Consider the following 144,179-nt stretch of genomic DNA (forward strand, 5'->3'; position numbering starts at 1 on the left):
TTCCATTCCCGTTTCTTTTCCATTCCCGTTCCATTTCCATTCCAGTTCCATTACCATTCCCGTTCCATTTCCATTCCCGATCCATTTCCATTCCCGTTCCTTTTCCATTCCCGTTCCATTTCCATTCCCGTTCCGTTACCATTCCCGTTCCATTTCCGTTCCCGTTCCGTTTCCGTTCCCGTTCCATTTCCGTTCTCGTTCCATTCCATTCGATTCCATTCAATTCCATTCGATTCCATTCCATTCCACTCCATTCCATTCCATTGAATTCCATTCCATTCCATTCCATTCCATTCCATGGAATTCCATTCCATTCCATTCCATTCCATTCCATAGAATTCCATTCCATTCCATTCCATTCCACTGAATTCCGTTCCATTCCATTCCATTCCGTTCCGTTCCGTTCCGTTCCGTTCCGTTGCGCTCCGTTCCGTTCCGTTGTGTTCCGTTCCGTTCTACTCGGGTTGATTCCATTCTATTCCATTCCATTCCAATCCATTCCGTTCCATTCCATAGAATTCCATTCCATTCCATTCCATTCCATTCCATTCCATTCCATTGAATTCCATTCCATTCCATTCCATTCCATTCCATTCCATTCCATTCCATTCCATTCCATTCCATGGAATTCCGTTCCATTCCATTCCATTCCGTTCCTTTCCGTCCCGTTCCGTTCCGTTCCGTTCCGTTGCGTTCCGTTCCGTTCTACTCGGGTTGATTCCATTCTATTCCATTCCATTCCATTCGATTCCATTCGATTCCATTCGATTCCACTCCATTCCATTCCATAGAATTCCATTCCATTCCATTCCATTCCATTGAATTCCATTCCATTCCATTCCATTCCATTGAATTCCATTCCATTCCATTCCATTCCATTGAATTCCATTCCATTCCATTCCATTCCATTCCATTCCATTCCATTCCATTCCATTCCATTCTACTGGTGTCCATTCCATTCCATTCCATTCCATTCCATTCCATTCCATTCCATTCCATTGAATTCCATTCCATTGAATTCCATTCCATTCCATTCCATTCCATTGAATTCCATTCCATTCCATTCCATTCCATTCCATTCCATTCCATTCCATTCCATTCCATTCCATTCTACTGGTGTCCATTCCATTCCATTCTATTCCATTCCATTCCATTCCATTCCATTCCATTCCTTTCCATTCCATTGCATTCCATTGCATTCCATTCCATTCCATTCCATTCCATTCCATTCCATTCCCCTCCACTCCACTCCACTCCACTCCATTGCACTCCACTCCACTCCGGTACATTCCGTTCCGTTCCATTCCATTCCATTCCATTCCATTCCGTTCCAGTGCACTCTACTCCACTCCACTCCACTCCACTCCACTCCGGTACATTCCATTCCATTCCATTCCATTCCATTCCATTCCATTTCCATTCCCATTCCATTTCCATTCCCGTTCCATTTCCATTCCCGTTTCTTTTCCATTCCCGTTCCATTTCCATTCCAGTTCCATTACCATTCCCGTTCCATTTCCATTCCCGATCCATTTCCATTCCCGTTCCTTTTCCATTCCCGTTCCATTTCCATTCCCGTTCCGTTACCATTCCCGTTCCATTTCCGTTCTCGTTCCGTTTCCGTTCCCGTTCCATTTCCCTTCCTGTTCCATTTCCGTTCCCGTTCCATTTCCATTCCTGTTCCATTTCCGTTCCCGTTCCATTTCCATTCCCGTTCTATTTCCATTCCCTTTCCATTTCCATTTCATTCCATTCCGTTCTGCTCGGGTACATTCCATTCCATTCCATTGCATTCCATTCCGTTCTGCTCCTGTCCATTCCATTCCATTCCATTCCGTTCCATTCCGTTCTACTAGGGTAGATTCCATTCCATTCCATTCCATTCCATTCCATTCCATTCCATTCCATTCCATTCCATTCCATTCCATTCCATTCTACTGGTGTCCATTCCATTCCATTCCATTCCATTCCATTCCATTCCATTCCATTGCATTCCATTCCATTGCATTCCATTCCATTCCGTTCCGTTCTACTCGGTTACATTCCATTCAATTCCATTCCATTCCGTTCTACTCGGGTAGATTCCATTCCATTCCATTCCATTCCATTCCTTTCCATTCCATTGCATTCCATTGCATTGCATTGCACTCAATTCCATTCCATTCCATTCCATTCCATTCCATTCCATTCCATTCCATTCCGTTCCGTTCAACTCGGTTACATTCCATTCAATTACATTCCATTCCGTTCTACTCGGTTACATTCCATTCCATTCCATTCCATTCCATTCCATTCCATTCCGTTCTACTCGGGTTGATTCCATTCTATTCCATTCCATTCCATTCCATTCCATTCCATTCCATTCCATTCCATTCCATTCCATTCCATTCGATTCCATTCCATTCCATTCCATTGAATTCCATTCCATTCCATTCCATTCCATGGAATTCCATTGAATTCCATTCCATTCCATTCCATTCCATTCCATTGAATTCCATTCCATTCCATTCCATTCCATTCCATTGAATTCCATTCCGTTCCATTCCATTCCATTGAATTCCATTCCATTCCATTCCATTCCATTCCATTCCATTCCATTCCATTCCATTCCATTGAATTCCATTCCATTCCATTCCATTCCATTCCATTCCATTCCATCCCATTCCATTCCATTCCATTCCATTCCGTTCTACTCGGGTTGATTCCATTCTATTCCATTCCATTCCATTCGATCCCATTTGATTCCATTCGATTCCATTCAATTCCATTCGATTCCATTCCATTCCACTCCATTCCATTCCATTGAATTCCATTCCATTCCATTCCATTCCATTCCATTCCATTCCATTCCATTCCATTCCATTCCATTGAATTCCATTCCATTCCATTCCATTCCATTCCATTGAATTCCATTCCATTCCATTGAATTCCATTCCATTCCATTCCATTCCATTCCATTCCATTCCATTCCATTCCATTCTACTGGTGTCCATTCCATTCCATTCCATTCCATTCCATTCCATTCCATTCCATTCCTTTCCATTCCATTGCATTCCATTGCATTCCATTCCATTCCATTCCATTCCATTCCATTCCATTCCACTCCACTCCACTCCACTCCACTCCATTCCATTCCACTCCACTCCGGTACATTCCATTCCATTCCATTCCATTCCATTCCATTCCATTTCCATTCCCATTCCATTTCCATTCCCGTTCCATTTCCATTCCCGTTTCTTTTCCATTCCCGTTCCATTTCCATTCCAGTTCCATTACCATTCCCGTTCCATTTCCATTCCCGATCCATTTCCATTCCCGTTCCATTTCCATTCCAGTTCCATTACCATTCCCGTTCCATTTCCATTCCCGATCCATTTCCATTCCCGTTCCATTTCCATTCCCGTTCCATTTCCATTCCCGTTCCATTACCATTCCCGTTCCATTTCCGTTCCCGTTCCGTTTCCGTTCCCGTTCCATTTCCGTTCTCGTTCCGTTTCCGTTCCCGTTCCATTTCCATTCCCGTTCCATTTCCTTTCCCGTTCCATTTCCATTCCCGTTCCATTTCCATTCCCTTTCCATTTCCATTTCATTCCATTCCGTTCTGCTCGGGTACATTCCATTCCATTCCATTGCATTCCATTCCGTTCTGCTCCTGTCCATTCCATTCCATTCCAATCCGTTCCATTCCGTTCTACTCGGGTAGATTCCATTCCATTCCATTCCATTCCATTCCATTCCATTCCATTCCATTCCATTCCATTCCATTCTACTGGTGTCCATTCCATTCCATTCCATTCCATTCCATTCCATTCCATTCCATTCCATTCCATTCCATTGCATTCCATTCCATTCCATTCCATTCCGTTCCGTTCTACTCGGTTACATTCCATTCAATTCCATTCCATTCCGTTCTACTCGGGTAGATTCCATTCCATTCCATTCCATTCCATTCCATTCCATTCCATTCTAGTGGTGTCCATTCCATTCCATTCCATTCCATTCCATTCCATTCCATTCCATTCCTTTCCATTCCATTGCATTCCATTGCATTCCATTCCATTCCATTCCATTCCATTCCATTCCATTCCATTCCATTCCACTCCACTCCACTCCACTCCACTCCATTCCACTCCACTCCACTCCGGTACATTCCATTCCATTCCATTCCATTCCATTCCATTCCATTCCATTCCATTCCGTTCCAGTGCTCTCTACTCCACTCCACTCCACTCCACTCCACTCCGGTACATTCCATTCCATTCCATTCCATTCCATTCCATTCCATTTCCATTCCCATTCCATTTCCATTCCCGTTCCATTTCCATTCCCGTTTCTTTTCCATTCCCGTTCCATTTCCATTCCAGTTCCATTACCATTCCCGTTCCATTTCCATTCCCGATCCATTTCCATTCCCGTTCCATTTCCATTCCCGTTCCATTTCCATTCCCGTTCCATTACCATTCCCGTTCCATTTCCGTTCCCGTTCCGTTTCCGTTCCCGTTCCATTTCCGTTCTCGTTCCGTTTCCGTTCCCGTTCCATTTCCATTCCCGTTCCATTTCCGTTCCCCTTCCATTTCCATTCCCGTTCCATTTCCATTCCCTTTCCATTTCCATTTCATTCCATTCCGTTCTGCTCGGGTACATTCCATTCCATTCCATTGCATTCCATTCCGTTCTGCTCCTGTCCATTCCATTCCATTCCAATCCGTTCCATTCCGTTCTACTCGGGTAGATTCCATTCCATTCCATTCCATTCCATTCCATTCCATTCCATTCCATTCCATTCCATTCCATTCCATTCCATTCCATTCCATTCTACTGGTGTCCATTCCATTCCATTCCATTCCATTCCATTCCATTGCATTCCATTCCATTCCGTTCCGTTCTACTCGGTTACATTCCATTCAATTCCATTCCATTCCGTTCTACTCGGGTAGATTCCATTCCATTCCATTCCATTCCTTTCCATTCCATTGCATTCCATTGCATTGCATTGCACTCAATTCCATTCCATTCCATTCCATTCCATTCCATTCCATTCCATTCCATTCCATTCCGTTCCGTTCAACTCGGTTACATTCCATTCAATTACATTCCATTCCGTTCTACTCGGTTACATTCCATTCCATTCCATTCCATTCCATTCCAATCCATTCCATTCCATTCCATTCCGTTCTACTCGGGTACATTCCGTTCCATTCCATTCCATTCCATTCCATTCCATTCCATTCCTTTCCGTTCTACTTTGGTACATTCCATTCCATTGCATTCCATTCCATTCCATTCCATTCCATTCCGTTCCGTTCTACTCGGTTACATTCCATTCAATTCCATTCCATTCCGTTCTACTCGGGTAGATTCCATTCGATTCCATTCCATTCCTTTCCATTCCATTGCATTCCATTGCATTGCATTGCACTCAATTCCATTCCATTCCATTCCATTCCATTCCATTGAATTCCATTCCATTCCATTGAATTCCATTCCATTCCATTCCATTCCATTCCATTCCATTCCATTCCATTCCATTCCATTCCATTGAATTCCTTTCCATTCCATTCCATTCCATGGAATTCCATTCCATTCCATTCCATTCAATTCCATTCCATTCCATTCCATTGAATTCCATTCCATTCCATTCCATTCCATTCCATTCCATCCCATTCCATTCCATTCCATTCCATTCCGTTCTACTCGGGTTGATTCCATTCTATTCCATTCCATTCCATTCCATTCCATTCCATTCCATTCCATTCCATTCCATTCGATTCCATTCCATTCCATTCCATTGAATTCCATTCCATTCCATTCCATTCCATGGAATTCCATTGAATTCCATTCCATTCCATTCCATTCCATTCCATTGAATTCCATTCCATTCCATTCCATTCCATTCCATTGAATTCCATTCCGTTCCATTCCATTCCATTGAATTCCATTCCATTCCATTCCATTCCATTCCATTCCATTCCATTCCATTCCATTCCATTCCATTCCATTGAATTCCATTCCATTCCATTCCATTCCATTCCATTCCATTCCATCCCATTCCATTCCATTCCATTCCATTCCGTTCTACTCGGGTTGATTCCATTCTATTCCATTCCATTCCATTCGATCCCATTTGATTCCATTCGATTCCATTCAATTCCATTCGATTCCATTCCATTCCACTCCATTCCATTCCATTGAATTCCATTCCATTCCATTCCATTCCATTCCATTCCATTCCATTCCATTCCATTCCATTCCATTGAATTCCATTCCATTGAATTCCATTCCATTCCATTGAATTCCATTCCATTCCATTGAATTCCATTCCATTCCATTCCATTCCATTCCATTCCATTCCATTCCATTCTACTGGTGTCCATTCCATTCCATTCCATTCCATTCCATTCCATTCCTTTCCATTCCATTGCATTCCATTGCATTCCATTCCATTCCATTCCATTCCATTCCATTCCATTCCATTCCACTCCACTCCACTCCACTCCACTCCATTCCACTCCACTCCACTCCGGTACATTCCATTCCATTCCATTCCATTCCATTCCATTCCATTTCCATTCCCATTCCATTTCCATTCCCGTTAAATTTCCATTCCCGTTTCTTTTCCATTCCCGTTCCATTTCCATTCCAGTTCCATTACCATTCCCGTTCCATTTCCATTCCCGATCCATTTCCATTCCCGTTCCATTTCCATTCCAGTTCCATTACCATTCCCGTTCCATTTCCATTCCCGATCCATTTCCATTCCCGTTCCATTTCCATTCCCGTTCCATTTCCATTCCCGTTCCATTACCATTCCCGTTCCATTTCCGTTCCCGTTCCGTTTCCGTTCCCGTTCCATTTCCGTTCTCGTTCCGTTTCCGTTCCCGTTCCATTTCCATTCCCGTTCCATTTCCGTTCCCGTTCCATTTCCATTCCCGTTCCATTTCCATTCCCTTTCCATTTCCATTTCATTCCATTCCGTTCTGCTCGGGTACATTCCATTCCATTCCATTGCATTCCATTCCGTTCTGCTCCTGTCCATTCCATTCCATTCCAATCCGTTCCATTCCGTTCTACTCGGGTAGATTCCATTCCATTCCATTCCATTCCATTCCATTCCATTCCATTCCATTCCATTCCATTCTACTGGTGTCCATTCCATTCCATTCCATTCCATTCCATTCCATTCCATTCCATTCCATTGCATTCCATTCCATTCCATTCCATTCCGTTCCGTTCTACTCGGTTACATTCCATTCAATTCCATTCCATTCCGTTCTACTCGGGTAGATTCCATTCCATTCCATTCCATTCCTTTCCATTCCATTGCATTCCATTGCATTGCATTGCACTCAATTCCATTCCATTCCATTCCATTCCATTCCATTCCATTCCATTCCATTCCATTCCGTTCCGTTCAACTCGGTTACATTCCATTCAATTACATTCCATTCCGTTCTACTCGGTTACATTCCATTCCATTCCATTCCATTCCATTCCATTCCAATCAATTCCATTCCATTCCATTCCGTTCTACTCGGGTACATTCCATTCCATTCCATTCCATTCCATTCCATTCCATTCCATTCCATTCCGTTCTACTTTGGTACATTCCATTCCATTCGATTCCATTCCATTCCATTCCATTACATTCCATTCCATTCCATTCCGTTCTATTCAGGTTGATTCCATTCTATTCCATTCCATTCCATTCCATTCCATTCCATTCCATTCCATTCCATTCGATTCCATTCCATTCCATTCCATTGAATTCCATTCCATTCCATTCCATTCCATGGAATTCCATTCCATTCCATTCCATTCCATTCCATTCCATTCCATTCCATTCCATTGAATTCCATTCCATTCCATTCCATTCCATTCCATTCCATTGAATTCCATTCCGTTCCATTCCATTCCATTGAATTCCATTCCATTCCATTCCATTCCATTGCATTCCATTCCATTGAATTCCATTCCATTCCATTCCATTCCATTCCATTCCATCCCATTCCATTCCATTCCATTCCATTCCGTTCTACTCGGGTTGATTCCATTCTATTCCATTCCATTCCATTCGATCCCATTTGATTCCATTCGATTCCATTCAATTCCATTCGATTCCATTCCATTCCACTCCATTCCATTCCATTGAATTCCATTCCATTCCATTCCATTCCATTCCATTCCATTCCATTCCATGGAATTACATTCCATTCCATTCCATTCCATTCCATAGAATTCCATTCCATTCCATTCCATTCCACTGAATTCCGTTCCATTCCATTCCATTCCGTTCCGTTCCGTTCCGTTCCGTTCCGTTGCGTTCCGTTCCATTCCGTTGTGTTCCGTTCCGTTCTACTCGGGTTGATTCCATTCTATTCCATTCCATTCCAATCCATTCCGTTCCATTCCATTGAATTCCATTCCATTCCATTCCATTCCATGGAATTCCATTGAATTCCACTGCATTCCATTCCATTCCATTCCATTCCATTCCATTGAATTCCATTCCATTCCATTCCATTCCATGGAATTCCGTTCCATTCCATTCCATTCCGTTCCTTTCCGTCCCGTTCCGTTCCGTTCCGTTCCGTTGCGTTCCGTTCCGTTCTACTCGGGTTGATTCCATTCTATTCCATTCCATTCCATTCGATTCCATTCGATTCCATTCGATTCCACTCCATTCCATTCCATAGAATTCCATTCCATTCCATTCCATTCCATTGAATTCCATTCCATTCCATTCCATTCCATAGAATTCCATTCCATTCCATTCCATTCCATTGAATTCCATTCCATTCCATTCCATTCCATTCCATTCCATTCCATTCCATTCCATTCTATTCCATTCTACTGGTGTCCATTCCATTCCATTCCATTCCATTCCATTCCATTCCATTCCATTCCATTCCTTTCCATTCCATTGCATTCCATTGCATTCCATTCCATTCCATTCCATTCCATTCCATTCCATTCCACTCCACTCCACTCCACTCCACTCCACTCCATTCCACTCCACTCCACTCCGGTACATTCCATTCCATTCCATTCCATTCCATTCCATTCCATTCCGTGCTTCTCGGGTACATTCCGTTCCGTTCCATTCCATTCCATTCCATTCCATTCCGTTCCAGTGCACTCTGCTCCACTCCACTCCACTCCACTCCACTCCGGTACATTCCATTCCATTCCATTCCATTCCATTCCATTCCATTCCATTTCCATTCCCATTCCATTTCCATTCCCGTTCCATTTCCATTCCCGTTTCTTTTCCATTCCCGATCCATTTCCATTCCAGTTCCATTACCATTCCCGTTCCATTTCCATTCCCGATCCATTTCCATTCCCGTTCCTTTTCCATTCCCGTTCCATTTCCATTCCCGTTCCGTTACCATTCCCGTTCCATTTCCGTTCCCGTTCCGTTTCCGTTCCCGTTCCATTTCCGTTCTCGTTCCGTTTCCGTTCCCGTTCCATTTCCATTCCCGTTCCATTTCCGTTCCCGTTCCATTTCCATTCCCGTTCCATTTCCGTTCCCGTTCCATTTCCATTCCCGTTCTATTTCCATTCCCTTTCCATTTCCTTTTCATTCCATTCCGTTCTGCTCGGGTACATTCCATTCCATTCCATTGCATTCCATTCCGTTCTGCTCCTGTCCATTCCATTCCATTCCATTCCGTTCCATTCCGTTCTACTCGGGTAGATTCCATTCCATTCCATTCCATTCCATTCCATTCCATTCCATTCCATTCCATTCCATTCTACTGGTGTCCATTCCATTCCATTCCATTCCATTCCATTCCATTCCATTCCATTGCATTCCATTCCATTCCATTCCATTCCATTCCGTTCCGTTCTACTCGGTTACATTCCATTCAATTCCATTCCATTCCGTTCTACTCGGGTAGATTCCATTCCATTCCATTCCATTCCATTCCTTTCCATTCCATTGCATTCCATTGCATTGCATTGCACTCAATTCCATTCCATTCCATTCCATTCCATTCCATTCCATTCCATTCCATTCCATTCCATTCCATTCCATTCCGTTCCGTTCAACTCGGTTACATTCCATTCAATTACATTCCATTCCGTTCTACTCGGTTACATTCCATTCCATTCCATTCCATTCCATTCCAATCCATTCCATTCCATTCCATTCCGTTCTACTCGGGTACATTCCATTCCATTCCATTCCATTCCATTCCATTCCATTCCATTCCATTCCATTCCGTTCTACTCGGGTTGATTCCATTCTATTCCATTCCATTCCATTCCATTCCATTCCATTCCATTCCATTCCATTCCATTCGATTCCATTCCATTCCATTCCATTGAATTCCATTCCATTCCATTCCATTCCATGGAATTCCATTCCATTCCATTCCATTCCATTCCATTCCATTCCATGGAATTCCATTCCATTCCATTCCATTCCATTCCATTCCATTCCATGGAATTCCATTCCATTCCATTCCATTCCATTCCATTCCATTCCATTCCTTTCCATTCCATTGCATTCCATTGCATTCCATTCCATTCCATTCCAGTCCATTCCATTCCATTCCACTCCACTCCACTCCACTCCACTCCATTCCACTCCACTCCACTCCGGTACATTCCATTCCATTCCATTCCATTCCATTCCATTCCATTTCCATTCCCATTCCATTTCCATTCCCGTTCCATTTCCATTCCCGTTTCTTTTCCATTCCCGTTCCATTTCCATTCCAGTTCCATTACCATTCCCGTTCCATTTCCATTCCCGATCCATTTCCATTCCCGTTCCATTTCCATTCCAGTTCCATTACCATTCCCGTTCCATTTCCATTCCCGATCCATTTCCATTCCCGTTCCATTTCCATTCCCGTTCCATTTCCTTTCCCGTTCCATTACCATTCCCGTTCCATTTCCGTTCCCGTTCCGTTTCCGTTCCCGTTCCATTTCCGTTCTCGTTCCGTTTCCGTTCCCGTTCCATTTCCATTCCCGTTCCATTTCCGTTCCCGTTCCATTTCCATTCCCGTTCCATTTCCATTCCCTTTCCATTTCCATTTCATTCCATTCCGTTCTGCTCGGGTACATTCCTTTCCATTCCATTGCATTCCATTCCGTTCTGCTCCTGTCCATTCCATTCCATTCCAATCCGTTCCATTCCGTTCTACTCGGGTAGATTCCATTCCATTCCATTCCATTCCATTCCATTCCATTCCATTCCATTCCATTCCATTCTACTGGTGTCCATTCCATTCCATTCCATTCCATTCCATTCCATTCCATTCCATTCCATTCCATTCCATTGCATTCCATTCCATTCCATTCCATTCCGTTCCGTTCTACTCGGTTACATTCCATTCAATTCCATTCCATTCCGTTCTACTCGGGTAGATTTCATTCCATTCCATTCCATTCCTTTCCATTCCATTGCATTCCATTGCATTGCATTGCACTCAATTCCATTCCATTCCATTCCATTCCATTCCATTCCATTCCATTCCATTCCATTCCATTCCGTTCCGTTCAACTCGGTTACATTCCATTCAATTACATTCCATTCCATTCCATTCCATTCCGTTCCGTTCAACTCGGTTACATTCCATTCAATTACATTCCATTCCGTTCTACTCGGTTACATTCCATTCCATTCCATTCCATTCCATTCCAATCTATTCCATTCCATTGAATTCCATTCCATTCCATTCCATTCCATTCCATTCCATTCCATTCCATTCCATTCTACTGGTGTCCATTCCATTCCATTCCATTCCATTCCATTCCATTCCATTCCTTTCCATTCCATTGCATTCCATTGCATTCCATTCCATTCCATTCCATTCCATTCCATTCCATTCCACTCCACTCCACTCCACTCCACTCCATTCCACTCCACTCCACTCCGGTACATTCCATTCCATTCCATTCCATTCCATTCCATTCCATTCCATTCCATTCCATTCCATTCCGTGCTTCTCGGGTACATTCCGTTCCGTTCCATTCCATTCCATTCCATTCCATTCCGTTCCAGTGCACTCTACTCCACTCCACTCCACTCCACTCCACTCCGGTACATTCCATTCCATTCCATTCCATTCCATTCCATTCCATTCCATTTCCATTCCCATTCCATTTCCATTCCCGTTCCATTTCCATTCCCGTTTCTTTTCCATTCCCGTTCCATTTCCATTCCAGTTCCATTACCATTCCCGTTCCATTTCCATTCCCGATCCATTTCCATTCCCGTTCCATTTCCATTCCCGTTCCATTTCCATTCCCGTTCCATTACCATTCCCGTTCCATTTCCGTTCCCGTTCCGTTTCCGTTCCCGTTCCATTTCCGTTCTCGTTCCGTTTCCGTTCCCGTTCCATTTCCATTCCCGTTCCATTTCCGTTCCCGTTCCATTTCCATTCCCGTTCCATTTCCATTCCCTTTCCATTTCCATTTCATTCCATTCCGTTCTGCTCGGTTACATTCCATTCCATTCCATTGCATTCCATTCCGTTCTGCTCCTGTCCATTCCATTCCATTCCAATCCGTTCCATTCCGTTCTACTCGGGTAGATTCCATTCCATTCCATTCCATTCCATTCCATTCCATTCCATTCCATTCCATTCTACTGGTGTCCATTCCATTCCATTCCATTCCATTCCATTCCATTCCATTCCATTCCATTGCATTCCATTCCATTCCATTCCATTCCGTTCCGTTCTACTCGGTTACATTCCATTCAATTCCATTCCATTCCGTTCTACTCGGGTAGATTCCATTCCATTCCATTCCATTCCTTTCCATTCCATTGCATTCCATTGCATTGCATTGCACTCAATTCCATTCCATTCCATTCCATTCCATTCCATTCCATTCCATTCCATTCCGTTCCGTTCAACTCAGTTACATTCCATTCAATTACATTCCATTCCGTTCTACTCGGTTACATTCCATTCCATTCCATTCCATTCCATTCCAATCCATTCCATTCCATTCCATTCCGTTCTACTCGGGTACATTCCGTTCCATTCCATTCCATTCCATTCCATTCCATTCCATTCCTTTCCGTTCTACTTTGGTACATTCCATTCCATTCCATTCCATTCCATTCCATTCCATTACATTACATTCCATTCCATTCCATTCCGTTCTACTCAGGTTGATTCCATTCTATTCCATTCCATTCCATTCCATTCCATTCCATTCCATTCCATTCGATTCCATTCCTTTCCATTCCATTGAATTCCATTCCATTCCATTCCATTCCATGGAATTCCATTCCATTCCATTCCATTCCATTCCATTCCATTCCATTCCATTCCATTGAATTCCATTCCATTCCATTCCATTCCATTCCATTCCATTCCATCCCATTCCATTCCATTCCATTCCATTCCATTCTACTCGGGTTGATTGCATTCTATTCCATTCCATTCCATTCGATCCCATTTGATTCCATTCGATTCCATTCAATTCTATTCGATTCCATTCCATTCCACTCCATTCCATTCCATTGAATTCCATTCCATTCCATTCCATTCCATTCCATTCCATTCCATTCCATGGAATTCCATTCCATTCCATTCCATTCCATTCCATAGAATTCCATTCCATTCCATTCCATTCCACTGAGTTCCGTTCCATTCCATTCCATTCCGTTCCGTTCCGTTCCGTTCCGTTCCGTTGCGTTCCGTTCCGTTCCGTTGTGTTCCGTTCCGTTCTACTCGGGTTGATTCCATTCTATTCCATTCCATTCCAATCCATTCCGTTCCATTCCATTGAATTCCATTCCATTCCATTCCATTCCATTCTACTGGTGTCCATTCCATTCCATTCCATTCCATTCCATTCCATTCCATTCCATTCCTTTCCATTCCATTGCATTCCATTGCATTCCATTCCATTCCATTCCATTCCATTCCATTCCATTCCACTCCACTCCACTCCACTCCACTCCATTCCACTCCACTCCACTCCGGTACATTCCATTCCATTCCATTCCATTCCATTCCATTCCATTCCATTCCATTCCATTCCGTGCTTCTCGGGTACATTCCGTTCCGTTCCATTCCATTCCATTCCATTCCATTCCGTTCCAGTGCTCTCTACTCCACTCCACTCCACTCCACTCCACTCCGGTACATTCCATTCCATTCCATTCCATTCCATTCCATTCCATTTCCATTCCCATTCCATTTCCATTCCCGTTCCATTTCCATTCCCGTTTCTTTTCCATTCCCGTTCCATTTCCATTCCCGTTCCATTACCATTCCCTTTCCATTTCCATTCCCGATCCATTTCCATTCCCGTTCCATTTCCATTCCCGTTCCATTTCCATTCCCGTTCCATTACCATTCCCGTTCCATTTCCGTTCCCGTTCCGTTTCCGTTCCCGTTCCATTTGCGTTCTCGTTCCGTTTCCGTTCCCGTTCCATTTCCATTCCCGTTCCATTTCCGTTCCCGTTCCATTTCCATTCCCGTTCCATTTCCATTCCCTTTCCATTTCCATTTCATTCCATTCCGTTCTGCTCGGTTACATTCCATTCCATTCCATTGCATTCCATTCCGTTCTGCTCCTGTCCATTCCATTCCATTCCAATCCGTTCCATTCCGTTCTACTCGGGTAGATTCCATTCCATTCCATTCCATTCCATTCCTTTCCATTCCATTCCATTCCATTCTACTGGTGTCCATTCCATTCCATTCCATTCCATTCCATTCCATTCCATTCCATTCCATTCCATTGCATTCCATTCCATTCCATTCCATTCCGTTCCGTTCTACTCGGTTAAATTCCATTCAATTCCATTCCATTCCGTTCTACTCGGGTAGATTCCATTCCATTCCATTCCATTCCTTTCCATTCCATTGCATTCCATTGCATTGCATTGCACTCAATTCCATTCCATTCCATTCCATTCCATTCCATTCCATTCCATTCCGTTCCGTTCAACTCAGTTACATTCCATTCAATTACATTCCATTCCGTTCTACTCGGTTACATTCCATTCCATTCCATTCCATTCCATTCCATTCCAATCCATTCCATTCCATTCCATTCCGTTCTACTCGGGTACATTCCGTTCCATTCCATTCCATTCCATTCCATTCCATTCCATTCCTTTCCGTTCTACTTTGGTACATTCCATTCCATTCCATTCCATTCCATTCCATTCCATTCCATTCCATTACATTCCATTCCATTCCATTCCGTTCTACTCAGGTTGATTCCATTCTATTCCATTCCATTCCATTCCATTCCATTCCATTCCATTCCATTCCATTCCATTCCATTCCTTTCCATTCCATTGAATTCCATTCCATTCCATTCCATTCCATGGAATTCCATTCCATTCCATTCCATTCCATTCCATTCCATTCCATTCCATTCCATTCCATTCCATTGAATTCCATTCCATTCCATTCCATTCCATTCCATTCCATTCCATCCCATTCCATTCCATTCCATTCCATTCCATTCTACTCGGGTTGATTCCATTCTATTCCATTCCATTCCATTCGATCCCATTTGATTCCATTCGATTCCATTCAATTCCATTCGATTCCATTCCATTCCACTCCATTCCATTCCATTGAATTCCATTCCATTCCATTCCATTCCATTCCATTCCATTCCATGGAATTCCATTCCATTCCATTCCATAGAATTCCATTCCATTCCATTCCATTCCACTGAGTTCCGTTCCATTCCATTCCATTCCGTTCCGTTCCGTTCCGTTCCGTTCCGTTGCGTTCCGTTCCGTTCCGTTGTGTTCCGTTCCGTTCTACTCGGGTTGATTCCATTCTATTCCATTCCATTCCAATCCATTCCGTTCCATTCCATTGAATTCCATTCCATTCCATTCCATTCCATTGAATTCCATTCCATTCCATTCCATTCCATTGAATTCCATTCCATTCCATTCCATTCCATTGAATTCCATTCCATTCCATTCCATTCCATTCCATTCCATTCCATTCCATTCCATTCCATTCTACTGGTGTCCATTCCATTCCATTCTATTCCATTCCATTCCATTCCATTCCATTCCATTCCATTCCATTCCATTCCATTCCATTGAATTCCATTCCATTCCATTCCATTCCATGGAATTCCATTCCATTCCATTCCATTCCATTCCATTCCATTCCATTCCATTCTACTGGTGTCCATTCCATTCCATTCTATTCCATTCCATTCCATTCCATTCCATTCCATTCCATTCCATTCCATTCCATTCCATTCCATTCCTCTCCACTCCACTCCACTCCACTCCATTCCACTCCACTCCACTCCGGTACATTCCATTCCATTCCATTCCATTCCATTCCATTCCATTCCGTGCTTCTCGGGTACATTCCGTTCCGTTCCATTCCATTCCATTCCATTCCATTCCGTTCCAGTGCACTCTACTCCACTCCACTCCACTCCACTCCACTCCGGTACATTCCATTCCATTCCATTCCATTCCATTTCCATTCCCATTCCATTTCCATTCCCGTTCCATTTCCATTCCCGTTTCTTTTCCATTCCCGTTCCATTTCCATTCCAGTTCCATTACCATTCCCGTTCCATTTCCATTCCCGATCCATTTCCATTCCCGTTCCTTTTCCATTCCCGTTCCATTTCCATTCCCGTTCCGTTACCATTCCCGTTCCATTTCCGTTCCCGTTCCGTTTCCGTTCCCGTTCCATTTCCGTTCTCGTTCCGTTTCCGTTCCCGTTCCATTTCCCTTCCCGTTCCATTTCCCTTCCCGTTCCATTTCCGTTCCCGTTCCGTTTCCATTCCCGTTCCATTTCCATTACCTTTCCATTTCCATTTCATTCCATTCCGTTCTGCTCGGGTACATTCCACTCCATTCCATTGCATTCCATTCCGTTCTGCTCCTGTCCATTCCATTCCATTCCAATCCGTTCCATTCCGTTCTACTCGGGTAGATTCCATTCCATTCCATTCCATTCCATTCCATTCCATTCCATTCCATTCCATTCCATTCTACTGGTGTCCATTCCATTCCATTCCATTCCATTCCATTCCATTCCATTCCATTGCATTCCATTCCATTCCATTCCATTCCGTTCCGTTCTACTCGGTTACATTCCATTCAATTCCATTCCATTCCGTTCTACTCGGGTAGATTCCATTCCATTCCATTCCATTCCTTTCCATTCCATTGCATTCCATTGCATTGCATTGCACTCAATTCCATTCCATTCCATTCCATTCCATTCCATTCCATTCCATTCCATTCCGTTCCGTTCAACTCAGTTACATTCCATTCAATTACATTCCATTCCGTTCTACTCGGTTACATTCCATTCCATTCCATTCCATTCCATTCCAATCCATTCCATTCCATTCCATTCCGTTCTACTCGGGTACATTCCGTTCCATTCCATTCCATTCCATTCCATTCCATTCCATTCCATTCCTTTCCGTTCTACTTTGGTACATTCCATTCCATTCCATTCCATTCCATTCCATTCCATTCCATTACATTCCATTCCATTCCATTCCGTTCTACTCAGGTTGATTCCATTCTATTCCATTCCATTCCATTCCATTCCATTCCATTCCATTCCATTCGATTCCATTCCATTCCATTCCATTGAATTCCATTCCATTCCATTCCATTCCATGGAATTCCATTCCATTCCATTCCATTCCATTCCATTCCATTCCATTCCATTGAATTCCATTCCATTCCATTCCATTCCATTCCATTCCATTCCATTCCGTTCCATTCCATTCCATTGAATTCCATTCCATTCCATTCCATTCCATTCCATTCCATCCCATTGAATTCCATTCCATTCCATTCCATTCCATTCCATTCCATCCCATTCCATTCCATTCCATTCCATTCCGTTCTACTCGGGTTGATTCCATTCTATTCCATTCCATTCCATTCGATCCCATTTGATTCCATTCGATTCCATTCAATTCCATTCGATTCCATTCCATTCCACTCCATTCCATTCCATTGAATTCCATTCCATTCCATTCCATTCCATTCCATTCCATTCCATTCCATTCCATTCCATGGAATTCCATTCCATTCCATTCCAATCCATTCCATTCCATTCCATTCCGTTCTACTCGGGTACATTCCGTTCCATTCCATTCCATTCCATTCCATTCCATTCCATTCCTTTCCGTTCTACTTTGGTACATTCCATTCCATTCCATTCCATTCCATTCCATTACATTCCATTACATTCCATTCCATTCCATTCCGTTCTACTCAGGTTGATTCCATTCTATTCCATTCCATTCCATTCCATTCCATTCCATTCCATTCCATTCCATTCGATTCCATTCCTTTCCATTCCATTGAATTCCATTCCATTCCATTCCATTCCATTCCATTCCATTCCATTCCAATTCCATTCCATTCCATTCCATTCCATTCCATTCCATTCCATTCCATTGAATTCCATTCCATTCCATTCCATTCCATTCCATTCCATTCCGTTCCATTCCATTCCATTGAATTCCATTCCATTCCATTCCATTCCATTCCATTCCATTCCATTGAATTCCATTCCATTCCATTCCATTCCATTCCATTCCATCCCATTCCATTCCATTCCATTCCATTCCATTCTACTCGGGTTGATTCCATTCTACTCCATTCCATTCCATTCGATCCCATTTGATTCCATTCGATTCCATTCAATTCCATTCGATTCCATTCCATTCCACTCCATCCCATTCCATTGAATTCCATTCCATTCCATTCCATTCCATTCCATTCCATTCCATTCCATTCCATTCCATTCCATAGAATTCCATTCCATTCCATTCCATTCCACTGAGTTCCGTTCCATTCCATTCCATTCCGTTCCGTTCCGTTCCGTTCCGTTCCGTTGCGTTCCGTTCCGTTCCGTTGTGTTCCGTTCCGTTCTACTCGGGTTGATTCCATTCTATTCCATTCCATTCCAATCCATTCCGTTCCATTCCATTGAATTCCATTCCATTCCATTCCATTCCATTGAATTCCATTCCATTCCATTCCATTCCATTGAATTCCATTCCATTCCATTCCGTTCTACTCAGGTTGATTCCATTCTATTCCATTCCATTCCATTCCATTCCATTCCATTCCATTCCATTCCATTCCATTCCATTCCATTCGATTCCATTCCTTTCCATTCCATTGAATTCCATTCCATTCCATTCCATTCCATGGAATTCCATTCCATTCCAATTCCATTCCATTCCATTCCATTCCATTCCATTCCATTCCATTCCATTCCATTGAATTCCATTCCATTCCATTCCATTCCATTCCATTCCATTCCGTTCCATTCCATTCCATTGAATTCCATTCCATTCCATTCCATTCCATTCCATTCCATTCCATTGAATTCCATTCCATTCCATTCCATTCCATTCCATTCCATCCCATTCCATTCCATTCCATTCCATTCCATTCCATTCTACTCGGGTTGATTCCATTCTACTCCATTCCATTCCATTCGATCCCATTTGATTCCATTCGATTCCATTCAATTCCATTCGATTCCATTCCATTCCACTCCATCCCATTCCATTGAATTCCATTCCATTCCATTCCATTCCATTCCATTCCATTCCATTCCATTCCATTCCATAGAATTCCATTCCATTCCATTCCATTCCACTGAGTTCCGTTCCATTCCATTCCATTCCGTTCCGTTCCGTTCCGTTCCGTTCCGTTGCGTTCCGTTCCGTTCCGTTGTGTTCCGTTCCGTTCTACTCGGGTTGATTCCATTCTATTCCATTCCATTCCAATCCATTCCGTTCCATTCCATTGAATTCCATTCCATTCCATTCCATTCCATTGAATTCCATTCCATTCCATTCCATTCCATTGAATTCCATTCCATTCCATTCCATTCCATTGAATTCCATTCCATTCCATTCCATTCCATTCCATTCCATTCCATTCCATTCCATTCCATTCTACTGGTGTCCATTCCATTCCATTCTATTCCATTCCATTCCATTCCATTCCATTCCATTCCATTCCATTCCATTCCATTCCATTCCATTGAATTCCATTCCATTCCATTCCATTCCATTGAATTCCATTCCATTCCATTCCATTCCATTTCATTCCATTCCATTCCATTCTACTGGTGTCCATTCCATTCCATTCTATTCCATTCCATTCCATTCCATTCCATTCCATTCCTTTCCATTCCATTGCATTCCATTGCATTCCATTCCATTCCATTCCATTCCATTCCGTTCCATTCCATTCCATTCCACTCCACTCCACTCCACTCCACTCCATTCCACTCCACTCCACTCCGGTACATTCCATTCCATTCCATTCCATTCCATTCCATTCCATTCCGTGCTTCTCGGGTACATTCCGTTCCGTTCCATTCCATTCCATTCCATTCCATTCCGTTCCAGTGCACTCTACTCCACTCCACTCCACTCCACTCCACTCCGGTACATTCCATTCCATTCCATTCCATTCCATTTCCATTCCCATTCCATTTCCATTCCCGTTCCATTTCCATTCCCGTTTCTTTTCCATTCCCGTTCCATTTCCATTCCAGTTCCATTACCATTCCCGTTCCATTTCCATTCCCGATCCATTTCCATTCCCGTTCCTTTTCCATTCCCGTTCCATTTCCATTCCCGTTCCGTTACCATTCCCGTTCCATTTCCGTTCCCGTTCCGTTTCCGTTCCCGTTCCATTTCCGTTCTCGTTCCGTTTCCGTTCCCGTTCCATTTCCCTTCCCGTTCCATTTCCCTTCCCGTTCCATTTCCGTTCCCGTTCCGTTTCCGTTCCCGTTCCATTTCCGTTCTCGTTCCGTTTCCGTTCCCGTTCCATTTCCATTCCCGTTCCATTTCCGTTCCCGTTCCATTTCCATTCCCGTTCCATTTCCATTCCCTTACCATTTCCATTTCATTCCATTCCGTTCTGCTCGGGTACATTCCATTCCATTCCATTGCATTCCATTCCGTTCTGCTCCTGTCCATTCCATTCCATTCCAATCCGTTCCATTCCGTTCTACTCGGGTAGATTCCATTCCATTCCATTCCATTCCATTCCATTCCATTCCATTCCATTCCATTCCATTCCATTCCATTCCATTCTACTGGTGTCCATTCCATTCCATTCCATTCCATTCCATTCCATTCCATTCCATTCCATTGCATTCCATTCCATTCCATTCCATTCCGTTCCGTTCTACTCGGTTACATTCCATTCAATTCCATTCCATTCCGTTCTACTCGGGTAGATTCCATTCCATTCCATTCCATTCCTTTCCATTCCATTGCATTCCATTGCATTGCATTGCACTCAATTCCATTCCATTCCATTCCATTCCATTCCATTCCATTCCGTTCCGTTCAACTCAGTTACATTCCATTCAATTACATTCCATTCCGTTCTACTCGGTTACATTCCATTCCATTCCATTCCATTCCATTCCAATCCATTCCATTCCATTCCATTCCGTTCTACTCGGGTACATTCCGTTCCATTCCATTCCATTCAATTCCATTCCATTCCATTCCTTTCCGTTCTACTTTGGTACATTCCATTCCATTCCATTCCATTCCATTCCATTCCATTCCATTACATTCCATTCCATTCCATTCCGTTCTACTCAGGTTGATTCCATTCTATTCCATTCCATTCCATTCCATTCCATTCCATTCCATTCCATTCGATTCCATTCCATTCCATTCCATTGAATTCCATTCCATTCCATTCCATTCCATTCCATTCCATTCCATGGAATTCCATTCCATTCCATTCCATTCCATTCCATTCCATTGAATTCCATTCCATTCCATTCCATTCCATTCCATTGAATTCCATTCCATTCCATTCCATTCCATTGAATTCCATTCCATTCCATTCCATTCCATTCCATTCCATTCCATTCCATTCCATTCCATTCCATTCTACTGGTGTCCATTCCATTCCATTCTATTCCATTCCATTCCATTCCATTCCATTCCATTCCTTTCCATTCCATTGCATTCCATTGCATTCCATTCCATTCCATTCCATTCCATTCCATTCCATTCCATTCCATTCCACTCCACTCCACTCCACTCCACTCCACTCCATTCCACTCCACTCCACTCCGGTACATTCCATTCCATTCCTTTCCAATCCATTCCATTCCATTCCGTGCTTCTCGGGTACATTCCGTTCCGTTCCATTCCATTCCATTCCATTCCATTCCGTTCCAGTGCACTCTACTCCACTCCACTCCACTCCACTCCACTCCGGTACATTCCATTCCATTCCATTCCATTCCATTTCCATTCCCATTCCATTTCCATTCCCGTTCCATTTCCATTCCCGTTTCTTTTCCATTCCCGTTCCATTTCCATTCCAGTTCCATTAGCATTCCCGTTCCATTTCCATTCCCGATCCATTTCCATTCCCGTTCCTTTTCCATTCCCGTTCCATTTCCATTCCCGTTCCGTTACCATTCCCGTTCCATTTCCGTTCCCGTTCCGTTTCCGTTCCCGTTCCATTTCCGTTCTCGTTCCGTTTCCGTTCCCGTTCCATTTCCCTTCCCGTTCCATTTCCCTTCCCGTTCCATTTCCGTTCCCGTTCCGTTTCCGTTCCCGTTCCATTTCCGTTCTCGTTCCGTTTCCGTTCCCGTTCCATTTCCATTCCCGTTCCATTTCCGTTCCCGTTCCATTTCCATTCCCGTTCCATTTCCATTCCCTTTCCATTTCCATTTCATTCCATTCCGTTCTGCTCGGGTACATTCCATTCCATTCCATTGCATTCCATTCCGTTCTGCTCCTGTCCATTCCATTCCATTCCAATCCGTTCCATTCCGTTCTACTCGGGTAGATTCCATTCCATTCCATTCCATTCCATTCCATTCCATTCCATTCCATTCCATTCCATTCCATTCCATTCCATTCTACTGGTGTCCATTCCATTCCATTCCATTCCATTCCATTCCATTCCATTCCATTCCATTGCATTCCATTCCATTCCATTCCATTCCGTTCCGTTCTACTCGGTTACATTCCATTCAATTCCATTCCATTCCGTTCTACTCGGGTAGATTCCATTCCATTCCATTCCATTCCTTTCCATTCCATTGCATTCCATTGCATTGCATTGCACTCAATTCCATTCCATTCCATTCCATTCCATTCCATTCCATTCCATTCCATTCCATTCCATTCCGTTCCGTTCAACTCGGTTACATTCCATTCAATTACATTCCATTCCGTTCTACTCGGTTACATTCCATTCCATTCCATTCCATTCCATTCCAATCCATTCCATTCCATTCCATTCCGTTCTACTCGGGTACATTCCATTCCATTCCATTCCATTCCATTCCATTCCATTCCATTCCATTCCATTCTACTGGTGTCCATTCCATTCCATTCCATTCCATTCCATTCCATTCCATTCCATTCCATTGCATTCCATTCCATTCCATTCCATTCCGTTCCGTTCTACTCGGTTACATTCCATTCAATTCCATTCCATTCCGTTCTACTCGGGTAGATTCCATTCCATTCCATTCCATTCCTTTCCATTCCATTGCATTCCATTGCATTGCATTGCACTCAATTCCATTCCATTCCATTCCATTCCATTCCATTCCATTCCATTCCGTTCCGTTCAACTCAGTTACATTCCATTCAATTACATTCCATTCCGTTCTACTCGGTTACATTCCATTCCATTCCATTCCATTCCATTCCATTCCAATCCATTCCATTCCATTCCATTCCGTTCTACTCGGGTACATTCCGTTCCATTCCATTCCATTCCATTCCATTCCATTCCATTCCTTTCCGTTCTACTTTGGTACATTCCATTCCATTCCATTCCATTCCATTCCATTCCATTCCATTCCATTCCATTCCATTCCATTCCATTCCGTTCTACTCAGGTTGATTCCATTCTATTCCATTCCATTCCATTCCATTCCATTCCATTCCATTCCATTCCATTCCATTCCTTTCCATTCCATTGAATTCCATTCCATTCCATTCCATTCCATGGAATTCCATTCCATTCCATTCCATTCCATTCCATTCCATTCCATTCCATTCCATTCCATTGAATTCCATTCCATTCCATTCCATTGAATTCCATTCCATTCCATTCCATTCCATTCCATTCCATTCCATCCCATTCCATTCCATTCCATTCCATTCCATTCTACTCGGGTTGATTCCATTCTATTCCATTCCATTCCATTCGATCCCATTTGATTCCATTCGATTCCATTCAATTCCATTCGATTCCATTCCATTCCACTCCATTCCATTCCATTGAATTCCATTCCATTCCATTCCATTCCATTCCATTCCATTCCATTCCATTCCATAGAATTCCATTCCATTCCATTCCATTCCACTGAGTTCCGTTCCATTCCATTCCATTCCGTTCCGTTCCGTTCCGTTCCGTTCCGTTGCGTTCCGTTCCGTTCCGTTGTGTTCCGTTCCGTTCTACTCGGGTTGATTCCATTCTATTCCATTCCATTCCAATCCATTCCGTTCCATTCCATTGAATTCCATTCCATTCCATTCCATTCCATTGAATTCCATTCCATTCCATTCCATTCCATTGAATTCCATTCCATTCCATTCCATTCCATTGAATTCCATTCCATTCCATTCCATTCCATTCCATTCCATTCCATTCCATTCCATTCCATTCTACTGGTGTCCATTCCATTCCATTCTATTCCATTCCATTCCATTCCATTCCATTCCATTCCATTCCATTCCATTCCATTCCATTGAATTCCATTCCATTCCATTCCATTCCATGGAATTCCATTCCATTCCATTCCATTCCATTCCATTCAATTCCATTCTACTGGTGTCCATTCCATTCCATTCTATTCCATTCCATTCCATTCCATTCCATTCCATTCCATTCCATTCCATTCCATTCCATTCCATTCCTCTCCACTCCACTCCACTCCACTCCATTCCACTCCACTCCACTCCGGTACATTCCATTCCATTCCATTCCATTCCATTCCATTCCATTCCGTGCTTCTCGGGTACATTCCGTTCCGTTCCATTCCATTCCATTCCATTCCATTCCGTTCCAGTGCACTCTACTCCACTCCACTCCACTCCACTCCACTCCGGTACATTCCATTCCATTCCATTCCATTCCATTTCCATTCCCATTCCATTTCCATTCCCGTTCCATTTCCATTCCCGTTTCTTTTCCATTCCCGTTCCATTTCCATTCCAGTTCCATTACCATTCCCGTTCCATTTCCATTCCCGATCCATTTCCATTCCCGTTCCTTTTCCATTCCCGTTCCATTTCCATTCCCGTTCCGTTACCATTCCCGTTCCATTTCCGTTCCCGTTCCGTTTCCGTTCCCGTTCCATTTCCGTTCTCGTTCCGTTTCCGTTCCCGTTCCATTTCCCTTCCCGTTCCATTTCCCTTCCCGTTCCATTTCCGTTCCCGTTCCGTTTCCATTCCCGTTCCATTTCCATTACCTTTCCATTTCCATTTCATTCCATTCCGTTCTGCTCGGGTACATTCCATTCCATTCCATTGCATTCCATTCCGTTCTGCTCCTGTCCATTCCATTCCATTCCAATCCGTTCCATTCCGTTCTACTCGGGTAGATTCCATTCCATTCCATTCCATTCCATTCCATTCCATTCCATTCCATTCCATTCCATTCCATTCTACTGGTGTCCATTCCATTCCATTCCATTCCATTCCATTCCATTCCATTCCATTGCATTCCATTCCATTCCATTCCATTCCGTTCCGTTCTACTCGGTTACATTCCATTCAATTCCATTCCATTCCGTTCTACTCGGGTAGATTCCATTCCATTCCATTCCATTCCTTTCCATTCCATTGCATTCCATTGCATTGCATTGCACTCAATTCCATTCCATTCCATTCCATTCCATTCCATTCCATTCCATTCCATTCCGTTCCGTTCAACTCAGTTACATTCCATTCAATTACATTCCATTCCGTTCTACTCGGTTACATTCCATTCCATTCCATTCCATTCCATTCCAATCCATTCCATTCCATTCCATTCCGTTCTACTCGGGTACATTCCGTTCCATTCCATTCCATTCCATTCCATTCCATTCCATTCCATTCCTTTCCGTTCTACTTTGGTACATTCCATTCCATTCCATTCCATTCCATTCCATTCCATTCCATTACATTCCATTCCATTCCATTCCGTTCTACTCAGGTTGATTCCATTCTATTCCATTCCATTCCATTCCATTCCATTCCATTCCATTCCATTCGATTCCATTCCATTCCATTCCATTGAATTCCATTCCATTCCATTCCATTCCATGGAATTCCATTCCATTCCATTCCATTCCATTCCATTCCATTCCATTCCATTGAATTCCATTCCATTCCATTCCATTCCATTCCATTCCATTCCATTCCGTTCCATTCCATTCCATTGAATTCCATTCCATTCCATTCCATTCCATTCCATTCCATCCCATTGAATTCCATTCCATTCCATTCCATTCCATTCCATTCCATCCCATTCCATTCCATTCCATTCCATTCCGTTCTACTCGGGTTGATTCCATTCTATTCCATTCCATTCCATTCGATCCCATTTGATTCCATTCGATTCCATTCAATTCCATTCGATTCCATTCCATTCCACTCCATTCCATTCCATTGAATTCCATTCCATTCCATTCCATTCCATTCCATTCCATTCCATTCCATTCCATTCCATGGAATTCCATTCCATTCCATTCCAATCCATTCCATTCCATTCCATTCCGTTCTACTCGGGTACATTCCGTTCCATTCCATTCCATTCCATTCCATTCCATTCCATTCCTTTCCGTTCTACTTTGGTACATTCCATTCCATTCCATTCCATTCCATTCCATTACATTCCATTACATTCCATTCCATTCCATTCCGTTCTACTCAGGTTGATTCCATTCTATTCCATTCCATTCCATTCCATTCCATTCCATTCCTTTCCATTCCATTCGATTCCATTCCTTTCCATTCCATTGAATTCCATTCCATTCCATTCCATTCCATTCCATTCCATTCCATTCCAATTCCATTCCATTCCATTCCATTCCATTCCATTCCATTCCATTCCATTCCATTGAATTCCATTCCATTCCATTCCATTCCATTCCATTCCATTCCGTTCCATTCCATTCCATTGAATTCCATTCCATTCCATTCCATTCCATTCCATTCCATTCCATTGAATTCCATTCCATTCCATTCCATTCCATTCCATTCCATCCCATTCCATTCCATTCCATTCCATTCCATTCTACTCGGGTTGATTCCATTCTACTCCATTCCATTCCATTCGATCCCATTTGATTCCATTCGATTCCATTCAATTCCATTCGATTCCATTCCATTCCACTCCATCCCATTCCATTGAATTCCATTCCATTCCATTCCATTCCATTCCATTCCATTCCATTCCATTCCATTCCATAGAATTCCATTCCATTCCATTCCATTCCACTGAGTTCCGTTCCATTCCATTCCATTCCGTTCCGTTCCGTTCCGTTCCGTTCCGTTGCGTTCCGTTCCGTTCCGTTGTGTTCCGTTCCGTTCTACTCGGGTTGATTCCATTCTATTCCATTCCATTCCAATCCATTCCGTTCCATTCCATTGAATTCCATTCCATTCCATTCCATTGAATTCCATTCCATTCCATTCCATTCCATTGAATTCCATTCCATTCCATTCCGTTCTACTCAGGTTGATTCCATTCTATTCCATTCCATTCCATTCCATTCCATTCCATTCCATTCCATTCCATTCCATTCCATTCGATTCCATTCCTTTCCATTCCATTGAATTCCATTCCATTCCATTCCATTCCATGGAATTCCATTCCATTCCAATTCCATTCCATTCCATTCCATTCCATTCCATTCCATTCCATTCCATTCCATTGAATTCCATTCCATTCCATTCCATTCCATTCCATTCCATTCCGTTCCATTCCATTCCATTGAATTCCATTCCATTCCATTCCATTCCATTCCATTCCATTCCATTGAATTCCATTCCATTCCATTCCATTCCATTCCATTCCATCCCATTCCATTCCATTCCATTCCATTCCATTCCATTCTACTCGGGTTGATTCCATTCTACTCCATTCCATTCCATTCGATCCCATTTGATTCCATTCGATTCCATTCAATTCCATTCGATTCCATTCCATTCCACTCCATCCCATTCCATTGAATTCCATTCCATTCCATTCCATTCCATTCCATTCCATTCCATGGAATTCCATTCCATTCCATTCCATTCCATTCCATTCCATAGAATTCCATTCCATTCCATTCCATTCCACTGAGTTCCGTTCCATTCCATTCCATTCCGTTCCGTTCCGTTCCGTTCCGTTCCGTTGCGTTCCGTTCCGTTCCGTTGTGTTCCGTTCCGTTCTACTCGGGTTGATTCCATTCTATTCCATTCCATTCCAATCCATTCCGTTCCATTCCATTGAATTCCATTCCATTCCATTCCATTCCATTGAATTCCATTCCATTCCATTCCATTCCATTGAATTCCATTCCATTCCATTCCATTCCATTGAATTCCATTCCATTCCATTCCATTCCATTCCATTCCATTCCATTCCATTCCATTCCATTCCATTCTACTGGTGTCCATTCCATTCCATTCTATTCCATTCCATTCCATTCCATTCCATTCCATTCCATTCCATTCCATTCCATTCCATTGAATTCCATTCCATTCCATTCCATTCCATTGAATTCCATTCCATTCCATTCCATTCCATTTCATTCCATTCCATTCCATTCTACTGGTGTCCATTCCATTCCATTCTATTCCATTCCATTCCATTCCATTCCATTCCATTCCTTTCCATTCCATTGCATTCCATTGCATTCCATTCCATTCCATTCCATTCCATTCCGTTCCATTCCATTCCATTCCACTCCACTCCACTCCACTCCACTCCATTCCACTCCACTCCACTCCGGTACATTCCATTCCATTCCATTCCATTCCATTCCGTGCTTCTCGGGTACATTCCGTTCCGTTCCATTCCATTCCATTCCATTCCATTCCGTTCCAGTGCACTCTACTCCACTCCACTCCACTCCACTCCACTCCGGTACATTCCATTCCATTCCATTCCATTCCATTTCCATTCCCATTCCATTTCCATTCCCGTTCCATTTCCATTCCCGTTTCTTTTCCATTCCCGTTCCATTTCCATTCCAGTTCCATTACCATTCCCGTTCCATTTCCATTCCCGATCCATTTCCATTCCCGTTCCTTTTCCATTCCCGTTCCATTTCCATTCCCGTTCCGTTACCATTCCCGTTCCATTTCCGTTCCCGTTCCGTTTCCGTTCCCGTTCCATTTCCGTTCTCGTTCCGTTTCCGTTCCCGTTCCATTTCCCTTCCCGTTCCATTTCCCTTCCCGTTCCATTTCCGTTCCCGTTCCGTTTCCGTTCCCGTTCCATTTCCGTTCTCGTTCCGTTTCCGTTCCCGTTCCATTTCCATTCCCGTTCCATTTCCGTTCCCTTTCCATTTCCATTCCCGTTCCATTTCCATTCCCTTACCATTTCCATTTCATTCCATTCCGTTCTGCTCGGGTACATTCCATTCCATTCCATTGCATTCCATTCCGTTCTGCTCCTGTCCATTCCATTCCATTCCAATCCGTTCCATTCCGTTCTACTCGGGTAGATTCCATTCCATTCCATTCCATTCCATTCCATTCCATTCCATTCCATTCCATTCCATTCCATTCCATTCTACTGGTGTCCATTCCATTCCATTCCATTCCATTCCATTCCATTCCATTCCATTCCATTCCATTGCATTCCATTCCATTCCATTCCATTCCGTTCCGTTCTACTCGGTTACATTCCATTCAATTCCATTCCATTCCGTTCTACTCGGGTAGATTCCATTCCATTCCATTCCATTCCTTTCCATTCCATTGCATTCCATTGCATTGCATTGCACTCAATTCCATTCCATTCCATTCCATTCCATTCCATTCCATTCCGTTCCGTTCAACTCAGTTACATTCCATTCAATTACATTCCATTCCGTTCTACTCGGTTACATTCCATTCCATTCCATTCCATTCCATTCCAATCCATTCCATTCCATTCCATTCCGTTCTACTCGGGTACATTCCGTTCCATTCCATTCCATTCAATTCCATTCCATTCCATTCCTTTCCGTTCTACTTTGGTACATTCCATTCCATTCCATTCCATTCCATTCCATTCCATTCCATTACATTCCATTCCATTCCATTCCGTTCTACTCAGGTTGATTCCATTCTATTCCATTCCATTCCATTCCATTCCATTCCATTCCATTCCATTCGATTCCATTCCATTCCATTCCATTGAATTCCATTCCATTCCATTCCATTCCATTCCATTCCATTCCATGGAATTCCATTCCATTCCATTCCATTCCATTCCATTCCATTGAATTCCATTCCATTCCATTCCATTCCATTCCATTGAATTCCATTCCATTCCATTCCATTCCATTGAATTCCATTCCATTCCATTCCATTCCATTCCATTCCATTCCATTCCATTCCATTCCATTCCATTCTACTGGTGTCCATTCCATTCCATTCTATTCCATTCCATTCCATTCCATTCCATTCCATTCCTTTCCATTCCATTGCATTCCATTGCATTCCATTCCATTCCATTCCATTCCATTCCATTCCATTCCATTCCATTCCATTCCACTCCACTCCACTCCACTCCACTCCACTCCATTCCACTCCACTCCACTCCGGTACATTCCATTCCATTCCATTCCAATCCATTCCATTCCATTCCGTGCTTCTCGGGTACATTCCGTTCCGTTCCATTCCATTCCATTCCATTCCATTCCGTTCCAGTGCACTCTACTCCACTCCACTCCACTCCACTCCACTCCGGTACATTCCATTCCATTCCATTCCATTCCATTTCCATTCCCATTCCATTTCCATTCCCGTTCCATTTCCATTCCCGTTTCTTTTCCATTCCCGTTCCATTTCCATTCCAGTTCCATTACCATTCCCGTTCCATTTCCATTCCCGATCCATTTCCATTCCCGTCCCTTTTCCATTCCCGTTCCATTTCCATTCCCGTTCCGTTACCATTCCCGTTCCATTTCCGTTCCCGTTCCGTTTCCGTTCCCGTTCCATTTCCGTTCTCGTTCCGTTTCCGTTCCCGTTCCATTTCCCTTCCCGTTCCATTTCCCTTCCCGTTCCATTTCCGTTCCCGTTCCGTTTCCGTTCCCGTTCCATTTCCGTTCTCGTTCCGTTTCCGTTCCCGTTCCATTTCCATTCCCGTTCCATTTCCGTTCCCGTTCCATTTCCATTCCCGTTCCATTTCCATTCCCTTTCCATTTCCATTTCATTCCATTCCGTTCTGCTCGGGTACATTCCATTCCATTCCATTGCATTCCATTCCGTTCTGCTCCTGTCCATTCCATTCCATTCCAATCCGTTCCATTCCGTTCTACTCGGGTAGATTCCATTCCATTCCATTCCATTCCATTCCATTCCATTCCATTCCATTCCATTCCATTCCATTCCATTCCATTCCATTCTACTGGTGTCCATTCCATTCCATTCCATTCCATTCCATTCCATTCCATTCCATTGCATTCCATTCCATTCCATTCCATTCCGTTCCGTTCTACTCGGTTACATTCCATTCAATTCCATTCCATTCCGTTCTACTCGGGTAGATTCCATTCCATTCCATTCCATTCCTTTCCATTCCATTGCATTCCATTGCATTGCATTGCACTCAATTCCATTCCATTCCATTCCATTCCATTCCATTCCATTCCATTCCATTCCATTCCATTCCATTCCGTTCCGTTCAACTCGGTTACATTCCATTCAATTACATTCCATTCCGTTCTACTCGGTTACATTCCATTCCATTCCATTCCATTCCATTCCAATCCATTCCATTCCATTCCATTCCGTTCTACTCGGGTACATTCCATTCCATTCCATTCCATTCCATTCCATTCCATTCCATTCCATTCCGTTCTACTTTGGTACATTCCATTCCATTCCATTCCATTCCATTCCATTCCATTCCATTCCATTCCATTCCATTCCATTCCATTCCATTCCGTTCTACTCGGGTTGATTCCATTCTATTCCATTCCATTCCATTCCATTCCATTCCATTCCATTCCATTCCATTCCATTCGATTCCATTCCATTCCATTCCATGGAAATCCATTCCATTCCATTCCATTCCATGGAATTCCATTCCATTCCATTCCATTCCATTCCATTCCATTCCATTCCATTGAATTCCATTCCATTCCATTCCATTCCATTCCATTGAATTCCATTCCGTTCCATTCCATTCCATTGAATTCCATTCCATTCCATTCCATTCCATTCCATTCCATTCCATTCCATTCCATTCCATTCCATTGAATTCCATTCCATTCCATTCCATTCCATTCCATTCCATTCCATCCCATTCCATTCCATTCCATTCCATTCCGTTCCACTCGGGTTGATTCCATTCTATTCCATTCCATTCCATTCGATCCCATTTGATTCCATTCGATTCCATTCAATTCCATTCGATTCCATTCCATTCCACTCCATTCCATTCCATTGAATTCCATTCCATTCCATTCCATTCCATTCCATTCCATTCCATTCCATTCCATTCCATTCCATTCCATTCCATTGAATTCCATTCCATTCCATTCCATTCCATTCCATTGAATTCCATTCCATTCCATTCCATTCCATTGAATTCCATTCCATTCCATTCCATTCCATTCCATTCCATTCCATTCCATTCTACTGGTGTCCATTCCATTCCATTCCATTCCATTCCATTCCATTCCATTCCATTCCTTTCCATTCCATTGCATTCCATTGCATTCCATTCCATTCCATTCCATTCCATTCCATTCCATTCCACTCCACTCCACTCCACTCCATTCCACTCCACTCCACTCCGGTACATTCCATTCCATTCCATTCCATTCCATTCCATTCCATTTCCATTCCCATTCCATTTCCATTCCCGTTCCATTTCCATTCCCGTTTCTTTTCCATTCCCGTTCCATTTCCATTCCAGTTCCATTACCATTCCCGTTCCATTTCCATTCCCGATCCATTTCCATTCCCGTTCCTTTTCCATTCCCGTTCCATTTCCATTCCCGTTCCGTTACCATTCCCGTTCCATTTCCGTTCCCGTTCCGTTTCCGTTCCCGTTCCATTTCCGTTCTCTTTCCGTTTCCGTTCCCGTTCCATTTCCCTTCCCGTTCCATTTCCCTTCCCGTTCCATTTCCGTTCCCGTTCCGTTTCCGTTCCCGTTCCATTTCCGTTCTCGTTCCGTTTCCGTTCCCGTTCCATTTCCATTCCCGTTCCATTTCCGTTCCCGTTCCATTTCCATTCCCGTTCCATTTCCATTCCCTTACCATTTCCATTTCATTCCATTCCGTTCTGCTCGGGTACATTCCATTCCATTCCATTGCATTCCATTCCGTTCTGCTCCTGTCCATTCCATTCCATTCCAATCCGTTCCATTCCGTTCTACTCGGGTAGATTCCATTCCATTCCATTCCATTCCATTCCATTCCATTCCATTCCATTCCATTCCATTCCATTCCATTCTACTGGTGTCCATTCCATTCCATTCCATTCCATTCCATTCCATTCCATTGCATTCCATTCCATTCCATTCCATTCCGTTCCGTTCTACTCGGTTACATTCCATTCAATTCCATTCCATTCCGTTCTACTCGGGTAGATTCCATTCCATTCCATTCCATTCCTTTCCATTCCATTGCATTCCATTGCATTGCATTGCACTCAATTCCATTCCATTCCATTCCATTCCATTCCATTCCATTCCATTCCGTTCCGTTCAACTCAGTTACATTCCATTCAATTACATTCCATTCCGTTCTACTCGGTTACATTCCACTCCATTCCATTCCATTCCATTCCAATCCATTCCATTCCATTCCATTCCGTTCTACTCGGGTACATTCCGTTCCATTCCATTCCATTCCATTCCATTCCATTCCATTCCTTTCCGTTCTACTTTGGTACATTCCATTCCATTCCATTCCATTCAATTCCATTCCATTCCATTCCATTCCATTCCATTCCATTCCGTTCTACTCAGGTTGATTCCATTCTATTCCATTCCATTCCATTCCATTCCATTCCATTCCATTCCATTCGATTCCATTCCATTCCATTCCATTGAATTCCATTCCATTCCATTCCATTCCATGGAATTCCATTCCATTCCATTCCATTCCATTCCATTCCATTCCATTCCATTCCATTGAATTCCATTCCATTCCATTCCATTCCATTCCATTCCATTCCATTCCATTCCATTCCGTTCCATTCCATTCCTTTGAATTCCATTCCATTCCATTCCATTCCATTCCATTCCATTCCATTGAATTCCATTCCATTCCATTCCATTCCATTCCATTCCATCCCATTCCATTCCATTCCATTCCATTCCGTTCTACTCGGGTTGATTCCATTCTATTCCATTCCATTCCATTCGATCCCATTTGATTCCATTCGATTCCATTCAATTCCATTCGATTCCATTCCATTCCACTCCATTCCATTCCATTGTATTCCATTCCATTCCATTCCATTCCATTCCATTCCATTCCATTCCATTCCATTCCATTCCATGGAATTCCATTCCATTCCATTCCAATCCATTCCATTCCATTCCATTCCGTTCTACTCGGGTACATTCCGTTCCATTCCATTCCATTCCATTCCATTCCTTTCCGTTCTACTTTGGTACATTCCATTCCATTCCATTCCATTCCATTCCATTCCATTACATTCCATTCCATTCCATTCCGTTCTACTCAGGTTGATTCCATTCTATTCCATTCCATTCCATTCCATTCCATTCCATTCCATTCCGTTCCATTCCATTCCATTGAATTCCATTCCATTCCATTCCATTCCATTCCATTCCATTCCATTGAATTCCATTCCATTCCATTCCATTCCATTCCATTCCATCCCATTCCATTCCATTCCATTTCATTCCATTCTACTCGGGTTGATTCCATTCTATTCCATTCCATTCCATTCGATCCCATTTGATTCCATTCGATTCCATTCAATTCCATTCGATTCCATTCCATTCCACTCCATTCCATTCCATTGAATTCCATTCCATTCCATTCCATTCCATTCCATTCCATTCCATTCCATGGAATTCCATTCCATTCCATTCCATTCCATTCCATAGAATTCCATTCCATTCCATTCCATTCCACTGAGTTCCGTTCCATTCCATTCCATTCCGTTCCGTTCCGTTCCGTTCCGTTGCGTTCCGTTCCGTTCCGTTGTGTTCCGTTCCGTTCTACTCGGGTTGATTCCATTCTATTCCATTCCATTCCAATCCATTCCGTTCCATTCCATTGAATTCCATTCCATTCAATTCCATTCCATTGAATTCCATTCCATTCCATTCCATTCCATTGAATTCCATTCCATTCCATTCCATTCCATTCCATTCCATTCCATTCCATTCCATTCCATTCTACTGGTGTCCATTCCATTCCATTCTATTCCATTCCATTCCATTCCATTCCATTCCATTCCATTCCATTCCATTCCATTGAATTCCATTCCATTCCATTCCATTCCATTGAATTCCATTCCATTCCATTCCATTCCATTCCATTCCATTCCATTCCATTCCATTCCATTCCATTCTACTGGTGTCCATTCCATTCCATTCTATTCCATTCCATTCCATTCCATTCCATTCCATTCCTTTCCATTCCATTGCATTCCATTGCATTCCATTCCATTCCATTCCATTCCATTCCATTCCATTCCATTCCACTCCACTCCACTCCACTCCACTCCATTCCACTCCACTCCACTCCGGTACATTCCATTCCATTCCATTCCATTCCATTCCATTCCATTCCGTGCTTCTCGGGTACATTCCGTTCCGTTCCATTCCATTCCATTCCATTCCATTCCGTTCCAGTGCACTCTACTCCACTCCACTCCACTCCACTCCACTCCGGTACATTCCATTCCATTCCATTCCATTCCATTTCCATTCCCATTCCATTTCCATTCCCGTTCCATTTCCATTCCCGTTTCTTTTCCATTCCCGTTCCATTTCCATTCCAGTTCCATTACCATTCCCGTTCCATTTCCATTCCCGATCCATTTCCATTCCCGTTCCTTTTCCATTCCCGTTCCATTTCCATTCCCGTTCCGTTACCATTCCCGTTCCATTTCCGTTCCCGTTCCGTTTCCGTTCCCGTTCCATTTCCGTTCTCGTTCCGTTTCCGTTCCCGTTCCATTTCCCTTCCCGTTCCATTTCCCTTCCCGTTCCATTTCCGTTCCCGTTCCGTTTCCGTTCCCGTTCCATTTCCGTTCTCGTTCCGTTTCCGTTCCCGTTCCATTTCCATTCCCGTTCCATTTCCGTTCCCGTTCCATTTCCATTCCCGTTCCATTTCCATTCCCTTTCCATTTCCATTTCATTCCATTCCGTTCTGCTCGGGTACATTCCATTCCATTCCATTGCATTCCATTCCGTTCTGCTCCTGTCCATTCCATTCCATTCCAATCCGTTCCATTCCGTTCTACTCGGGTAGATTCCATTCCATTCCATTCCATTCCATTCCATTCCATTCCATTCCATTCCATTCCATTCCATTCTACTGGTGTCCATTCCATTCCATTCCATTCCATTCCATTCCATTGCATTCCATTCCATTCCATTCCATTCCGTTCCGTTCTACTCGGTTACATTCCATTCAATTCCATTCCATTCCGTTCTACTCGGGTAGATTCCATTCCATTCCATTCCATTCCTTTCCATTCCATTGCATTCCATTGCATTGCATTGCACTCAATTCCATTCCATTCCATTCCATTCCATTCCATTCCATTCCATTCCGTTCCGTTCAACTCAGTTACATTCCATTCAATTACATTCCATTCCGTTCTACTCGGTTACATTCCATTCCATTCCATTCCATTCCATTCCAATCCATTCCATTCCATTCCATTCCGTTCTACTCGGGTACATTCCGTTCCATTCCATTCCATTCAATTCCATTCCATTCCATTCCTTTCCGTTCTACTTTGGTACATTCCATTCCATTCCATTCCATTCCATTCCATTCCATTCCATTACATTCCATTCCATTCCATTCCGTTCTACTCAGGTTGATTCCATTCTATTCCATTCCATTCCATTCCATTCCATTCCATTCCATTCCATTCCATTCGATTCCATTCCATTCCATTCCATTCCATTGAATTCCATTCCATTCCATTCCATTCCATGGAATTCCATTCCATTCCATTCCATTCCATTCCATTCCATTCCATTCCATTCCATTGAATTCCATTCCATTCCATTCCATTCCATTCCATTGATTTCCATTCCATTCCATTCCATTCCATTGAATTCCATTCCATTCCATTCCATTCCATTCCATTCCATTCCATTCCATTCCATTCCATTCTACTGGTCTCCATTCCATTCCATTCTATTCCATTCCATTCCATTCCATTCCATTCCATTCCATTCTACTGGTCTCCATTCCATTCCATTCTATTCCATTCCATTCCATTCCATTCCATTCCATTCCTTTCCATTCCATTGCATTCCATTGCATTCCATTCCATTCCATTCCATTCCATTCCATTCCATTCCATTCCATTCCATTCCACTCCACTCCACTCCACTCCACTCCATTCCACTCCACTCCACTCCGGTACATTCCATTCCATTCCATTCCATTCCATTCCATTCCATTCCGTGCTTCTCGGGTACATTCCGTTCCGTTCCATTCCATTCCATTCCATTCCATTCCGTTCCAGTGCACTCTACTCCACTCCACTCCACTCCACTCCACGCCGGTACATTCCATTCCATTCCATTCCATTCCATTTCCATTCCCATTCCATTTCCATTCCCGTTCCATTTCCATTCCCGTTTCTTTTCCATTCCCGTTCCATTTCCATTCCAGTTCCATTACCATTCCCGTTCCATTTCCATTCCCGATCCATTTCCCTTCCCGTTCCTTCTCCATTCCCGTTCCATTTCCATTCCCGTTCCGTTACCATTCCCGTTCCATTTCCGTTCCCGTTCCGTTTCCGTTCCCGTTCCATTTCCGTTCTCGTTCCGTTTCCGTTCCCGTTCCATTTCCCTTCCCGTTCCATTTCCCTTCCCGTTCCATTTCCGTTCCCGTTCCGTTTCCGTTCCCGTTCCATTTCCGTTCTCGTTCCGTTTCCGTTCCCGTTCCATTTCCATTCCCGTTCCATTTCCGTTCCCGTTCCATTTCCATTCCCGTTCCATTTCCATTCCCTTTCCATTTCCATTTCATTCCATTCCGTTCTGCTCGGGTACATTCCATTCCATTCCATTGCATTCCATTCCGTTCTGCTCCTGTCCATTCCATTCCATTCCAATCCGTTCCATTCCGTTCTACTCGGGTAGATTCCATTCCATTCCATTCCATTCCATTCCATTCCATTCCATTCCATTCCATTCCATTCCATTCCATTCCATTCTACTGGTGTCCATTCCATTCCATTCCATTCCATTCCATTCCATTCCATTCCATTCCATTCCATTCCATTGCATTCCATTCCATTCCATTCCATTCCGTTCCGTTCTACTCGGTTACATTCCATTCAATTCCATTCCATTCCGTTCTACTCGGGTAGATTCCATTCCATTCCATTCCATTCCTTTCCATTCCATTGCATTCCATTGCATTGCATTGCACTCAATTCCATTCCATTTCATTCCATTCCATTCCATTCCATTCCATTCCATTCCATTCCGTTCCGTTCAACTCGGTTACATTCCATTCAATTACATTCCATTCCGTTCTACTCGGTTACATTCCATTCCATTCCATTCCATTCCATTCCAATCCATTCCATTCCATTCCATTCCGTTCTACTCGGGTACATTCCATTCCATTCCATTCCATTCCATTCCATTCCATTCCATTCCATTCCATTCCATTCCATTGAATTCCATTCCATTCCATTCCATTCCATTGAATTCCATTCCGTTCCATTCCATTCCATTGAATTCCATTCCATTCCATTCCATTCCATTGCATTCCATTCCATTGAATTCCATTCCATTCCATTCCATTCCATTCCATTCCATCCCATTCCATTCCATTCCATTCCATTCCGTTCTACTCGGGTTGATTCCATTCTATTCCATTCCATTCCATTCGATCCCATTTGATTCCATTCGATTCCATTCAATTCCATTCGATTCCATTCCATTCCACTCCATTCCATTCCATTGAATTCCATTCCATTCCATTCCATTCCATTCCATTCCATTCCATGGAATTCCATTCCATTCCATTCCATGGAATTCCATAGAATTCCATTCCATTCCATTCCATTCCACTGAATTCCGTTCCATTCCATTCCATTCCGTTCCGTTCCGTTCCGTTCCGTTCCGTTGCGTTCCGTTCCATTCCGTTGTGTTCCGTTCCGTTCTACTCGGGTTGATTCCATTCTATTCCATTCCATTCCAATCCATTCCGTTCCATTCCATTGAATTCCATTCCATTCCATTCCATTCCATTCCATTCCATTGAATTCCATTGCATTCCATTCCATTCCATTCCATTCCATTCCATTGAATTCCATTCCATTCCATTCCATTCCATGGAATTCCGTTCCATTCCATTCCATTCCGTTCCTTTCCGTCCCGTTCCGTTCCGTTCCGTTCCTTTGCGTTCCGTTCCGTTCTACTCGGGTTGATTCCATTCTATTCCATTCCATTCCATTCGATTCCATTCGATTCCATTCGATTCCACTCCATTCCATTCCATAGAATTCCATTCCATTCCATTCCATTCCATTGAATTCCATTCCATTCCATTCCATTCCATAGAATTCCATTCCATTCCATTCCATTCCATTGAATTCCATTCCATTCCATTCCATTCCATTCCATTCCATTCCATTCCATTCCATTCTATTCCATTCTACTGGTGTCCATTCCATTCCATTCCATTCCATTCCATTCCATTGCATTCCATTCCATTCCTTTCCATTCCATTGCATTCCATTGCATTCCATTCCATTCCATTCCATTCCATTCCATTCCATTCCATTCCACTCCACTCCACTCCACTCCACTCCATTCCACTCCACTCCACTCCGGTACATTCCATTCCATTCCATTCCATTCCATTCCATTCCATTCCGTGCTTCTCGGGTACATTCCGTTCCGTTCCATTCCATTCCATTCCATTCCATTCCGTTCCAGTGCACTCTACTCCACTCCACTCCACTCCACTCCACTCCGGTACATTCCATTCCATTCCATTCCATTCCATTCCATTCCATTCCATTTCCATTCCCATTCCATTTCCATTCCCGTTCCATTTCCATTCCCGTTTCTTTTCCATTCCCGATCCATTTCCATTCCAGTTCCATTACCATTCCCGTTCCATTTCCATTCCCGATCCATTTCCATTCCCGTTCCTTTTCCAATCCCGTTCCATTTCCATTCCCGTTCCGTTACCATTCCCGTTCCATTTCCGTTCCCGTTCCGTTTCCGTTCCCGTTCCATTTCCGTTCTCGTTCCGTTTCCGTTCCCGTTCCATTTCCATTCCCGTTCCATTTCCGTTCCCGTTCCATTTCCATTCCCGTTCCATTTCCGTTCCCGTTCCATTTCCATTCCCGTTCTATTTCCATTCCCTTTCCATTTCCTTTTCATTCCATTCCGTTCTGCTCGGGTACATTCCATTCCATTCCATTGCATTCCATTCCGTTCTGCTCCTGTCCATTCCATTCCATTCCATTCCGTTCCATTCCGTTCTACTCGGGTAGATTCCATTCCATTCCATTCCATTCCATTCCATTCCATTCCATTCCATTCCATTCTACTGGTGTCCATTCCATTCCATTCCATTCCATTCCATTCCATTCCATTCCATTCCATTCCATTCCATTGCATTCCATTCCATTCCATTCCATTCCATTCCGTTCCGTTCTACTCGGTTACATTCCATTCAATTCCATTCCATTCCGTTCTACTCGGGTAGATTCCATTCCATTCCATTCCTTTCCATTCCATTGCATTCCATTGCATTGCATTGCACTCAATTCCATTCCATTCCATTCCATTCCATTCCATTCCATTCCATTCCATTCCATTCCGTTCCGTTCAACTCGGTTACATTCCATTCAATTACATTCCATTCCGTTCTACTCGGTTACATTCCATTCCATTCCATTCCATTCCATTCCAATCCATTCCATTCCATTCCATTCCGTTCTACTCGGGTACATTCCATTCCATTCCATTCCATTCCATTCCATTCCATTCCATTCCATTCCATTCCGTTCTACTCGGGTTGATTCCATTCTATTCCATTCCATTCCATTCCATTCCATTCCATTCCATTCCATTCCATTCCATTCCATTCGATTCCATTCCATTCCATTCCATTGAATTCCATTCCATTCCATTCCATTCCATGGAATTCCATTGAATTCCATTCCATTCCATTCCATTCCATTCCATTGAATTCCATTCCATTCCATTCCATTCCATTCCATTGAATTCCATTCCGTTCCATTCCATTCCATTGAATTCCATTCCATTCCATTCCATTCCATTCCATTCCATTCCATTCCATTCCATTCCATTCCATTCCATTCCTTTCCATTGAATTCCATTCCATTCCATTCCATTCCATTGAATTCCATTCCATTCCATTCCATTCCATTCCATTCCATTCCATTCCATTCCATTCCATTCCATTCCATTCCATTCCATTCTACTGTTGTCCATTCCATTCCATTCCATTCCATTCCATTCCATTCCTTTCCATTCCATTGCATTCCATTGCATTCCATTCCATTCCATTCCATTCCATTCCATTCCATTCCACTCCACTCCACTCCACTCCACTCCATTCCACTCCACTCCACTCCGGTACATTCCATTCCATTCCATTCCATTCCATTCCATTCCATTCCGTGCTTCTCGGGTACATTCCGTTCCGTTCCATTCCATTCCATTCCATTCCATTCCGTTCCAGTGCACTCTACTCCACTCCACTCCACTCCACTCCACTCCGGTACATTCCATTCCATTCCATTCCATTTCATTCCATTCCATTTCCATTCCCATTCCATTTCCATTCCCGTTCCATTTCCATTCCCGTTTCTTTTCCATTCCCGTTCCATTTCCATTCCAGTTCCATTACCATTCCCGTTCCATTTCCATTCCCGATCCATTTCCATTCCCGTTCCTTTTCCATTCCCGTTCCATTTCCATTCCCGTTCCGTTACCATTCCCGTTCCATTTCCGGTCCCGTTCCGTTTCCGTTCCCGTTCCATTTCCGTTCTCGTTCCGTTTCCGTTCCCGTTCCATTTCCATTCCCGTTCCATTTCCGTTCCCGTTCCATTTCCATTCCCGTTCCATTTCCATTCCCTTTCCATTTCCATTTCATTCCATTCCGTTCTGCTCGGGTACATTCCATTCCATTCCATTGCATTCCATTCCGTTCTGCTCCTGTCCATTCCATTCCATTCCATTCCGTTCCATTCCGTTCTACTCGGGTAGATTCCATTCCATTCCATTCCATTCCATTCCATTCCATTCCATTCCATTCCATTCCATTCTACTGGTGTCCATTCCATTCCATTCCATTCCATTCCATTCCATTGCATTCCATTCCATTCCATTCCATTCCATTCCATTCCGTTCCGTTCTACTCGGTTACATTCCATTCAATTCCATTCCATTCCGTTCTACTCGGGTAGATTCCATTCCATTCCATTCCATTCCATTCCATTCCATTCTACTGGTGTCCATTCCATTCCATTCCATTCCATTCCATTCCATTCCATTCCTTTCCATTCCATTGCATTCCATTGCATTCCATTCCATTCCATTCCATTCCATTCCATTCCATTCCACTCCACTCCACTCCACTCCACTCCATTCCACTCCACTCCACTCCGGTACATTCCATTCCATTCCATTCCATTCCATTCCATTCCATTCCATTCCATTCCATTCCATTCCGTGCTTCTCGGGTACATTCCGTTCCGTTCCATTCCATTCCATTCCATTCCATTCCGTTCCAGTGCTCTCTACTCCACTCCACTCCACTCCACTCCACTCCGGTACATTCCATTCCATTCCATTCCATTCCATTCCATTCCATTTCCATTCCCATTCCATTTCCATTCCCGTTCCATTTCCATTCCCGTTTCTTTTCCATTCCCGTTCCATTTCCATTCCAGTTCCATTACCATTCCCGTTCCATTTCCATTCCCGATCCATTTCCATTCCCGTTCCATTTCCATTCCCGTTCCATTTCCATTCCCGTTCCATTACCATTCCCGTTCCATTTCCGTTCCCGTTCCGTTTCCGTTCCCGTTCCATTTCCGTTCTCGTTCCGTTTCCGTTCCCGTTCCATTTCCATTCCCGTTCCATTTCCGTTCCCGTTCCATTTCCATTCCCGTTCCATTTCCATTCCCTTTCCATTTCCATTTCATTCCATTCCGTTCTGCTCGGGTACATTCCATTCCATTCCATTGCATTCCATTCCGTTCTGCTCCTGTCCATTCCATTCCATTCCAATCCGTTCCATTCCGTTCTACTCGGGTAGATTCCATTCCATTCCATTCCATTCCATTCCATTCCATTCCATTCCATTCCATTCCATTCCATTCCATTCCATTCTACTGGTGTCCATTCCATTCCATTCCATTCCATTCCATTCCATTGCATTCCATTCCATTCCGTTCCGTTCTACTCGGTTACATTCCATTCAATTCCATTCCATTCCGTTCTACTCGGGTAGATTCCATTCCATTCCATTCCATTCCTTTCCATTCCATTGCATTCCATTGCATTGCATTGCACTCAATTCCATTCCATTCTATTCCATTCCATTCCATTCCATTCCATTCCATTCCATTCCGTTCCGTTCAACTCGGTTACATTCCATTCAATTACATTCCATTCCGTTCTACTCGGTTACATTCCATTCCATTCCATTCCATTCCATTCCAATCCATTCCATTCCATTCCATTCCGTTCTACTCGGGTACATTCCGTTCCATTCCATTCCATTCCATTCCATTCCATTCCTTTCCGTTCTACTTTGGTACATTCCATTCCATTGCATTCCATTCCATTCCATTCCATTCCATTCCGTTCCGTTCTACTCGGTTACATTCCATTCAATTCCATTCCATTCCGTTCTACTCGGGTAGATTCCATTCCATTCCATTCCATTCCTTTCCATTCCATTGCATTCCATTGCATTGCATTGCACTCAATTCCATTCCATTCCATTCCATTCCATTCCATTGAATTCCATTCCATTCCATTGAATTCCATTCCATTCCATTCCATTCCATTCCATTCCATTCCATTCCATTTCATTGAATTCCATTCCATTCCATTCCATTCCATGGAATTCCATTCCATTCCATTCCATTCCATTCCATTCCATTCCATTCCATTCCATTGAATTCCATTCCATTCCATTCCATTCCATTCCATTCCATTCCATTCCATTCCATTCCATTCCATTCCATTCCATTCTACTGGTGTCCATTCCATTCCATTCCATTCCATTCCATTCCATTCCATTCCATTCCATTCCATTCCATTGCATTCCATTCCATTCCATTCCATTCCGTTCCGTTCTACTCGGTTACATTCCATTCAATTCCATTCCATTCCGTTCTACTCGGGTAGATTCCATTCCATTCCATTCCATTCCTTTCCATTCCATTGCATTCCATTGCATTGCATTGCACTCAATTCCATTCCATTCCATTCCATTCCATTCCATTCCGTTCCGTTCAACTCAGTTACATTCCATTCAATTACATTCCATTCCGTTCTACTCGGTTACATTCCATTCCATTCCATTCCATTCCATTCCATTCCAATCCATTCCATTCCATTCCATTCCGTTCTACTCGGGTACATTCCGTTCCATTCCATTCCATTCCATTCCATTCCATTCCATTCCTTTCCGTTCTACTTTGGTACATTCCATTCCATTCCATTCCATTCCATTCCATTCCATTCCATTCCATTACATTCCATTCCATTCCATTCCGTTCTACTCAGGTTGATTCCATTCTATTCCATTCCATTCCATTCCATTCCATTCCATTCCATTCCATTCCATTCCATTCCTTTCCATTCCATTGAATTCCATTCCATTCCATTCCATTCCATGGAATTCCATTCCATTCCATTCCATTCCATGGAATTCCATTCCATTCCATTCCATTCCATTCCATTCCATTCCATTCCATTCCATTCCATTCCATTGAATTCCATTCCATTCCATTCCATTCCATTCCATTCCATTCCATCCCATTCCATTCCATTCCATTCCATTCCATTCTACTCGGGTTGATTCCATTCTATTCCATTCCATTCCATTCGATCCCATTTGATTCCATTCGATTCCATTCAATTCCATTCGATTCCATTCCATTCCACTCCATTCCATTCCATTGAATTCCATTCCATTCCATTCCATTCCATTCCATTCCATTCCATGGAATTCCATTCCATTCCATTCCATTCCATTCCATAGAATTCCATTCCATTCCATTCCATTCCACTGAGTTCCGTTCCATTCCATTCCATTCCGTTCCGTTCCGTTCCGTTCCGTTCCGTTGCGTTCCGTTCCGTTCCGTTGTGTTCCGTTCCGTTCTACTCGGGTTGATTCCATTCTATTCCATTCCATTCCAATCCATTCCGTTCCATTCCATTGAATTCCATTCCATTCCATTCCATTCCATTGAATTCCATTCCATTCCATTCCATTCCGTTGAATTCCATTCCATTCCATTCCATTCCATTGAATTCCATTCCATTCCATTCCATTCCATTCCATTCCATTCCATTCCATTCCATTCCATTCTACTGGTGTCCATTCCATTCCATTCTATTCCATTCCATTCCATTCCATTCCATTCCATTCCATTCCATTCCATTGAATTCCATTCCATTCCATTCCATTCCATGGAATTCCATTCCATTCCATTCCATTCCATTCCATTCCATTCCATTCCATTCTACTGGTGTCCATTCCATTCCATTCTATTCCATTCCATTCCATTCCATTCCATTCCATTCCATTCCATTCCATTCCATTCCATTCCATTCCACTCCACTCCACTCCACTCCACTCCATTCCACTCCACTCCACTCCGGTACATTCCATTCCATTCCATTCCATTCCATTCCATTCCATTCCGTGCTTCTCGGGTACATTCCGTTCCGTTCCATTCCATTCCATTCCATTCCATTCCGTTCCAGTGCACTCTACTCCACTCCACTCCACTCCACTCCACTCCGGTACATTCCATTCCATTCCATTCCATTCCATTTCCATTCCCATTCCATTTCCATTCCCGTTCCATTTCCATTCCCGTTTCTTTTCCATTCCCGTTCCATTTCCATTCCAGTTCCATTACCATTCCCGTTCCATTTCCATTCCCGATCCATTTCCATTCCCGTTCCTTTTCCATTCCCGTTCCATTTCCATTCCCGTTCCGTTACCATTCCCGTTCCATTTCCGTTCCCGTTCCGTTTCCGTTCCCGTTCCATTTCCGTTCTCGTTCCGTTTCCGTTCCCGTTCCATTTCCCTTCCCGTTCCATTTCCCTTCCCGTTCCATTTCCGTTCCCGTTCCGTTTCCGTTCCCGTTCCATTTCCGTTCTCGTTCCGTTTCCGTTCCCGTTCCATTTCCATTCCCGTTCCATTTCCGTTCCCGTTCCATTTGCATTCCCGTTCCATTTCCATTCCCTTTCCATTTCCATTTCATTCCATTCCGTTCTGCTCGGGTACATTCCATTCCATTCCATTGCATTCCATTCCGTTCTGCTCCTGTCCATTCCATTCCATTCCAATCCGTTCCATTCCGTTCTACTCGGGTAGATTCCATTCCATTCCATTCCATTCCATTCCATTCCATTCCATTCCATTCCATTCCATTCCATTCTACTGGTGTCCATTCCATTCCATTCCATTCCATTCCATTCCATTCCATTCCATTGCATTCCATTCCATTCCATTCCATTCCGTTCCGTTCTACTCGGTTACATTCCATTCAATTCCATTCCATTCCGTTCTACTCGGGTAGATTCCATTCCATTCCATTCCATTCCTTTCCATTCCATTGCATTCCATTGCATTGCATTGCACTCAATTCCATTCCATTCCATTCCATTCCATTCCATTCCATTCCATTCCATTCCGTTCCGTTCAACTCAGTTACATTCCATTCAATTACATTCCATTCCGTTCTACTCGGTTACATTCCATTCCATTCCATTCCATTCCATTCCAATCCATTCCATTCCATTCCATTCCGTTCTACTCGGGTACATTCCGTTCCATTCCATTCCATTCCATTCCATTCCATTCCATTCCTTTCCGTTCTACTTTGGTACATTCCATTCCATTCCATTCCATTCCATTCCATTCCATTCCATTACATTCCATTCCATTCCATTCCGTTCTACTCAGGTTGATTCCATTCTATTCCATTCCATTCCATTCCATTCCATTCCATTCCATTCCATTCGATTCCATTCCATTCCATTCCATTGAATTCCATTCCATTCCATTCCATTCCATGGAATTCCATTCCATTCCATTCCATTCCATTCCATTCCATTCCATTCCATTCCATTCCATTCCATTCCATTCCATTGAATTCCATTCCATTCCATTCCATTCCATTCCATTCCATTCCGTTCCATTCCATTCCATTGAATTCCATTCCATTCCATTCCATTCCATTCCATTCCATTCCATTCCATTCCATTGAATTCCATTCCATTCCATTCCATTCCATTCCATTCCATGGAATTCCATTCCATTCCATTCCAATCCATTCCATTCCATTCCATTCCGTTCTACTCGGGTACATTCCGTTCCATTCCATTCCATTCCATTCCATTCCATTCCATTCCTTTCCGTTCTACTTTGGTACATTCCATTCCATTCCATTCCATTCCATTCCATTCCATTCCATTACATTCCATTCCATTCCATTCCGTTCTACTCAGGTTGATTCCATTCTATTCCATTCCATTCCATTCCATTCCATTCCATTCCATTCCATTCCATTCGATTCCATTCCTTTCCATTCCATTGAATTCCATTCCATTCCATTCCATTCCATGGAATTCCATTCCATTCCAATTCCATTCTATTCCATTCCATTCCATTCCATTCCATTCCATTCCATTCCATTGAATTCCATTCCATTCCATTCCATTCCATTCCATTCCATTCCGTTCCATTCCATTCCATTGAATTCCATTCCATTCCATTCCATTCCATTCCATTCCATTCCATTGAATTCCATTCCATTCCATTCCATTCCATTCCATTCCATCCCATTCCATTCCATTCCATTCCATTCCATTCTACTCGGGTTGATTCCATTCTATTCCATTCCATTCCATTCGATCCCATTTGATTCCATTCGATTCCATTCAATTCCATTCGATTCCATTCCATTCCACTCCATTCCATTCCATTGAATTCCATTCCATTCCATTCCATTCCATTCCATTCCATTCCATTCCATGGAATTCCATTCCATTCCATTCCATTCCATTCCATAGAATTCCATTCCATTCCATTCCATTCCATTCCATTCCATTCCATTCCATAGAATTCCATTCCATTCCATTCCATTCCACTGAGTTCCGTTCCATTCCATTCCATTCCGTTCCGTTCCGTTCCGTTCCGTTCCGTTCCGTTGCGTTCCGTTCCGTTCCGTTGTGTTCCGTTCCGTTCTACTCGGGTTGATTCCATTCTATTCCATTCCATTCCAATCCATTCCGTTCCATTCCATTGAATTCCATTCCATTCCATTCCATTCCATTGAATTCCATTCCATTCCATTCCATTCCATTGAATTCCATTCCATTCCATTCCATTCCATTCCATTCCATTCCATTCCATTCCATTCTACTGGTGTCCATTCCATTCCATTCTATTCCATTCTATTCCATTCCATTCCATTCCATTCCATTCCATTCCATTCCATTCCATTGAATTCCATTCCATTCCATTCCATTCCATTGAATTCCATTCCATTCCATTCCATTCCATTTCATTCCATTCCATTCCATTCTACTGGTGTCCATTCCATTCCATTCTATTCCATTCCATTCCATTCCATTCCATTCCATTCCTTTCCATTCCATTGCATTCCATTGCATTCCATTCCATTCCATTCCATTCCATTCCGTTCCATTCCATTCCATTCCACTCCACTCCACTCCACTCCACTCCATTCCACTCCACTCCACTCCGGTACATTCCATTCCATTCCATTCCATTCCATTCCATTCCATTCCGTGCTTCTCGGGTACATTCCGTTCCGTTCCATTCCATTCCATTCCATTCCATTCCGTTCCAGTGCACTCTACTCCACTCCACTCCACTCCACTCCACTCCGGTACATTCCATTCCATTCCATTCCATTCCATTTCCATTCCCATTCCATTTCCATTCCCGTTCCATTTCCATTCCCGTTTCTTTTCCATTCCCGTTCCATTTCCATTCCAGTTCCATTACCATTCCCGTTCCATTTCCATTCCCGATCCATTTCCATTCCCGTTCCTTTTCCATTCCCGTTCCATTTCCATTCCCGTTCCGTTACCATTCCCGTTCCATTTCCGTTCCCGTTCCGTTTCCGTTCCCGTTCCATTTCCGTTCTCGTTCCGTTTCCGTTCCCGTTCCATTTCCCTTCCCGTTCCATTTCCCTTCCCGTTCCATTTCCGTTCCCGTTCCGTTTCCGTTCCCGTTCCATTTCCGTTCTCGTTCCGTTTCCGTTCCCGTTCCATTTCCATTCCCGTTCCATTTCCGTTCCCGTTCCATTTCCATTCCCGTTCCATTTCCATTCCCTTACCATTTCCATTTCATTCCATTCCGTTCTGCTCGGGTACATTCCATTCCATTCCATTGCATTCCATTCCGTTCTGCTCCTGTCCATTCCATTCCATTCCAATCCGTTCCATTCCGTTCTACTCGGGTAGATTCCATTCCATTCCATTCCATTCCATTCCATTCCATTCCATTCCATTCCATTCCATTCTACTGGTGTCCATTCCATTCCATTGCATTCCATTCCATTCCATTCCATTCCATTCCATTCCATTGCATTCCATTCCATTCCATTCCATTCCGTTCCGTTCTACTCGGTTACATTCCATTCAATTCCATTCCATTCCGTTCTACTCGGGTAGATTCCATTCCATTCCATTCCATTCCTTTCCATTCCATTGCATTCCATTGCATTGCATTGCACTCAATTCCATTCCATTCCATTCCATTCCATTCCATTCCATTCCGTTCCGTTCAACTCAGTTACATTCCATTCAATTACATTCCATTCCGTTCTACTCGGTTACATTCCATTCCATTCCATTCCATTCCATTCCAATCCATTCCATTCCATTACATTCCGTTCTACTCGGGTACATTCCGTTCCATTCCATTCCATTCCATTCCATTCCATTCCATTCCTTTCCGTTCTACTTTGGTACATTCCATTCCATTCCATTCCATTCCATTCCATTCCATTCCATTACATTCCATTCCATTCCATTCCGTTCTACTGAGGTTGATTCCATTCTATTCCATTCCATTCCATTCCATTCCATTCCATTCCATTCCATTCCATTCCATTGAATTCCATTCCATTCCATTCCATTCCATTCCATTCCATTCCATTGAATTCCATTCCATTCCATTCCATTCCATTCCATTCCATTGAATTCCATCCCATTCCATTCCATTCCATTCCATTGAATTCCATTCCATTCCATTCCATTCCATTGAATTCCATTCCATTCCATTCCATTCCATTCCATTCCATTCCATTCCATTCCATTCTACTGGTGTCCATTCCATTCCATTCTATTCCATTCCATTCCATTCCATTCCATTCCATTCCTTTCCATTCCATTGCATTCCATTGCATTCCATTCCATTCCATTCCATTCCATTCCATTCCATTCCATTCCATTCCATTCCATTCCACTCCACTCCACTCCACTCCACTCCACTCCATTCCACTCCACTCCACTCCGGTACATTCCATTCCATTCCATTCCAATCCATTCCATTCCATTCCGTGCTTCTCGGGTACATTCCGTTCCGTTCCATTCCATTCCATTCCATTCCATTCCTTTCCATTCCACTCCACTCCACTCCACTCCACTCCACTCCATTCCACTCCACTCCACTCTGGTACATTCCATTCCATTCCATTCCATTCCATTCCATTCCATTTCCATTCCATTCCATTCCATTCCATTCCATTCCATGGAATTCCATTCCATTCCATTCCAATCCATTCCATTCCATTCCATTCCGTTCTACTCGGGTACATTCCGTTCCATTCCATTCCATTCCATTCCATTCCATTCCATTCCTTTCCGTTCTACTTTGGTACATTCCATTCCATTCCATTCCATTCCATTCCATTCCATTACATTCCATTCCATTCCATTCCATTCCATTCCATTCCATTCCATTCCATTCCATTCCATTCCATTCCATTCCATTCTACTGGTGTCCATTCCATTCCATTCTATTCCATTCCATTCCATTCCATTCCATTCCATTCCATTCCTTTCCATTCCATTGCATTCCATTGCATTCCATTCCATTCCATTCCATTCCATTCCATTCCATTCCACTCCACTCCACTCCACTCCACTCCATTGCACTCCACTCCACTCCGGTACATTCCGTTCCGTTCCATTCCATTCCATTCCATTCCATTCCGTTCCAGTGCACTCTACTCCACTCCACTCCACTCCACTCCACTCCGGTACATTCCATTCCATTCCATTCCATTCCATTCCATTCCATTTCCATTCCCATTCCATTTCCATTCCCGTTCCATTTCCATTCCCGTTTCTTTTCCATTCCCGTTCCATTTCCATTCCAGTTCCATTACCATTCCCGTTCCATTTCCATTCCCGATCCATTTCCATTCCCGTTCCTTTTCCATTCCCGTTCCATTTCCATTCCCGTTCCGTTACCATTCCCGTTCCATTTCCGTTCTCGTTCCGTTTCCGTTCCCGTTCCATTTCCCTTCCCGTTCCATTTCCGTTCCCGTTCCATTTCCATTCCCGTTCCATTTCCGTTCCCGTTCCATTTCCATTCCCGTTCTATTTCCATTCCCTTTCCATTTCCATTTCATTCCATTCCGTTCTGCTCGGGTACATTCCATTCCATTCCATTGCATTCCATTCCGTTCTGCTCCTGTCCATTCCATTCCATTCCATTCCGTTCCATTCCGTTCTACTAGGGTAGATTCCATTCCATTCCATTCCATTCCATTCCATTCCATTCCATTCCATTCCATTCCATTCCATTCCATTCCATTCCATTCTACTGGTGTCCATTCCATTCCATTCCATTCCATTCCATTCCATTCCATTCCATTGCATTCCATTCCATTGCATTCCATTCCATTCCGTTCCGTTCTACTCGGTTACATTCCATTCAATTCCATTCCATTCCGTTCTACTCGGGTAGATTCCATTCCATTCCATTCCATTCCATTCCTTTCCATTCCATTGCATTCCATTGCATTGCATTGCACTCAATTCCATTCCATTCCATTCCATTCCATTCCATTCCATTCCTTTCCGTTCAACTCGGTTACATTCCATTCAATTACATTCCATTCCGTTCTACTCGGTTACATTCCATTCCATTCCATTCCATTCCATTCCATTCCATTCCATTCCATTCCATTGCATTCCATTCCATTCCATTCCATTCCATTCCGTTCCGTTCTACTCGGTTACATTCCATTCAATTCCATTCCATTCCGTTCTACTCGGGTAGATTCCATTCCATTCCATTCCATTCCTTTCCATTCCATTGCATTCCATTGCATTGCATTGCACTCAATTCCATTCCATTCCATTCCATTCCATTCCATTCCATTCCATTCCATTCCATTCCGTTCCGTTCAACTCGGTTACATTCCATTCAATTACATTCCATTCCGTTCTACTCGGTTACATTCCATTCCATTCCATTCCATTCCATTCCAATCCATTCCATTCCATTCCATTCCGTTCTACTCGGGTACATTCCATTCCATTCCATTCCATTCCATTCCATTCCATTCCATTCCATTCCATTCCGTTCTACTTTGGTACATTCCATTCCATTCCATTCCATTCCATTCCATTCCATTCCGTGCTTCTCGGGTACATTCCGTTCCGTTCCATTCCATTCCATTCCATTCCATTCCGTTCCAGTGCACTCTACTCCACTCCACTCCACTCCACTCCACTCCGGTACATTCCATTCCATTCCATTCCATTCCATTTCCATTCCCATTCCATTTCCATTCCCGTTCCATTTCCATTCCCGTTTCTTTTCCATTCCCGTTCCATTTCCATTCCAGTTCCATTACCATTCCCGTTCCATTTCCATTCCCGATCCATTTCCATTCCCGTTCCTTTTCCATTCCCGTTCCATTTCCATTCCCGTTCCGTTACCATTCCCGTTCCATTTCCGTTCCCGTTCCGTTTCCGTTCCCGTTCCATTTCCGTTCTCGTTCCGTTTCCGTTCCCGTTCCATTTCCCTTCCCGTTCCATTTCCCTTCCCGTTCCATTTCCGTTCCCGTTCCGTTTCCGTTCCCGTTCCATTTCCGTTCTCGTTCCGTTTCCGTTCCCGTTCCATTTCCATTCCCGTTCCATTTCCGTTCCCGTTCCATTTCCATTCCCGTTCCATTTCCATTCCCTTACCATTTCCATTTCATTCCATTCCGTTCTGCTCGGGTACATTCCATTCCATTCCATTGCATTCCATTCCGTTCTGCTCCTGTCCATTCCATTCCATTCCAATCCGTTCCATTCCGTTCTACTCGGGTAGATTCCATTCCATTCCATTCCATTCCATTCCATTCCATTCCATTCCATTCCATTCCATTCTACTGGTGTCCATTCCATTCCATTGCATTCCATTCCATTCCATTCCATTCCATTCCATTCCATTGCATTCCATTCCATTCCATTCCATTCCGTTCCGTTCTACTCGGTTACATTCCATTCAATTCCATTCCATTCCGTTCTACTCGGGTAGATTCCATTCCATTCCATTCCATTCCTTTCCATTCCATTGCATTCCATTGCATTGCATTGCACTCAATTCCATTCCATTCCATTCCATTCCATTCCATTCCATTCCGTTCCGTTCAACTCAGTTACATTCCATTCAATTACATTCCATTCCGTTCTACTCGGTTACATTCCATTCCATTCCATTCCATTCCATTCCAATCCATTCCATTCCATTACATTCCGTTCTACTCGGGTACATTCCGTTCCATTCCATTCCATTCCATTCCATTCCATTCCATTCCTTTCCGTTCTACTTTGGTACATTCCATTCCATTCCATTCCATTCCATTCCATTCCATTCCATTACATTCCATTCCATTCCATTCCGTTCTACTGAGGTTGATTCCATTCTATTCCATTCCATTCCATTCCATTCCATTCCATTCCATTCCATTCCATTCCATTGAATTCCATTCCATTCCATTCCATTCCATTCCATTCCATTCCATTGAATTCCATTCCATTCCATTCCATTCCATTCCATTCCATTGAATTCCATCCCATTCCATTCCATTCCATTCCATTGAATTCCATTCCATTCCATTCCATTCCATTGAATTCCATTCCATTCCATTCCATTCCATTCCATTCCATTCCATTCCATTCCATTCTACTGGTGTCCATTCCATTCCATTCTATTCCATTCCATTCCATTCCATTCCATTCCATTCCTTTCCATTCCATTGCATTCCATTGCATTCCATTCCATTCCATTCCATTCCATTCCATTCCATTCCATTCCATTCCATTCCATTCCACTCCACTCCACTCCACTCCACTCCACTCCATTCCACTCCACTCCACTCCGGTACATTCCATTCCATTCCATTCCAATCCATTCCATTCCATTCCGTGCTTCTCGGGTACATTCCGTTCCGTTCCATTCCATTCCATTCCATTCCATTCCATTCCATTCCACTCCACTCCACTCCACTCCACTCCACTCCATTCCACTCCACTCCACTCTGGTACATTCCATTCCATTCCATTCCATTCCATTCCATTCCATTTCCATTCCATTCCATTCCATTCCATTCCATTCCATGGAATTCCATTCCATTCCATTCCAATCCATTCCATTCCATTCCATTCCGTTCTACTCGGGTACATTCCGTTCCATTCCATTCCATTCCATTCCATTCCATTCCATTCCTTTCCGTTCTACTTTGGTACATTCCATTCCATTCCATTCCATTCCATTCCATTCCATTACATTCCATTCCATTCCATTCCATTCCATTCCATTCCATTCCATTCCATTCCATTCCATTCCATTCCATTCCATTCTACTGGTGTCCATTCCATTCCATTCTATTCCATTCCATTCCATTCCATTCCATTCCATTCCATTCCTTTCCATTCCATTGCATTCCATTGCATTCCATTCCATTCCATTCCATTCCATTCCATTCCATTCCACTCCACTCCACTCCACTCCACTCCATTGCACTCCACTCCACTCCGGTACATTCCGTTCCGTTCCATTCCATTCCATTCCATTCCATTCCGTTCCAGTGCACTCTACTCCACTCCACTCCACTCCACTCCACTCCGGTACATTCCATTCCATTCCATTCCATTCCATTCCATTCCATTTCCATTCCCATTCCATTTCCATTCCCGTTCCATTTCCATTCCCGTTTCTTTTCCATTCCCGTTCCATTTCCATTCCAGTTCCATTACCATTCCCGTTCCATTTCCATTCCCGATCCATTTCCATTCCCGTTCCTTTTCCATTCCCGTTCCATTTCCATTCCCGTTCCGTTACCATTCCCGTTCCATTTCCGTTCTCGTTCCGTTTCCGTTCCCGTTCCATTTCCCTTCCCGTTCCATTTCCGTTCCCGTTCCATTTCCATTCCCGTTCCATTTCCGTTCCCGTTCCATTTCCATTCCCGTTCTATTTCCATTCCCTTTCCATTTCCATTTCATTCCATTCCGTTCTGCTCGGGTACATTCCATTCCATTCCATTGCATTCCATTCCGTTCTGCTCCTGTCCATTCCATTCCATTCCATTCCGTTCCATTCCGTTCTACTAGGGTAGATTCCATTCCATTCCATTCCATTCCATTCCATTCCATTCCATTCCATTCCATTCCATTCCATTCCATTCCATTCCATTCTACTGGTGTCCATTCCATTCCATTCCATTCCATTCCATTCCATTCCATTCCATTGCATTCCATTCCATTGCATTCCATTCCATTCCGTTCCGTTCTACTCGGTTACATTCCATTCAATTCCATTCCATTCCGTTCTACTCGGGTAGATTCCATTCCATTCCATTCCATTCCATTCCTTTCCATTCCATTGCATTCCATTGCATTGCATTGCACTCAATTCCATTCCATTCCATTCCATTCCATTCCATTCCATTCCTTTCCGTTCAACTCGGTTACATTCCATTCAATTACATTCCATTCCGTTCTACTCGGTTACATTCCATTCCATTCCATTCCATTCCATTCCATTCCATTCCATTCCATTCCATTGCATTCCATTCCATTCCATTCCATTCCATTCCGTTCCGTTCTACTCGGTTACATTCCATTCAATTCCATTCCATTCCGTTCTACTCGGGTAGATTCCATTCCATTCCATTCCATTCCTTTCCATTCCATTGCATTCCATTGCATTGCATTGCACTCAATTCCATTCCATTCCATTCCATTCCATTCCATTCCATTCCATTCCATTCCATTCCGTTCCGTTCAACTCGGTTACATTCCATTCAATTACATTCCATTCCGTTCTACTCGGTTACATTCCATTCCATTCCATTCCATTCCATTCCAATCCATTCCATTCCATTCCATTCCGTTCTACTCGGGTACATTCCATTCCATTCCATTCCATTCCATTCCATTCCATTCCATTCCATTCCATTCCGTTCTACTTTGGTACATTCCATTCCATTCCATTCCATTCCATTCCATTCCATTCCATTCCATTCCGTTCTACTCGGGTTGATTCCATTCTATTCCATTCCATTCCATTCCATTCCATTCCATTCCATTCCATTCCATTCGATTCCATTCCATTCCATTCCATGGAAATCCATTCCATTCCATTCCATTCCATGGAATTCCATTCCATTCCATTCCATTCCATTCCATTCCATTCCATTCCATTGAATTCCATTCCATTCCATTCCATTCCATTCCATTGAATTCCATTCCGTTCCATTCCATTCCATTGAATTCCATTCCATTCCATTCCATTCCATTCCATTCCATTCCATTCCATTGAATTCCATTCCATTCCATTCCATTCCATTCCATTCCATTCCATTCCATCCCATTCCATTCCATTCCATTCCATTCCGTTCTACTCGGGTTGATTCCATTCTATTCCATTCCATTCCATTCGATCCCATTTGATTCCATTCGATTCCATTCAATTCCATTCGATTCCATTCCATTCCACTCCATTCCATTCCATTGAATTCCATTCCATTCCATTCCATTCCATTCCATTCCATTCCATTCCATTCCATTCCATTCCATTGAATTCCATTCCATTCCATTCCATTCCATTCCATTGAATTCCATTCCATTCCATTCCATTCCATTGAATTCCATTCCATTCCATTCCATTCCATTCCATTCCATTCCATTCCATTCCATTCTACTGGTGTCCATTCCATTCCATTCCATTCCATTCCATTCCATTCCATTCCATTCCATTCCTTTCCATTCCATTGCATTCCATTGCATTCCATTCCATTCCATTCCATTCCATTCCATTCCATTCCATTCCACTCCACTCCACTCCACTCCACTCCATTCCACTCCACTCCACTCCGGTACATTCCATTCCATTCCATTCCATTCCATTCCATTCCATTTCCATTCCCATTCCATTTCCATTCCCGTTCCATTTCCATTCCCGTTTCTTTTCCATTCCCGTTCCATTTCCATTCCAGTTCCATTACCATTCCCGTTCCATTTCCATTCCCGATCCATTTCCATTCCCGTTCCTTTTCCATTCCCGTTCCATTTCCATTCCCGTTCCGTTACCATTCCCGTTCCATTTCCGTTCCCGTTCCGTTTCCGTTCCCGTTCCATTTCCGTTCTCGTTCCGTTTCCGTTCCCGTTCCATTTCCCTTCCCGTTCCATTTCCCTTCCCGTTCCATTTCCGTTCCCGTTCCGTTTCCGTTCCCGTTCCATTTCCGTTCTCGTTCCGTTTCCGTTCCCGTTCCATTTCCATTCCCGTTCCATTTCCGTTCCCGTTCCATTTCCATTCCCGTTCCATTTCCATTCCCTTTCCATTTCCATTTCATTCCATTCCGTTCTGCTCGGGTACATTCCATTCCATTCCATTGCATTCCATTCCGTTCTGCTCCTGTCCATTCCATTCCATTCCAATCCGTTCCATTCCGTTCTACTCGGGTAGATTCCATTCCATTCCATTCCATTCCATTCCATTCCATTCCATTCCATTCCATTCCATTCCATTCCATTCCATTCCATGGAATTCCATTCCATTCCATTCCATTCCATTCCATTCCATTCCATCCCATTCCATTCCATTCCATTCCATTCCGTTCTACTCGGGTTGATTCCATTCTATTCCATTCCATTCCATTCGATCCCAATTGATTCCATTCGATTCCATTCAATTCCATTCGATTCCATTCCATTCCACTCCATTCCATTCCATTGAATTCCATTCCATTCCATTCCATTCCATTCCATTCCATTCCATGGAATTCCATTCCATTCCATTCCATTCCATTCCATAGAATTCCATTCCATTCCATTCCATTCCACTGAATTCGGTTCCATTCCATTCCATTCCGTTCCGTTCCGTTCCGTTCCGTTCCGTTGCGTTCCGTTCCGTTCCGTTGTGTTCCGTTCCGTTCTACTCGGGTTGATTCCATTCTATTCCATTCCATTCCAATCCATTCCGTTCCATTCCATTGAATTCCATTCCATTCCATTCCATTCCATTCCATTCCATTCCATTCCATGGAATTCCATTCCATTCCATTCCATTCCGTTCCGTTCCGTCCCGTTCCGTTCCGTTCCGTTCCGTTGCGTTCCGTTCCGTTCTACTCGGGTTGATTCCATTCTATTCCATTCCATTCCATTCGATTCCATTCGATTCCATTCGATTCCACTCCATTCCATTCCATAGAATTCCATTCCATTCCATTCCATTCCATTCCATTCCATTCCATTCCTTTCCATTGAATTCCATTCCATTCCATTCCATTCCATTGAATTCCATTCCATTCCATTCCATTCCATTCCATTCCATTCCATTCCATTCCATTCCATTCCATTCTACTGTTGTCCATTCCATTCCATTCCATTCCATTCCATTCCATTCCATTCCATTCCTTTCCATTCCATTGCATTCCATTGCATTCCATTCCATTCCATTCCATTCCATTCCATTCCACTCCACTCCACTCCACTCCACTCCATTCCACTCCACTCCACTCCGGTACATTCCATTCCATTCCATTCCATTCCATTCCATTCCATTCCATTCCGTGCTTCTCGGGTACATTCCGTTCCGTTCCATTCCATTCCATTCCATTCCATTCCATTCCGTTCCAGTGCACTCTACTCCACTCCACTCCACTCCACTCCACTCCGGTACATTCCATTCCATTCCATTCCATTCCATTCCATTCCATTTCCATTCCCATTCCATTTCCATTCCCGTTCCATTTCCATTCCCGTTTCTTTTCCATTCCCGTTCCATTTCCATTCCAGTTCCATTACCATTCCCGTTCCATTTCCATTCCCGATCCATTTCCATTCCCGTTCCTTTTCCATTCCCGTTCCATTTCCATTCCCGTTCCGTTACCATTCCCGTTCCATTTCCGTTCCCGTTCCGTTTCCGTTCCCGTTCCATTTCCGTTCTCGTTCCGTTTCCGTTCCCGTTCCATTTCCATTCCCGTTCCATTTCCGTTCCCGTTCCATTTCCATTCCCGTTCCATTTCCATTCCCTTTCCATTTCCATTTCATTCCATTCCGTTCTGCTCGGGTACATTCCATTCCATTCCATTGCATTCCATTCCGTTCTGCTCCTGTCCATTCCATTCCATTCCATTCCGTTCCATTCCGTTCTACTCGGGTAGATTCCATTCCATTCCATTCCATTCCATTCCATTCCATTCCATTCCATTCCATTCCATTCTACTGGTGTCCATTCCATTCCATTCCATTCCATTCCATTCCATTCCATTCCATTCCATTCCACTGCATTCCATTCCATTCCATTCCATTCCATTCCGTTCCGTTCTACTCGGTTACATTCCATTCAATTCCATTCCATTCCGTTCTACTCGGGTAGATTCCATTCCATTCCATTCCATTCCTTTCCATTCCATTGCATTCCATTGCATTGCATTGCACTCAATTCCATTCCATTCCATTCCATTCCATTCCATTCCATTCCATTCCATTCCATTCCATTCCATTCCGTTCCGTTCAACTCGGTTACATTCCATTCAATTACATTCCATTCCGTTCTACTCGGTTACATTCCATTCCATTCCATTCCATTCCATTCCAATCCATTCCATTCCATTCCATTCCGTTCTACTCGGGTACATTCCATTCCATTCCATTCCATTCCATTCCATTCCATTCCATTCCATTCCGTTCTACTTTGGGACATTCCATTCCATTCCATTCCATTCCATTCCATTCCATTCCATTCCATTCCATTCCGTTCTACTCGGATTGATTCCATTCTATTCCATTCCATTCTATTCCATTCCATTCCATTCCATTCCATTCCATTCCATTCCATTCGATTCCATTCCATTCCATTCCATTGAATTCCATTCCATTCCATTCCATTCCATGGAATTCCATTGAATTCCATTCCATTCCATTCCATTCCATTCCATGGAATTCCATTGAATTCCATTCCATTCCATTCCATTCCATTCCATTGAATTCCATTCCATTCCATTCCATTCCATTCCATTGAATTCCATTCCGTTCCATTCCATTCCATGGAATTCCATTCCATTCCATGGAATTCCATTCCATTCCATTCCATTCCATTCCATTCCATTCCATTCCATGGAATTCCATTCCATTCCATTCCATTCCATTCCATTCCATTCCATTCCATTCCATTGAATTCCATTCCATTCCATTCCATTCCATTCCATTCCATTCCATCCCATTCCATTCCATTCCATTCCATTCCGTTCTACTCGGGTTGATTCCATTCTATTCCATTCCATTCCATTCGATCCCATTTGATTCCATTCGATTCCATTCAATTCCATTCGATTCCATTCCATTCCACTCCATTCCATTCCATTGAATTCCATTCCATTCCATTCCATTCCATTCCATTCCATTCCATTCCATTCCATTCCATTGAATTCCATTCCATTCCATTCCATTCCATTCCATTGAATTCCATTCCATTCCATTGAATTCCATTCCATTCCATTCCATTCCATTCCATTCCATTCCATTCCATTCCATTCCATTCTACTGGTGTCCATTCCATTCCATTCCATTCCATTCCATTCCATTCCATTCATTTCCATTCCATTGCATTCCATTGCATTCCATTCCATTCCATTCCATTCCATTCCATTCCATTCCACTCCACTCCACTCCACTCCACTCCATTCCACTCCACTCCACTCCGGTACATTCCATTCCATTCCATTCCATTCCATTCCATTCCATTTCCATTCCCATTCCATTTCCATTCCCGTTCCATTTCCATTCCCGTTTCTTTTCCATTCCCGTTCCATTTCCATTCCAGTTCCATTACCATTCCCGTTCCTTTTCCATTCCCGATCCATTTCCATTCCCGTTCCATTTCCATTCCAGTTCCATTACCATTCCCGTTCCATTTCCATTCCCGATCCATTTCCATTCCCGTTCCATTTCCATTCCCGTTCCATTTCCATTCCCGTTCCATTACCATTCCCGTTCCATTTCCGTTCCCGTTCCGTTTCCGTTCCCGTTCCATTTCCGTTCTCGTTCCGTTTCCGTTCCCGTTCCATTTCCATTCCCGTTCCATTTCCGTTCCCGTTCCATTTCTATTCCCGTTTCATTTCCATTCCCTTTCCATTTCCATTTCATTCCATTCCGTTCTGCTCGGGTACATTCCATTCCATTCCATTGCATTCCATTCCGTTCTGCTCCTGTCCATTCCATTCCATTCCAATCCGTTCCATTCCGTTCTACTCGGGTAGATTCCATTCCATTCCATTCCATTCCATTCCATTCCATTCCATTCCATTCCATTCTACTGGTGTCCATTCCATTCCATTCCATTCCATTCCATTCCATTCCATTCCATTCCATTCCATTCCATTGCATTCCATTCCATTCCATTCCATTCCGTTCCGTTCTACTCGGTTACATTCCATTCAATTCCATTCCATTCCGTTCTACTCGGGTAGATTCCATTCCATTCCATTCCATTCCTTTCCATTCCATTGCATTCCATTGCATTGCATTGCACTCAATTCCATTCCATTCCATTCCATTCCATTCCATTCCATTCCATTCCATTCCGTTCCGTTCAACTCGGTTACATTCCATTCAATTACATTCCATTCCGTTCTACTCGGTTACATTCCATTCCATTCCATTCCATTCCATTCCATTCCAATCAATTCCATTCCATTCCATTCCGTTCTACTCGGGTACATTCCATTCCATTCCATTCCATTCCATTCCATTCCATTCCATTCCGTTCTACTTTGGTACATTCCATTCCATTCGATTCCATTCCATTCCATTCCATTCCATTCCATTCCATTCCATTCCGTTCTATTCAGGTTGATTCCATTCTATTCCATTCCATTCCATTCCATTCCATTCCATTCCATTCCATTCCATTCGATTCCATTCCATTCCATTCCATTGAATTCCATTCCATTCCATTCCATTCCATGGAATTCCATTCCATTCCATTCCATTCCATTCCATTCCATTCCATTCCATTCCATTCCATTGAATTCCATTCCATTCCATTCCATTCCATTCCATTGAATTCCATTCCGTTCCATTCCATTCCATTGAATTCCATTCCATTCCATTCCATTCCATTGCATTCCATTCCATTGAATTCCATTCCATTCCATTCCATTCCATTCCATTCCATCCCATTCCATTCCATTCCATTCCATTCCGTTCTACTCGGGTTGATTCCATTCTATTCCATTCCATTCCATTCGATCCCATTTGATTCCATTCGATTCCATTCAATTCCATTCGATTCCATTCCATTCCACTCCATTCCATTCCATTGAATTCCATTCCATTCCATTCCATTCCATTCAATTCCATTCCATGGAATTCCATTCCTTTCCATTCCATTCCATGGAATTCCATTCCATTCCATTCCATTCCATTCCATAGAATTCCATTCCATTCCATTCCATTCCACTGAATTCCGTTCCATTCCATTCCATTCCGTTCCGTTCCGTTCCGTTCCGTTGCGTTCCGTTCCGTTCCGTTGTGTTCCGTTCCGTTCTACTCGGGTTGATTCCATTCTATTCCATTCCATTCCAATCCATTCTGTTCCATTCCATTGAATTCCATTCCATTCCTTTCCATTCCATTCCATTCCATTCCATTCCATTCCATTCCATTCCATTGAATTCCATTCCATTCCATTCCATTCCATTCCATTCCATTCCATGGAATTCCATTCCATTCCATTCCATTCCATGGAATTCCGTTCCATTCCATTCCATTCCATGGAATTCCGTTCCATTCCATTCCATTCCGTTCCTTTCCGTCCCGTTCCGTTCCGTTCCGTTCCGTTGCGTTCCGTTCCGTTCTACTCGGGTTGATTCCATTCTATTCCATTCCATTCCATTCGAATCCATTCGATTCCATTCGATTCCACTCCATTCCATTCCATAGAATTCCATTCCATTCCATTCCATTCCATTGAATTCCATTCCATTCCATTCCATTCCATAGAATTCCATTCCATTCCATTCCATTCCATTGAATTCCATTCCATTCCATTCCATTCCATTCCATTCCATTCCATTCCATTCCATTCCATTCTACTGGTGTCCATTCCATTCCATTCCACTCCATTCCATTCCATTCCATTCCATTCCATTCCTTTCTATTCCATTGCATTCCATTGCATTCCATTCCATTCCATTCCATTCCATTCCATTCCATTCCACTCCACTCCACTCCACTCCACTCCATTCCACTCCACTCCACTCCGGTACATTCCATTCCATTCCATTCCATTCCATTCCATTCCATTCCGTGCTTCTCGGGTACATTCCGTTCCGTTCCATTCCATTCCATTCCATTCCATTCCGTTCCAGTGCACTCTACTCCACTCCACTCCACTCCACTCCACTCCGGTACATTCCATTCCATTCCATTCCATTCCATTCCATTCCATTCCATTTCCATTCCCATTCCATTTCCATTCCCGTTCCATTTCCATTCCCGTTTCTTTTCCATTCCCGTTCCATTTCCATTCCAGTTCCATTACCATTCCCGTTCCATTTCCATTCCCGATCCATTTCCATTCCCGTTCCTTTTCCATTCCCGTTCCATTTCCATTCCCGTTCCGTTACCATTCCCGTTCCATTTCCGTTCCCGTTCCGTTTCCGTTCCCGTTCCATTTCCGTTCTCGTTCCGTTTCCGTTCCCGTTCCATTTCCATTCCCGTTCCATTTCCGTTCCCGTTCCATTTCCATTCCCGTTCCATTTCCATTCCCTTTCCATTTCCATTTCATTCCATTCCGTTCTGCTCGGGTACATTCCATTCCATTCCATTGCATTCCATTCCGTTCTGCTCCTGTCCATTCCATTCCATTCCATTCCGTTCCATTCCGTTCTACTCGGGTAGATTCCATTCCATTCCATTCCATTCCATTCCATTCCATTCCATTCCATTCCATTCCATTCTACTGGTGTCCATTCCATTCCATTCCATTCCATTCCATTCCATTCCATTGCATTCCATTCCATTCCATTCCATTCCATTCCATTCCGTTCCGTTCTACTCGGTTACATTCCATTCAATTCCATTCCATTCCGTTCTACTCGGGTAGATTCCATTCCATTCCATTCCATTCCATTCCATTCCATTCTACTGGTGTCCATTCCATTCCATTCCATTCCATTCCATTCCATTCCATTCCTTTCCATTCCATTGCATTCCATTGCATTCCATTCCATTCCATTCCATTCCATTCCATTCCATTCCACTCCACTCCACTCCACTCCACTCCATTCCACTCCACTCCACTCCGGTACATTCCATTCCATTCCATTCCATTCCATTCCATTCCATTCCATTCCATTCCATTCCATTCCGTGCTTCTCGGGTACATTCCGTTCCGTTCCATTCCATTCCATTCCATTCCATTCCGTTCCAGTGCTCTCTACTCCACTCCACTCCACTCCACTCCACTCCGGTACATTCCATTCCATTCCATTCCATTCCATTCCATTCCATTTCCATTCCCATTCCATTTCCATTCCCGTTCCATTTCCATTCCCGTTTCTTTTCCATTCCCGTTCCATTTCCATTCCAGTTCCATTACCATTCCCGTTCCATTTCCATTCCCGATCCATTTCCATTCCCGTTCCATTTCCATTCCCGTTCCATTTCCATTCCCGTTCCATTACCATTCCCGTTCCATTTCCGTTCCCGTTCCGTTTCCGTTCCCGTTCCATTTCCGTTCTCGTTCCGTTTCCGTTCCCGTTCCATTTCCATTCCCGTTCCATTTCCGTTCCCGTTCCATTTCCATTCCCGTTCCATTTCCATTCCCTTTCCATTTCCATTTCATTCCATTCCGTTCTGCTCGGGTACATTCCATTCCATTCCATTGCATTCCATTCCGTTCTGCTCCTGTCCATTCCATTCCATTCCAATCCGTTCCATTCCGTTCTACTCGGGTAGATTCCATTCCATTCCATTCCATTCCATTCCATTCCATTCCATTCCATTCCATTCCATTCCATTCCATTCCATTCCATTCTACTGGTGTCCATTCCATTCCATTCCATTCCATTCCATTCCATTGCATTCCATTCCATTCCGTTCCGTTCTACTCGGTTACATTCCATTCAATTCCATTCCATTCCGTTCTACTCGGGTAGATTCCATTCCATTCCATTCCATTCCATTCCATTCCATTCCATTCCATTCCATTCCATTCCATTCCATTCCATTCCATTCCGTTCCGTTCAACTCGGTTACATTCCATTCAATTACATTCCATTCCGTTCTACTCGGTTACATTCCATTCCATTCCATTCCATTCCATTCCAATCCATTCCATTCCATTCCATTCCGTTCTACTCGGGTACATTCCGTTCCATTCCATTCCATTCCATTCCATTCCATTCCTTTCCGTTCTACTTTGGTACATTCCATTCCATTGCATTCCATTCCATTCCATTCCATTCCATTCCGTTCCGTTCTACTCGGTTACATTCCATTCAATTCCATTCCATTCCGTTCTACTCGGGTAGATTCCATTCCATTCCATTCCATTCCTTTCCATTCCATTGCATTCCATTGCATTGCATTGCACTCAATTCCATTCCATTCCATTCCATTCCATTCCATTGAATTCCATTCCATTCCATTGAATTCCATTCCATTCCATTCCATTCCATTCCATTCCATTCCATTCCATTCCATTGAATTCCATTCCTTTCCATTCCATTCCATGGAATTCCATTCCATTCCATTCCATTCCATTCCATTCCATTCCATTCCATTCCATTGAATTCCATTCCATTCCATTCCATTCCATTCCATTCCATTCCATTCCATCCCATTCCATTCCATTCCATTCCATTCCGTTCTACTCGGGTTGATTCCATTCTATTCCATTCCATTCCATTCCATTCCATTCCATTCCATTCCATTCCATTCCATTCCATTCCATTCGATTCCATTCCATTCCATTCCATTGAATTCCATTCCATTCCATTCCATTCCATGGAATTCCATTGAATTCCATTCCATTCCATTCCATTCCATTCCATTGAATTCCATTCCATTCCATTCCATTCCATTCCATTGAATTCCATTCCGTTCCATTCCATTCCATTGAATTCCATTCCATTCCATTCCATTCCATTCCATTCCATTCCATTCCATTCCATTCCATTCCATTCCATTCCATTCCTTTCCATTGAATTCCATTCCATTCCATTCCATTCCATTGAATTCCATTCCATTCCATTCCATTCCATTCCATTCCATTCCATTCCATTCCATTCCATTCCATTCCATTCTACTGTTGTCCATTCCATTCCATTCCATTCCATTCCATTCCATTCCTTTCCATTCCATTGCATTCCATTGCATTCCATTCCATTCCATTCCATTCCATTCCATTCCATTCCACTCCACTCCACTCCACTCCACTCCATTCCACTCCACTCCACTCCGGTACATTCCATTCCATTCCATTCCATTCCATTCCATTCCATTCCGTGCTTCTCGGGTACATTCCGTTCCGTTCCATTCCATTCCATTCCATTCCATTCCGTTCCAGTGCACTCTACTCCACTCCACTCCACTCCACTCCACTCCGGTACATTCCATTCCATTCCATTCCATTTCATTCCATTCCATTTCCATTCCCATTCCATTTCCATTCCCGTTCCATTTCCATTCCCGTTTCTTTTCCATTCCCGTTCCATTTCCATTCCAGTTCCATTACCATTCCCGTTCCATTTCCATTCCCGATCCATTTCCATTCCCGTTCCTTTTCCATTCCCGTTCCATTTCCATTCCCGTTCCGTTACCATTCCCGTTCCATTTCCGGTCCCGTTCCGTTTCCGTTCCCGTTCCATTTCCGTTCTCGTTCCGTTTCCGTTCCCGTTCCATTTCCATTCCCGTTCCATTTCCGTTCCCGTTCCATTTCCATTCCCGTTCCATTTCCATTCCCTTTCCATTTCCATTTCATTCCATTCCGTTCTGCTCGGGTACATTCCATTCCATTCCATTGCATTCCATTCCGTTCTGCTCCTGTCCATTCCATTCCATTCCATTCCGTTCCATTCCGTTCTACTCGGGTAGATTCCATTCCATTCCATTCCATTCCATTCCATTCCATTCCATTCCATTCCATTCCATTCCATTCTACTGGTGTCCATTCCATTCCATTCCATTCCGTTCCATTCCATTCCATTCCATTGCATTCCATTCCATTCCATTCCATTCCATTCCGTTCCGTTCTACTCGGTTACATTCCATTCAATTCCATTCCATTCCGTTCTACTCGGGTAGATTCCATTCCATTCCATTCCATTCCTTTCCATTCCATTGCATTCCATTGCATTGCATTGCACTCAATTCCATTCCATTCCATTCCATTCCATTCCATTCCATTCCATTCCATTCCGTTCCGTTCAACTCGGTTACATTCCATTCAATTACATTCCATTCCGTTCTACTCGGTTACATTCCATTCCATTCCATTCCATTCCATTCCAATCCATTCCATTCCATTCCATTCCGTTCTACTCGGGTACATTCCATTCCATTCCATTCCATTCCATTCCATTCCATTCCATTCCATTCCGTTCTACTTTGGGACATTCCATTCCATTCCATTCCATTCCATTCCATTCCATTCCATTCCATTCCGTTCTACTCGGATTGATTCCATTCTATTCCATTCCATTCCATTCCATTCCATTCCATTCCATTCCATTCCATTCCATTCCATGGAATTCCATTCCATTCCATTCCATTCCATGGAATTCCATTCCATTCCATTCCATTCCATTCCATTCCATTCCATTCCATTCCATTCCATTCCATTCCATTGAATTCCATTCCATTCCATTCCATTCCATTCCATTGAATTCCATTCCGTTCCATTCCATTCCATTGAATTCCATTCCATTCCATTCCATTCCATTCCATTCCATTCCATGGAATTCCATTCCATTCCATTCCATTCCATTCCATTCCATCCCATTCCATTCCATTCCATTCCATTCCGTTCTACTCGGGTTGATTCCATTCTATTCCATTCCATTCCATTCGATCCCAATTGATTCCTTTCGATTCCATTCAATTCCATTCGATTCCATTCCATTCCACTCCCTTCCATTCCATTGAATTCCATTCCATTCCATTCCATTCCATTCCATGGAATTCCATTCCATTCCATTCCATTCCATTCCATAGAATTCCATTCCATTCCACTGAATTCCGTTCCATTCCATTCCATTCCGTTCCGTTCCGTTCCGTTCCGTTCCGTTGCGTTCCGTTCCGTTCCGTTGTGTTCCGTTCCGTTCTACTCGGGTTGATTCCATTCTATTCCATTCCATTCCAATCCATTCCGTTCCATTCCATTGAATTCCATTCCATTCCATTCCATTCCATTCCATTCCATTCCATTCCATTCCATGGAATTCCGTTCCATTCCATTCCATTCCGTTCCGTTCCGTCCCGTTCCGTTCCGTTCCGTTCCGTTGCGTTCCGTTCCGTTCTACTCGGGTTGATTCCATTCTATTCCATTCCATTCCATTCGATTCCATTCGATTCCATTCGATTCCACTCAATTCCATTCCATAGAATTCCATTCCATTCCATTCCATTCCATTCCATTCCATTCCATTCCTTTCCATTGAATTCCATTCCATTCCATTCCATTCCATTGAATTCCATTCCATTCCATTCCATTCCATTCCATTCCATTCCATTCCATTCCATTCTACTGTTGTCCATTCCATTCCATTCCATTCCATTCCATTCCATTCCATTCCTTTCCATTCCATTGCATTCCATTGCATTCCATTCCATTCCATTCCATTCCATTCCATTCCATTCCACTCCACTCCACTCCACTCCACTCCATTCCACTCCACTCCACTCCGGTACATTCCATTCCATTCCAATCCATTCCATTCCATTCCATTCCGTTCTACTCGGGTACATTCCTTTCCATTCCATTCCATTCCATTCCATTCCATTCCATTCCATTCCGTTCTACTTTGGGACATTCCATTCCATTCCATTCCATTCCATTCCATTCCATTCCATTCCATTCCATTCCATTCCGTTCTACTCGGATTGATTCCATTCTATTCCATTCCATTCCATTCCATTCCATTCCATTCCATTCCATTCCATTCCATTCGATTCCATTCCATTCCATTCCATTGAATTCCATTCCATTCCATTCCATTCCATGGAATTCCATTCCATTCCATTCCATTCCATTCCATTCCATTGAATTCCATTCCATTCCATTCCATTCCATTCCATTGAATTCCATTCCGTTCCATTCCATTCCATGGAATTCCATTCCATTCCATTCCATTCCATTCCATTCCATTCCATTCCATTCCATTCCATTGAATTCCATTCCATTCCATTCCATTCCATTCCATCCCATTCCATTCCATTCCATTCCATTCCGTTCTACTCGGGTTGATTCCATTCTATTCCATTCCATTCCATTCGATCCCATTTGATTCCATTCGATTCCATTCAATTCCATTCGATTCCATTCAATTCCACTCCATTCCATTCCATTGAATTCCATTCCATTCCATTCCATTCCATTCCATTCCATTCCATTCCATTCCATTCCATTCCATTGAATTCCATTCCATTCCATTCCATTCCATTCCATTGAATTCCATTCCATTCCATTGAATTCCATTCCATTCCATTCCATTCCATTCCATTCCATTCCATTCCATTCCATTCCATTCCATTCCATTCCATTCCATTCTACTGGTGTCCATTCCATTCCATTCCATTCCATTCCATTCCATTCCATTCCATTCCTTTCCATTCCATTGCATTCCATTGCATTCCATTCCATTCCATTCCATTCCACTCCACTCCACTCCACTCCACTCCATTCCACTCCACTCCACTCCGGTACATTCCATTCCATTCCATTCCATTCCATTCCATTCCATTCCATTCCATTCCGTGCTTCTCGGGTACATTCCGTTCCGCTCCATTCCATTCCATTCCATTCCATTCCGTTCCAGTGCACTCTACTCCACTCCACTCCACTCCACTCCACTCCGGTACATTCCATTCCATTCCATTCCATTCCATTCCATTCCATTCCATTTCCATTCCCATTCCATTTCCATTCCCGTTCCATTTCCATTCCCGTTTCTTTTCCATTCCCGTTCCATTTCCATTCCAGTTCCATTACCATTCCCGTTCCATTTCCATTCCCGATCCATTTCCATTCCCGTTCCATTTCCATTCCCGTTCCATTTCCATTCCCGTTCCATTACCATTCCCGTTCCATTTCCGTTCCCGTTCCGTTTCCGTTCCCGTTCCATTTCCGTTCTCGTTCCGTTTCCGTTCCCGTTCCATTTCCATTCCCGTTCCATTTCCGTTCCCGTTCCATTTCCATTCCCGTTCCATTTCCATTCCCTTTCCATTTCCATTTCATTCCATTCCGTTCTGCTCGGGTACATTCCATTCCATTCCATTGCATTCCATTCCGTTCTGCTCCTGTCCATTCCATTCCATTCCAATCCGTTCCATTCCGTTCTACTCGGGTAGATTCCATTCCATTCCATTCCATTCCATTCCATTCCATTCCATTCCATTCCATTCTACTGGTGTCCATTCCATTCCATTCCATTCCATTCCATTCCATTGCATTCCATTCCATTCCGTTCCGTTCTACTCGGTTACATTCCATTCAATTCCATTCCATTCCGTTCTACTCGGGTAGATTCCATTCCATTCCATTCCATTCCTTTCCATTCCATTGCATTCCATTGCATTGCATTGCACTCAATTCCATTCCATTCCATTCCATTCCATTCCATTCCATTCCATTCCGTTCCGTTCAACTCGGTTACATTCCATTCAATTACATTCCATTCCGTTCCACTCGGTTACATTCCATTCCATTCCATTCCATTCCATTCCAATCCATTCCATTCCATTCCATTCCGTTCTAATCGGGTACATTCCGTTCCATTCCATTCCATTCCATTCCATTCCATTCCTTTCCGTTCTACTTTGGTACATTCCATTCCATTGCATTCCATTCCATTCCATTCCATTCCATTCCGTTCCGTTCTACTCGGTTACATTCCATTCAATTCCATTCCATTCCGTTCTACTCGGGTAGATTCCATTCCATTCCATTCCATTCCATTCCATTCCATTCCATTCCATTCCATTCTACTGTTGTCCATTCCATTCCATTCCATTCCATTCCATTCCATTCCATTCCATTCCTTTCCATTCCATTGCATTCCATTGCATTCCATTCCATTCCATTCCATTCCATTCCATTCCATTCCACTCCACTTCACTCCACTCCACTCCATTCCACTCCACTCCACTCCGGTACATTCCATTCCATTCCAATCCATTCCATTCCATTCCATTCCGTTCTACTCGGGTACATTCCTTTCCATTCCATTCCATTCCATTCCATTCCATTCCATTCCATTCCGTTCTACTTTGGGACATTCCATTCCATTCCATTCCATTCCATTCCATTCCATTCCATTCCATTCCATTCCGTTCTACTCGGATTGATTCCATTCTATTCCATTCCATTCCATTCCATTCCATTCCATTCCATTCCATTCCATTCCATTCGATTCCATTCCATTCCATTCCATTGAATTCCATTCCATTCCATTCCATTCCATGGAATTCCATTCCATTCCATTCCATTCCATTCCATTCCATTCCATGGAATTCCATTCCATTCCATTCCATTCCATTCCATTGAATTCCATTCCGTTCCATTCCATTCCATGGAATTCCATTCCATTCCATTCCATTCCATTCCATTCCATTCCATTCCATTCCATTCCATTGAATTCCATTCCATTCCATTCCATTCCATTCCATCCCATTCCATTCCATTCCATTCCATTCCGTTCTACTCGGGTTGATTCCATTCTATTCCATTCCATTCCATTCGATCCCATTTGATTCCATTCGATTCCATTCAATTCCATTCGATTCCATTCAATTCCACTCCATTCCATTCCATTGAATTCCATTCCATTCCATTCCATTCCATTCCATTCCATTCCATTCCATTCCATTCCATTCCATTCCATTGAATTCCATTCCATTCCATTCCATTCCATTCCATTGAATTCCATTCCATTCCATTGAATTCCATTCCATTCCATTCCATTCCATTCCATTCCATTCCATTCCATTCCATTCTACTGGTGTCCATTCCATTCCATTCCATTCCATTCCATTCCATTCCATTCCATTCCTTTCCATTCCATTGCATTCCATTGCATTCCATTCCATTCCATTCCATTCCACTCCACTCCACTCCACTCCACTCCATTCCACTCCACTCCACTCCGGTACATTCCATTCCATTCCATTCCATTCCATTCCATTCCATTCCATTCCATTCCATTCCGTGCTTCTCGGGTACATTCCGTTCCGCTCCATTCCATTCCATTCCATTCCATTCCGTTCCAGTGCACTCTACTCCACTCCACTCCACTCCACTCCACTCCGGTACATTCCATTCCATTCCATTCCATTCCATTCCATTCCATTTCCATTCCCATTCCATTTCCATTCCCGTTCCATTTCCATTCCCGTTTCTTTTCCATTCCCGTTCCATTTCCATTCCAGTTCCATTACCATTCCCGTTCCATTTCCATTCCCGATCCATTTCCATTCCCGTTCCATTTCCATTCCCGTTCCATTTCCATTCCCGTTCCATTACCATTCCCGTTCCATTTCCGTTCCCGTTCCGTTTCCGTTCCCGTTCCATTTCCGTTCTCGTTCCGTTTCCGTTCCCGTTCCATTTCCATTCCCGTTCCATTTCCGTTCCCGTTCCATTTCCATTCCCGTTCCATTTCCATTCCCTTTCCATTTCCATTTCATTCCATTCCGTTCTGCTCGGGTACATTCCATTCCATTCCATTGCATTCCATTCCGTTCTGCTCCTGTCCATTCCATTCCATTCCAATCCGTTCCATTCCGTTCTACTCGGGTAGATTCCATTCCATTCCATTCCATTCCATTCCATTCCATTCCATTCCATTCCATTCCATTCCATTCCATTCTACTGGTGTCCATTCCATTCCATTCCATTCCATTCCATTCCATTGCATTCCATTCCATTCCGTTCCGTTCTACTCGGTTACATTCCATTCAATTCCATTCCATTCCGTTCTACTCGGGTAGATTCCATTCCATTCCATTCCATTCCTTTCCATTCCATTGCATTCCATTGCATTGCATTGCACTCAATTCCATTCCATTCCATTCCATTCCATTCCATTCCATTCCATTCCGTTCCGTTCAACTCGGTTACATTCCATTCAATTACATTCCATTCCGTTCTACTCGGTTACATTCCATTCCATTCCATTCCATTCCATTCCAATCCATTCCATTCCATTCCATTCCGTTCTAATCGGGTACATTCCGTTCCATTCCATTCCATTCCATTCCATTCCATTCCTTTCCGTTCTACTTTGGTACATTCCATTCCATTGCATTCCATTCCATTCCATTCCATTCCATTCCGTTCCGTTCTACTCGGTTACATTCCATTCAATTCCATTCCATTCCGTTCTACTCGGGTAGATTCCATTCCATTCCATTCCATTCCTTTCCATTCCATTGCATTCCATTGCATTGCATTGCACTCAATTCCATTCCATTCCATTCCATTCCATTCCATTGAATTCCATTCCATTCCATTGAATTCCATTCCATTCCATTCCATTCCATTCCATTCCATTCCATTCCATTCCATTCCATGGAATTCCATTCCATTCCATTCCATTCCATGGAATTCCATTCCATTCCATTCCATTCCATTCCATTCCATTCCATTCCATTCCATGGAATTCCATTCCATTCCATTCCATTCCATTCCATTCCATCCCATTCCATTCCATTCCATTCCATTCCGTTCTACTCGGGTTGATTCCATTCTATTCCATTCCATTCCATTCGATCCCAATTGATTCCATTCGATTCCATTCAATTCCATTCGATTCCATTCCATTCCACTCCATTCCATTCCATTCCATTCCATTCCATAGAATTCCATTCCATTCCATTCCATTCCACTGAATTCCGTTCCATTCCATTCCATTCCGTTCCGTTCCGTTCCGTTCCGTTCCGTTGCGTTCCGTTCCGTTCCGTTGTGTTCCGTTCCGTTCTACTCGGGTTGATTCCATTCTATTCCATTCCATTCCAATCCATTCCGTTCCATTCCATTGAATTCCATTCCATTCCATTCCATTCCATTCCATTCCATTCCATTCCATGGAATTCCGTTCCTTTCCATTCCATTCCGTTCCGTTCCGTCCCGTTCCGTTCCGTTCCGTTCCGTTGCGTTCCGTTCCGTTCTACTCGGGTTGATTCCATTCTATTCCATTCCATTCCAGTCGATTCCATTCGATTCCATTCGATTCCACTCCATTCCATTCCATAGAATTCCATTCCATTCCATTCCATTCCATTCCATTCCATTCCATTCCTTTCCATTGAATTCCATTCCATTCCATTCCATTCCATTGAATTCCATTCCATTCCATTCCATTCCATTCCATTCCATTCCATTCCATTCCATTCCATTCTACTGGTGTCCATTCCATTCCATTCCATTCCATTCCATTCCATTCCATTCCATTCCATTCCTTTCCATTCCATTGCATTCCATTGCATTCCATTCCATTCCATTCCATTCCATTCCATTCCATTCCACTCCACTCCACTCCACTCCACTCCATTCCACTCCACTCCACTCCGGTACATTCCATTCCATTCCATTCCATTCCATTCCATTCCATTCCGTGCTTCTCGGGTACATTCCGTTCCGTTCCATTCCATTCCATTCCATTCCATTCCGTTCCAGTGCACTCTACTCCACTCCACTCCACTCCACTCCACTCCGGTACATTCCATTCCATTCCATTCCATTCCATTCCATTCCATTCCATTTCCATTCCCATTCCATTTCCATTCCCGTTCCATTTCCATTCCCGTTTCTTTTCCATTCCCGTTCCATTTCCATTCCAGTTCCATTACCATTCCCGTTCCATTTCCATTCCCGATCCATTTCCATTCCCGTTCCTTTTCCATTCCCGTTCCATTTCCATTCCCGTTCCGTTACCATTCCCGTTCCATTTCCGTTCCCGTTCCGTTTCCGTTCCCGTTCCATTTCCGTTCTCGTTCCGTTTCCGTTCCCGTTCCATTTCCATTCCCGTTCCATTTCCGTTCCCGTTCCATTTCCATTCCCGTTCCATTTCCATTCCCTTTCCATTTCCATTTCATTCCATTCCGTTCTGCTCGGGTACATTCCATTCCATTCCATTGCATTCCATTCCGTTCTGCTCCTGTCCATTCCATTCCATTCCATTCCGTTCCATTCCGTTCTACTCGGGTAGATTCCATTCCATTCCATTCCATTCCATTCCATTCCATTCCATTCCATTCCATTCTACTGGTGTCCATTCCATTCCATTCCATTCCATTCCATTCCATTCCATTCCATTCCATTGCATTCCATTCCATTCCATTCCATTCCATTCCGTTCCGTTCTACTCGGTTACATTCCATTCAATTCCATTCCATTCCGTTCTACTCGGGTAGATTCCATTCCATTCCATTCCATTCCTTTCCATTCCATTGCATTCCATTGCATTGCATTGCACTCAATTCCATTCCATTCCATTCCATTCCATTCCATTCCATTCCATTCCATTCCGTTCCGTTCAACTCGGTTACATTCCATTCAATTACATTCCATTCCGTTCTACTCGGTTACATTCCATTCCATTCCATTCCATTCCATTCCAATCCATTCCATTCCATTCCATTCCGTTCTACTCGGGTACATTCCATTCCATTCCATTCCATTCCATTCCATTCCATTCCATTCCATTCCGTTCTACTTTGGGACATTCCATTCCATTCCATTCCATTCCATTCCATTCCATTCCATTCCATTCCATTCCGTTCTACTCGGATTGATTCCATTCTATTCCATTCCATTCCATTCCATTCCATTCCATTGAATTCCATTCCATTCCATTCCATTCCATTGAATTCCATTCCATTCCATTCCATTCCATGGAATTCCATTCCATTCCATTCCATTCCATTCCATTCCATTCCATGGAATTCCATTCCATTCCATTCCATTCCATGGAATTCCATTCCATTCCATTCCATTCCATTCCATTCCATTCCATTCCATTCCATTCCATTGAATTCCATTCCATTCCATTCCATTCCATTCCATTGAATTCCATTCCGTTCCATTCCATTCCATTGAATTCCATTCCATTCCATTCCATTCCATTCCATTCCATTCCATTCCATGGAATTCCATTCCATTCCATTCCATTCCATTCCATTCCATTCCATCCCATTCCATTCCATTCCATTCCATTCCGTTCTACTCGGGTTGATTCCATTCTATTCCATTCCATTCCATTCGATCCCAATTGATTCCATTCGATTCCATTCAATTCCATTCGATTCCATTCCATTCCACTCCATTCCATTCCATTGAATTCCATTCCATTCCATTCCATTCCATTCCATTCCATTCCATGGAATTCCATTCCATTCCATTCCATTCCATTCCATAGAATTCCATTCCATTCCATTCCATTCCACTGAATTCCGTTCCATTCCATTCCATTCCGTTCCGTTCCGTTCCGTTCCGTTCCGTTGCGTTCCGTTCCGTTCCGTTGTGTTCCGTTCCGTTCTACTCGGGTTGATTCCATTCTATTCCATTCCATTCCAATCCATTCCGTTCCATTCCATTGAATTCCATTCCATTCCATTCCATTCCATTCCATTCCATTCCATTCCATTCCATGGAATTCCATTCCATTCCATTCCATTCCGTTCCGTTCCGTCCCGTTCCGTTCCGTTCCGTTCCGTTGCGTTCCGTTCCGTTCTACTCGGGTTGATTCCATTCTATTCCATTCCATTCCATTCGATTCCATTCGATTCCATTCGATTCCACTCCATTCCATTCCATAGAATTCCATTCCATTCCATTCCATTCCATTCCATTCCATTCCATTCCTTTCCATTGAATTCCATTCCATTCCATTCCATTCCATTGAATTCCATTCCATTCCATTCCATTCCATTCCATTCCATTCCATTCCATTCCATTCCATTCTACTGTTGTCCATTCCATTCCATTCCATTCCATTCCATTCCATTCCATTCCATTCCTTTCCATTCCATTGCATTCCATTGCATTCCATTCCATTCCATTCCATTCCATTCCATTCCATTCCACTCCACTCCACTCCACTCCACTCCATTCCACTCCACTCCACTCCGGTACATTCCATTCCATTCCATTCCATTCCATTCCATTCCATTCCGTGCTTCTCGGGTACATTCCGTTCCGTTCCATTCCATTCCATTCCATTCCATTCCATTCCGTTCCAGTGCACTCTACTCCACTCCACTCCACTCCACTCCACTCCGGTACATTCCATTCCATTCCATTCCATTCCATTCCATTCCATTTCCATTCCCATTCCATTTCCATTCCCGTTCCATTTCCATTCCCGTTTCTTTTCCATTTCCGTTCCATTTCCATTCCAGTTCCATTACCATTCCCGTTCCATTTCCATTCCCGATCCATTTCCATTCCCGTTCCTTTTCCATTCCCGTTCCATTTCCATTCCCGTTCCGTTACCATTCCCGTTCCATTTCCGTTCCCGTTCCGTTTCCGTTCCCGTTCCATTTCCGTTCTCGTTCCGTTTCCGTTCCCGTTCCATTTCCATTCCCGTTCCATTTCCGTTCCCGTTCCATTTCCATTCCCGTTCCATTTCCATTCCCTTTCCATTTCCATTTCATTCCATTCCGTTCTGCTCGGGTACATTCCATTCCATTCCATTGCATTCCATTCCGTTCTGCTCCTGTCCATTCCATTCCATTCCATTCCGTTCCATTCCGTTCTACTCGGGTAGATTCCATTCCATTCCATTCCATTCCATTCCATTCCATTCCATTCCATTCCATTCCATTCTACTGGTGTCCATTCCATTCCATTCCATTCCATTCCATTCCATTCCATTCCATTCCATTCCATTCCATTCCATTCCATTGCATTCCATTCCATTCCATTCCATTCCATTCCGTTCCGTTCTACTCGGTTACATTCCATTCAATTCCATTCCATTCCGTTCTACTCGGGTAGATTCCATTCCATTCCATTCCATTCCTTTCCATTCCATTGCATTCCATTGCATTGCATTGCACTCAATTCCATTCCATTCCATTCCATTCCATTCCATTCCATTCCATTCCATTCCATTCCATTCCATTCCATTCCATTCCGTTCCGTTCAACTCGGTTACATTCCATTCAATTACATTCCATTCCGTTCTACTCGGTTACATTCCATTCCATTCCATTCCATTCCATTCCAATCCATTCCATTCCATTCCATTCCGTTCTACTCGGGTACATTCCATTCCATTCCATTCCATTCCATTACATTCCATTCCATTACATTCCATTCCATTCCATTCCGTTCTACTCAGGTTGATTCCATTCTATTCCATTCCATTCCATTCCATTCCATTCCATTCCATTCCATTCCATTCCATTCCATGGAATTCCATTCCATTCCATTCCATTCCATTCCATTCCATAGAATTCCATTCCATTCCATTCCATTCCACTGAATTCCGTTCCATTCCATTCCATTCCGTTCCGTTCCGTTCCGTTCCGTTCCGTTGCGTTCCGTTCCGTTCCGTTGTGTTCCGTTCCGTTCTACTCGGGTTGATTCCATTCTATTCCATTCCATTCCAATCCATTCCGTTCCATTCCATTGAATTCCATTCCATTCCATTCCATTCCATTCCATTCCATTCCATTCCATTCCATGGAATTCCGTTCCTTTCCATTCCATTCCGTTCCGTTCCGTCCCGTTCCGTTCCGTTCCGTTCCGTTGCGTTCCGTTCCGTTCTACTCGGGTTGATTCCATTCTATTCCATTCCATTCCATTCGATTGCATTCGATTCCATTCGATTCCACTCCATTCCATTCCATAGAATTCCATTCCATTCCATTCCATTCCATTCCATTCCATTCCATTCCTTTCCATTGAATTCCATTCCATTCCATTCCATTCCATTGAATTCCATTCCATTCCATTCCATTCCATTCCATTCCATTCCATTCCATTCCATTCCATTCCATTCGATTCCATTCCATTCCATTCCATGGAAATCCATTCCATTCCATTCCATTCCATGGAATTCCATTCCATTCCATTCCATTCCATTCCATTCCATTCCATTCCATTCCATTCTACTGGTGTCCATTCCATTCCATTCCATTCCATTCCATTCCATTCCATTCCATTGCATTCCATTCCATTCCATTCCATTCCGTTCCGTTCTACTCGGTTACATTCCATTCAATTCCATTCCATTCCGTTCTACTCGGGTAGATTCCATTCCATTCCATTCCATTCCTTTCCATTCCATTGCATTCCATTGCATTGCATTGCACTCAATTCCATTCCATTCCATTCCATTCCATTCCATTCCATTCCATTCCGTTCCGTTCAACTCAGTAACATTCCATTCAATTACATTCCATTCCGTTCTACTCGGTTACATTCCATTCCATTCCATTCCATTCCAATCCATTCCATTCCATTCCATTCCGTTCTACTCGGGTACATTCCGTTCCATTCCATTCCATTCCATTCCATTCCATTCCATTCCATTCCTTTCCGTTCTACTTTGGTACATTCCATTCCATTCCATTCCATTACATTACATTCCATTCCATTACATTCCATTCCATTCCATTCCGTTCTACTCAGGTTGATTCCATTCTATTCCATTCCATTCCATTCCATTCCATTCCATTCCATTCCATTCCATTCCATTCCATGGAATTCCATTCCATTCCATTCCATTCCATTCCATAGAATTCCATTCCATTCCATTCCATTCCACTGAATTCCGTTCCATTCCATTCCATTCCGTTCCGTTCCGTTCCGTTCCGTTCCGTTGCGTTCCGTTCCGTTCCGTTGTGTTCCGTTCCGTTCTACTCGGGTTGATTCCATTCTATTCCATTCCATTCCAATCCATTCCGTTCCATTCCATTGAATTCCATTCCATTCCATTCCATTCCATTCCATTCCATTCCATTCCATTCCATTCCATGGAATTCCGTTCCTTTCCATTCCATTCCGTTCCGTTCCGTCCCGTTCCGTTCCGTTCCGTTCCGTTGCGTTCCGTTCCGTTCTACTCGGGTTGATTCCATTCTATTCCATTCCATTCCATTCGATTCCATTCGATTCCATTCGATTCCACTCCATTCCATTCCATAGAATTCCATTCCATTCCATTCCATTCCATTCCATTCCATTCCATTCCATTCCTTTCCATTGAATTCCATTCCATTCCATTCCATTCCATTGAATTCCATTCCATTCCATTCCATTCCATTCCATTCCATTCCATTCCATTCCATTCCATTCCATTCCATTCCATTCTACTGTTGTCCATTCCATTCCATTCCATTCCATTCCATTCCATTCCATTCCATTCCTTTCCATTGCATTGCATTCCATTGCATTCCATTCCATTCCATTCCATTCCATTCCATTCCATTCCACTCCACTCCACTCCACTCCACTCCATTCCACTCCACTCCACTCCGGTACATTCCATTCCATTCCATTCCATTCCGTGATTCTCGGGTACATTCCGTTCCGTTCCATTCCATTCCATTCCATTCCATTCCGTTCCAGTGCACTCTACTCCACTCCACTCCACTCCACTCCACTCCGGTACATTCCATTCCATTCCATTCCATTCCATTCCATTCCATTTCCATTCCCATTCCATTTCCATTCCCGTTCCATTTCCATTCCCGTTTCTTTTCCATTCCCGTTCCATTTCCATTCCAGTTCCATTACCATTCCCGTTCCATTTCCATTCCCGATCCATTTCCATTCCCGTTCCTTTTCCATTCCCGTTCCATTTCCATTCCCGTTCCGTTACCATTCCCGTTCCATTTCCGTTCCCGTTCCGTTTCCGTTCCCGTTCCATTTCCGTTCTCGTTCCGTTTCCGTTCCCGTTCCATTTCCATTCCCGTTCCATTTCCGTTCCCGTTCCATTTCCATTCCCGTTCCATTTCCATTCCCTTTCCATTTCCATTTCATTCCATTCCGTTCTGCTCGGGTACATTCCATTCCATTCCATTGCATTCCATTCCGTTCTGCTCCTGTCCATTCCATTCCATTCCATTCCGTTCCATTCCGTTCTACTCGGGTAGATTCCATTCCATTCCATTCCATTCCATTCCATTCCATTCCATTCCATTCCATTCTACTGGTGTCCATTCCATTCCATTCCATTCCATTCCATTCCATTCCATTCCATTCCATTCCATTGCATTCCATTCCATTCCATTCCATTCCATTCCGTTCCGTTCTACTCGGTTACATTCCATTCAATTCCATTCCATTCCGTTCTACTCGGGTAGATTCCATTCCATTCCATTCCATTCCTTTCCATTCCATTGCATTCCATTGCATTGCATTGCACTCAATTCCATTCCATTCCATTCCATTCCATTCCATTCCATTCCATTCCATTCCGTTCCGTTCAACTCGGTTACATTCCATTCAATTACATTCCATTCCGTTCTACTCGGTTACATTCCATTCCATTCCATTCCATTCCATTCCAATCCATTCCATTCCATTCCATTCCGTTCTACTCGGGTACATTCCATTCCATTCCATTCCATTGAATTCCATTCCATTCCATTCCATTCCATTCCATTCCATCCCATTCCATTCCATTCCATTCCATTCCGTTCTACTCGGGTTGATTCCATTCTATTCCATTCCATTCCATTCGATCCCATTTGATTCCATTCGATTCCATTCAATTCCATTCGATTCCATTCCATTCCACTCCATTCCATTCCATTGAATTCCATTCCATTCCATTCCATTCCATTCCATTCCATTCCATGGAATTCCATTCCTTTCCATTCCATTCCATGGAATTCCATTCCATTCCATTCCATTCCATTCCATAGAATTCCATTCCATTCCATTCCATTCCACTGAATTCCGTTCCATTCCATTCCATTCCGTTCCGTTCCGTTCCGTTCCGTTCCGTTGCGTTCCGTTCCGTTCCGTTGTGTTCCGTTCCGTTCTACTCGGGTTGATTCCATTCTATTCCATTCCATTCCAATCCATTCTGTTCCATTCCATTGAATTCCATTCCATTCCATTCCATTCCATTCCATTCCATTCCATTCCATTCCATTCCATTCCATTGAATTCCATTCCATTCCATTCCATTCCATTCCATTCCATTCCATGGAATTCCATTCCATTCCATTCCATTCCATGGAATTCCGTTCCATTCCATTCCATTCCATGGAATTCCGTTCCATTCCATTCCATTCCGTTCCTTTCCGTCCCGTTCCGTTCCGTTCCGTTCCGTTGCGTTCCGTTCCGTTCTACTCGGGTTGATTCCATTCTATTCCATTCCATTCCATTCGAATCCATTCGATTCCATTCGATTCCACTCCATTCCATTCCATAGAATTCCATTCCATTCCATTCCATTCCATTGAATTCCATTCCATTCCATTCCATTCCATAGAATTCCATTCCATTCCATTCCATTCCATTGAATTCCATTCCATTCCATTCCATTCCATTCCATTCCATTCCATTCCATTCCATTCCATTCTACTGGTGTCCATTCCATTCCATTCCACTCCATTCCATTCCATTCCATTCCATTCCATTCCTTTCTATTCCATTGCATTCCATTGCATTCCATTCCATTCCATTCCATTCCATTCCATTCCATTCCACTCCACTCCACTCCACTCCACTCCATTCCACTCCACTCCACTCCGGTACATTCCATTCCATTCCATTCCATTCCATTCCATTCCATTCCGTGCTTCTCGGGTACATTCCGTTCCGTTCCATTCCATTCCATTCCATTCCATTCCGTTCCAGTGCACTCTACTCCACTCCACTCCACTCCACTCCACTCCGGTACATTCCATTCCATTCCATTCCATTCCATTCCATTCCATTTCCATTCCCATTCCATTTCCATTCCCGTTCCATTTCCATTCCCGTTTCTTTTCCATTCCCGTTCCATTTCCATGCCAGTTCCATTACCATTCCCGTTCCATTTCCATTCCCGATCCATTTCCATTCCCGTTCCTTTTCCATTCCCGTTCCATTTCCATTCCCGTTCCGTTACCATTCCCGTTCCATTTCCGTTCCCGTTCCGTTTCCGTTCCCGTTCCATTTCCGTTCTCGTTCCGTTTCCGTTCCCGTTCCATTTCCATTCCCGTTCCATTTCCGTTCCCGTTCCATTTCCATTCCCGTTCCATTTCCATTCCCTTTCCATTTCCATTTCATTCCATTCCGTTCTGCTCGGGTACATTCCATTCCATTCCATTGCATTCCATTCCGTTCTGCTCCTGTCCATTCCATTCCATTCCATTCCGTTCCATTCCGTTCTACTCGGGTAGATTCCATTCCATTCCATTCCATTCCATTCCATTCCATTCCATTCCATTCCATTCCATTCTACTGGTGTCCATTCCATTCCATTCCATTCCATTCCATTCCATTGCATTCCATTCCATTCCATTCCATTCCATTCCATTCCGTTCCGTTCTACTCGGTTACATTCCATTCAATTCCATTCCATTCCGTTCTACTCGGGTAGATTCCATTCCATTCCATTCCATTCCATTCCATTCCATTCTACTGGTGTCCATTCCATTCCATTCCATTCCATTCCATTCCATTCCATTCCATTCCTTTCCATTCCATTGCATTCCATTGCATTCCATTCCATTCCATTCCATTCCATTCCATTCCATTCCACTCCACTCCACTCCACTCCACTCCATTCCACTCCACTCCACTCCGGTACATTCCATTCCATTCCATTCCATTCCATTCCATTCCATTCCATTCCATTCCATTCCATTCCGTGCTTCTCGGGTACATTCCGTTCCGTTCCATTCCATTCCATTCCATTCCATTCCGTTCCAGTGCTCTCTACTCCACTCCACTCCACTCCACTCCACTCCGGTACATTCCATTCCATTCCATTCCATTCCATTCCATTCCATTTCCATTCCCATTCCATTTCCATTCCCGTTCCATTTCCATTCCCGTTTCTTTTCCATTCCCGTTCCATTTCCATTCCAGTTCCATTACCATTCCCGTTCCATTTCCATTCCCGATCCATTTCCATTCCCGTTCCATTTCCATTCCCGTTCCATTTCCATTCCCGTTCCATTACCATTCCCGTTCCATTTCCGTTCCCGTTCCGTTTCCGTTCCCGTTCCATTTCCGTTCTCGTTCCGTTTCCGTTCCCGTTCCATTTCCATTCCCGTTCCATTTCCGTTCCCGTTCCATTTCCATTCCCGTTCCATTTCCATTCCCTTTCCATTTCCATTTCATTCCATTCCGTTCTGCTCCTGTCCATTCCATTCCATTCCAATCCGTTCCATTCCGTTCTACTCGGGTAGATTCCATTCCATTCCATTCCATTCCATTCCATTCCATTCCATTCCATTCCATTCCATTCCATTCCATTCCATTCCATTCTACTGGTGTCCATTCCATTCCATTCCATTCCATTCCATTCCATTGCATTCCATTCCATTCCGTTCCGTTCTACTCGGTTACATTCCATTCAATTCCATTCCATTCCGTTCTACTCGGGTAGATTCCATTCCATTCCATTCCATTCCTTTCCATTCCATTGCATTCCATTGCATTGCATTGCACTCAATTCCATTCCATTCCATTCCATTCCATTCCATTCCATTCCATTCCATTCCATTCCATTCCGTTCCGTTCAACTCGGTTACATTCCATTCAATTACATTCCATTCCGTTCTACTCGGTTACATTCCATTCCATTCCATTCCATTCCATTCCAATCCATTCCATTCCATTCCATTCCGTTCTACTCGGGTACATTCCGTTCCATTCCATTCCATTCCATTCCATTCCATTCCTTTCCGTTCTACTTTGGTACATTCCATTCCGTTGCATTCCATTCCATTCCATTCCATTCCATTCCGTTCCGTTCTACTCGGTTACATTCCATTCAATTCCATTCCATTCCGTTCTACTCGGGTAGATTCCATTCGATTCCATTCCATTCCTTTCCATTCCATTGCATTCCATTGCATTGCATTGCACTCAATTCCATTCCATTCCATTCCATTCCATTCCATTCCATTGAATTCCATTCCATTCCATTCCATTCCATCCCATTCCATTCCATTCCATTCCATTCCGTTCTACTCGGGTTGATTCCATTCTATTCCATTCCATTCCATTCCATTCCATTCCATTCCATTCCATTCCATTCCATTCCATTCCATTCGATTCCATTCCATTCCATTCCATTGAATTCCATTCCATTCCATTCCATTCCATTCCATTGAATTCCATTCCGTTCCATTCCATTCCATTGAATTCCATTCCATTCCATTCCATTCCATTCCATTCCATTCCATCCCATTCCATTCCATTCCATTCCATTCCGTTCTACTCGGGTTGATTCCATTCTATTCCATTCCATTCCATTCGATCCCATTTGATTCCATTCGATTCCATTCAATTCCATTCGATTCCATTCCATTCCACTCCATTCCATTCCATTGAATTCCATTCCATTCCATTCCATTCCATTCCATTCCATTCCATTCCATTGAATTCCATTCCATTCCATTCCATTCCATTCCATTGAATTCCATTCCATTCCATTGAATTCCATTCCATTCCATTCCATTCCATTCCATTCCATTCCATTCCATTCCATTCCATTCCATTCTACTGGTGTCCATTCCATTCCATTCCATTCCATTCCATTCCATTCCATTCCTTTCCATTCCATTGCATTCCATGGCATTCCATTCCATTCCATTCCATTCCATTCCATTCCATTCCACTCCACTCCACTCCACTCCACTCCATTCCATTCCACTCCACTCCGGTACATTCCATTCCATTCCATTCCATTCCATTCCATTCCATTCCATTTCCATTCCCATTCCATTTCCATTCCCGTTCCATTTCCATTCCCGTTTCTTTTCCATTCCCGTTCCATTTCCATTCCAGTTCCATTACCATTCCCGTTCCATTTCCATTCCCGATCCATTTCCATTCCCGTTCCATTTCCATTCCAGTTCCATTACCATTCCCGTTCCATTTCCATTCCCGATCCATTTCCATTCCCGTTCCATTTCCATTCCCGTTCCATTTCCATTCCCGTTCCATTACCATTCCCGTTCCATTTCCGTTCCCGTTCCGTTTCCGTTCCCGTTCCATTTCCGTTCTCGTTCCGTTTCCGTTCCCGTTCCATTTCCATTCCCGTTCCATTTCCTTTCCCGTTCCATTTCCATTCCCGTTCCATTTCCATTCCCTTTCCATTTCCATTTCATTCCATTCCGTTCTGCTCGGGTACATTCCATTCCATTCCATTGCATTCCATTCCGTTCTGCTCCTGTCCATTCCATTCCATTCCAATCCGTTCCATTCCGTTCTACTCGGGTAGATTCCATTCCATTCCATTCCATTCCATTCCATTCCATTCCATTCCATTCCATTCCATTCTACTGGTGTCCATTCCATTCCATTCCATTCCATTCCATTCCATTCCATTCCATTGCATTCCATTCCATTCCATTCCATTCCGTTCCGTTCTACTCGGTTACATTCCATTCAATTCCATTCCATTCCGTTCTACTCGGGTAGATTCCATTCCATTCCATTCCATTCCATTCCATTCCATTCTAGTGGTGTCCATTCCATTCCATTCCATTCCATTCCATTCCATTCCATTCCACTCCACTCCACTCCACTCCACTCCATTCCACTCCACTCCACTCCGGTACATTCCATTCCATTCCATTCCATTCCATTCCATTCCATTCCATTCCATTCCGTTCCAGTGCTCTCTACTCCACTCCACTCCACTCCACTCCACTCCGGTACATTCCATTCCATTCCATTCCATTCCATTCCATTCCATTTCCATTCCCATTCCATTTCCATTCCCGTTCCATTTCCATTCCCGTTTCTTTTCCATTCCCGTTCCATTTCCATTCCAGTTCCATTACCATTCCCGTTCCATTTCCATTCCCGATCCATTTCCATTCCCGTTCCATTTCCATTCCCGTTCCATTTCCATTCCCGTTCCATTACCATTCCCGTTCCATTTCCGTTCCCGTTCCGTTTCCGTTCCCGTTCCATTTCCGTTCTCGTTCCGTTTCCGTTCCCGTTCCATTTCCATTCCCGTTCCATTTCCGTTCCCCTTCCATTTCCATTCCCGTTCCATTTCCATTCCCTTTCCATTTCCATTTCATTCCATTCCGTTCTGCTCGGGTACATTCCATTCCATTCCATTGCATTCCATTCCGTTCTGCTCCTGTCCATTCCATTCCATTCCAATCCGTTCCATTCCGTTCTACTCGGGTAGATTCCATTCCATTCCATTCCATTCCATTCCATTCCATTCCATTCCATTCCATTCCATTCCATTCCATTCCATTCTACTGGTGTCCATTCCATTCCATTCCATTCCATTCCATTCCATTGCATTCCATTCCATTCCGTTCCGTTCTACTCGGTTACATTCCATTCAATTCCATTCCATTCCGTTCTACTCGGGTAGATTCCATTCCATTCCATTCCATTCCTTTCCATTCCATTGCATTCCATTGCATTGCATTGCACTCAATTCCATTCCATTCCATTCCATTCCATTCCACTCCATTCCATTCCATTCCATTCCGTTCCGTTCAACTCGGTTACATTCCATTCAATTACATTCCATTCCGTTCTACTCGGTTACATTCCATTCCATTCCATTCCATTCCATTCCAATCAATTCCATTCCATTCCATTCCGTTCTACTCGGGTACATTCCATTCCATTCCATTCCATTCCATTCCATTCCATTCCATTCCATTCCGTTCTACTTTGGTACATTCCATTCCATTCGATTCCATTCCATTCCATTCCATTACATTCCATTCCATTCCATTCCGTTCTATTCAGGTTGATTCCATTCTATTCCATTCCATTGAATTCCATTCCATTCCATTCCATTCCATTCCATTCCATTCGATTCCATTCCATTCCATTCCATTGAATTCCATTCCATTCCATTCCATTCCATGGAATTCCATTCCATTCCATTCCATTCCATTCCATTCCATTTCATTCCATTCCATTGAATTCCATTCCATTCCATTCCATTCCATTCCATTCCATTGAATTCCATTCCGTTCCATTCCATTCCATTGAATTCCATTCCATTCCATTCCATTCCATTGCATTCCATTCCATTGAATTCCATTCCATTCCATTCCATTCCATTCCATTCCATCCCATTCCATTCCATTCCATTCCATTCCGTTCTACTCGGGTTGATTCCATTCTATTCCATTCCATTCCATTCGATCCCATTTGATTCCATTCGATTCCATTCAATTCCATTCGATTCCATTCCATTCCACTCCATTCCATTCCATTGAATTCCATTCCATTCCATTCCATTCCATTCCATTCCATTCCATGGAATTCCATTCCATTCCATTCCATGGAATTCCATTCCATTCCATTCCATTCCATTCCATAGAATTCCATTCCATTCCATTCCATTCCACTGAATTCCGTTCCATTCCATTCCATTCCGTTCCGTTCCGTTCCGTTCCGTTCCGTTGCGTTCCGTTGCATTCCGTTGTGTTCCGTTCCGTTCTACTCGGGTTGATTCCATTCTATTCCATTCCATTCCAATCCATTCCGTTCCATTCCATTGAATTCCATTCCATTCCATTCCATTCCATGGAATTCCATTGAATTCCACTGCATTCCATTCCATTCCATTCCATTCCATTCCATTGAATTCCATTCCATTCCATTCCATTCCATTCCATGGAATTCCGTTCCATTCCATTCCATTCCGTTCCTTTCCGTCCCGTTCCGTTCCGTTCCGTTCCGTTGCGTTCCGTTCCGTTCTACTCGGGTTGATTCCATTCTATTCCATTCCATTCCATTCGATTCCATTCGATTCCATTCGATTCCACTCCATTCCATTCCATAGAATTCCATTCCATTCCATTCCATTCCATGGAATTCCATTCCATTCCATTCCATTCCATAGAATTCCATTCCATTCCATTCCATTCCATTGAATTCCATTCCATTCCATTCCATTCCATTCCATTCCATTCCATTCCATTCCATTCCATTCTATTCCATTCTACTGGTGTCCATTCCATTCCATTCCATTCCATTCCATTCCATTCCATTCCATTCCATTCCTTTCCATTCCATTGCATTCCATTGCATTCCATTCCATTCCATTCCATTCCATTCCATTCCACTCCACTCCACTCCACTCCACTCCATTCCACTCCACTCCACTCCGGTACATTCCATTCCATTCCATTCCATTCCATTCCATTCCATTCCGTGCTTCTCGGGTACATTCCGTTCCGTTCCATTCCATTCCATTCCATTCCATTCCGTTCCAGTGCACTCTACTCCACTCCACTCCACTCCACTCCACTCCGGTACATTCCATTCCATTCCATTCCATTCCATTCCATTCCATTCCATTTCCATTCCCATTCCATTTCCATTCCCGTTCCATTTCCATTCCCGTTTCTTTTCCATTCCCGATCCATTTCCATTCCAGTTCCATTACCATTCCCGTTCCATTTCCATTCCCGATCCATTTCCATTCCCGTTCCTTTTCCATTCCCGTTCCATTTCCATTCCCGTTCCGTTACCATTCCCGTTCCATTTCCGTTCCCGTTCCGTTTCCGTTCCCGTTCCATTTCCGTTCTCGTTCCGTTTCCGTTCCCGTTCCATTTCCATTCCCGTTCCATTTCCGTTCCCGTTCCATTTCCATTCCCGTTCCATTTCCGTTCCCGTTCCATTTCCATTCCCGTTCTATTTCCATTCCCTTTCCATTTCCTTTTCATTCCATTCCGTTCTGCTCGGGTACATTCCATTCCATTCCATTGCATTCCATTCCGTTCTGCTCCTGTCCATTCCATTCCATTCCATTCCGTTCCATTCCGTTCTACTCGGGTAGATTCCATTCCATTCCATTCCATTCCATTCCATTCCATTCCATTCCATTCCATTCCATTCTACTGGTGTCCATTCCATTCCATTCCATTCCATTCCATTCCATTCCATTCCATTCCATTCCATTGCATTCCATTCCATTCCATTCCATTCCATTCCGTTCCGTTCTACTCGGTTACATTCCATTCAATTCCATTCCATTCCGTTCTACTCGGGTAGATTCCATTCCATTCCATTCCATTCCATTCCTTTCCATTCCATTGCATTCCATTGCATTGCATTGCACTCAATTCCATTCCATTCCATTCCATTCCATTCCATTCCATTCCATTCCATTCCATTCCGTTCCGTTCAACTCGGTTACATTCCATTCAATTACATTCCATTCCGTTCTACTCGGTTACATTCCATTCCATTCCATTCCATTCCATTCCAATCCATTCCATTCCATTCCATTCCGTTTTACTCGGGTACATTCCATTCCATTCCATTCCATTCCATTCCATTCCATTCCATTCCATTCCATTCCATTCCATTCCATTCCATTCCGTTCTACTCGGGTTGATTCCATTCTATTCCATTCCATTCCATTCCATTCCATTCCATTCCATTCCATTCCATTCCATTCCATTCCATTCGATTCCATTCCATTCCATTCCATTGAATTCCATTCCATTCCATTCCATTCCATGGAATTCCATTCCATTCCATTCCATTCCATTCCATTCCATTCCATTCCATGGAATTCCATTCCATTCCATTCCATTCCATTCCATTCCATTCCATGGAATTCCATTCCATTCCATTCCATTCCATTCCATTCCATTCCATTCCATTCCTTTCCATTCCATTGCATTCCATTGCATTCCATTCCATTCCATTCCATTCCATTCCATTCCATTCCACTCCACTCCACTCCACTCCACTCCATTCCACTCCACTCCACTCCGGTACATTCCATTCCATTCCATTCCATTCCATTCCATTCCATTTCCATTCCCATTCCATTTCCATTCCCGTTCCATTTCCATTCCCGTTTCTTTTCCATTCCCGTTCCATTTCCATTCCAGTTCCATTACCATTCCCGTTCCATTTCCATTCCCGATCCATTTCCATTCCCGTTCCATTTCCATTCCAGTTCCATTACCATTCCCGTTCCATTTCCATTCCCGATCCATTTCCATTCCCGTTCCATTTCCATTCCCGTTCCATTTCCTTTCCCGTTCCATTACCATTCCCGTTCCATTTCCGTTCCCGTTCCGTTTCCGTTCCCGTTCCATTTCCGTTCTCGTTCCGTTTCCGTTCCCGTTCCATTTCCATTCCCGTTCCATTTCCGTTCCCGTTCCATTTCCATTCCCGTTCCATTTCCATTCCCTTTGCATTTCCATTTCATTCCATTCCGTTCTGCTCGGGTACATTCCTTTCCATTCCATTGCATTCCATTCCGTTCTGCTCCTGTCCTTTCCATTCCATTCCAATCCGTTCCATTCCGTTCTACTCGGGTAGATTCCATTCCATTCCATTCCATTCCATTCCATTCCATTCCATTCCATTCCATTCCATTCTACTGGTGTCCATTCCATTCCATGCCATTCCATTCCATTCCATTCCATTCCATTCCATTCCATTCCATTGCATTCCATTCCATTCCATTCCATTCCGTTCCGTTCTACTCGGTTACATTCCATTCAATTCCATTCCATTCCGTTCTACTCGGGTAGATTTCATTCCATTCCATTCCATTCCTTTCCATTCCATTGCATTCCATTGCATTGCATTGCACTCAATTCCATTCCATTCCATTCCATTCCATTCCATTCCATTCCATTCCATTCCGTTCCGTTCAACTCGGTTACATTCCATTCAATTACATTCCATTCCGTTCTACTCGGTTACATTCCATTCCATTCCATTCCATTCCATTCCAATCCATTCCATTCCATTGAATTCCATTCCATTCCATTCCATTCCATTCCATTCCATTCCATTCCATTCCATTCTACTGGTGTCCATTCCATTCCATTCCATTCCATTCCATTCCATTCCATTCCTTTCCATTCCATTGCATTCCATTGCATTCCATTCCATTCCATTCCATTCCATTCCATTCCATTCCACTCCACTCCACTCCACTCCACTCCATTCCACTCCACTCCACTCCGGTACATTCCATTCCATTCCATTCCATTCCATTCCATTCCATTCCATTCCATTCCATTCCGTGCTTCTCGGGTACATTCCGTTCCGTTCCATTCCATTCCGTTCCATTCCATTCCGTTCCAGTGCACTCTACTCCACTCCACTCAACTCCACTCCACTCCGGTACATTCCATTCCATTCCATTCCATTCCATTCCATTCCATTCCATTTCCATTCCCATTCCATTTCCATTCCCGTTCCATTTCCATTCCCGTTTCTTTTCCATTCCCGTTCCATTTCCATTCCAGTTCCATTACCATTCCCGTTCCATTTCCATTCCCGATCCATTTCCATTCCCGTTCCATTTCCATTCCCGTTCCATTTCCATTCCCGTTCCATTACCATTCCCGTTCCATTTCCGTTCCCGTTCCGTTTCCGTTCCCGTTCCATTTCCGTTCTCGTTCCGTTTCCGTTCCCGTTCCATTTCCATTCCCGTTCCATTTCCGTTCCCGTTCCATTTCCATTCCCGTTCCATTTCCATTCCCTTTCCATTTCCATTTCATTCCATTCCGTTCTGCTCGGTTACATTCCATTCCATTCCATTGCATTCCATTCCGTTCTGCTCCTGTCCATTCCATGCCATTCCAATCCGTTCCATTCCGTTCTACTCGGGTAGATTCCATTCCATTCCATTCCATTCCATTCCATTCCATTCCATTCCATTCCATTCTACTGGTGTCCATTCCATTCCACTCCATTCCATTCCATTCCATTCCATTCCATTCCATTGCATTCCATTCCATTCCATTCCATTCCGTTCCGTTCTACTCGGTTACATTCCATTCAATTCCATTCCATTCCGTTCTACTCGGGTAGATTCCATTCCATTCCATTCCATTCCTTTCCATTCCATTGCATTCCATTGCATTGCATTGCACTCAATTCCATTCCATTCCATTCCATTCCATTCCATTCCATTCCATTCCATTCCATTCCGTTCCGTTCAACTCAGTTACATTCCATTCAATTACATTCCATTCCGTTCTACTCGGTTACATTCCATTCCATTCCATTCCATTCCATTCCAATCCATTCCATTCCATTCCATTCCGTTCTACTCGGGTACATTCCGTTCCATTCCATTCCATTCCATTCCATTCCATTCCATTCCTTTCCGTTCTACTTTGGTACATTCCATTCCATTCCATTCCATTCCATTCCATTCCATTCCATTACATTCCATTCCATTCCATTCCGTTCTACTCAGGTTGATTCCATTCTATTCCATTCCATTCCATTCCATTCCATTCCATTCCATTCCATTCGATTCCATTCCTTTCCATTCCATTGAATTCCATTCCATTCCATTCCATTCCATGGAATTCCATTCCATTCCATTCCATTCGATTCCATTCCATTCCATTCCATTCCATTCCATTGAATTCCATTCCATTCCATTCCATTCCATTCCATTCCATTCCATCCCATTCCATTCCATTCCATTCCATTCCATTCTACTCGGGTTGATTCCATTCTATTCCATTCCATTCCATTCGATCCCATTTGATTCCATTCGATTCCATTCAATTCCATTCGATTCCATTCCATTCCACTCCATTCCATTCCATTGAATTCCATTCCATTCCATTCCATTCCATTCCATTCCATTCCATTCCATGGAATTCCATTCCATTCCATTCCATTCCATTCCATAGAATTCCATTCCATTCCATTCCATTCCACTGAGTTCCGTTCCATTCCATTCCATTCCGTTCCGTTCCGTTCCGTTCCGTTCCGTTGCGTTCCGTTCCGTTCCGTTGTGTTCCGTTCCGTTCTACTCGGGTTGATTCCATTCTATTCCATTCCATTCCAATCCATTCCGTTCCATTCCATTGAATTCCATTCCATTCCATTCCATTCCATTCTACTGGTGTCCATTCCATTCCATTCCATTCCATTCCATTCCATTCCATTCCTTTCCATTCCATTGCATTCCATTGCATTCCATTCCATTCCATTCCATTCCATTCCATTCCATTCCACTCCACTCCACTCCACTCCACTCCATTCCACTCCACTCCACTCCGGTACATTCCATTCCATTCCATTCCATTCCATTCCATTCCATTCCATTCCATTCCGTGCTTCTCGGGTACATTCCGTTCCGTTCCATTCCATTCCATTCCATTCCATTCCGTTCCAGTGCTCTCTACTCCACTCCACTCCACTCCACTCCACTCCGGTACATTCCATTCCATTCCATTCCATTCCATTCCATTCCATTTCCATTCCCATTCCATTTCCATTCCCGTTCCATTTCCATTCCCGTTTCTTTTCCATTCCCGTTCCATTTCCATTCCAGTTCCATTACCATTCCCGTTCCATTTCCATTCCCGATCCATTTCCATTCCCGTTCCATTTCCATTCCCGTTCCATTTCCATTCCCGTTCCATTACCATTCCCGTTCCATTTCCGTTCCCGTTCCGTTTCCGTTCCCGTTCCATTTGCGTTCTCGTTCCGTTTCCGTTCCCGTTCCATTTCCATTCCCGTTCCATTTCCGTTCCCGTTCCATTTCCATTCCCGTTCCATTTCCATTCCCTTTCCATTTCCATTTCATTCCATTCCGTTCTGCTCGGTTACATTCCATTCCATTCCATTGCATTCCATTCCGTTCTGCTCCTGTCCATTCCATTCCATTCCAATCCGTTCCATTCCGTTCTACTCGGGTAGATTCCATTCCATTCCATTCCATTCCATTCCTTTCCATTCCATTCCATTCCATTCTACTGGTGTCCATTCCATTCCATTCCATTCCATTCCATTCCATTCCATTCCATTCCATTCCATTCCATTGCATTCCATTCCATTCCATTCCATTCCGTTCCGTTCTACTCGGTTACATTCCATTCAATTCCATTCCATTCCGTTCTACTCGGGTAGATTCCATTCCATTCCATTCCATTCCTTTCCATTCCATTGCATTCCATTGCATTGCATTGCACTCAATTCCATTCCATTCCATTCCATTCCATTCCATTCCATTCCATTCCGTTCCGTTCAACTCAGTTACATTCCATTCAATTACATTCCATTCCGTTCTACTCGGTTACATTCCATTCCATTCCATTCCATTCCATTCCATTCCAATCCATTCCATTCCATTCCATTCCGTTCTACTCGGGTACATTCCGTTCCATTCCATTCCATTCCATTCCATTCCATTCCATTCCATTCCTTTCCGTTCTACTTTGGTACATTCCATTCCATTCCATTCCATTCCATTCCATTCCATTCCATTACATTCCATTCCATTCCATTCCGTTCTACTCAGGTTGATTCCATTCTATTCCATTCCATTCCATTCCATTCCATTCCATTCCATTCCATTCCATTCCATTCCTTTCCATTCCATTGAATTCCATTCCATTCCATTCCATTCCATGGAATTCCATTCCATTCCATTCCATTCCATTCCATTCCATTCCATTCCATTCCATTCCATTCCATTGAATTCCATTCCATTCCATTCCATTCCATTCCATTCCATTCCATCCCATTCCATTCCATTCCATTCCATTCCATTCTACTCGGGTTGATTCCATTCTATTCCATTCCATTCCATTCGATCCCATTTGATTCCATTCGATTCCATTCAATTCCATTCGATTCCATTCCATTCCACTCCATTCCATTCCATTGAATTCCATTCCATTCCATTCCATTCCATTCCATTCCATTCCATGGAATTCCATTCCATTCCATTCCATTCCATTCCATTCCATAGAATTCCATTCCATTCCATTCCATTCCACTGAGTTCCGTTCCATTCCATTCCATTCCGTTCCGTTCCGTTCCGTTCCGTTGCGTTCCGTTCCGTTCCGTTGTGTTCCGTTCCGTTCTACTCGGGTTGATTCCATTCTATTCCATTCCATTCCAATCCATTCCGTTCCATTCCATTGAATTCCATTCCATTCCATTCCATTCCATTGAATTCCATTCCATTCCATTCCATTCCATTGAATTCCATTCCATTCCATTCCATTCCATTGAATTCCATTCCATTCCATTCCATTCCATTCCATTCCATTCCATTCCATTCCATTCCATTCTACTGGTGTCCATTCCATTCCATTCTATTCCATTCCATTCCATTCCATTCCATTCCATTCCATTCCATTCCATTCCATTCCATTGAATTCCATTCCATTCCATTCCATTCCATTGAATTCCATTCCATTCCATTCCATTCCATTCCATTCCATTCCATTCCATTCCATTCCATTCTACTGGTGTCCATTCCATTCCATTCTATTCCATTCCATTCCATTCCATTCCATTCCATTCCATTCCATTCCATTCCATTCCATTCCTCTCCACTCCACTCCACTCCACTCCATTCCACTCCACTCCACTCCGGTACATTCCATTCCATTCCATTCCATTCCATTCCATTCCATTCCGTGCTTCTCGGGTACATTCCGTTCCGTTCCATTCCATTCCATTCCATTCCATTCCGTTCCAGTGCACTCTACTCCACTCCACTCCACTCCACTCCACTCCGGTACATTCCATTCCATTCCATTCCATTCCATTTCCATTCCCATTCCATTTCCATTCCCGTTCCATTTCCATTCCCGTTTCTTTTCCATTCCCGTTCCATTTCCATTCCAGTTCCATTACCATTCCCGTTCCATTTCCATTCCCGATCCATTTCCATTCCCGTTCCTTTTCCATTCCCGTTCCATTTCCATTCCCGTTCCGTTACCATTCCCGTTCCATTTCCGTTCCCGTTCCGTTTCCGTTCCCGTTCCATTTCCGTTCTCGTTCCGTTTCCGTTCCCGTTCCATTTCCCTTCCCGTTCCATTTCCCTTCCCGTTCCATTTCCGTTCCCGTTCCGTTTCCGTTCCCGTTCCATTTCCGTTCTCGTTCCGTTTCCGTTCCCGTTCCATTTCCATTCCCGTTCCATTTCCGTTCCCGTTCCATTTCCATTCCCGTTCCATTTCCATTCCCTTTCCATTTCCATTTCATTCCATTCCGTTCTGCTCGGGTACATTCCATTCCATTCCATTGCATTCCATTCCGTTCTGCTCCTGTCCATTCCATTCCATTCCAATCCGTTCCATTCCGTTCTACTCGGGTAGATTCCATTCCATTCCATTCCATTCCATTCCATTCCATTCCATTCCATTCCATTCCATTCCATTCCATTCTACTGGTGTCCATTCCATTCCATTCCATTCCATTCCATTCCATTCCATTCCATTCCATTGCATTCCATTCCATTCCATTCCATTCCGTTCCGTTCTACTCGGTTACATTCCATTCAATTCCATTCCATTCCGTTCTACTCGGGTAGATTCCATTCCATTCCATTCCATTCCTTTCCATTCCATTGCATTCCATTGCATTGCATTGCACTCAATTCCATTCCATTCCATTCCATTCCATTCCATTCCATTCCATTCCATTCCGTTCCGTTCAACTCAGTTACATTCCATTCAATTACATTCCATTCCGTTCTACTCGGTTACATTCCATTCCATTCCATTCCATTCCATTCCAATCCATTCCATTCCATTCCATTCCGTTCTACTCGGGTACATTCCGTTCCATTCCATTCCATTCCATTCCATTCCATTCCATTCCTTTCCGTTCTACTTTGGTACATTCCATTCCATTCCATTCCATTCCATTCCATTCCATTCCATTCCATTACATTCCATTCTATTCCATTCCGTTCTACTCAGGTTGATTCCATTCTATTCCATTCCATTCCATTCCATTCCATTCCATTCCATTCCATTCGATTCCATTCCATTCCATTCCATTGAATTCCATTCCATTCCATTCCATTCCATGGAATTCCATTCCATTCCATTCCATTCCATTCCATTCCATTCCATTCCATTCCATTCCATTCCATTCCATTCCATTCCATTCCATTCCGTTCCATTCCATTCCATTGAATTCCATTCCATTCCATTCCATTCCATTCCATTCCATTCCATTGAATTCCATTCCATTCCATTCCATTCCATTCCATTCCATCCCATTCCATTCCATTCCATTCCATTCCGTTCTACTCGGGTTGATTCCATTCTATTCCATTCCATTCCATTCGATCCCATTTGATTCCATTCGATTCCATTCAATTCCATTCGATTCCATTCCATTCCACTCCATTCCATTCCATTGAATTCCATTCCATTCCATTCCATTCCATTCCATTCCATTCCATTCCATTCCATTCCATTCCATGGAATTCCATTCCATTCCATTCCAATCCATTCCATTCCATTCCATTCCGTTCTACTCGGGTACATTCCGTTCCATTCCATTCCATTCCATTCCATTCCATTCCATTCCATTCCATTCCTTTCCGTTCTACTTTGGTACATTCCATTCCATTCCATTCCATTCCATTCCATTCCATTCCATTACATTCCATTCCATTCCATTCCGTTCTACTCAGGTTGATTCCATTCTATTCCATTCCATTCCATTCCATTCCATTCCATTCCATTCCATTCCATTCCATTCCATTCCTTTCCATTCCATTGAATTCCATTCCATTCCATTCCATTCCATGGAATTCCATTCCATTCCAATTCCATTCCATTCCATTCCATTCCATTCCATTCCATTCCATTCCATTGAATTCCATTCCATTCCATTCCATTCCATTCCATTCCATTCCATTCTACTCGGGTTGATTCCATTCTATTCCATTCCATTCCATTCGATCCCATTTGATTCCATTCGATTCCATTCAATTCCATTCGATTCCATTCCATTCCACTCCATTCCATTCCATTGAATTCCATTCCATTCCATTCCATTCCATTCCATTCCATTCCATTCCATTCCATTCCATTCCATTCCATTCCATTCCATTCCATAGAATTCCATTCCATTCCATTCCATTCCACTGAGTTCCGTTCCATTCCATTCCATTCCGTTCCGTTCCGTTCCGTTCCGTTCCGTTGCGTTCCGTTCCGTTCCGTTGTGTTCCGTTCCGTTCTACTCGGGTTGATTCCATTCTATTCCATTCCATTCCAATCCATTCCGTTCCATTCCATTGAATTCCATTCCATTCCATTCCATTCCATTGAATTCCATTCCATTCCATTCCATTCCATTGAATTCCATTCCATTCCATTCCATTCCATTGAATTCCATTCCATTCCATTCCATTCCATTCCATTCCATTCCATTCCATTCCATTCCATTCTACTGGTGTCCATTCCATTCCATTCTATTCCATTCCATTCCATTCCATTCCATTCCATTCCATTCCATTCCATTCCATTGAATTCCATTCCATTCCATTCCATTCCATTTCATTCCATTCCATTCCATTCTACTGGTGTCCATTCCATTCCATTCTATTCCATTCCATTCCATTCCATTCCATTCCATTCCATTCCATTCCTTTCCATTCCATTGCATTCCATTGCATTCCATTCCATTCCATTCCATTCCATTCCGTTCCATTCCATTCCATTCCACTCCACTCCACTCCACTCCACTCCATTCCACTCCACTCCACTCCGGTACATTCCATTCCATTCCATTCCATTCCATTCCATTCCATTCCGTGCTTCTCGGGTACATTCCGTTCCGTTCCATTCCATTCCATTCCATTCCATTCCGTTCCAGTGCACTCTACTCCACTCCACTCCACTCCACTCCACTCCGGTACATTCCATTCCATTCCATTCCATTCCATTTCCATTCCCATTCCATTTCCATTCCCGTTCCATTTCCATTCCCGTTTCTTTTCCATTCCCGTTCCATTTCCATTCCAGTTCCATTACCATTCCCGTTCCATTTCCATTCCCGATCCATTTCCATTCCCGTTCCTTTTCCATTCCCGTTCCATTTCCATTCCCGTTCCGTTACCATTCCCGTTCCATTTCCGTTCCCGTTCCGTTTCCGTTCCCGTTCCATTTCCGTTCTCGTTCCGTTTCCGTTCCCGTTCCATTTCCCTTCCCGTTCCATTTCCCTTCCCGTTCCATTTCCGTTCCCGTTCCGTTTCCGTTCCCGTTCCATTTCCGTTCTCGTTCCGTTTCCGTTCCCGTTCCATTTCCATTCCCGTTCCATTTCCGTTCCCGTTCCATTTCCATTCCCGTTCCATTTCCATTCCCTTACCATTTCCATTTCATTCCATTCCGTTCTGCTCGGGTACATTCCATTCCATTCCATTGCATTCCATTCCGTTCTGCTCCTGTCCATTCCATTCCATTCCAATCCGTTCCATTCCGTTCTACTCGGGTAGATTCCATTCCATTCCATTCCATTCCATTCCATTCCATTCCATTCCATTCCATTCCATTCCATTCCATTCCATTCTACTGGTGTCCATTCCATTCCATTCCATTCCATTCCATTCCATTCCATTCCATTCCATTGCATTCCATTCCATTCCATTCCATTCCGTTCCGTTCTACTCGGTTACATTCCATTCAATTCCATTCCATTCCGTTCTACTCGGGTAGATTCCATTCCATTCCATTCCATTCCTTTCCATTCCATTGCATTCCATTGCATTGCATTGCACTCAATTCCATTCCATTCCATTCCATTCCATTCCATTCCATTCCGTTCCGTTCAACTCAGTTACATTCCATTCAATTACATTCCATTCCGTTCTACTCGGTTACATTCCATTCCATTCCATTCCATTCCATTCCAATCCATTCCATTCCATTCCATTCCGTTCTACTCGGGTACATTCCGTTCCATTCCATTCCATTCCATTCCATTCCATTCCATTCCTTTCCGTTCTACTTTGGTACATTCCATTCCATTCCATTCCATTCCATTCCATTCCATTACATTCCATTCCATTCCATTCCGTTCTACTCAGGTTGATTCCATTCTATTCCATTCCATTCCATTCCATTCCATTCCATTCCATTCGATTCCATTCCATTCCATTCCATTGAATTCCATTCCATTCCATTCCATTCCATTCCATTCCATTCCATGGAATTCCATTCCATTCCATTCCATTCCATTCCATTCCATTGAATTCCATTCCATTCCATTCCATTCCATTCCATTGAATTCCATTCCATTCCATTCCATTCCATTGAATTCCATTCCATTCCATTCCATTCCATTCCATTCCATTCCATTCCATTCCATTCCATTCCATTCCATTCTACTGGTGTCCATTCCATTCCATTCTATTCCATTCCATTCCATTCCATTCCATTCCATTCCTTTCCATTCCATTGCATTCCATTGCATTCCATTCCATTCCATTCCATTCCATTCCATTCCATTCCATTCCATTCTATTCCACTCCACTCCACTCCACTCCACTCCACTCCATTCCACTCCACTCCACTCCGGTACATTCCATTCCATTCCATTCCAATCCATTCCATTCCATTCCGTGCTTCTCGGGTACATTCCGTTCCGTTCCATTCCATTCCATTCCATTCCATTCCGTTCCAGTGCACTCTACTCCACTCCACTCCACTCCACTCCACTCCGGTACATTCCATTCCATTCCATTCCATTCCATTTCCATTCCCATTCCATTTCCATTCCCGTTCCATTTCCATTCCCGTTTCTTTTCCATTCCCGTTCCATTTCCATTCCAGTTCCATTACCATTCCCGTTCCATTTCCATTCCCGATCCATTTCCATTCCCGTTCCTTTTCCATTCCCGTTCCATTTCCATTCCCGTTCCGTTACCATTCCCGTTCCATTTCCGTTCCCGTTCCGTTTCCGTTCCCGTTCCATTTCCGTTCTCGTTCCGTTTCCGTTCCCGTTCCATTTCCCTTCCCGTTCCATTTCCCTTCCCGTTCCATTTCCGTTCCCGTTCCGTTTCCGTTCCCGTTCCATTTCCGTTCTCGTTTCTTTTCCGTTCCCGTTCCATTTCCATTCCCGTTCCATTTCCGTTCCCGTTCCATTTCCATTCCCGTTCCATTTCCATTCCCTTTCCATTTCCATTTCATTCCATTCCGTTCTGCTCGGGTACATTCCATTCCATTCCATTGCATTCCATTCCGTTCTGCTCCTGTCCATTCCATTCCATTCCAATCCGTTCCATTCCGTTCTACTCGGGTAGATTCCATTCCATTCCATTCCATTCCATTCCATTCCATTCCATTCCATTCCATTCCATTCCATTCCATTCTACTGGTGTCCATTCCATTCCATTCCATTCCATTCCATTCCATTCCATGCCATTCCATTGCATTCCATTCCATTCCATTCCATTCCGTTCCGTTCTACTCGGTTACATTCCATTCAATTCCATTCCATTCCGTTCTACTCGGGTAGATTCCATTCCATTCCATTCCATTCCTTTCCATTCCATTGCATTCCATTGCATTGCATTGCACTCAATTCCATTCCATTCCATTCCATTCCATTCCATTCCATTCCATTCCATTCCATTCCATTCCGTTCCGTTCAACTCGGTTACATTCCATTCAATTACATTCCATTCCGTTCTACTCGGTTACATTCCATTCCATTCCATTCCATTCCATTCCAATCCATTCCATTCCATTCCATTCCGTTCTACTCGGGTACATTCCATTCCATTCCATTCCATTCCATTCCATTCCATTCCATTCCATTCCGTTCTACTTTGGTACATTCCATTCCATTCCATTCCATTCCATTCCATTCCATTCCATTCCATTCCATTCCGTTCTACTTGGGTTGATTCCATTCTATTCCATTCCATTCCATTCCATTCCATTCCATTCCATTCCATTCCATTCGATTCCATTCCATTCCATTCCATGGAAATCCATTCCATTCCATTCCATTCCATGGAATTCCATTCCATTCCATTCCATTCCATTCCATTCCATTCCATTCCATTCCATTCCATTCTACTGGTGTCCATTCCATTCCATTCCATTCCATTCCATTCCATTCCATTCCATTCCATTCCATTGCATTCCATTCCATTCCATTCCATTCCGTTCCGTTCTACTCGGTTACATTCCATTCAATTCCATTCCATTCCGTTCTACTCGGGTAGATTCCATTCCATTCCATTCCATTCCTTTCCATTCCATTGCATTCCATTGCATTGCATTGCACTCAATTCCATTCCATTCCATTCCATTCCATTCCATTCCATTCCATTCCGTTCCGTTCAACTCAGTAACATTCCATTCAATTACATTCCATTCCGTTCTACTCGGTTACATTCCATTCCATTCCATTCCATTCCATTCCAATCCATTCCATTCCATTCCATTCCGTTCTACTCGGGTACATTCCGTTCCATTCCATTCCATTCCATTCCATTACTTTCCGTTCTACTTTGGTACATTCCATTCCATTCCATTCCATTCCATTACATTCCATTCCATTACATTCCATTCCATTCCATTCCGTTCTACTCAGGTTGATTCCATTCTATTCCATTCCATTCCATTCCATTCCATTCCATTCCATGGAATTCCATTCCATTCCATTCCATTCCATTCCATTCCATTCCATTCCGTTCCATTCCATTCCATTCCATTCCATTCCGTTCCATTCCATTCCATTGAATTCCATTCCATTCCATTCCATTCCATTCCATTCCATTCCATTGAATTCCATTCCATTCCATTCCATTCCATTCCATTCCATCCCATTCCATTCCATTCCATTCCATTCCGTTCTACTCGGGTTGATTCCATTCTATTCCATTCCATTCCATTCGATCCCATTTGATTCCATTCGATTCCATTCAATTCCATTCGATTCCATTCCATTCCACTCCATTCCATTCCATTGAATTCCATTCCATTCCATTCCATTCCATTCCGTTCTACTCGGGTACATTCCGTTCCATTCCATTCCATTCCATTCCATTCCATTCCATTCCTTTCCGTTCTACTTTGGTACATTCCATTCCATTCCATTCCATTCCATTCCATTCCATTCCATTCCATTCCATTCCATTCCGTTCTACTCAGGTTGATTCCATTCTATTCCATTCCATTCCATTCCATTCCATTCCATTCCATTCCATTCCATTCGATTCCATTCCTTTCCATTCCATTGAATTCCATTCCATTCCATTCCATTCCATGGAATTCCATTCCATTCCAATTCCATTCCATTCCATTCCATTCCATTCCATTCCATTCCATTGAATTCCATTCCATTCCATTCCATTCCATTCCATTCCATTCCGTTCCATTCCATTCCATTGAATTCCATTCCATTCCATTCCATTCCATTCCATTCCATTCCATTGAATTCCATTCCATTCCATTCCATTCCATTCCATTCCATCCCATTCCATTCCATTCCATTCCATTCCATTCTACTCGGGTTGATTCCATTCTATTCCATTCCATTCCATTCGATCCCATTTGATTCCATTCGATTCCATTCAATTCCATTCGATTCCATTCCATTCCACTCCATTCCATTCCATTGAATTCCATTCCATTCCATTCCATTCCATTCCATTCCATTCCATTCCATTCCATTCCATTCCATTCCATAGAATTCCATTCCATTCCATTCCATTCCACTGAGTTCCGTTCCATTCCATTCCATTCCGTTCCGTTCCGTTCCGTTCCGTTCCGTTGCGTTCCGTTCCGTTCCGTTGTGTTCCGTTCCGTTCTACTCGGGTTGATTCCATTCTATTCCATTCCATTCCAATCCATTCCGTTCCATTCCATTGAATTCCATTCCATTCCATTCCATTCCATTGAATTCCATTCCATTCCATTCCATTCCATTGAATTCCATTCCATTCCATTCCATTCCATTGAATTCCATTCCATTCCATTCCATTCCATTCCATTCCATTCCATTCCATTCCATTCCATTCCATTCTACTGGTGTCCATTCCATTCCATTCTATTCCATTCCATTCCATTCCATTCCATTCCATTCCATTCCATTCCATAGAATTCCATTCCATTCCATTCCATTCCATTGAATTCCATTCCATTCCATTCCATTCCATTTCATTCCATTCCATTCCATTCTACTGGTGTCCATTCCATTCCATTCTATTCCATTCCATTCCATTCCATTCCATTCCATTCCTTTCCATTCCATTGCATTCCATTGCATTCCATTCCATTCCATTCCATTCCATTCCGTTCCATTCCATTCCATTCCACTCCACTCCACTCCACTCCACTCCATTCCACTCCACTCCACTCCGGTACATTCCATTCCATTCCATTCCATTCCATTCCATTCCATTCCGTGCTTCTCGGGTACATTCCGTTCCGTTCCATTCCATTCCATTCCATTCCATTCCGTTCCAGTGCACTCTACTCCACTCCACTCCACTCCACTCCACTCCGGTACATTCCATTCCATTCCATTCCATTCCATTTCCATTCCCATTCCATTTCCATTCCCGTTCCATTTCCATTCCCGTTTCTTTTCCATTCCCGTTCCATTTCCATTCCAGTTCCATTACCATTCCCGTTCCATTTCCATTCCCGATCCATTTCCATTCCCGTTCCTTTTCCATTCCCGTTCCATTTCCATTCCCGTTCCGTTACCATTCCCGTTCCATTTCCGTTCCCGTTCCGTTTCCGTTCCCGTTCCATTTCCGTTCTCGTTCCGTTTCCGTTCCCGTTCCATTTCCCTTCCCGTTCCATTTCCCTTCCCGTTCCATTTCCGTTCCCGTTCCGTTTCCGTTCCCGTTCCATTTCCGTTCTCGTTCCGTTTCCGTTCCCGTTCCATTTCCATTCCCGTTCCATTTCCGTTCCCGTTCCACTTCCATTCCCGTTCCATTTCCATTCCCTTACCATTTCCATTTCATTCCATTCCGTTCTGCTCGGGTACATTCCATTCCATTCCATTGCATTCCATTCCGTTCTGCTCCTGTCCATTCCATTCCATTCCAATCCGTTCCATTCCGTTCTACTCGGGTAGATTCCATTCCATTCCATTCCATTCCATTCCATTCCATTCCATTCCATTCCATTCCATTCTACTGGTGTCCATTCCATTCCATTCCATTCCATTCCATTCCATTCCATTCCATTCCATTCCATTGCATTCCATTCCATTCCATTCCATTCCGTTCCGTTCTACTCGGTTACATTCCATTCAATTCCATTCCATTCCGTTCTACTCGGGTAGATTCCATTCCATTCCATTCCATTCCTTTCCATTCCATTGCATTCCATTGCATTGCATTGCACTCAATTCCATTCCATTCCATTCCATTCCATTCCATTCCATTCCGTTCCGTTCAACTCAGTTACATTCCATTCAATTACATTCCATTCCGTTCTACTCGGTTACATTCCATTCCATTCCATTCCATTCCATTCCAATCCATTCCATTCCATTCCATTCCGTTCTACTCGGGTACATTCCGTTCCATTCCATTCCATTCCATTCCATTCCATTCCATTCCTTTCCGTTCTACTTTGGTACATTCCATTCCATTCCATTCCATTCCATTCCATTCCATTCCATTACATTCCATTCCATTCCATTCCGTTCTACTCAGGTTGATTCCATTCTATTCCATTCCATTCCATTCCATTCCATTCCATTCCATTCGATTCCATTCCATTCCATTCCATTGAATTCCATTCCATTCCATTCCATTCCATTCCATTCCATTCCATGGAATTCCATTCCATTCCATTCCATTCCATTCCATTCCATTGAATTCCATTCCATTCCATTCCATTCCATTCCATTGAATTCCATTCCATTCCATTCCATTCCATTGAATTCCATTCCATTCCATTCCATTCCATTCCATTCCATTCCATTCCATTCCATTCCATTCCATTCCATTCCATTCCATTCCATTCCATTCTACTGGTGTCCATTCCATTCCATTCTATTCCATTCCATTCCATTCCATTCCATTCCATTCCTTTCCATTCCATTGCATTCCATTGCATTCCATTCCATTCCATTCCATTCCATTCCATTCCATTCCATTCCATTCCACTCCACTCCACTCCACTCCACTCCACTCCATTCCACTCCACTCTACTCCGGTACATTCCATTCCATTCCATTCCAATCCATTCCATTCCATTCCGTGCTTCTCGGGTACATTCCGTTCCGTTCCATTCCATTCCATTCCATTCCATTCCGTTCCAGTGCACTCTACTCCACTCCACTCCACTCCACTCCACTCCGGTACATTCCATTCCATTCCATTCCATTCCATTTCCATTCCCATTCCATTTCCATTCCCGTTCCATTTCCATTCCCGTTTCTTTTCCATTCCCGTTCCATTTCCATTCCAGTTCCATTACCATTCCCGTTCCATTTCCATTCCCGATCCATTTCCATTCCCGTTCCTTTTCCATTCCCGTTCCATTTCCATTCCCGTTCCGTTACCATTCCCGTTCCATTTCCGTTCCCGTTCCGTTTCCGTTCCCGTTCCATTTCCGTTCTCGTTCCGTTTCCGTTCCCGTTCCATTTCCCTTCCCGTTCCATTTCCCTTCCCGTTCCATTTCCGTTCCCGTTCCGTTTCCGTTCCCGTTCCATTTCCGTTCTCGTTCCGTTTCCGTTCCCGTTCCATTTCCATTCCCGTTCCATTTCCGTTCCCGTTCCATTTCCATTCCCGTTCCATTTCCATTCCCTTTCCATTTCCATTTCATTCCATTCCGTTCTGCTCGGGTACATTCCATTCCATTCCATTGCATTCCATTCCGTTCTGCTCCTGTCCATTCCATTCCATTCCAATCCGTTCCATTCCGTTCTACTCGGGTAGATTCCATTCCATTCCATTCCATTCCATTCCATTCCATTCCATTCCATTCCATTCCATTCCATTCCATTCTACTGGTGTCCATTCCATTCCATTCCATTCCATTCCATTCCATTCCATTCCATTCCATTGCATTCCATTCCATTCCATTCCATTCCGTTCCGTTCTACTCGGTTACATTCCATTCAATTCCATTCCATTCCGTTCTACTCGGGTAGATTCCATTCCATTCCATTCCATTCCTTTCCATTCCATTGCATTCCATTGCATTGCATTGCACTCAATTCCATTCCATTCCATTCCATTCCATTCCATTCCATTCCATTCCATTCCATTCCGTTCCGTTCAACTCGGTTACATTCCATTCAATTACATTCCATTCCGTTCTACTCGGTTACATTCCATTCCATTCCATTCCATTCCATTCCAATCCATTCCATTCCATTCCATTCCGTTCTACTCGGGTACATTCCATTCCATTCCATTCCATTCCATTCCATTCCATTCCATTCCATTCCGTTCTACTTTGGTACATTCCATTCCATTCCATTCCATTCCATTCCATTCCATTCCATTCCATTCCATTCCGTTCTACTCGGGTTGATTCCATTCTATTCCATTCCATTCCATTCCATTGCATTCCATTCCATTCCATTCCATTCGATTCCATTCCATTCCATTCCATGGAAATCCATTCCATTCCATTCCATTCCATGGAATTCCATTCCATTCCATTCCATTCCATTCCATTCCATTCCATTCCATTCCATTCCATTCTACTGGTGTCCATTCCATTCCATTCCATTCCATTCCATTCCATTCCATTCCATTCCATTGCATTCCATTCCATTCCATTCCATTCCGTTCCGTTCTACTCGGTTACATTCCATTCAATTCCATTCCATTCCGTTCTACTCGGGTAGATTCCATTCCATTCCATTCCATTCCTTTCCATTCCATTGCATTCCATTGCATTGCATTGCACTCAATTCCATTCCATTCCATTCCATTCCATTCCATTCCATTCCATTCCGTTCCGTTCAACTCAGTAACATTCCATTCAATTACATTCCATTCCGTTCTACTCGGTTACATTCCATTCCATTCCATTCCATTCCATTCCAATCCATTCCATTCCATTCCATTCCGTTCTACTCGGGTACTTTCCGTTCCATTCCATTCCATTCCATTCCATTCCATTCCATTACTTTCCGTTCTACTTTGGTACATTCCATTCCATTCCATTCCATTCCATTACATTCCATTCCATTCCATTCCATTCCATTCCATTCCGTTCTACTCAGGTTGATTCCATTCTATTCCATTCCATTCCATTCCATTCCATTCCATTCCATGGAATTCCATTCCATTCCATTCCATTCCATTCCATTCCGTTCCATTCCATTCCATTCCATTCCATTCCGTTCCATTCCATTCCATTGAATTCCATTCCATTCCATTCCATTCCATTCCATTCCATTCCATTGAATTCCATTCCATTCCATTCCATTCCATTCCATTCCATCCCATTCCATTCCATTCCATTCCATTCCGTTCTACTCGGGTTGATTCCATTCTATTCCATTCCATTCCATTCGATCCCATTTGATTCCATTCGATTCCATTCAATTCCATTCGATTCCATTCCATTCCACTCCATTCCATTCCATTGAATTCCATTCCATTCCATTCCATTCCATTCCATGGAATTCCATTCCATTCCATTCCATTCCATTCCATAGAATTCCATTCCATTCCATTCCATTCCACTGAATTCCGTTCCATTCCATTCCATTCCGTTCCGTTCCGTTCCGTTCCGTTCCGTTGCGCTCCGTTCCGTTCCGTTGTGTTCCGTTCCGTTCTACTCGGGTTGATTCCATTCTATTCCATTCCATTCCAATCCATTCCGTTCCATTCCATAGAATTCCATTCCATTCCATTCCATTCCATTCCATTCCATTCCATTGAATTCCATTCCATTCCATTCCATTCCATTCCATTCCATTCCATTCCATTCCATTCCATTCCATGGAATTCCGTTCCATTCCATTCCATTCCGTTCCTTTCCGTCCCGTTCCGTTCCGTTCCGTTCCGTTGCGTTCCGTTCCGTTCTACTCGGGTTGATTCCATTCTATTCCATTCCATTCCATTCGATTCCATTCGATTCCATTCGATTCCACTCCATTCCATTCCATAGAATTCCATTCCATTCCATTCCATTCCATTGAATTCCATTCCATTCCATTCCATTCCATTGAATTCCATTCCATTCCATTCCATTCCATTGAATTCCATTCCATTCCATTCCATTCCATTCCATTCCATTCCATTCCATTCCATTCCATTCTACTGGTGTCCATTCCATTCCATTCCATTCCATTCCATTCCATTCCATTCCATTCCATTGAATTCCATTCCATTGAATTCCATTCCATTCCATTCCATTCCATTGAATTCCATTCCATTCCATTCCATTCCATTCCATTCCATTCCATTCCATTCCATTCCATTCCATTCTACTGGTGTCCATTCCATTCCATTCTATTCCATTCCATTCCATTCCATTCCATTCCATTCCTTTCCATTCCATTGCATTCCATTGCATTCCATTCCATTCCATTCCATTCCATTCCATTCCATTCCCCTCCACTCCACTCCACTCCACTCCATTGCACTCCACTCCACTCCGGTACATTCCGTTCCGTTCCATTCCTTTCCATTCCATTCCATTCCGTTCCAGTGCACTCTACTCCACTCCACTCCACTCCACTCCACTCCGGTACATTCCATTCCATTCCATTCCATTCCATTCCATTCCATTTCCATTCCCATTCCATTTCCATTCCCGTTCCATTTCCATTCCCGTTTCTTTTCCATTCCCGTTCCATTTCCATTCCAGTTCCATTACCATTCCCGTTCCATTTCCATTCCCGATCCATTTCCATTCCCGTTCCTTTTCCATTCCCGTTCCATTTCCATTCCCGTTCCGTTACCATTCCCGTTCCATTTCCGTTCTCGTTCCGTTTCCGTTCCCGTTCCATTTCCCTTCCTGTTCCATTTCCGTTCCCGTTCCATTTCCATTCCTGTTCCATTTCCGTTCCCGTTCCATTTCCATTCCCGTTCTATTTCCATTCCCTTTCCATTTCCATTTCATTCCATTCCGTTCTGCTCGGGTACATTCCATTCCATTCCATTGCATTCCATTCCGTTCTGCTCCTGTCCATTCCATTCCATTCCATTCCGTTCCATTCCGTTCTACTAGGGTAGATTCCATTCCATTCCATTCCATTCCATTCCATTCCATTCCATTCCATTCCATTCCATTCCATTCCATTCCATTCTACTGGTGTCCATTCCATTCCATTCCATTCCATTCCATTCCATTCCATTCCATTGCATTCCATTCCATTGCATTCCATTCCATTCCGTTCCGTTCTACTCGGTTACATTCCATTCAATTCCATTCCATTCCGTTCTACTCGGGTAGATTCCATTCCATTCCATTCCATTCCATTCCTTTCCATTCCATTGCATTCCATTGCATTGCATTGCACTCAATTCCATTCCATTCCATTCCATTCCATTCCATTCCATTCCATTCCATTCCGTTCCGTTCAACTCGGTTACATTCCATTCAATTACATTCCATTCCGTTCTACTCGGTTACATTCCATTCCATTCCATTCCATTCCATTCCATTCCATTCCATTCCATTCCGTTCTACTCGGGTTGATTCCATTCTATTCCATTCCATTCCATTCCATTCCATTCCATTCCATTCCATTCCATTCCATTCCATTCGATTCCATTCCATTCCATTCCATTGAATTCCATTCCATTCCATTCCATTCCATGGAATTCCATTGAATTCCATTCCATTCCATTCCATTCCATTCCATTGAATTCCATTCCATTCCATTCCATTCCATTCCATTGAATTCCATTCCGTTCCATTCCATTCCATTGAATTCCATTCCATTCCATTCCATTCCATTCCATTCCATTCCATTCCATTCCATTCCATTGAATTCCATTCCATTCCATTCCATTCCATTCCATTCCATTCCATCCCATTCCATTCCATTCCATTCCATTCCGTTCTACTCGGGTTGATTCCATTCTATTCCATTCCATTCCATTCGATCCCATTTGATTCCATTCGATTCCATTCAATTCCATTCGATTCCATTCCATTCCACTCCATTCCATTCCATTGAATTCCATTCCATTCCATTCCATTCCATTCCATTCCATTCCATTCCATTCCATTCCATTGAATTCCATTCCATTCCATTCCATTCCATTCCATTGAATTCCATTCCATTCCATTGAATTCCATTCCATTCCATTCCATTCCATTCCATTCCATTCCATTCCATTCCATTCTACTGGTGTCCATTCCATTCCATTCCATTCCATTCCATTCCATTCCATTCCATTCCTTTCCATTCCATTGCATTCCATTGCATTCCATTCCATTCCATTCCATTCCATTCCATTCCATTCCACTCCACTCCACTCCACTCCACTCCATTCCATTCCACTCCACTCCGGTACATTCCATTCCATTCCATTCCATTCCATTCCATTCCATTTCCATTCCCATTCCATTTCCATTCCCGTTCCATTTCCATTCCCGTTTCTTTTCCATTCCCGTTCCATTTCCATTCCAGTTCCATTACCATTCCCGTTCCATTTCCATTCCCGATCCATTTCCATTCCCGTTCCATTTCCATTCCAGTTCCATTACCATTCCCGTTCCATTTCCATTCCCGATCCATTTCCATTCCCGTTCCATTTCCATTCCCGTTCCATTTCCATTCCCGTTCCATTACCATTCCCGTTCCATTTCCGTTCCCGTTCCGTTTCCGTTCCCGTTCCATTTCCGTTCTCGTTCCGTTTCCGTTCCCGTTCCATTTCCATTCCCGTTCCATTTCCTTTCCCGTTCCATTTCCATTCCCGTTCCATTTCCATTCCCTTTCCATTTCCATTTCATTCCATTCCGTTCTGCTCGGGTACATTCCATTCCATTCCATTGCATTCCATTCCGTTCTGCTCCTGTCCATTCCATTCCATTCCAATCCGTTCCATTCCGTTCTACTCGGGTAGATTCCATTCCATTCCATTCCATTCCATTCCATTCCATTCCATTCCATTCCATTCCATTCCATTCTACTGGTGTCCATTCCATTCCATTCCATTCCATTCCATTCCATTCCATTCCATTCCATTCCATTCCATTCCATTGCATTCCATTCCATTCCATTCCATTCCGTTCCGTTCTACTCGGTTACATTCCATTCAATTCCATTCCATTCCGTTCTACTCGGGTAGATTCCATTCCATTCCATTCCATTCCATTCCATTCCATTCCATTCTAGTGGTGTCCATTCCATTCCATTCCATTCCATTCCATTCCATTCCTTTCCATTCCATTGCATTCCATTGCATTCCATTCCATTCCATTCCATTCCATTCCATTCCATTCCATTCCATTCCACTCCACTCCACTCCACTCCACTCCATTCCACTCCACTCCACTCCGGTACATTCCATTCCATTCCATTCCATTCCATTCCATTCCATTCCATTCCATTCCGTTCCAGTGCTCTCTACTCCACTCCACTCCACTCCACTCCACTCCGGTACATTCCATTCCATTCCATTCCATTCCATTCCATTCCATTTCCATTCCCATTCCATTTCCATTCCCGTTCCATTTCCATTCCCGTTTCTTTTCCATTCCCGTTCCATTTCCATTCCAGTTCCATTACCATTCCCGTTCCATTTCCATTCCCGATCCATTTCCATTCCCGTTCCATTTCCATTCCCGTTCCATTTCCATTCCCGTTCCATTACCATTCCCGTTCCATTTCCGTTCCCGTTCCGTTTCCGTTCCCGTTCCATTTCCGTTCTCGTTCCGTTTCCGTTCCCGTTCCATTTCCATTCCCGTTCCATTTCCGTTCCCCTTCCATTTCCATTCCCGTTCCATTTCCATTCCCTTTCCATTTCCATTTCATTCCATTCCGTTCTGCTCGGGTACATTCCATTCCATTCCATTGCATTCCATTCCGTTCTGCTCCTGTCCATTCCATTCCATTCCAATCCGTTCCATTCCGTTCTACTCGGGTAGATTCCATTCCATTCCATTCCATTCCATTCCATTCCATTCCATTCCATTCCATTCCATTCCATTCCATTCCATTCCATTCCATTCCATTCTACTGGTGTCCATTCCATTCCATTCCATTCCATTCCATTCCATTGCATTCCATTCCATTCCGTTCCGTTCTACTCGGTTACATTCCATTCAATTCCATTCCATTCCGTTCTACTCGGGTAGATTCCATTCCATTCCATTCCATTCCTTTCCATTCCATTGCATTCCATTGCATTGCATTGCACTCAATTCCATTCCATTCCATTCCATTCCATTCCATTCCATTCCATTCCATTCCGTTCCGTTCAACTCGGTTACATTCCATTCAATTACATTCCATTCCGTTCTACTCGGTTACATTCCATTCCATTCCATTCCATTCCATTCCAATCCATTCCATTCCATTCCATTCCGTTCTACTCGGGTACATTCCGTTCCATTCCATTCCATTCCATTCCATTCCATTCCATTCCTTTCCGTTCTACTTTGGTACATTCCATTCCATTGCATTCCATTCCATTCCATTCCATTCCATTCCGTTCCGTTCTACTCGGTTACATTCCATTCAATTCCATTCCATTCCGTTCTACTCGGGTAGATTCCATTCGATTCCATTCCATTCCTTTCCATTCCATTGCATTCCATTGCATTGCATTGCACTCAATTCCATTCCATTCCATTCCATTCCATTCCATTGAATTCCATTCCATTCCATTGAATTCCATTCCATTCCATTCCATTCCATTCCATTCCATTCCATTCCATTCCATTCCATTCCATTGAATTCCTTTCCATTCCATTCCATTCCATGGAATTCCATTCCATTCCATTCCATTCCATTCCATTCCATTCCATTCCATTGAATTCCATTCCATTCCATTCCATTCCATTCCATTCCATCCCATTCCATTCCATTCCATTCCATTCCGTTCTACTCGGGTTGATTCCATTCTATTCCATTCCATTCCATTCCATTCCATTCCATTCCTTTCCATTCCATTCCATTCGATTCCATTCCATTCCATTCCATTGAATTCCATTCCATTCCATTCCATTCCATGGAATTCCATTGAATTCCATTCCATTCCATTCCATTCCATTCCATTGAATTCCATTCCATTCCATTCCATTCCATTCCATTGAATTCCATTCCGTTCCATTCCATTCCATTGAATTCCATTCCATTCCATTCCATTCCATTCCATTCCATTCCATTCCATTCCATTCCATTCCATTCCATTGAATTCCATTCCATTCCATTCCATTCCATTCCATTCCATTCCATCCCATTCCATTCCATTCCATTCCATTCCGTTCTTCTCGGGTTGATTCCATTCTATTCCATTCCATTCCATTCGATCCCATTTGATTCCATTCGATTCCATTCAATTCCATTCGATTCCATTCCATTCCACTCCATTCCATTCCATTGAATTCCATTCCATTCCATTCCATTCCATTCCATTCCATTCCATTCCATTCCATTCCATTCCATTGAATTCCATTCCATTGAATTCCATTCCATTCCATTGAATTCCATTCCATTCCATTGAATTCCATTCCATTCCATTCCATTCCATTCCATTCCATTCCATTCCATTCTACTGGTGTCCATTCCATTCCATTCCATTCCATTCCATTCCATTCCTTTCCATTCCATTGCATTCCATTGCATTCCATTCCATTCCATTCCATTCCATTCCATTCCATTCCATTCCACTCCACTCCACTCCACTCCACTCCATTCCACTCCACTCCACTCCGGTACATTCCATTCCATTCCATTCCATTCCATTCCATTCCATTTCCATTCCCATTCCATTTCCATTCCCGTTAAATTTCCATTCCCGTTTCTTTTCCATTCCCGTTCCATTTCCATTCCAGTTCCATTACCATTCCCGTTCCATTTCCATTACCGATCCATTTCCATTCCCGTTCCATTTCCATTCCAGTTCCATTACCATTCCCGTTCCATTTCCATTCCCGATCCATTTCCATTCCCGTTCCATTTCCATTCCCGTTCCATTTCCATTCCCGTTCCATTACCATTCCCGTTCCATTTCCGTTCCCGTTCCGTTTCCGTTCCCGTTCCATTTCCGTTCTCGTTCCGTTTCCGTTCCCGTTCCATTTCCATTCCCGTTCCATTTCCGTTCCCGTTCCATTTCCATTCCCGTTCCATTTCCATTCCCTTTCCATTTCCATTTCATTCCATTCCGTTCTGCTCGGGTACATTCCATTCCATTCCATTGCATTCCATTCCGTTCTGCTCCTGTCCATTCCATTCCATTCCAATCCGTTCCATTCCGTTCTACTCGGGTAGATTCCATTCCATTCCATTCCATTCCATTCCATTCCATTCCATTCCATTCCATTCCATTCCATTCTACTGGTGTCCATTCCATTCCATTCCATTCCATTCCATTCCATTCCATTCCATTCCATTGCATTCCATTCCATTCCATTCCATTCCGTTCCGTTCTACTCGGTTACATTCCATTCAATTCCATTCCATTCCGTTCTACTCGGGTAGATTCCATTCCATTCCATTCCATTCCTTTCCATTCCATTGCATTCCATTGCATTGCATTGCACTCAATTCCATTCCATTCCATTCCATTCCATTCCATTCCGTTCCGTTCAACTCGGTTACATTCCATTCAATTACATTCCATTCCGTTCTACTCGGTTACATTCCATTCCATTCCATTCCATTCCATTCCATTCCAATCAATTCCATTCCATTCCATTCCGTTCTACTCGGGTACATTCCATTCCATTCCATTCCATTCCATTCCATTCCATTCCATTCCATTCCGTTCTACTTTGGTACATTCCATTCCATTCGATTCCATTCCATTCCATTCCATTACATTCCATTCCATTCCATTCCGTTCTATTCAGGTTGATTCCATTCTATTCCATTCCATTCCATTCCATTCCATTCCATTCCATTCCATTCCATTCGATTCCATTCCATTCCATTCCATTGAATTCCATTCCATTCCATTCCATTCCATTCCATTCCATTCCATTCCATTCCATTCCATTCCATTCCATTCCATTGAATTCCATTCCATTCCATTCCATTCCATTCCATTCCATTGAATTCCATTCCGTTCCATTCCATTCCATTGAATTCCATTCCATTCCATTCCATTCCATTGCATTCCATTCCATTGAATTCCATTCCATTCCATTCCATTCCATTCCATTCCATCCCATTCCATTCCATTCCATTCCATTCCGTTCTACTCGGGTTGATTCCATTCTATTCCATTCCATTCCATTCGATCCCATTTGATTCCATTCGATTCCATTCAATTCCATTCGATTCCATTCCATTCCACTCCATTCCATTCCATTGAATTCCATTCCATTCCATTCCATTCCATTCCATTCCATTCCATTCCATGGAATTACATTCCATTCCATTCCATTCCATTCCATAGAATTCCATTCCATTCCATTCCATTCCACTGAATTCCGTTCCATTCCATTCCATTCCGTTCCGTTCCGTTCCGTTCCGTTCCGTTCCGTTGCGTTCCGTTCCATTCCGTTGTGTTCCGTTCCGTTCTACTCGGGTTGATTCCATTCTATTCCATTCCATTCCAATCCATTCCGTTCCATTCCATTGAATTCCATTCCATTCCATTCCATTCCATGGAATTCCATTGAATTCCACTGCATTCCATTCCATTCCATTCCATTCCATTCCATTGAATTCCATTCCATTCCATTCCATTCCATGGAATTCCGTTCCATTCCATTCCATTCCGTTCCTTTCCGTCCCGTTCCGTTCCGTTCCGTTCCGTTGCGTTCCGTTCCGTTCTACTCGGGTTGATTCCATTCTATTCCATTCCATTCCATTCGATTCCATTCGATTCCATTCGATTCCACTCCATTCCATTCCATAGAATTCCATTCCATTCCATTCCATTCCATTGAATTCCATTCCATTCCATTCCATTCCATAGAATTCCATTCCATTCCATTCCATTCCATTGAATTCCATTCCATTCCATTCCATTCCATTCCATTCCATTCCATTCCATTCCATTCTATTCCATTCTACTGGTGTCCATTCCATTCCATTCCATTCCATTCCATTCCATTCCATTCCATTCCATTCCTTTCCATTCCATTGCATTCCATTGCATTCCATTCCATTCCATTCCATTCCATTCCATTCCATTCCACTCCACTCCACTCCACTCCACTCCACTCCATTCCACTCCACTCCACTCCGGTACATTCCATTCCATTCCATTCCATTCCATTCCATTCCATTCCGTGCTTCTCGGGTACATTCCGTTCCGTTCCATTCCATTCCATTCCATTCCATTCCGTTCCAGTGCACTCTACTCCACTCCACTCCACTCCACTCCACTCCGGTACATTCCATTCCATTCCATTCCATTCCATTCCATTCCATTCCATTTCCATTCCCATTCCATTTCCATTCCCGTTCCATTTCCATTCCCGTTTCTTTTCCATTCCCGATCCATTTCCATTCCAGTTCCATTACCATTCCCGTTCCATTTCCATTCCCGATCCATTTCCATTCCCGTTCCTTTTCCATTCCCGTTCCATTTCCATTCCCGTTCCGTTACCATTCCCGTTCCATTTCCGTTCCCGTTCCGTTTCCGTTCCCGTTCCATTTCCGTTCTCGTTCCGTTTCCGTTCCCGTTCCATTTCCATTCCCGTTCCATTTCCGTTCCCGTTCCATTTCCATTCCCGTTCCATTTCCGTTCCCGTTCCATTTCCATTCCCGTTCTATTTCCATTCCCTTTCCATTTCCTTTTCATTCCATTCCGTTCTGCTCGGGTACATTCCATTCCATTCCATTGCATTCCATTCCGTTCTGCTCCTGTCCATTCCATTCCATTCCATTCCGTTCCATTCCGTTCTACTCGGGTAGATTCCATTCCATTCCATTCCATTCCATTCCATTCCATTCCATTCCATTCCATTCCATTCTACTGGTGTCCATTCCATTCCATTCCATTCCATTCCATTCCATTCCATTCCATTGCATTCCATTCCATTCCATTCCATTCCATTCCGTTCCGTTCTACTCGGTTACATTCCATTCAATTCCATTCCATTCCGTTCTACTCGGGTAGATTCCATTCCATTCCATTCCATTCCATTCCTTTCCATTCCATTGCATTCCATTGCATTGCATTGCACTCAATTCCATTCCATTCCATTCCATTCCATTCCATTCCATTCCATTCCATTCCATTCCATTCCGTTCCGTTCAACTCGGTTACATTCCATTCAATTACATTCCATTCCGTTCTACTCGGTTACATTCCATTCCATTCCATTCCATTCCATTCCAATCCATTCCATTCCATTCCATTCCGTTCTACTCGGGTACATTCCATTCCATTCCATTCCATTCCATTCCATTCCATTCCATTCCATTCCATTCCGTTCTACTCGGGTTGATTCCATTCTATTCCATTCCATTCCATTCCATTCCATTCCATTCCATTCCATTCCATTCCATTCGATTCCATTCCATTCCATTCCATTGAATTCCATTCCATTCCATTCCATTCCATGGAATTCCATTCCATTCCATTCCATGGAATTCCATTCCATTCCATTCCATGGAATTCCATTCCATTCCATTCCATTCCATTCCATTCCATTCCATGGAATTCCATTCCATTCCATTCCATTCCATTCCATTCCATTCCATTCCTTTCCATTCCATTGCATTCCATTGCATTCCATTCCATTCCATTCCAGTCCATTCCATTCCATTCCACTCCACTCCACTCCACTCCACTCCATTCCACTCCACTCCACTCCGGTACATTCCATTCCATTCCATTCCATTCCATTCCATTCCATTTCCATTCCCATTCCATTTCCATTCCCGTTCCATTTCCATTCCCGTTTCTTTTCCATTCCCGTTCCATTTCCATTCCAGTTCCATTACCATTCCCGTTCCATTTCCATTCCCGATCCATTTCCATTCCCGTTCCATTTCCATTCCAGTTCCATTACCATTCCCGTTCCATTTCCATTCCCGATCCATTTCCATTCCCGTTCCATTTCCATTCCCGTTCCATTTCCTTTCCCGTTCCATTACCATTCCCGTTCCATTTCCGTTCCCGTTCCGTTTCCGTTCCCGTTCCATTTCCGTTCTCGTTCCGTTTCCGTTCCCGTTCCATTTCCATTCCCGTTCCATTTCCGTTCCCGTTCCATTTCCATTCCCGTTCCATTTCCATTCCCTTTCCATTTCCATTTCATTCCATTCCGTTCTGCTCGGGTACATTCCTTTCCATTCCATTGCATTCCATTCCGTTCTGCTCCTGTCCATTCCATTCCATTCCAATCCGTTCCATTCCGTTCTACTCGGGTAGATTCCATTCCATTCCATTCCATTCCATTCCATTCCATTCCATTCCATTCCATTCCATTCTACTGGTGTCCATTCCATTCCATTCCATTCCATTCCATTCCATTCCATTCCATTCCATTCCATTCCATTGCATTCCATTCCATTCCATTCCATTCCGTTCCGTTCTACTCGGTTACATTCCATTCAATTCCATTCCATTCCGTTCTACTCGGGTAGATTTCATTCCATTCCATTCCATTCCTTTCCATTCCATTGCATTCCATTGCATTGCATTGCACTCAATTCCATTCCATTCCATTCCATTCCATTCCATTCCATTCCATTCCATTCCATTCCATTCCGTTCCGTTCAACTCGGTTACATTCCATTCAATTACATTCCATTCCATTCCATTCCATTCCGTTCCGTTCAACTCGGTTACATTCCATTCAATTACATTCCATTCCGTTCTACTCGGTTACATTCCATTCCATTCCATTCCATTCCATTCCAATCTATTCCATTCCATTGAATTCCATTCCATTCCATTCCATTCCATTCCATTCCATTCCATTCCATTCCATTCTACTGGTGTCCATTCCATTCCATTCCATTCCATTCCATTCCATTCCATTCCTTTCCATTCCATTGCATTCCATTGCATTCCATTCCATTCCATTCCATTCCATTCCATTCCATTCCACTCCACTCCACTCCACTCCACTCCATTCCACTCCACTCCACTCCGGTACATTCCATTCCATTCCATTCCATTCCATTCCATTCCATTCCATTCCATTCCATTCCATTCCGTGCTTCTCGGGTACATTCCGTTCCGTTCCATTCCATTCCATTCCATTCCATTCCGTTCCAGTGCACTCTACTCCACTCCACTCCACTCCACTCCACTCCGGTACATTCCATTCCATTCCATTCCATTCCATTCCATTCCATTCCATTTCCATTCCCATTCCATTTCCATTCCCGTTCCATTTCCATTCCCGTTTCTTTTCCATTCCCGTTCCATTTCCATTCCAGTTCCATTACCATTCCCGTTCCATTTCCATTCCCGATCCATTTCCATTCCCGTTCCATTTCCATTCCCGTTCCATTTCCATTCCCGTTCCATTACCATTCCCGTTCCATTTCCGTTCCCGTTCCGTTTCCGTTCCCGTTCCATTTCCGTTCTCGTTCCGTTTCCGTTCCCGTTCCATTTCCATTCCCGTTCCATTTCCGTTCCCGTTCCATTTCCATTCCCGTTCCATTTCCATTCCCTTTCCATTTCCATTTCATTCCATTCCGTTCTGCTCGGTTACATTCCATTCCATTCCATTGCATTCCATTCCGTTCTGCTCCTGTCCATTCCATTCCATTCCAATCCGTTCCATTCCGTTCTACTCGGGTAGATTCCATTCCATTCCATTCCATTCCATTCCATTCCATTCCATTCCATTCCATTCCATTCTACTGGTGTCCATTCCATTCCATTCCATTCCATTCCATTCCATTCCATTCCATTCCATTGCATTCCATTCCATTCCATTCCATTCCGTTCCGTTCTACTCGGTTACATTCCATTCAATTCCATTCCATTCCGTTCTACTCGGGTAGATTCCATTCCATTCCATTCCATTCCTTTCCATTCCATTGCATTCCATTGCATTGCATTGCACTCAATTCCATTCCATTCCATTCCATTCCATTCCATTCCATTCCATTCCATTCCGTTCCGTTCAACTCAGTTACATTCCATTCAATTACATTCCATTCCGTTCTACTCGGTTACATTCCATTCCATTCCATTCCATTCCATTCCAATCCATTCCATTCCATTCCATTCCGTTCTACTCGGGTACATTCCGTTCCATTCCATTCCATTCCATTCCATTCCATTCCATTCCTTTCCGTTCTACTTTGGTACATTCCATTCCATTCCATTCCATTCCATTCCATTCCATTCCATTACATTCCATTCCATTCCATTCCGTTCTACTCAGGTTGATTCCATTCTATTCCATTCCATTCCATTCCATTCCATTCCATTCCATTCCATTCGATTCCATTCCTTTCCATTCCATTGAATTCCATTCCATTCCATTCCATTCCATGGAATTCCATTCCATTCCATTCCATTCCATTCCATTCCATTCCATTCCATTCCATTGAATTCCATTCCATTCCATTCCATTCCATTCCATTCCATTCCATCCCATTCCATTCCATTCCATTCCATTCCATTCTACTCGGGTTGATTCCATTCTATTCCATTCCATTCCATTCGATCCCATTTGATTCCATTCGATTCCATTCAATTCTATTCGATTCCATTCCATTCCACTCCATTCCATTCCATTGAATTCCATTCCATTCCATTCCATTCCATTCTACTGGTGTCCATTCCATTCCATTCCATTCCATTCCATTCCATTCCAATCCATTCCATTCCATTCCATTCCGTTCTACTCGGGTACATTCCATTCCATTCCATTCCATTCCATTCCATTCCATTCCATTCCATTCCATTCCGTTCTACTCGGGTTGATTCCATTCTATTCCATTCCATTCCATTCCATTCCATTCCATTCCATTCCATGGAATTCCATTCCATTCCATTCCATTCCATTCCATTCCATTCCATGGAATTCCATTCCATTCCATTCCATTCCATTCCATTCCATTCCATTCCTTTCCATTCCATTGCATTCCATTGCATTCCATTCCATTCCATTCCAGTCCATTCCATTCCATTCCACTCCACTCCACTCCACTCCACTCCATTCCACTCCACTCCACTCCGGTACATTCCATTCCATTCCATTCCATTCCATTCCATTCCATTTCCATTCCCATTCCATTTCCATTCCCGTTCCATTTCCATTCCCGTTTCTTTTCCATTCCCGTTCCATTTCCATTCCAGTTCCATTACCATTCCCGTTCCATTTCCATTCCCGATCCATTTCCATTCCCGTTCCATTTCCATTCCAGTTCCATTACCATTCCCGTTCCATTTCCATTCCCGATCCATTTCCATTCCCGTTCCATTTCCATTCCCGTTCCATTTCCTTTCCCGTTCCATTACCATTCCCGTTCCATTTCCGTTCCCGTTCCGTTTCCGTTCCCGTTCCATTTCCGTTCTCGTTCCGTTTCCGTTCCCGTTCCATTTCCATTCCCGTTCCATTTCCGTTCCCGTTCCATTTCCATTCCCGTTCCATTTCCATTCCCTTTCCATTTCCATTTCATTCCATTCCGTTCTGCTCGGGTACATTCCTTTCCATTCCATTGCATTCCATTCCGTTCTGCTCCTGTCCATTCCATTCCATTCCAATCCGTTCCATTCCGTTCTACTCGGGTAGATTCCATTCCATTCCATTCCATTCCATTCCATTCCATTCCATTCCATTCCATTCCATTCTACTGGTGTCCATTCCATTCCATTCCATTCCATTCCATTCCATTCCATTCCATTCCATTCCATTCCATTGCATTCCATTCCATTCCATTCCATTCCGTTCCGTTCTACTCGGTTACATTCCATTCAATTCCATTCCATTCCGTTCTACTCGGGTAGATTTCATTCCATTCCATTCCATTCCTTTCCATTCCATTGCATTCCATTGCATTGCATTGCACTCAATTCCATTCCATTCCATTCCATTCCATTCCATTCCATTCCATTCCATTCCATTCCGTTCCGTTCAACTCGGTTACATTCCATTCAATTACATTCCATTCCATTCCATTCCATTCCGTTCCGTTCAACTCGGTTACATTCCATTCAATTACATTCCATTCCGTTCTACTCGGTTACATTCCATTCCATTCCATTCCATTCCATTCCAATCTATTCCATTCCATTGAATTCCATTCCATTCCATTCCATTCCATTCCATTCCATTCCATTCCATTCCATTCTACTGGTGTCCATTCCATTCCATTCCATTCCATTCCATTCCATTCCATTCCTTTCCATTCCATTGCATTCCATTGCATTCCATTCCATTCCATTCCATTCCATTCCATTCCATTCCACTCCACTCCACTCCACTCCACTCCATTCCACTCCACTCCACTCCGGTACATTCCATTCCATTCCATTCCATTCCATTCCATTCCATTCCATTCCATTCCATTCCATTCCGTGCTTCTCGGGTACATTCCGTTCCGTTCCATTCCATTCCATTCCATTCCATTCCGTTCCAGTGCACTCTACTCCACTCCACTCCACTCCACTCCACTCCGGTACATTCCATTCCATTCCATTCCATTCCATTCCATTCCATTCCATTTCCATTCCCATTCCATTTCCATTCCCGTTCCATTTCCATTCCCGTTTCTTTTCCATTCCCGTTCCATTTCCATTCCAGTTCCATTACCATTCCCGTTCCATTTCCATTCCCGATCCATTTCCATTCCCGTTCCATTTCCATTCCCGTTCCATTTCCATTCCCGTTCCATTACCATTCCCGTTCCATTTCCGTTCCCGTTCCGTTTCCGTTCCCGTTCCATTTCCGTTCTCGTTCCGTTTCCGTTCCCGTTCCATTTCCATTCCCGTTCCATTTCCGTTCCCGTTCCATTTCCATTCCCGTTCCATTTCCATTCCCTTTCCATTTCCATTTCATTCCATTCCGTTCTGCTCGGTTACATTCCATTCCATTCCATTGCATTCCATTCCGTTCTGCTCCTGTCCATTCCATTCCATTCCAATCCGTTCCATTCCGTTCTACTCGGGTAGATTCCATTCCATTCCATTCCATTCCATTCCATTCCATTCCATTCCATTCCATTCTACTGGTGTCCATTCCATTCCATTCCATTCCATTCCATTCCATTCCATTCCATTCCATTGCATTCCATTCCATTCCATTCCATTCCGTTCCGTTCTACTCGGTTACATTCCATTCAATTCCATTCCATTCCGTTCTACTCGGGTAGATTCCATTCCATTCCATTCCATTCCTTTCCATTCCATTGCATTCCATTGCATTGCATTGCACTCAATTCCATTCCATTCCATTCCATTCCATTCCATTCCATTCCATTCCATTCCGTTCCGTTCAACTCAGTTACATTCCATTCAATTACATTCCATTCCGTTCTACTCGGTTACATTCCATTCCATTCCATTCCATTCCATTCCAATCCATTCCATTCCATTCCATTCCGTTCTACTCGGGTACATTCCGTTCCATTCCATTCCATTCCATTCCATTCCATTCCATTCCTTTCCGTTCTACTTTGGTACATTCCATTCCATTCCATTCCATTCCATTCCATTCCATTACATTACATTCCATTCCATTCCATTCCGTTCTACTCAGGTTGATTCCATTCTATTCCATTCCATTCCATTCCATTCCATTCCATTCCATTCCATTCGATTCCATTCCTTTCCATTCCATTGAATTCCATTCCATTCCATTCCATTCCATGGAATTCCATTCCATTCCATTCCATTCCATTCCATTCCATTCCATTCCATTCCATTGAATTCCATTCCATTCCATTCCATTCCATTCCATTCCATTCCATCCCATTCCATTCCATTCCATTCCATTCCATTCTACTCGGGTTGATTCCATTCTATTCCATTCCATTCCATTCGATCCCATTTGATTCCATTCGATTCCATTCAATTCTATTCGATTCCATTCCATTCCACTCCATTCCATTCCATTGAATTCCATTCCATTCCATTCCATTCCATTCCATTCCATTCCATTCCATGGAATTCCATTCCATTCCATTCCATTCCATTCCATAGAATTCCATTCCATTCCATTCCATTCCACTGAGTTCCGTTCCATTCCATTCCATTCCGTTCCGTTCCGTTCCGTTCCGTTCCGTTGCGTTCCGTTCCGTTCCGTTGTGTTCCGTTCCGTTCTACTCGGGTTGATTCCATTCTATTCCATTCCATTCCAATCCATTCCGTTCCATTCCATTGAATTCCATTCCATTCCATTCCATTCCATTCTACTGGTGTCCATTCCATTCCATTCCATTCCATTCCATTCCATTCCATTCCATTCCTTTCCATTCCATTGCATTCCATTGCATTCCATTCCATTCCATTCCATTCCATTCCATTCCATTCCACTCCACTCCACTCCACTCCACTCCATTCCACTCCACTCCACTCCGGTACATTCCATTCCATTCCATTCCATTCCATTCCATTCCATTCCATTCCATTCCGTGCTTCTCGGGTACATTCCGTTCCGTTCCATTCCATTCCATTCCATTCCATTCCGTTCCAGTGCTCTCTACTCCACTCCACTCCACTCCACTCCACTCCGGTACATTCCATTCCATTCCATTCCATTCCATTCCATTCCATTTCCATTCCCATTCCATTTCCATTCCCGTTCCATTTCCATTCCCGTTTCTTTTCCATTCCCGTTCCATTTCCATTCCCGTTCCATTACCATTCCCTTTCCATTTCCATTCCCGATCCATTTCCATTCCCGTTCCATTTCCATTCCCGTTCCATTTCCATTCCCGTTCCATTACCATTCCCGTTCCATTTCCGTTCCCGTTCCGTTTCCGTTCCCGTTCCATTTGCGTTCTCGTTCCGTTTCCGTTCCCGTTCCATTTCCATTCCCGTTCCATTTCCGTTCCCGTTCCATTTCCATTCCCGTTCCATTTCCATTCCCTTTCCATTTCCATTTCATTCCATTCCGTTCTGCTCGGTTACATTCCATTCCATTCCATTGCATTCCATTCCGTTCTGCTCCTGTCCATTCCATTCCATTCCAATCCGTTCCATTCCGTTCTACTCGGGTAGATTCCATTCCATTCCATTCCATTCCATTCCTTTCCATTCCATTCCATTCCATTCTACTGGTGTCCATTCCATTCCATTCCATTCCATTCCATTCCATTCCATTCCATTCCATTCCATTGCATTCCATTCCATTCCATTCCATTCCGTTCCGTTCTACTCGGTTAAATTCCATTCAATTCCATTCCATTCCGTTCTACTCGGGTAGATTCCATTCCATTCCATTCCATTCCTTTCCATTCCATTGCATTCCATTGCATTGCATTGCACTCAATTCCATTCCATTCCATTCCATTCCATTCCATTCCATTCCATTCCGTTCCGTTCAACTCAGTTACATTCCATTCAATTACATTCCATTCCGTTCTACTCGGTTACATTCCATTCCATTCCATTCCATTCCATTCCATTCCAATCCATTCCATTCCATTCCATTCCGTTCTACTCGGGTACATTCCGTTCCATTCCATTCCATTCCATTCCATTCCATTCCATTCCTTTCCGTTCTACTTTGGTACATTCCATTCCATTCCATTCCATTCCATTCCATTCCATTCCATTCCATTACATTCCATTCCATTCCATTCCGTTCTACTCAGGTTGATTCCATTCTCCATTCCATTCCATTCCATTCCATTCCATTCCATTCCATTCCATTCCATTCCTTTCCATTCCATTGAATTCCATTCCATTCCATTCCATTCCATGGAATTCCATTCCATTCCATTCCATTCCATTCCATTCCATTCCATTCCATTCCATTCCATTCCATTGAATTCCATTCCATTCCATTCCATTCCATTCCATTCCATTCCATCCCATTCCATTCCATTCCATTCCATTCCATTCTACTCGGGTTGATTCCATTCTATTCCATTCCATTCCATTCGATCCCATTTGATTCCATTCGATTCCATTCAATTCCATTCGATTCCATTCCATTCCACTCCATTCCATTCCATTGAATTCCATTCCATTCCATTCCATTCCATTCCATTCCATTCCATGGAATTCCATTCCATTCCATTCCATAGAATTCCATTCCATTCCATTCCATTCCACTGAGTTCCGTTCCATTCCATTCCATTCCGTTCCGTTCCGTTCCGTTCCGTTCCGTTGCGTTCCGTTCCGTTCCGTTGTGTTCCGTTCCGTTCTACTCGGGTTGATTCCATTCTATTCCATTCCATTCCAATCCATTCCGTTCCATTCCATTGAATTCCATTCCATTCCATTCCATTCCATTGAATTCCATTCCATTCCATTCCATTCCATTGAATTCCATTCCATTCCATTCCATTCCATTGAATTCCATTCCATTCCATTCCATTCCATTCCATTCCATTCCATTCCATTCCATTCCATTCTACTGGTGTCCATTCCATTCCATTCTATTCCATTCCATTCCATTCCATTCCATTCCATTCCATTCCATTCCATTCCATTCCATTCCATTGAATTCCATTCCATTCCATTCCATTCCATGGAATTCCATTCCATTCCATTCCATTCCATTCCATTCCATTCCATTCCATTCTACTGGTGTCCATTCCATTCCATTCTATTCCATTCCATTCCATTCCATTCCATTCCATTCCATTCCATTCCATTCCATTCCATTCCATTCCTCTCCACTCCACTCCACTCCACTCCATTCCACTCCACTCCACTCCGGTACATTCCATTCCATTCCATTCCATTCCATTCCATTCCATTCCGTGCTTCTCGGGTACATTCCGTTCCGTTCCATTCCATTCCATTCCATTCCATTCCGTTCCAGTGCACTCTACTCCACTCCACTCCACTCCACTCCACTCCGGTACATTCCATTCCATTCCATTCCATTCCATTTCCATTCCCATTCCATTTCCATTCCCGTTCCATTTCCATTCCCGTTTCTTTTCCATTCCCGTTCCATTTCCATTCCAGTTCCATTACCATTCCCGTTCCATTTCCATTCCCGATCCATTTCCATTCCCGTTCCTTTTCCATTCCCGTTCCATTTCCATTCCCGTTCCGTTACCATTCCCGTTCCATTTCCGTTCCCGTTCCGTTTCCGTTCCCGTTCCATTTCCGTTCTCGTTCCGTTTCCGTTCCCGTTCCATTTCCCTTCCCGTTCCATTTCCCTTCCCGTTCCATTTCCGTTCCCGTTCCGTTTCCATTCCCGTTCCATTTCCATTACCTTTCCATTTCCATTTCATTCCATTCCGTTCTGCTCGGGTACATTCCATTCCATTCCATTGCATTCCATTCCGTTCTGCTCCTGTCCATTCCATTCCATTCCAATCCGTTCCATTCCGTTCTACTCGGGTAGATTCCATTCCATTCCATTCCATTCCATTCCATTCCATTCCATTCCATTCCATTCCATTCTACTGGTGTCCATTCCATTCCATTCCATTCCATTCCATTCCATTCCATTCCATTGCATTCCATTCCATTCCATTCCATTCCGTTCCGTTCTACTCGGTTACATTCCATTCAATTCCATTCCATTCCGTTCTACTCGGGTAGATTCCATTCCATTCCATTCCATTCCTTTCCATTCCATTGCATTCCATTGCATTGCATTGCACTCAATTCCATTCCATTCCATTCCATTCCATTCCATTCCATTCCATTCCATTCCATTCCATTCCGTTCCGTTCAACTCAGTTACATTCCATTCAATTACATTCCATTCCGTTCTACTCGGTTACATTCCATTCCATTCCATTCCATTCCATTCCAATCCATTCCATTCCATTCCATTCCGTTCTACTCGGGTACATTCCGTTCCATTCCATTCCATTCCATTCCATTCCATTCCATTCCATTCCTTTCCGTTCTACTTTGGTACATTCCATTCCATTCCATTCCATTCCATTCCATTCCATTCCATTACATTCCATTCCATTCCATTCCGTTCTACTCAGGTTGATTCCATTCTATTCCATTCCATTCCATTCCATTCCATTCCATTCCATTCCATTCGATTCCATTCCATTCCATTCCATTGAATTCCATTCCATTCCATTCCATTCCATGGAATTCCATTCCATTCCATTCCATTCCATTCCATTCCATTCCATTCCATTGAATTCCATTCCATTCCATTCCATTCCATTCCATTCCATTCCATTCCATTCCGTTCCATTCCATTCCATTGAATTCCATTCCATTCCATTCCATTCCATTCCATTCCATCCCATTGAATTCCATTCCATTCCATTCCATTCCATTCCATTCCATCCCATTCCATTCCATTCCATTCCATTCCGTTCTACTCGGGTTGATTCCATTCTATTCCATTCCATTCCATTCGATCCCATTTGATTCCATTCGATTCCATTCAATTCCATTCGATTCCATTCCATTCCACTCCATTCCATTCCATTGAATTCCATTCCATTCCATTCCATTCCATTCCATTCCATTCCATTCCATTCCATGGAATTCCATTCCATTCCATTCCAATCCATTCCATTCCATTCCATTCCGTTCTACTCGGGTACATTCCGTTCCATTCCATTCCATTCCATTCCATTCCATTCCATTCCTTTCCGTTCTACTTTGGTACATTCCATTCCATTCCATTCCATTCCATTCCATTACATTCCATTACATTCCATTCCATTCCATTCCGTTCTACTCAGGTTGATTCCATTCTATTCCATTCCATTCCATTCCATTCCATTCCATTCCATTCCATTCCATTCGATTCCATTCCTTTCCATTCCATTGAATTCCATTCCATTCCATTCCATTCCATTCCATTCCATTCCATTCCAATTCCATTCCATTCCATTCCATTCCATTCCATTCCATTCCATTCCATTCCATTCCATTGAATTCCATTCCATTCCATTCCATTCCATTCCATTCCATTCCGTTCCATTCCATTCCATTGAATTCCATTCCATTCCATTCCATTCCATTCCATTCCATTCCATTGAATTCCATTCCATTCCATTCCATTCCATTCCATTCCATCCCATTCCATTCCATTCCATTCCATTCCATTCTACTCGGGTTGATTCCATTCTACTCCATTCCATTCCATTCGATCCCATTTGATTCCATTCGATTCCATTCAATTCCATTCGATTCCATTCCATTCCACTCCATCCCATTCCATTGAATTCCATTCCATTCCATTCCATTCCATTCCATTCCATTCCATTCCATTCCATTCCATTCCATAGAATTCCATTCCATTCCACTGAGTTCCGTTCCATTCCATTCCATTCCGTTCCGTTCCGTTCCGTTCCGTTCCGTTGCGTTCCGTTCCGTTCCGTTGTGTTCCGTTCCGTTCTACTCGGGTTGATTCCATTCTATTCCATTCCATTCCAATCCATTCCGTTCCATTCCATTGAATTCCATTCCATTCCATTCCATTCCATTGAATTCCATTCCATTCCATTCCATTCCATTGAATTCCATTCCATTCCATTCCGTTCTACTCAGGTTGATTCCATTCTATTCCATTCCATTCCATTCCATTCCATTCCATTCCATTCCATTCCATTCCATTCGATTCCATTCCTTTCCATTCCATTGAATTCCATTCCATTCCATTCCATTCCATGGAATTCCATTCCATTCCAATTCCATTCCATTCCATTCCATTCCATTCCATTCCATTCCATTCCATTCCATTGAATTCCATTCCATTCCATTCCATTCCATTCCATTCCATTCCGTTCCATTCCATTCCATTGAATTCCATTCCATTCCATTCCATTCCATTCCATTCCATTCCATTGAATTCCATTCCATTCCATTCCATTCCATTCCATTCCATCCCATTCCATTCCATTCCATTCCATTCCATTCCATTCTACTCGGGTTGATTCCATTCTACTCCATTCCATTCCATTCGATCCCATTTGATTCCATTCGATTCCATTCAATTCCATTCGATTCCATTCCATTCCACTCCATCCCATTCCATTGAATTCCATTCCATTCCATTCCATTCCATTCCATTCCATTCCATTCCATTCCATAGAATTCCATTCCATTCCATTCCATTCCACTGAGTTCCGTTCCATTCCATTCCATTCCGTTCCGTTCCGTTCCGTTCCGTTCCGTTGCGTTCCGTTCCGTTCCGTTGTGTTCCGTTCCGTTCTACTCGGGTTGATTCCATTCTATTCCATTCCATTCCAATCCATTCCGTTCCATTCCATTGAATTCCATTCCATTCCATTCCATTCCATTGAATTCCATTCCATTCCATTCCATTCCATTGAATTCCATTCCATTCCATTCCATTCCATTGAATTCCATTCCATTCCATTCCATTCCATTCCATTCCATTCCATTCCATTCCATTCCATTCTACTGGTGTCCATTCCATTCCATTCTATTCCATTCCATTCCATTCCATTCCATTCCATTCCATTCCATTCCATTCCATTCCATTCCATTGAATTCCATTCCATTCCATTCCATTCCATTGAATTCCATTCCATTCCATTCCATTCCATTTCATTCCATTCCATTCCATTCTACTGGTGTCCATTCCATTCCATTCTATTCCATTCCATTCCATTCCATTCCATTCCATTCCTTTCCATTCCATTGCATTCCATTGCATTCCATTCCATTCCATTCCATTCCATTCCGTTCCATTCCATTCCATTCCACTCCACTCCACTCCACTCCACTCCATTCCACTCCACTCCACTCCGGTACATTCCATTCCATTCCATTCCATTCCATTCCATTCCATTCCGTGCTTCTCGGGTACATTCCGTTCCGTTCCATTCCATTCCATTCCATTCCATTCCGTTCCAGTGCACTCTACTCCACTCCACTCCACTCCACTCCACTCCGGTACATTCCATTCCATTCCATTCCATTCCATTTCCATTCCCATTCCATTTCCATTCCCGTTCCATTTCCATTCCCGTTTCTTTTCCATTCCCGTTCCATTTCCATTCCAGTTCCATTACCATTCCCGTTCCATTTCCATTCCCGATCCATTTCCATTCCCGTTCCTTTTCCATTCCCGTTCCATTTCCATTCCCGTTCCGTTACCATTCCCGTTCCATTTCCGTTCCCGTTCCGTTTCCGTTCCCGTTCCATTTCCGTTCTCGTTCCGTTTCCGTTCCCGTTCCATTTCCCTTCCCGTTCCATTTCCCTTCCCGTTCCATTTCCGTTCCCGTTCCGTTTCCGTTCCCGTTCCATTTCCGTTCTCGTTCCGTTTCCGTTCCCGTTCCATTTCCATTCCCGTTCCATTTCCGTTCCCGTTCCATTTCCATTCCCGTTCCATTTCCATTCCCTTACCATTTCCATTTCATTCCATTCCGTTCTGCTCGGGTACATTCCATTCCATTCCATTGCATTCCATTCCGTTCTGCTCCTGTCCATTCCATTCCATTCCAATCCGTTCCATTCCGTTCTACTCGGGTAGATTCCATTCCATTCCATTCCATTCCATTCCATTCCATTCCATTCCATTCCATTCCATTCCATTCCATTCCATTCTACTGGTGTCCATTCCATTCCATTCCATTCCATTCCATTCCATTCCATTCCATTCCATTGCATTCCATTCCATTCCATTCCATTCCGTTCCGTTCTACTCGGTTACATTCCATTCAATTCCATTCCATTCCGTTCTACTCGGGTAGATTCCATTCCATTCCATTCCATTCCTTTCCAATCCATTGCATTCCATTGCATTGCATTGCACTCAATTCCATTCCATTCCATTCCATTCCATTCCATTCCATTCCGTTCCGTTCAACTCAGTTACATTCCATTCAATTACATTCCATTCCGTTCTACTCGGTTACATTCCATTCCATTCCATTCCATTCCATTCCAATCCATTCCATTCCATTCCATTCCGTTCTACTCGGGTACATTCCGTTCCATTCCATTCCATTCAATTCCATTCCATTCCATTCCTTTCCGTTCTACTTTGGTACATTCCATTCCATTCCATTCCATTCCATTCCATTCCATTCCATTACATTCCATTCCATTCCATTCCGTTCTACTCAGGTTGATTCCATTCTATTCCATTCCATTCCATTCCATTCCATTCCATTCCATTCCATTCGATTCCATTCCATTCCATTCCATTGAATTCCATTCCATTCCATTCCATTCCATTCCATTCCATTCCATGGAATTCCATTCCATTCCATTCCATTCCATTCCATTCCATTGAATTCCATTCCATTCCATTCCATTCCATTCCATTGAATTCCATTCCATTCCATTCCATTCCATTGAATTCCATTCCATTCCATTCCATTCCATTCCATTCCATTCCATTCCATTCCATTCCATTCCATTCTACTGGTGTCCATTCCATTCCATTCTATTCCATTCCATTCCATTCCATTCCATTCCATTCCTTTCCATTCCATTGCATTCCATTGCATTCCATTCCATTCCATTCCATTCCATTCCATTCCATTCCATTCCATTCCACTCCACTCCACTCCACTCCACTCCACTCCATTCCACTCCACTCCACTCCGGTACATTCCATTCCATTCCATTCCAATCCATTCCATTCCATTCCGTGCTTCTCGGGTACATTCCGTTCCGTTCCATTCCATTCCATTCCATTCCATTCCGTTCCAGTGCACTCTACTCCACTCCACTCCACTCCACTCCACTCCGGTACATTCCATTCCATTCCATTCCATTCCATTTCCATTCCCATTCCATTTCCATTCCCGTTCCATTTCCATTCCCGTTTCTTTTCCATTCCCGTTCCATTTCCATTCCAGTTCCATTACCATTCCCGTTCCATTTCCATTCCCGATCCATTTCCATTCCCGTTCCTTTTCCATTCCCGTTCCATTTCCATTCCCGTTCCGTTACCATTCCCGTTCCATTTCCGTTCCCGTTCCGTTTCCGTTCCCGTTCCATTTCCGTTCTCGTTCCGTTTCCGTTCCCGTTCCATTTCCCTTCCCGTTCCATTTCCCTTCCCGTTCCATTTCCGTTCCCGTTCCGTTTCCGTTCCCGTTCCATTTCCGTTCTCGTTCCGTTTCCGTTCCCGTTCCATTTCCATTCCCGTTCCATTTCCGTTCCCGTTCCATTTCCATTCCCGTTCCATTTCCATTCCCTTTCCATTTCCATTTCATTCCATTCCGTTCTGCTCGGGTACATTCCATTCCATTCCATTGCATTCCATTCCGTTCTGCTCCTGTCCATTCCATTCCATTCCAATCCGTTCCATTCCGTTCTACTCGGGTAGATTCCATTCCATTCCATTCCATTCCATTCCATTCCATTCCATTCCATTCCATTCCATTCCATTCCATTCTACTGGTGTCCATTCCATTCCATTCCATTCCATTCCATTCCATTCCATTCCATTCCATTGCATTCCATTCCATTCCATTCCATTCCGTTCCGTTCTACTCGGTTACATTCCATTCAATTCCATTCCATTCCGTTCTACTCGGGTAGATTCCATTCCATTCCATTCCATTCCTTTCCATTCCATTGCATTCCATTGCATTGCATTGCACTCAATTCCATTCCATTCCATTCCATTCCATTCCATTCCATTCCATTCCATTCCATTCCGTTCCGTTCAACTCGGTTACATTCCATTCAATTACATTCCATTCCGTTCTACTCGGTTACATTCCATTCCATTCCATTCCATTCCATTCCAATCCATTCCATTCCATTCCATTCCGTTCTACTCGGGTACATTCCATTCCATTCCATTCCATTCCATTCCATTCCATTCCATTCCATTCCGTTCTACTTTGGTACATTCCATTCCATTCCATTCCATTCCATTCCATTCCATTCCATTCCATTCCATTCCGTTCTACTCGGGTTGATTCCATTCTATTCCATTCCATTCCATTCCATTGCATTCCATTCCATTCCATTCCATTCGATTCCATTCCATTCCATTCCATGGAAATCCATTCCATTCCATTCCATTCCATGGAATTCCATTCCATTCCATTCCATTCCATTCCATTCCATTCCATTCCATTCCATTCCATTCCATTCTACTGGTGTCCATTCCATTCCATTCCATTCCATTCCATTCCATTCCATTCCATTCCATTGCATTCCATTCCATTCCATTCCATTCCGTTCCGTTCTACTCGGTTACATTCCATTCAATTCCATTCCATTCCGTTCTACTCGGGTAGATTCCATTCCATTCCATTCCATTCCTTTCCATTCCATTGCATTCCATTGCATTGCATTGCACTCAATTCCATTCCATTCCATTCCATTCCATTCCATTCCATTCCATTCCGTTCCGTTCAACTCAGTAACATTCCATTCAATTACATTCCATTCCGTTCTACTCGGTTACATTCCATTCCATTCCATTCCATTCCATTCCAATCCATTCCATTCCATTCCATTCCGTTCTACTCGGGTACTTTCCGTTCCATTCCATTCCATTCCATTCCATTCCATTCCATTACTTTCCGTTCTACTTTGGTACATTCCATTCCATTCCATTCCATTCCATTACATTCCATTCCATTACATTCCATTCCATTCCATTCCGTTCTACTCAGGTTGATTCCATTCTATTCCATTCCATTCCATTCCATTCCATTCCATTCCATGGAATTCCATTCCATTCCATTCCATTCCATTCCATTCCGTTCCATTCCATTCCATTCCATTCCATTCCGTTCCATTCCATTCCATTGAATTCCATTCCATTCCATTCCATTCCATTCCATTCCATTCCATTGAATTCCATTCCATTCCATTCCATTCCATTCCATTCCATTCCATCCCATTCCATTCCATTCCATTCCATTCCGTTCTACTCGGGTTGATTCCATTCTATTCCATTCCATTCCATTCGATCCCATTTGATTCCATTCGATTCCATTCAATTCCATTCGATTCCATTCCATTCCACTCCATTCCATTCCATTGAATTCCATTCCATTCCATTCCATTCCATTCCATGGAATTCCATTCCATTCCATTCCATTCCATTCCATAGAATTCCATTCCATTCCATTCCATTCCACTGAATTCCGTTCCATTCCATTCCATTCCGTTCCGTTCCGTTCCGTTCCGTTCCGTTGCGCTCCGTTCCGTTCCGTTGTGTTCCGTTCCGTTCTACTCGGGTTGATTCCATTCTATTCCATTCCATTCCAATCCATTCCGTTCCATTCCATAGAATTCCATTCCATTCCATTCCATTCCATTCCATTCCATTCCATTGAATTCCATTCCATTCCATTCCATTCCATTCCATTCCATTCCATTCCATTCCATTCCATTCCATGGAATTCCGTTCCATTCCATTCCATTCCGTTCCTTTCCGTCCCGTTCCGTTCCGTTCCGTTCCGTTGCGTTCCGTTCCGTTCTACTCGGGTTGATTCCATTCTATTCCATTCCATTCCATTCGATTCCATTCGATTCCATTCGATTCCACTCCATTCCATTCCATAGAATTCCATTCCATTCCATTCCATTCCATTGAATTCCATTCCATTCCATTCCATTCCATTGAATTCCATTCCATTCCATTCCATTCCATTGAATTCCATTCCATTCCATTCCATTCCATTCCATTCCATTCCATTCCATTCCATTCCATTCTACTGGTGTCCATTCCATTCCATTCCATTCCATTCCATTCCATTCCATTCCATTCCATTGAATTCCATTCCATTGAATTCCATTCCATTCCATTCCATTCCATTGAATTCCATTCCATTCCATTCCATTCCATTCCATTCCATTCCATTCCATTCCATTCCATTCCATTCTACTGGTGTCCATTCCATTCCATTCTATTCCATTCCATTCCATTCCATTCCATTCCATTCCTTTCCATTCCATTGCATTCCATTGCATTCCATTCCATTCCATTCCATTCCATTCCATTCCATTCCCCTCCACTCCACTCCACTCCACTCCATTGCACTCCACTCCACTCCGGTACATTCCGTTCCGTTCCATTCCATTCCATTCCATTCCATTCCGTTCCAGTGCACTCTACTCCACTCCACTCCACTCCACTCCACTCCGGTACATTCCATTCCATTCCATTCCATTCCATTCCATTCCATTCCATTTCCATTCCCATTCCATTTCCATTCCCGTTCCATTTCCATTCCCGTTTCTTTTCCATTCCCGTTCCATTTCCATTCCAGTTCCATTACCATTCCCGTTCCATTTCCATTCCCGATCCATTTCCATTCCCGTTCCTTTTCCATTCCCGTTCCATTTCCATTCCCGTTCCGTTACCATTCCCGTTCCATTTCCGTTCTCGTTCCGTTTCCGTTCCCGTTCCATTTCCCTTCCTGTTCCATTTCCGTTCCCGTTCCATTTCCATTCCTGTTCCATTTCCGTTCCCGTTCCATTTCCATTCCCGTTCTATTTCCATTCCCTTTCCATTTCCATTTCATTCCATTCCGTTCTGCTCGGGTACATTCCATTCCATTCCATTGCATTCCATTCCGTTCTGCTCCTGTCCATTCCATTCCATTCCATTCCGTTCCATTCCGTTCTACTAGGGTAGATTCCATTCCATTCCATTCCATTCCATTCCATTCCATTCCATTCCATTCCATTCCATTCCATTCCATTCCATTCCATTCTACTGGTGTCCATTCCATTCCATTCCATTCCATTCCATTCCATTCCATTCCATTGCATTCCATTCCATTGCATTCCATTCCATTCCGTTCCGTTCTACTCGGTTACATTCCATTCAATTCCATTCCATTCCGTTCTACTCGGGTAGATTCCATTCCATTCCATTCCATTCCATTCCTTTCCATTCCATTGCATTCCATTGCATTGCATTGCACTCAATTCCATTCCATTCCATTCCATTCCATTCCATTCCATTCCATTCCATTCCGTTCCGTTCAACTCGGTTACATTCCATTCAATTACATTCCATTCCGTTCTACTCGGTTACATTCCATTCCATTCCATTCCATTCCATTCCATTCCATTCCATTCCATTCCGTTCTACTCGGGTTGATTCCATTCTATTCCATTCCATTCCATTCCATTCCATTCCATTCCATTCCATTCCATTCCATTCCATTCGATTCCATTCCATTCCATTCCATTGAATTCCATTCCATTCCATTCCATTCCATGGAATTCCATTGAATTCCATTCCATTCCATTCCATTCCATTCCATTGAATTCCATTCCATTCCATTCCATTCCATTCCATTGAATTCCATTCCGTTCCATTCCATTCCATTGAATTCCATTCCATTCCATTCCATTCCATTCCATTCCATTCCATTCCATTCCATTCCATTGAATTCCATTCCATTCCATTCCATTCCATTCCATTCCATTCCATCCCATTCCATTCCATTCCATTCCATTCCGTTCTACTCGGGTTGATTCCATTCTATTCCATTCCATTCCATTCGATCCCATTTGATTCCATTCGATTCCATTCAATTCCATTCGATTCCATTCCATTCCACTCCATTCCATTCCATTGAATTCCATTCCATTCCATTCCATTCCATTCCATTCCATTCCATTCCATTCCATTCCATTGAATTCCATTCCATTCCATTCCATTCCATTCCATTGAATTCCATTCCATTCCATTGAATTCCATTCCATTCCATTCCATTCCATTCCATTCCATTCCATTCCATTCTACTGGTGTCCATTCCATTCCATTCCATTCCATTCCATTCCATTCCATTCCATTCCTTTCCATTCCATTGCATTCCATTGCATTCCATTCCATTCCATTCCATTCCATTCCATTCCATTCCACTCCACTCCACTCCACTCCACTCCATTCCATTCCACTCCACTCCGGTACATTCCATTCCATTCCATTCCATTCCATTCCATTCCATTTCCATTCCCATTCCATTTCCATTCCCGTTCCATTTCCATTCCCGTTTCTTTTCCATTCCCGTTCCATTTCCATTCCAGTTCCATTACCATTCCCGTTCCATTTCCATTCCCGATCCATTTCCATTCCCGTTCCATTTCCATTCCAGTTCCATTACCATTCCCGTTCCATTTCCATTCCCGATCCATTTCCATTCCCGTTCCATTTCCATTCCCGTTCCATTTCCATTCCCGTTCCATTACCATTCCCGTTCCATTTCCGTTCCCGTTCCGTTTCCGTTCCCGTTCCATTTCCGTTCTCGTTCCGTTTCCGTTCCCGTTCCATTTCCATTCCCGTTCCATTTCCTTTCCCGTTCCATTTCCATTCCCGTTCCATTTCCATTCCCTTTCCATTTCCATTTCATTCCATTCCGTTCTGCTCGGGTACATTCCATTCCATTCCATTGCATTCCATTCCGTTCTGCTCCTGTCCATTCCATTCCATTCCAATCCGTTCCATTCCGTTCTACTCGGGTAGATTCCATTCCATTCCATTCCATTCCATTCCATTCCATTCCATTCCATTCCATTCCATTCCATTCTACTGGTGTCCATTCCATTCCATTCCATTCCATTCCATTCCATTCCATTCCATTCCATTCCATTCCATTGCATTCCATTCCATTCCATTCCATTCCGTTCCGTTCTACTCGGTTACATTCCATTCAATTCCATTCCATTCCGTTCTACTCGGGTAGATTCCATTCCATTCCATTCCATTCCATTCCATTCCATTCCATTCTAGTGGTGTCCATTCCATTCCATTCCATTCCATTCCATTCCATTCCATTCCATTCCTTTCCATTCCATTGCATTCCATTGCATTCCATTCCATTCCATTCCATTCCATTCCATTCCATTCCATTCCATTCCACTCCACTCCACTCCACTCCACTCCATTCCACTCCACTCCACTCCGGTACATTCCATTCCATTCCATTCCATTCCATTCCATTCCATTCCATTCCATTCCATTCCGTTCCAGTGCTCTCTACTCCACTCCACTCCACTCCACTCCACTCCGGTACATTCCATTCCATTCCATTCCATTCCATTCCATTCCATTTCCATTCCCATTCCATTTCCATTCCCGTTCCATTTCCATTCCCGTTTCTTTTCCATTCCCGTTCCATTTCCATTCCAGTTCCATTACCATTCCCGTTCCATTTCCATTCCCGATCCATTTCCATTCCCGTTCCATTTCCATTCCCGTTCCATTTCCATTCCCGTTCCATTACCATTCCCGTTCCATTTCCGTTCCCGTTCCGTTTCCGTTCCCGTTCCATTTCCGTTCTCGTTCCGTTTCCGTTCCCGTTCCATTTCCATTCCCGTTCCATTTCCGTTCCCCTTCCATTTCCATTCCCGTTCCATTTCCATTCCCTTTCCATTTCCATTTCATTCCATTCCGTTCTGCTCGGGTACATTCCATTCCATTCCATTGCATTCCATTCCGTTCTGCTCCTGTCCATTCCATTCCATTCCAATCCGTTCCATTCCGTTCTACTCGGGTAGATTCCATTCCATTCCATTCCATTCCATTCCATTCCATTCCATTCCATTCCATTCCATTCCATTCCATTCCATTCCATTCTACTGGTGTCCATTCCATTCCATTCCATTCCATTCCATTCCATTGCATTCCATTCCATTCCGTTCCGTTCTACTCGGTTACATTCCATTCAATTCCATTCCATTCCGTTCTACTCGGGTAGATTCCATTCCATTCCATTCCATTCCTTTCCATTCCATTGCATTCCATTGCATTGCATTGCACTCAATTCCATTCCATTCCATTCCATTCCATTCCATTCCATTCCATTCCATTCCATTCCGTTCCGTTCAACTCGGTTACATTCCATTCAATTACATTCCATTCCGTTCTACTCGGTTACATTCCATTCCATTCCATTCCATTCCATTCCAATCCATTCCATTCCATTCCATTCCGTTCTACTCGGGTACATTCCGTTCCATTCCATTCCATTCCATTCCATTCCATTCCATTCCTTTCCGTTCTACTTTGGTACATTCCATTCCATTGCATTCCATTCCATTCCATTCCATTCCATTCCGTTCCGTTCTACTCGGTTACATTCCATTCAATTCCATTCCATTCCGTTCTACTCGGGTAGATTCCATTCGATTCCATTCCATTCCTTTCCATTCCATTGCATTCCATTGCATTGCATTGCACTCAATTCCATTCCATTCCATTCCATTCCATTCCATTGAATTCCATTCCATTCCATTGAATTCCATTCCATTCCATTCCATTCCATTCCATTCCATTCCATTCCATTCCATTCCATTCCATTGAATTCCTTTCCATTCCATTCCATTCCATGGAATTCCATTCCATTCCATTCCATTCCATTCCATTCCATTCCATTCCATTGAATTCCATTCCATTCCATTCCATTCCATTCCATTCCATCCCATTCCATTCCATTCCATTCCATTCCGTTCTACTCGGGTTGATTCCATTCTATTCCATTCCATTCCATTCCATTCCATTCCATTCCATTCCATTCCATTCCATTCGATTCCATTCCATTCCATTCCATTGAATTCCATTCCATTCCATTCCATTCCATGGAATTCCATTGAATTCCATTCCATTCCATTCCATTCCATTCCATTGAATTCCATTCCATTCCATTCCATTCCATTCCATTGAATTCCATTCCGTTCCATTCCATTCCATTGAATTCCATTCCATTCCATTCCATTCCATTCCATTCCATTCCATTCCATTCCATTCCATTCCATTCCATTGAATTCCATTCCATTCCATTCCATTCCATTCCATTCCATTCCATCCCATTCCATTCCATTCCATTCCATTCCGTTCTACTCGGGTTGATTCCATTCTATTCCATTCCATTCCATTCGATCCCATT

The sequence above is a fragment of the Gorilla gorilla genome, chromosome 18 (assembly GCF_029281585.2).
Source record: "Gorilla gorilla gorilla isolate KB3781 chromosome 18, NHGRI_mGorGor1-v2.1_pri, whole genome shotgun sequence".
NCBI lineage: Eukaryota > Metazoa > Chordata > Mammalia > Primates > Hominidae > Gorilla > Gorilla gorilla.